The 144,179-nt window shown below is 44.7% G+C and overlaps 1 protein-coding gene across 4 annotated transcripts; it reads right to left on the reverse strand.

Moving 5' to 3' along the window:
- Window positions 1-782: 782 nt before the first annotated feature.
- On the reverse strand, window positions 783-110,238 carry LOC118505829. 4 transcript variants are annotated; one of them, XM_036042179.1, is made up of 17 exons: window positions 110,118-110,238; window positions 104,326-105,030; window positions 57,537-57,659; window positions 36,402-36,572; window positions 27,597-27,741; window positions 26,308-26,435; window positions 19,110-19,667; window positions 16,066-16,479; window positions 9,583-9,823; window positions 9,127-9,515; window positions 8,883-9,052; window positions 8,448-8,805; window positions 8,311-8,375; window positions 8,013-8,241; window positions 7,813-7,940; window positions 7,600-7,710; window positions 783-7,508 (listed from the first exon to the last, which is right to left on the reverse strand). In XM_036042179.1, the coding sequence occupies exons 2-17, from the start codon at window positions 104,858-104,860 to the stop codon at window positions 7,227-7,229; spliced, it is 4,047 nt and encodes a 1,348-aa protein (XP_035898072.1). In that variant the 5' UTR covers window positions 104,861-105,030; window positions 110,118-110,238; the 3' UTR covers window positions 783-7,226. The 4 variants fall into 4 exon arrangements, with proteins under 4 accessions (XP_035898072.1, XP_035898074.1, XP_035898073.1 ...); XM_036042181.1 differs by lacking the exon at window positions 19,110-19,667; XM_036042180.1 differs by lacking the exon at window positions 16,066-16,479.
- Between the last annotated feature and the right edge of the window lie 33,941 nt (window positions 110,239-144,179).

Consider the following 144,179-nt stretch of genomic DNA (forward strand, 5'->3'; position numbering starts at 1 on the left):
ATCAAGCAAGTTTCTGAACGCAACTTAAGCGTGCAAATTTAATTTTATTATTTTTTTGGTGTGTTTTCACGTGTCATCATGATGTAAAATTGATAATAAAAATTGAAACCCGATCATTAAAAATATGCAGAGTATAACATGACTTTCGCTCTGTAACTTCAGAATGTTCCTGTGTCTAATAGATTCAAAATTCTGCTTCGAATAATGATTTATGTTCTGCTTTAATAAATATTTATGGGTAATAAAATTTCGATGAAATAAAGACATTTGTACAACAAATATTGCTTTTGCTGGGGAAAAATATCCGGTACAACATTTATCCCCTTTTTACTGGGAAACTTAAAAACAAGACCTCAAACAATTGCTACCTGAACATAACCTCAACACTGGATGAACACACACACACACACATCATCATTCTAGCGGCAGCAACGATACAAGACAAAACCCCGATTTCACAACATACACGTAAGCCGGTTGGATGAAAGTTGTAATAGAGATGCCTCTCCCGGGCAGAGAATCATCCCCGACAGCCGGAGGACCGGAAAGCAACTGTAGCTACCCCTCCTCCGAAACTTACCTTTCGCCATTTGCACGGCCGGACGGGAGATGATAGAGTAACGCGCTTACCGTGCGCTAGTGTGGTAGCTGGGCAAGGATTATATGGACATTATCTTTTCATCCGCTGCGAGAGATGGAATTCTTTCAACTTTGCCACACCACCACCATGCTGGTAGCAGGGCGGTGCCGACGAATGATAAAATTTCGATCCACCAGCCATGTTTCGGTATAGTTGTTCGTCTTCAGATTGTTTTATTTTCTGCTCTCGCCCCACCTGCCCTTTCCATTACAATAGGAGCTTACAATGGATGTGGGTGTTTCTGAAGGTGTGCCGTGTTTTTTTTCTCCGTTCATGTTCACTCATCCCACCACTGTTTCGTTGCCTCGTTCCGCTTTATACCTTTCGAGCAAATGAGCTGATGTGTTTGAGTCATCGCTTTACGATTTTTGTTTTTGTTGCTCTCTGCACGATTTTGTTTTTTTTCTTCTGTTTTTTCTTTAATATTCAGCTTTACACTTGTTATACTATTTGTAGTTCTATTTTTTTCTTTTTTGTTTTTTTTGTTCCTGTGATGCGATGTGTATGCCCTTTTTTTGTTTGTTTGTAGGATTTTCCACACTATGTTCGTGGCTATGTGTTTGATGAACTGATCGGTGATGCACGGATGGAGTGGATAAGTGTTTAAAGTCGGTGAATCAGTACGGTGAAGGATGGTGAGTTTGTGTTCTCTAGATGCAAAATCAAGCGTGTGGATGTCAGTGTACTTCTTGCATGGAGGAAACCTTTGTAAACATGTGTGTCCAAATTGGTAGCTCGTTTTCCCATCAGCATTCATCGTGCTTTTTGGTTGGGCTCATCCCTTGTAATGTCGGTTTTGTACGCAAACGTATCAAAGGGCTTTGTAAAACATTGGTTTGGAAACATAAGAAAACTTTTGTCCCTTTTTCTGATCCTCGCTTTGGCCAGACTGATGGAATGCTTAACACACCCGCTTTCTACTATTATGCTTTTTGTGGCTGATTCCCTAACAACAATGTCAATAATTTGCTATTTAAAATTTGCTAAGATTCAACCGAAACAAGCCTCATAAAGCGTGAGGGATTTGTGAGGGAAGAAAGCGGACCACCATTTTGCTTCGCATTCTTACCGGACACACTCAAAACAGCAACAACGGTTCACTACCATCAACAGTGGTGGTTCACCAACAAATTTGGGATGTAAACGGGGCGGGTGATCGTGGCTGCGTGTGGATCATAGTGGATCATAGTGTGTGCGTGTTGAGTAGTAGTTGTGTGATAACGGGTAAGGATGCACGGGTGTATTCGTAATCGGTATTCGGTGCGTCGATTCTAGGTGATGTTGTGTTTGGGTGATATGTAGTGCTAGCTTCTTCACCTCACTAAACACACTTCTTCTAGTAACGGTCGTGTATAACGGTGTGTGTGTTAATGAATTTGGATGAGTTACATGATATGTGTATGTGTTTGAGTTTTTTTCTCGTCACTTTTAGTCTGTCCCTCCTGTCAGTACCGGGATCGAGTCTGGAATCGAACAAACTAACGGCTTAACCTAAACTGTTCAACTTCTCCTCCACCCCCCCCTCCCCACCCCAAAAAACGTAAGCGTCCAAAGTGTCTAAAATGTCAAAAGAACATACACGCGCTACTCATGTTCGGCTCGTTTTTCTTTACACTTGGAGAGAAGAACCTAACGTTCCTGGGCGCCCCCAAACTTCAAACGCGCGGCCCGGTTGGTTATGTGGTGTATGTATATATATATAATGTATATTTATAATTTCCCATATGTATATCCTCATGTATATTATGTATATATGTACACAAACACACACACACACGCACACAAAATTATACGCATCTCACGGTGAAATGGGACAAGTTGTGGCTAGCTGGGACTCGTCACATGATAGAATGGCTGGGCTGCTCTGGGGTTTCTACTGCGCTGTCGCCGACTCCACACCCATGAGTGTGGTGCCAGTTTTATTGCTAACACTGTCAACTAGGGCGTGTATGATAAGGACTTCCGAAGTTATTGTTTGTCTTGCCCGTTGTCCCGCGGGTTTGCTGTTAATTTCACTAGTTTGGGATTCGTTTGGTTTTACCTAACAAATAGCTTATGCAGATACTATATTCGCTCTACTGTGTGCAACCATCCAGTTTCCTTCGTTCGCTTTCATCAGAATGCATTACTTTGCTGCACCCACCGTGCACACCGAGGGTTGCCGTTCCGCAGCTGTAATGGCCCGGAAACCGTTCCCAGCTACGCTGTTGCACATTGGATAACGTTTAAAATCTATAGGTGTAACGTCACAAGTTCTGTTTTACAAACTGCAGTTTATAATAAAGCGACGATCATCGATCCGTTTCCCTCTCTTAAAGTTTAGTAATGAGTCAATTCATTTGGTTGTGTTTTCTAGTGTGTTTACGTGTGTGTTTGGTGAACGTTTTGACTGATATTTGGTGTATGTATGGTGTGTGTGTGTGTGTTGAGAGTGCTCTTATGTCTAGTGTTTTTTGCTTTGCTAGTTTCGTTCGTGTATCTGTGTACCCCTCTTCTCAAAACGGGCGTGAGTGTATGCTTGTGTGGAAGGTGTTGATGAAGTTGTTGTCGTGTAATGTGATTTCTTGTTTTTTTTTGTTAAGGAAGACATATGTTTTTTCTTTTACTCTTAAACGTACGATTTTTGTAGGATCGCATCATCCACAATGTTATTTCGCACACACTTACTCGAGATTTTAATAGCTTTTGTGTACCGTTTTTGGGTTTTTGCTTTGTGATTTCAATTTTTTCCCCCACGGCTAGTGCTTTTAGTATTGTCGCCAGATAATGGCGGCCATTTCGTTTGTTTTTCCTACTCCAGCGCTACACGATCACATTCTTTCAGCATACTTGTGTCCACTCTCATACTCACACACATACACACACACTCTCAAAGTAAAAGCACATGAATGAGTACTGTTAAGCGTTCGCCTGCCACTTCTGCTGTGGGTGGTAAAATAAAAAAAACTGGGATGGAGGAAATCGCTGTAGAGACAAAACTGAGACGCTGGCAAACACAACAGAGGCCTGATGCTGGCGTTTTGGCGCTACCTTATCAACTACCTACAACACACTGGTTCGACACACTAGACGGTCGCTACTAAACGGCTACAAAAACGGTGCTACCTGGTATCCACCGACTGCTTATACATCCTATCCAGGATTCTATCAATCCCCTGGCTTTTGCTAACGATATGTGTAAACATTGCAAATTTGGTTCGTTCATTTAAGCTTTCAGGTGGTTTTGTTTATGAAAAAGAAAAACAATTCTTCATAAAATGATAAAAAATTTAAAAATGTACAAATGAAATAAATAACAAAGCTTTTTTACCTTCTGTGTAGGTCTATCGGCAGTAGTTTGACTAGAAAGATCTTTAACCAATAAACAGTAATTCCTTGCTTGCTGCATCATTAACGACTCCTGGAAGGAGTTTCGTTTCAAAATTCATGTGCCAACAAAAAGGAAAACAAAATGGCACCGTGTCATTCACAGCGTGCATTTTACAATTCAATTCACCCTTGCCGAGACTACCAAACTCGCCAAGACAAAAGGTGGTCTGACCTTTTACCGGCCGGCTCATGATCTTGTTACCCATCTTTAAGGACGCGAAGGTAAATGTCCAGCTACAGCACGCTGGGGAAAGAGTTAAATGTCAGCGTATCGGTTACTGACACCAGCGTCCATTCTGTCACGGTGCTTTAGAACAAGCTTTCCCGGGGGATCGTTACCTTTTGCCGAGCGTGTAACATTGATAGCCCGGTCTGCCAATCCAATCACACCACGGTTCGAATGGGCGAGGTAAAACAAAAATCCAATAACCCCCGGTTCTTGCCAGACAGCGTGTCGAACAGTAGGCGGCGGGAGGGTCATAAAATCCGAGCTTTCGCTTCTCCCATACAAGCTTTGGCGGGCCAGTTGAAGTGGTCGTGGCCGGGTGCGGTGTCGAGGTGCAAATCGAAACCCACCACGAACGCTGGTCCATATTCATCGGTTAGTTTTTTTTGAAAATGGAAGAAAGGAACAGCGAGTTTTTTTTTCCTGCTGTAGATCGAACGTTTTGAAGCTAGCTGAAGCGTTACGAGGCGTTACGGTGGGAAATCGGAAGAACAGAAGCTTGGGAATGTTTCTGCACAGTGTGCTGTAAAAAAGAGGGAACCTCTGGCTCTAAAACCCCCAATACATGTGTTTAGCACATGTACGTACATGCTCAAATCCTTTCTGTAACATGTTGCTCGGTGGCACAGCGCCAGTCATGGGCTGTAACGCGCCTGCTGGAATGGGGTTTTTGGGGCCAAACCCGTGCTCCGACACCAGCGTATGAATAATGGCCATTATCAACGGATGTCCAATTCTCAAATTATCGATTCTTTCGGGCGTGTTTGGGTGATTTATTTCACCCCCGGCACCCCATTCATCCCAGTCACCGTGTTTACCGAGCGGTCGGTAAAAGGTTAGAACTTGATAGGATTGAAGCAAAAGTTTTGGCCTGTTCTTTTTTTTGGTCGCCGTTTCGTTCCCGGCAACCAACCACAGAAGCGATGTGTGCACACGATGGTGCTGATAGTTTTTAGAGGGGAGTGGTTTTTTCCTATTGGAATGGCCTGTTGTTTTAGTTGTGTGGCGCACACTCTTTTCATCGTTGCATTAGACCGATGCAGAAACCAGAGAAGCGTGGTGATGATATGGACCATGCACCACCGTAGTTGCATCCCAAGAGAAGGGGTTGAAAGCAAGAGAAGAAGAAAAAATCACATCCACGGGACGGTTTTTGTAAAAGGTTGCTAGCTACACACACACACACAGCCTCCATAGCTCACAAATCCAAGAACCGACGTACCGAACCGGCGGATGACAATAAATGGTGTAGCGCAACTGATGAATCCCACCGGACCTGACGGTTCGTGTTGCGTTCGTAACGCTTCCCTATCGCTCATTCCGGTGGCATGAGTTTTAGGCGCACGGGGGAAATGATTCGATGAATGCAGCGCGATTTGCTGCTTTATGCTGCTGGTTTTGGGCGTTCTTGTGATGGAACAGCTCTATGCTACTCGTCGAGGGAGTGTGTTCCTTTTGAAAATGATTTGTTCGGGATGTTTTTCAACCAGCAAACAGATTAAAGAATTACTGGGTCGAGTGATCATTTTAAGAACTTTAAACGTAGTTTGGACAAGTGGAATATTAGCCATAGTTTCTATTTAGCTATGAGGAGTGCATCACTAAAAAAAATCCATGTGAATGAATATTAAAGACCAGAAAAAGAGGATTCATGAATCTTGGTGCCGTCTTTTGATTATAGACTCTTAAAATATTTTATATTGATGCATTACTTTCTGCCAAAAATATGTATTCTAGTAAAGAAAATTTACAAATTTTCCAAATTTATAAAAATGTAAATAAAATATATTAGACAATAAAATAGAAAAGATTTTTTTTGAGAAACGAACCAAATTGATACAAGATATGTAGCTGTGTTGATCACTCACACTCAAAATCAATACATAATTACCATAAAACCGCCTTGAAAGTAACATACCAACGAGATTCGATGAGTTTTCCGCGTACATTCATTTAAAGCTGAACCTTCTAACGTACAGAACCTAACCACATGAAGCTTTGTTTCGTTTCTTCCTCCGCTTCAATCGATTCACTGTGCTTCTCTCGGACACAAATCATATTCATATAATTAAGCACAAATACACAAACACGCACACACACACACACACTCGCACGCAACCTGATGCAAAGCTAACGACGATTGACATGTATGTAACATTCTTCTGCTTCACCCGTCGGAACGGAACGCCAAAAACCTATGCACTTTAAGCTCATCCATTCATCTCTGCAACCATTCGTTCGGCTATGTTTATGTACACGTCCACCAGTACACCACTCACCATGCACTCGCTCACACTCGAACCACACCAAACTCACACAAACACACAGTCTCCACTGGGTCGCAATTACGGGTGTACACTTTCTGGACGATCGCCGGATTTTTTCTGTTACCATTGCCAGCCCGCACTAGATCAACCGGCAAAAGATCACCAGCACAGTAGATAACGTGGATAAGAGAGTGTTTTTCGAGGTAAGGTAACGAGAACAGAGAAACGATAATAACAGGATGCCAGGATTCTTTGTTTCTGTACGGGTAATGATAGTGTACGGTTACGTGTACTTGTAGTAACGGTAGTAGCAATAAGTGGTAGTTAGTGGTAGTAGTAGTAATAGTAGTTAGTAATAAAAGTCATAGTAAAAGCATGGAGTGAGTAGTAGCACCTTCCTGGAGCATCTTTGAGTTGGGGGTTTCTTGTTTTTTTTTTCTCTCTCTCTGCGTGAGTATAATGATGTGCAAAATGGGGTCGGGGTTTTTTTTAACACCACTCCGCGTCTAGTAACGCGAACTGAAACGAGCCTTCAAGGATGCCGATGGACTTAAAGAAAGTATTCTCTACCATTATATTACACTTAACAGTCATACTAGGTGCTCGTGTTTTTCGAGGTCGCGTTTGCACTGTGGTACTGCACAGTCCTCGCGATGACGCGGTGACATGGGAGAAGTGAAATGTTTTGTGCGTGTCCCACACTTTACGTCGGTATTGTCGATCGTCACGTAACGGATCGCGGTGCTGCCGGCCATCGTTGATGTTGGTTCCACCGGACAAACGGTGGGACTAGTGTGCCGCACAGTGTGAGCAGCACCGTTGCCACACCGGTGAGCAGACTGACCGCCACCGTTGGGGCCGTGTGCCGCCGGGCGTTACTGACCTCGGGCCATACGATCTGCACCTCGGCCATCTTGAAGATGCTGAGCAAACGATGAGCGGACAGTTCCACGTACTGCGTGTTGATCTGGTGACTGATCGTTTCCAGTATCCTGGTGCACTGGTCCTGCAGGAGTCGAAAGGATGAGAAGCGGAGACGCGGGAGACATGATCAGTAAGTTGGTTTGAGGTTAGGAGTTTTCTCGCCAGTAGCTTACCTTTTCCATCTTTAACAACTGCATCGGTGTGAGCTTCGGGTCCATCGGTAGCCTTATCGAAAGAATGATGTTTTCTTCCGTGATGTTAAACAGTGTTAATGTACAGAGAGTCTGAAGAGAGAGAGAGAGAGAGAGAGAGAGAGAGAGAGAGAGATAGATGAGCGAGTTAATAGGAGTCGAGTCGGCAGGGTTCATTAGGCGATCGTGTCTCACCGAGTTATCGATATGCTGCAGGACGTATTGCTGTAGGGCACGTACGGCGTCCTGTACTCCTAAGTTAGTGTGCGGTCTTAACAGTGCTTCGTCGGTAGAACTATAACCTAATAAAAGAAAGATACCGCCTGCGAAGAAAAGGGTTAATCGAGTTAATGTTAGAACCTTTCGCTTAAGATCTTACTAGAGCAAATACGTACCAGGAAGCTGATATTCTCCTGGCGGTGGCCTCATGCAGATGAACCGTCCCGAATAGCAGAGGCATCGGCCACGGAACGCTTGGTATGCCGGGGCGGCATGGCTGTAGTAGGCAAGGGCGGTCCGGCATGGAGCCAACGGAACGCACAGTGCATGACAGGTCAGGGCGAGTGAGTCTCCACCACCGCACGTGCACAGCTCGCTACATTCAGCATCGTCCAAGATGTAGAGCTGTTGGTAGAAAAATAAATCCGTATTAGCTTACGAACTTTGAAAGTTGACGACGATTCCACTACTTACTCTACGACTCTTTCCTTCTGCGATCAGTTGATCGGGCTGGTGAGATCTCTGCACCACGCAGTATCCTACAACAAGATATAAATCCAACCATTTGTTATCCCACTCAACTTCATCGCAAATAGCTGTTGTGTGCATACTTATAGGAACGGGCGTTGTCGTCGGCTCGGTCGTTGTCGTTGTAACGGTGGTCGGTGGTAGTGTTTCCACCTCCTGAACCTCCGTACTGGCCACGTGCAGTACCTGCTCGTCGGGTCTTTGATAGATCTCTTTCTCGTACTGTCCCGCCAGATCATCCTCAATGTCCGTATCGACCGACTGATGCCTGGTTCCGGATGATCGATCGTACTCGTCGGGGTGTGGATGCTGATGGCCACGCTCGATGTCCGGTCGTTCAATTATACCGTTTTGATTGTGCAGTAGCGTTTCCGGACGTGTGTCAGGTGTTTCGACATAGTTCGTTTCGACCGTATGCATTTCGGTCGGTTTTGGTCGATACTGTAAGCAAATAGGGTAGAAGAAAGTGACTTAAGTAATGCTGCTTTGAGGTGGGGATTGTACGTTGATTCTCTTACCACGGGTTTCGGCTTTGTTGGAGGAAGCGTTGGTGGATGTGTGATACGCGTCGTTCTCATGGTGGTGGTCGTGGTGGTCATGGTTGTGGTGGTTGTGGCCATAGTTGTCGTTGTTGTCAGCAGTCCCAGCTCCGCTAAGCGCTTCAGATGAAAGTCTTTCTGTGACTCAACTGTAAAATTTTGGTGAGATATGGTTATAAATATGGTTGAGTGATATTTGGGTACAATTTTCGGCCAAACTTACCAACGCAAGGATTAAGCCAGAGCAGCCGCTGCCAGCCGAGACAGTCGTACAGCTGCTGCATGTCCGAGCCCTGGCAGGCGCAGGTCGTCCTGAGCGGTGTGCCCAGAATGCCAAGCATAGCCTGCCTGCAAGCGCTCGTCTTTCCGGCACACTTCTTGGTCACACTGTCCACCGCACAGGACTGCTCGAACACCTCCAGCCGGGTGCGGCAGTCTTCATCCTCACGGCACAGCTCCGCGACGGCGTGGCAAGCTGGCGGCGCATTGTACGTGATACCGTTGCCGGCCGATGAAGACTGCTGGCTGAGGCTTTCCGGTGGCCGCTGGGCACACACCGGATGCAGCTTTTCCTGCGCAATCATACAGCTATCGTGCCGGTTCGGTGTTTTTCTGCAAAACGATCAACGTTGTGAGCAGGGTTCGCGTGAAACGTGAAAACCGTGTGCCGCACGCTTACCTGCACAGACAGAACGCAATGTCCAGGCTGAGATCGTCGTGAATGCTCTTGTAGAAGCTCTGCAGCGACTCCATGCAAGCGTTCCGATTGCACCGATGCTGATCGCAGTGCATCAGCACCGTCTTCAGTGCGGATGAGCACACCTGATCGTCACGGCAGGAGTCCAGCGCAAGGTGACAGGTACTTTGGAAGTGAATAAAACTCATTTCCGCCTCCTTCTCCTCAATGTCGTCCGAGCCGACTGTTTGGGGCGAGCGTGGGGAGGGAAAAACAGGCAACAAAGAGAAGGTGAGTAGGGTGGAAGAATTGCGATCGAAGGTGAAGTGAAGTGAAGTGCCGTTGCTGTAACGTAATCATCTGCACCGGAAGTATGCGGCATAGGAACTGTATCGGAATCGGAGAAGCAACAAATTGGGTTGTACTTAGTTTTTTCGTCCTGACGTCAGTCGAACAGTGTTTGTGTGTCAGTCGGAGTAAGAATGAGTATCTGCGCTTGTGCGCAGTTGGTGTGAAAAGTTCCAAGAACCATACGATTATTTAATTATAAAAAAGAGAAGAAAACACAGACGATCATATAGTGTATGGAAAGGTAAGAAACAATATAAGGAAGAAGAAGTATCCAAAATTTGTTCATTGAAAAGACAGTAGAAGAAATGCAGCGAATGAAGTTGACACAAAATTGAAACACAACAGACACATTAAGAATTCTCAAAAAAGGTACAAGACAAGAAAAGGTGATTAAGAATAAAAATAAAACCGATGTGAACGATATGGAAAAGAGTGGAAACATTTTGGTCTGATTGCCGAGCGACGATTGTGATGAGTGTATCGAGATGTTTCGGGAATGGAGATCAGCTGCGGAGTAACGAAACCGGACAAGTTAAAAGGTGAACCATCCAAACGCACCAACAATAACCGACGTTGAAAACCCACTCGTTCTGCTGGGCTTTTCGAGGATAATTCGAGACAACGGTGGTGTATTGATTCGCCTGAAAACTGTTAGTGGAGGGTAAGCATTGTGTGGTTAAGAAGTATCTAGCGTAACGATCTAAACGAAACGAAACAGAGCACGATACAAAACACAGGAACGAAAACAACTTGAAACGAAAAGGTGGCAAGGCAAAAGGCAGGAAAACTATTCTAGAGCGTTAGAAGCGTTGCTTTAAAGTGCAGAAAGATTGCAGTAAATGATGAAGCGCATGAATGATCTTTTGAATGGTGATGGTACGATTACGGTTTTTAATTGATGGTTTTTTATGTTATGTTAAGTTATGATCTTTAAAATTATTTACACAAGATTTTCCTACCATTTGAGACTTTCCTCTCCCTCTCTCTTTCTACTGAAAAACATTTTCTTTCTACCTAAAGAGCGGCTAATTTGCATGATTCTCTTAAAAGCTACAGAAGGTTTGTATTCCCGTATCATTGATCAGCTTTTGTTTCTGTCCACTGCTCCGCTCCGCTTAAGTCAAATCGTTTTAATTACAACTGTCGCTTGCAACTTTAATACCGAAAACGATCAAAGGAACGGCATCGTTCAACATCGTGCCGGCTATGCCGTTCCGCTTTAGTCCGCATTACTTCAGCGCAGCGTTCGAAAGGAAGCCATCTCCTTTCGTTCATCATTCGCGCAGCGTTCCCTTCACCGTACCGTAAGGGCCGCGTGTTAGAGTGGAAAAATATTAATAAATAAAACATAAATTTGAAATTTAGCAGCAAATTGTTTGACGAAGGACGCCAGGGGACGCCATCCTATCGCTCGCAGCTCACAGCTGGATCGTGGCTATTAAAGCCGACTAATGTGAACGTGGGGCAGGGGCAAGCTGGGTGTGTGTGTGTGTGTGACTGTGTGCCGGCTGGTGAATGCCAACGACTGTGTAGCGATAATGGCGCACTGCTGGAAGCGAGCTGGCAAGCCGGAACAGCGTGTGGACGCAGCTGACGTTTCCGTGAACCGACGGATGACGATAATTTTGCAGTCGTCTGTGAGAGCTGTGAGCTACTCGATGGAAATGATGCCCCCCCTTCCACCCACCACTCAAACGTTTCCCTCCCCTCTTCCAATTCTCGTCCACCACTAAGCCTTCGTCCCTGCGGCCCGCCATCCCTAACATTATCAGGTTGGGTTTTGAAGTATTATTATTGGACAGTCTGCCAAAACGCATGTGTACGGGAGAAGGTTTCTCTTACAGTGCTGTGCGGCAAAGGGAAGTTGGGTAAAAGACGGGAACGGGTGTGCTGTTGCATGTGGTTGTTGCTGAAGGTGGAAAGATCGAGGAGAAAAAAAATGGCACTTTGAACGAAAGAAAGCCGGCAATGATAAGAAAATCTCGACAAGCTCTTGACCGTACGATAAAAGCGTTTGACGACAGATTAGAAACAGCTCAGCGAGGGAAAAAATAGAGTCAGGAAAGAGGGAAATGGACTCGAGGTAGTCGCGCTCCCAGGCGGTCAGTCGAACTTATAGAAGAAAAAACTGCAAACGAAAGCATAAAACGTTGGTCGACAATTTTAATGAGGAGAAAATTAAAAACTCAATAAATAAATTTGCATTTAAATCCGCCGGCCACCGCCGTGGTACACCGTACCCGTCGTACCGAGCCGACCGATGTGGACAGAAGCAGCTGTTGATGCTGGAAGCACTTGAAATGCATAGGACTTGGCTGGATGGTGATTTTCAACAAGGTTTTCTGCTCTTCGCGGTGTATGTTGGGTGACTGTGTGTTTGTGTATGTGTGTGTTTTCTTCTACCTTCCCTCTGTTTGGGTCGGTTTGCCTCTTATGCGCCTTTGCGAAGGTAATTAAATTAAAACGGCAAAAAACAAGCAGTTATAAGTCGTTGAAAGTGATTCTGCGGTGGGAGCTTTTGTGGTGCTGAATAGATTTAAATTTAGATTGCAAATGTATGCCACCAGGTGAGTGAGGAGGAGCTGGGTCTGAGCGCGCGATGCTACCTGTGCGTGGGGATATGTACACTTGCTTTTAAATGGTATTAGAAGAATGATTTTGTGCTTGCAACTTTTTGACAATTTAAGGTAAGTTTTCTTGAGAAAAACCCCCAGTTAGAAATTATACACCCTCACCGGTACCGATTGGGAGAACTTTATCCCGAACTTTAACGTTCTTTTGTTAACATAAACCCATAAAACTTGGTATCAGAAAACTGGGTAAAAAACAACCTCCTGCCCTACATACATCGCTCCTCGCCAGTTTTCGCTGTGACTTCCTCCCCAGTGAAGGAAATCAATAAAAAACACACAGAAAGAAATAAAATTATCGTAAATCATGGGCTAAGGCAACCTTTGAGGCAACCAGTCGGGCGAACCGAGCGAGCTCAAAGTAGCGCGATCGTAATAAAAACATTACCGGAAGGCAAATTTTTACTCTCGACCCACAAGCCCCCCCCAAAAACAGGCGGATGAAAGCATACCACATCCTGCCCGTTCGCTAGATTTACAACGTACGATTTTGTAGCGTTCCAGCTAGCGACGCAACAATATTGGAACGACGAGCCCGCTTTATGGAATCGGTACCGAGGGAAAAACACTCGCCGGAAACTAGCACCGAAACTATATGTGGTCGGTGAAGGCAAAAGTTGTTGGGGGATCTTTTTTTGTATGTGTGTAGGTGTGTGTGTTTTCTATTCGCTAGCGGTGGAAAGAATTTGACCAACCTATGACCGGTGTTGCGTTTTTGTGAGCATATTTTAAGAATGATGTCTTCTGTGTGTAAGGTTTGGCTTTTTTGGTTTGGTACTGTGCGCACAAAAACCATGTCTTATGTAAGCATGAACGGATGAATGGTTGGAGCGAGTTGCATTGCACTGGCGATGCAATGGTTCGGTTTGAAGAGTGGATTGAAATGTTTGTGAGGTTTATTTGTAGAAAAAATCCTTAAACCCTGCTTCTCACAATACAATTGTGTTCCAAGACATCTTTTATAAAAGTGTTTAGTGTTTAATTTGATCATAATTTCAAATAATGGATCGTGAAAAACAGTTTTGATAGCCTATTCTAGTTTTATAGTCACCTTACCCAAGAGTTATTATAAAATATTTTATACTTAAGCAACACCTTCCATTTTTTCTAAACAAAACAATTTTAAATATGGCGTTTCTCTATACTATAATGCAAACAGAGCTTGTAGCTTATTTACTTTCAATTCTCTAAGTTGGATCTTTGTCATTACTTGTCAAATACTTTATTCGAACCCTAGCCACTCAAAACTTTATTTAAATCTTGCTGAAAGGTTTATATTTATAAAATTTTCAAGGTAAAAATCAAAGTTGTTAAAATAAGTTGTTGTCAAACAATTGCAAATAACCTACTTTAGTTGTGATAGTGGGACAATATTTAAAAATGTTACAGCAGTTTAATTTTGTATGTTAATAATTCCTCTAAAAAGTATGGAAATCAAGCCGAAAATTTCAAATGTCGTAAAGCCTTGTAAGAGTAACTTGATAGTTCTATCATGTTGCATATTTTGCTTGCGTTTCATATATTCAGTTTTAAATAGTATCGGCGTAAAAGCTGCATTTCAGTAGATCATGTACTCGCGTTTCATCATTTGCATGTGCACAGGCGGAGGGCTTCTATATAGCTTCTAAAAATTCGCAAAATAATACGCACATTACTGTTGCTTTTAATGACAAAAAAAAAAACACTGAAACGAAGACCCGTTTACATTACGTGACATTTATTACCATTAGTAATAAAAAAGAGGTCTAAAAACAGAAGAAAATTGTACACAAACATTACGTTACTTAGTACTTTCATCAAACAAATTATGGCCACTGACATTAGAAAGAAAAACACTTACAACAAAAACCACACAAATAAGTTGAAAAAAAAAAACACAGGAAGTAAACCAAACAACCCAAAAAGCACATACGGCATTTATACTGGTGTGGGGCTGATTTTTTTTTTGCTGCGGGATGCACAAGTGACAAGGTAGTGTTCGTTTTCTTACTTTGTGTGTGGAAATAATACCGTGGGAAAAGAACAAAACAAACAACCGATCAGAAACCGGGGAAGGGAAATAATGCAAACCATAACTGTGGTACCCGACAAAACTTACCTTCCCAGCACAGAAATTACAAATCGAGTGTGTTGTAATGGGCAAAAATGGACACCAGGTTGCGCATGTGTGTGATGGATGGGGTTCGGTGACGAATGATGATGGCTGAAGGTGTGGCCAAGAAATTGTCACCGCAAGAGTCACTCGAACGATACAGCTGCTACAGGTGTGGCGAGAGTACTGGTACGAGACCTCTTCGTACGATCACTTCCACTATGGGACCTGGTCGGTGAGTTGTTAAGTGTTGGTGTGTAGGTTTGTGACGAGCGCACTAAATTGGGACCTTTGTATTCATTTCGAAAGTTTGGAGATTGGGAGGTTGGGAGTTTTGTTTTCTAGTAATCACATACACACACTCGTAATAGGGAAAGTCGTACAATAAAAACTGTCAACGCAGGAAGGACATTAAACACACAAAAAAACCTTTCACTCCAACGGATCGACTCTCGCGAATACCATGAACTGGAACACTAAATCAACAGCTCATCGATGGCGTTGATCAACAGGATTATTGGCATTGATAATCGGAATCACTTTCAGCCAGGAGCAGCGTAACCTGATAACCACACACACACGTACACGCACACAATCATCACACCTGGCACAGATTAATAGTGAACAAGAGCAACAAAAAACCTGAATAATAAATTACAGGTGCCGTGAAATATCGATGGACCAACAAGGGCTGCGAGCAAACGAAAGAGGGCTAATGAAACAACAACATCAACACTGCCGTTATTGCAGTGAGCCCTGTAAAAGCAGTGGACAGTGGTGAATGGCTCAAACCATCGACGTAACGTTCCACTTGACTTTAAAAAAATCGATTTAAGGAAAACGAACGATTTTATTATGTTTCATGGGCAGGAAATTTCTTTTATGAAGTATTAAATTCTATGACATTTTGTTAATTCATTGCTCTGTAGAAACAGATAATGGAATTCAAAGGCCGAACTGCCGAACATTGCTTTAAAATCGCTGATACAGTAATATATAACTCGAACTCGAAAATGATTTAAGATCGTTTGTTTGGAGAAAATTTGGAAAGAAGAATTCCAGAAAGGTATTAAAAAGGGGGAATACACTCATCTCAATCGTCTTTGACAAACAGAAATAACACAGAATAGATCGGGATTTTGAAACAGACATAAACACGCACACACACACACGACAAAACACGGGCGCACATACAGTGGTACAACGATGAAGTCATCCGCGAACACGCACCGCCGGAACCTAGTTGATCGTACGCTAGCTACGCGTTACTTCCAGATGCAGTCGCCGTCGGTGTTTGAAAGGTGCAAGGAGGAAAGTACAGACAGAGCAGGGGGAGAGAGAGACAGAGAGGCGCAACCGGACATCCGGTACTGCTGGACAGCTGGCGTGCTGTCCGTCCGGAAGGGTACCTACATTGTTTGTCCATTGTGTGCTCGTAGCTAGAACCGTCGAGCTCGATGCCGGCATCTCCATTGCCACCGTTCAAACTGATCAGAATATTGTCGACCGGAGCGGACCCACCCGACGCGGTCAGGTAACCACCGGAACCGGGGCCACCGATGCTACCACCAGCACCACCGGTTGCGTACTCGTACTCGAACCCACCGTACGAATGCGGATGCGCTGGCTGGTGCTGGTGGTTGCCAAAGTGGCCGCCGGCCCCGTGCTGGTGCAGATGGTGATAGCCGCTGATGTTGTACGGATAGAGTGCCGTCTTGTAGTGCTGCGGATAGTAGGCATGCGGTGGCGCGACCAGCGGCGTCTCGATCAGGGCCATATTCTGGTCCAGCAGACGGTGATAATTATCGTCCACACCCATTGCCCGCACTGCAACGACGGAGAATAGGGTGGAGGAATATCGATGTAGCAGAGAAAGAGAAAGATAGAGAGAGAGAGAGAAAGAGAGAAAGATAGATAGATAGAGAGAGAGAGAGAAAGATATATAGAGTGATGTGAGATGTGTGTTGGACACACAAAGAGGCGCGTGTGTGAGGCTATCCTTCCGTGGCAGGTTAATTTGTTGCATTTGATTGTATATTAATGTGGATGTTTGCGTATAATTGTGTGTATGTGTGTGTAAGTTTGTGTGGCTGTTTGTTGGCTAAATTATACGAGCGGATGGGTGTCGGTTGCGAGGGATGCATAGCCGCGAGGTACGGTGGGGCGCAGGCGGGAAGGATTTGGAAGAGGTGGCCAGAGCAACCAGAGAGTTTCAGTTTGGCATTACGCTTAATTCATGAGCTTGGTTTAAGCAACCGACTGTGGTTGTCGAAAATCAACAAACTCGGCCTCGGTTGTCGAACCGGAGCCCGGTGTACTTTTTCTGCTTCTTCTCATTTTGTTTGAAATAATCGGCCCCCGGATGTTGCCTCTCTTGCCAAATTCGTTTCGGGTGGGCAGCAGCTGAAGGGTTTTCAGGCTACGGGGATAAAATCTGAAACAAAAAAGAGCCCCGCACTCGGTACAGCGTACGGTTGGGTGGCTGGGGAGGTGAAACATTCAACCGAGCGGTACTATTTGTATTGGTTTTTCCAGTTAATTTTTTATCTGCGTTACGCTTGCTCGTATCGCGCAGTAGAAAGAAAGCTCGTGCACTCCATTTGGCGAGCTCACCAACGACACACCATAAAACCTACATCAGACGTGCGGTTTTTGGGGCTTGATTGTGTGTGTGAGTGCGTACCTCACTGCTGTCAGGTTTTGTTTAAACAAAAAAAGAAAGCTTCTGCCCCACCCCTTTCAACGAGAGTGGTTTGATTTACGAACCGAAAGCCACGACCCGCCATTCAGCCTCTGTGGCATTGACTTTGCAGCGCAGTGGAAGCAATTTATTTTGAAATGATATTGCATTTAATTGCTGAACTGTTTCCAATTGCGTTTTTTGCTTGCTCTGTATCATGAACAGTAAAAGGGTTGTTTTTTCCTGCTATGTATTTGCGTAGTAACTGTAGTGATTTCATTCATACGAATAGATTAATGGTTTTTTTAAATTATACAAGTATTAACTAAATTAGAGAATCGAACGGCTATCGAATTGTTGTCCCTATTAGTCTTAGATTCTCTCTGCACTCTACTCTCGGATCGGATTCACGTAAACGTTAGCTGCTGTATCAATACGTCATCCATAAGATGCATATCTAAACAGGTTTATGACAATAGTTAGATTTGATGTCAATATGCGTTGGGCAGATAGTGATTTAATTAGCTGATGAAAGATTTGTATCAACATTGTTGAAAGGCAACGACAGCAGAATAGTTATTGGCTCACGTCATGTGTTATCAATGCTGATAGTACATAAACAACCTCACTTGAAGCCATTCTAAACAGTTTAATAGCACATAAATTCAACGTTGAAATTCTGGTGTAGCTCAATGGAAACGCCCAGTACTTTTGCACTCCACAGATGATATGAATGGAGACGCCCGGTATTTTATAAAGATTTGAAGTAAATGTTGAGTGCGTCACTTATCAACTGATGATAAATTAAAAAAACCCGGTTCATGAACATGTTTCATTCTTGGAATGAAAAGAGGAGAGGTTTGTGGTAAAAATGTATCGTTTAATCTGTCACTTAATTCCAATGAAGCTTTTGTACGAAGAGCGTCAGCATGGTGGAGACGCCCAGTACTTCATCGCATCATTTGCTGCTTTTCTACCAAACTTAATTCTTTTTGATCTGTTGCTGGTAATCTCCTTGTAGCCTTTTTAAATTAAAATGCTTTTGCTTTTGCTGCTGTTCCTAATAATTCATATACCTGTGAAAAGAATGCTAATTAGTGATATTTAATCGGATGAACACTTTATGGGTGGCTGCATGAAATCGTGAACGTGATACCATTGACCAGTACGGTGCGTGTGTGGTGTGATTGCGTGCGTACATTCGTCATAGTGCAGGTGCGTTAGAGTTTGTTCCCTGGTGTGTTAGTGCGTCAACAAAGTGCTTGCAAGTTTGTCACAGTCTTGCGTAGGTGATAGTTATTGCGGGTGCGGCGTAGAAGGTGCTTTCGGTGCAGGTGATTACAGTGGCACATTTCGCAAGCATTTGAATTGGATTTTTTGAGAACATTTGAGACATGAAGTTGCGATGGTAAGAAGTGTGTGTACTCAAAAGCGTAATTGTGGCAATATTGAGGAACAAACTGATTGGTGGCTTAATTCACAGGCCAGTGAAGAGCGACTTTTAGAGTGGAAATTGAACTCAATCATAATAGTACTCAGATTATTTCAATCAACAACAGATAGCAGGGCAATAAAGCAAATCATTTCGAAGAACTATTTCCAAAATAACTGCTTTTGAGTACGCCAACATCTTCCATCGCTCGTCTCAATCAAACGCTTGTCCATAGCGTTTCGTTTCTTATCGGCCCACTCAAGGCCGACCCCTACTAGAAGAAGGAATAGGAAAAGTAGTGATAAATATATGATGAAACAGAGGCAGCGGTTGCTAGGTTCTCACCAGTCTCCGGTTGCTGCTGGAGGTCAGATGGGACCGACATGCTATCCCATCGTCCCATACCAACGTGACCGGTCGGATCGGCCGTACCGTTCTCGCCGTGCCGGTACGGATGCTGCTGGTGCTGGTGCTGATCGGGCCACGATGGTGCGATGGGTGCATTATTACTGCTACTGTGAGTGGGACTTTGGTGCTTGGTGTTGTGGTGCATGCTGGTGTCAAAATTGTGCTCGTATCTAGTGCGATAGTTGTGCTCTGTCCCCGGGTGCTGCCGGGGAAAGGGGGCGGAGGAGGAGGAGGAGGAAGAGGATTGATCTGTTTCCGGGTGGGAGCCGTTGGACGTGCTCGGGCCCGGCCCATCGGGCAGGTTGATGTAGTCCACGGTGGCGTGGTAAATGGCGGACCCGAACGCCGACGGTGGGTACTTCTTGGAGGGAAACAGAAAGTACGGATAAGTGCTGGTGGGTGGAGGATCTTCAATGATGTCGGAGGGAAAAAAGTTCGGATAGATGGAATTAGTTGCGGTGCCGGAAGATGTGTCTAGTGCGGAGGGAAGCACATCTGCAAGAAGAAGACAAAAAACACGAATGGTGCGGAAGAAGAAGAAAACAGTATACATAACACATGATAACACGGTTGATTTATCGGTTTTCGTTTCGTTCAGCTTTTGCAATCGCAGACTATCAAAGGAAATGCGCTTTCCATGAGAAGGACCGAAGTGAACAAATATGTGTTAAAGAGGAGGTTCAGGAAACTCTTTTTAATATATTTTAAAGTTATTTATGTAAAGTAAAATATGTGCAACCATAAGTCAAATCAGCGCCGGGAACACCATCCGTCTACCAAACACCTGCAAAGTACTGTAAGCCCTCGGACTAACTTTTCCTTTAGCTCCTGGAACTTGCTTTCCCACCATGCATTCAACCCACCAAGCTATTCAGACTCACTGCAAACCACATAGTGCTTCAGTATTTTGCCCAACACTCATTACACTCATCCCGCAGTACTTTGCACCTGTCGGCTGGAAGCACCGTGCCCGGACCCGGACCGGTCTTAGTTTGAGCTTTTTAAGCGTGAAAACGTTGGCTTACCGATCTTTCCACTCGATGTTTCGCTTCGTGATGCACTTACCCGTGTCGGATGTTGTGGGTTTTTTAGTGTAACATGTGCTGCCAGGCAGGAAAGAAAATCTCCTTCACGCCGAACCGATACTTCAACATGTTGTACGAAGGAAACACGATACCGGAAAGAGATTGTCGGGAAGCCAGCCAGCCTGCCCTGGTTTTTCCTCACGAGCCCCGTTTAGGCGACTCGAAACTATGAAAACAACAAATTGCTTTAATAGATCACGTCATTTTTATGCGCCGTGCTCGTTCGGTTTGCAGCACCAGATCGAGGCAGTAATAAACCTTCCCATTTGCAGGCTGCCTGTTGGCAGGTTTGCTTAACGCTGACGCATCTAACTTCCAATTGTAGTTGTTTTGTTCTGTGCTTTCATCCTGTTGTTACCGTGTTTGCTTGACCCTTTTTTTTTGTTACGCTCGAGCGTGTTGGAAAGTTGTTGTAAATTTCCCTGACACAAACCGAAACCCCCCAGCGCTGGGGGAAATTTTTCTTTATTCTTTTCATTTCCGGTCGTGAGTTCACGGTTGCGTTGGGTGGAAAGTCTTCATAAAATTCATTGCTCTTCATTCACGGATGGGTGAATGTTAACAAACAGAGAGAGAAAAAAAAGATTACGATGAACCGTGCGTTCTTCGTGGTGGTGATGGTGTCTGATGCGATCTACCATTCCACCGTTGCTCGAGGGTTGCAAGCGATTTCTTATCAGATTCGTTGAGTTCCGTTTCATTCGCCGGTTTTGGTGTGCAGCGAGGTAAGATGAAAAGTTTCGAGTTGAAGTTGTTCGTGCACTTTTGCACACAGTTAGGCGAGGTTTGTTGAGCAAAAAGTGAGCTTCTGTACAGCAAAATATGTTAGGTGAGCAGGCGGCCGTGTTCGTTGGCTTTTTCCTCCCATTATCGGGTTTGCAAAAGTTTTGTCTACGGTTACAACTCATTTGAAGGGAAGATTGGTTTTAATTGGAATGTAAGCGGTAGAAAGTTTATTCGCTACTGCTCGAAGCGCGTGTGTCGCTTTCGGATGGAAACTGTATGCGAAAAAAAAACTAACTCTTTGAGGCAAGTTGTCTTAACCAGACGAGCAAAGAGTTTAAAGTTCAGGATTTAATTGGACACAAATATTCCAAGTGAATCAAGCTCAATACCCTCTATCGAAGGTCTGGGCCTTACAAAGTTATTGGTAGTTTCGTATCTTTTTGAACCATTTTTTTGTTCACGAGTCAAATGCAAAAAATCTCTTTTTTACCTGCACACGCTTTTTGAGCAATATTGTGGGTCGCTTTTCTGTGGAAAACCTTTTGTGTGAAACCTGCAAATTGGTATTCCGAGCTCGTTTGTGCATCGTTTCGGTTTCGTTTGATGCTTTCCTTTGATCCTTCATCGCCTTGACATTTCGCCTCTTGTTAACCTGTGCCCGTTCGAGTGCATTTAATTTGGAACTAGTCGTAAGACGCCCGAGGCTTTGTGTGTTGGGCTCTGGGCATGGGCTTTTCGTTATAAGGTTGAATTTTAATATCTCGGACTGAAGGATCTGTTTCAACTATTCGTCACACTTCTAAGACAGCGAAGATATGGAAGTTTTTGGGTTTGTTTTGTGTGCTGTACGAGACCCACTCGGCACATCGATGACAGTGTCCAACAACTTCCCATTGAACATGCATTGAGTTGTCGTACTATAATGACACTTGGGAGATTCTCAGAGCTCCACATACGTACCGACTTGCCGTCCTTTGGCAGTGCTGTCGTTCACACCATGGCGATTAGTTACGCGTGGAGCTGCTGTGCGCTGGCTACATACACACAACCCATTCTCGCTTCTTCCAATATACTGTATGTGTGTGTGTGTGCGAGGGAGTGCACAGCGAGCGCGAGATGCAGTCAATGCAGTGCCGGAGCGCACCGAACGACATCACGATTCGGTCGTCCGACCACAAAGAAGCACACCACTTTGTCTCCTGTCTAATAAGTCTCGGGCTACCGGCACTACGGTAAGGGCAGCACTTGACGCGATCGTATCTTGTTTACTTTGCGCCTTTGTAGCCATTATTGTATATTCCTCTCTCTCTCTCTATCTGGCGTTCTCTTCGTTAGTCTGATGACCCATCACACGTCCCGGCACGCTCCATTGCAGCCAGCTACCGTACCCGGTAAGACGGTGCCACAGGACAGTGCCTGGTGAACGCAGCGGCAGCCAGCTCTAAAGTAATGGCACGTTCCGAACATTCCGCAGCCCCATTCCTCCGAATGTTTGCGTGCGTGCGTTTCGTCCACAAGGTCCGGTGTTTTAAGAGGATTTGACGAACACATACAAACTCTCCTGCCAGCCATTTGTAAGTCCCTCCCGGACGCCAACCATGCGTGACTTATGGTGCGGGCAAACGGTCGAGTGCCGCCGAACGAGGAGCCAAAATCACACGCAGCTGCACGTGCAGCGAAGGTTGAGTTTTCTTCTGGGGATGGATGTTTAAAATTTTCATTACTTCAGGCCTGTGTGTTCAAGCCTCACGAAACGCCACGAGACAAAACGGGCCACAGCGCACCGAAGGGCCCGGAGGACAGGTCCGGTGGGTTCGCGGTTTCGCGTAACCCTTGCACGGGTGGGCCTCCCGTGACCCGTTAAATCTTGTTTTTATGTACCCACCGTACCGGGAACTCAATTATCCTTCCCACGCGACGGGGCTTGCTCGCTGCGGGTGCAAACCACCGGAAGCGTAAATGGAAGGAAGTGGTTTATACCTTCGGCCAAGCCACGGATGTTTTGTGTTGTTTTTCCTCCTGGAAGGACAACAAAGGTGCGTTCGGTTATTTGCGGGCATATTTTTGCTTTATGCCACGCAGCTCGAGTGAGGTACGCACTTGCACGTCCCGGGGCATTCCATTGTAATTGATTCAACCCCGGTAGAGTGGGATGTTGGAATTTTCTTTGGCACATATAAAACAAAAAACAGTTCATACCCCGTACATACCGCGAACAGCAACAGTAAGCGTGTTGGAGCACATTTTAAGGGCGGCGTTGCGTACTGCTTGAAATTCTACCCCAAGACAGGGTGGAATCTCTCTCCCCGGGGGAGATATTCGCCGAGCCCCCACGTAAAGGATACGCGTTGTGAAACGCACACCACCGACGGACGTGCGTTGGTGGGTGCCAAGAACTCGAGGAGACTATAATTCTTTCCACCGTGGATGGAGGTTTCGCTTGGTGACGAACGTGCAGCGTAATGGGATGGCCGAGGTGTTCTGGTCACTGTACGGTAGGTATGGCTACGCACCAAGCAATAACGTGTTGCTAACGGATTGAACAGGGATTTAGCCGTATCAGTGTGGTGGTTGGATCGGATGCCATCCAATCTTCCCAGTGGGTTCGGTAGAGACGAGTTGATGCCTGATGGAAGGGGATTCTTTGCGTCGTCGTTAAAGTTTGAACCTATTTTTCTAAATCAAACAGCCCAGCATTTCATGCAATAATTATAGCAAGTTTGTCTACACCCCGTTCGTCTCTAATTAGCAAACGCCTGTACATTCATGTCACAGCAAACAGGGCATTGTTCATGGTGACTTCTTGCACTCAGCAGAACTCAGCAACATGGTGTTAGGTTTTATCTGATGCTAGAAAAAAAAGAAAAAGCTATGCTTTCAAAAGATGCCCCACCGGCGAGAGCTGCTCCATCTCAATCAATAGAACTAATTGCTGGAGGCATCAGACAAGTGCCGGTGTGAGTCCACTTAACACTTGTCTTGCAAACCGGGAAGAACCGGTGCTTGGAAGGATTTTTAATTAGATCGCGTGGACAAGTGTCCATATTTAGAACCGGCTCGAGGCCCGGCGACGGTTCTGTACAGCAGCGTGACGCAGGTCAGAGAAAAAAAAAGAAGAAGTGGAACGGATTGCAATGAATGGTGCAAAACCGCCTCACTAAAGCCAACCATTCAAGAGGACTCCGGTGTAGATGATGATAAGAGTGTTCTTTACCGCATGGTGCTACCCTTCTGAGTGTGTTTTTTTCTTGCAATCTCAATGCGTTCATTTTTATTTACTACCATATTTTTTGTAGCTCACGCTTCCTTCTTTTACTGAGCAATGAACGTAAACGTAGAAAACAACACGCTCGCTCAATGGAAATGGGGCCCCGAACCAAAGTTGTGCTTAGTGCAGAATTTCCGTTTGCTTGCTTTTTTTTATTTTTAAGCTGCAGCCGGATCATAGCGCGAGCCAGATGGTGTTGGTGGTGCTTTTCCCTGGGTGTTTGACTTATGGTTGTTGAACTGTGTTGTTGTGGAACTTTATCCTGCCAATACTGGTCAGGCTGCATGCTGCCAATGTCACACAATCGACACTCTATAAATTTAGTCGTTGTTTCCGAAACTGCTGGTGGAACCGTTCATACACCGGCCACACATAATTGATGGATATAATTGTTAAAACACTGGTATGGAGTTTTGGGGTTTTATTTTGATCTCGTTTTGGGGTTTCAAGTGGTTGAGAACTCAAGAACTCTTAAAATTGCTTTATTTTTATGGGAAGAAAAGGACTTTTTTTAGAACTCAGCAAACATTTTCAATTGAAGTTAAAATACTTTGGAAAATTTTAATTAATAAAATATTAAATATTGGATGTTTATATGGATTGTTAGAGAAGAACACAAATGGGACTTCTTCTCATCAAGACTATAAACGACTGGTAGGGATGGATAATGCTGCTCGAAGCTTTTCAACAATCAGCTTCTATTTTTACTGTAGAGAATTTTCGTTCTACTCTGAGCATCCTTAACATAAAAGAGATAATGATAGAAGAATTTTCATGCCTAACGGGATGAGGAACGATTTGCTGAAATTGACATGAGTAGACGCATGACGAGCGATATGTATGGTGGGTTTTCAAATGAGTGTAGGCTGCTTGCGTTACAGATAATGTATTAAAATTGCTAAGAAAACAAGCTTTTGTTGTACGATACGTGCAAAAAGCAACGAAAGACAAAACCATGTGTGTGTAAAAGGATACGAATGAAATAATACGACAATTGATGTACAGTGAGAAACTCCTTCTCTCCTGTGCTGGCTGCACGGTTGGAGGAGAAGGGTAGTAAATTTAAACCCAGCTCAACAAGAAACTCGTCGCAATTTTTCAACCAGGCAAAGAAGAAAAACAAACATGAACAAATGCCGGCGAACGGAGATTCGATTCCGCGCGAAAGGATCGATGTTTTGCTAAGAAGTGTTAAAGAAATCCCGTAAATATTGGTACGAAAAGTTGCCATACCGTGAGCTCGTGAACGGGTAAAGGTGTCAAGAACACGAAAAAAAAATGTAGAAAAGCAAGCAAAAAACACCTCCCCGTGATGCTAAAACAAACGGCTAGGTGAGCGCACTCTTTGGCCGACCGAATGGGACCGAAACGATATAGGCGGATCAGCGGAATGCGCGTAAAACGGTGTTGGCAAACAGAACGGAACGGAACGGAAAAGTTTGTTCTGTGCCAGTTGGCTGCCGGAGGATGAAGAATATGCCCTCCGACGGAGATGTTTTCCACACGTTCGGTGTGCGAAAAGATGTGTTTAAATGTGGTGTTAAGGAAGGAAAAAACGGAAACAAAAATCGCTCAAAGTGAAGTGAACAAGCCGGAAAAGCCGAAGAGCAATAAAAAGTGGCGCAAAGAAAGAAAAGAAAAAAACCAACAAGAAACCAAATAGTAAACTGTAAAACAAAGAGACAAATCATCTCGAACAGCTCGGAGTCGCAAAGTTTAGTGCCAAGTATACCATTAAAGCTGATACTCTATGCCGTACGGAACGAAGAAAGAAGAACGCTCGGTCGACGGACGATTGTTCGATTGGGATTGAGAGGAAGAAAAAAAAACGCGTGATTCCAACCGAACAAGCGCCATATCTTGGGAATTATATTCCGTTCGAATCGACGGTAACGTGTCTTAGTTTCAAGCAATCGATCCGCTTTTCCGGTTCTTTTTCCTTCGCACACGGCAGGCAAAACCACACCACGACTCGCAAACGGGGCAAGGGTACTCGGCGAGTCCGAACCGTTCGAAACGACTGGCAAAAGGCTGGCGTAGTGATGGGGCAACTTACCGACGCACGGATTATGGTTAACAACGCTAAATATTTTATCACATCTGCGCTTCATGTGATTATTCGGGCAGATGCAGCCGAACATCGGTGATAATCGCAGATTAGTCCACGCTTCGTAGCACAAATCCCTGTTGAATATAGTAGACACAGACACGGACACGCACAAACACACGGGACATAATTAAGAAACACGGTTCAGTGAACGCCGGTCGCCGGTTGCGTATGTTATCCGCTCAGCGGTTTTGTACGCAAGCGGAATGTAAGTTTCGTGGTCCGTTGGTGTGTGCTTGCTTTTTTTTTGTTTTGTGGCACACACACACACACACACATGTGATCTGTGTTATGTTTCACAAGACGCTCAACAGGAATTTTAGATTTGGAGTGTGGCAAAGGAGAAATAACTTGTAAATGTACTTAAGGTTTGTGGTTAATTTTAAAGTAACTGGGAATGATTGTACGGACAATCTCTTGAACAAAAAATGCACAACAATGTCAGAATGTCGGGAAAACTTTTTCTTGTTTGAAAATCCATCAAAGGGTTGTATTACTGGATGGCTCACTAATCTCGCTTAATTTGTAGTATCTTTCTGATTTTAGCTTAGCAGGCTGGTTTGGATGGTTTTACAGGTCGATACATAGCCCGTTGCTAGGTAAACATTTTTGAAGCTGATTTTGACGGTTAGAGTGAAAAGTGCTTGTAAACAAGAGAACTGCAACAGTGGGCAACTTTTGAATACGATGCACGAAACGGCGTGAAATTATACTTGAAATACAACTTAACCAACACAAACAGGGCTCTATAATCTAGATTATAAAAGTTCATTCTAACTGTCAAAAACGTTCCTACTGCTTCTGGCCATTTCACTCTTGACGTGGCGCCCGTGGATAGACTTTATAGACTTTGGATCTTAACATCACAAGCTGGTTTGTGATAGTAATTTGCTTGAGAAGCTAACTGCTTTTAAGCACCAGAGAGTTGAATTATGACTGGTTTTTACTCTAAGAGGCCCTTAAGAAATTTTAAAAGTTAATTATCCAGATATCATAAGCTCATTTGATAAAATATCTGTGGAAAGCACCAATTCGTTCAACAATATTGGACTTATCATATTATCTTAGTAGAAAATTAAAAATAAATAAAGTTGAAGTAAAAAATCACGATTCAATCAATTGTTCATGATTCTCGATTCTACTAGTGCCGAATCGAACGATCTCCTATACCACATTCCCAATCGTTCCATTCCAAGCGTAATGCGCAGATCAGACCCATCAGTCGTTTCCTTCCATACCTATCTTCCATGCGGCACTTATTTTCCCGCACTTTACAGTGTAGCTTAAAATCTTCGAATAATTTTATACACTTGCGCTCCTGCTGGCACACGGATAGTGCATGATTGCACGTCGGCAATGCATCCACCGGATAGGGATCTTTTTCTGTAAATATTGAAAGAGAGAGAGAGAGAGAGAGAGAAAAAGAGAAAAGGAAAGAGAAAGAGATAAACGATGAAAAAAGAAACTTGGTTAGTTGTTGTCTTAAGAAGGTAGTTTGACTAAATATAATCATTATCGCATATGCTTGTGACATTGGGAAGGATTTATTTTTATTAAAGATTGTTCGTTAGTTTTATTTTTATAAAGCCCATCGAATAGATTGCGGATGATTTCATATACTGAACACCACAAGTGTGTGTTTGATTCCTCATGCCAAGAAACCAGAGGGGACTCTTTTGCTTCCCTTCACGATCTTCAAGATGTCTAGCTTGTTTGCCTCTTGCTATAGTTCGTTCAACAAACGGAGGCAAACAGAAGCAACAAAAAAAACCGAATCTTAAAGAACCTCCCAGAAGAGTTCCGCGGGGCACGAGGGCATTGAATACTGATTTGCATAATGTTTGCCACTCGGTACTAAGGCTCGCCCGCTCGGAACCGTACCGAACTAACACATGTTTTCGGTTTACCGAGCACAGGCGAGAGCTGGGTTCTCAATTTTATGACCCCGAACAATCGATCCGGTGACGGTGCAGTGCCTCCGGGGAGTGAACGGTTTGCAGCAAAATTGTCTTGTCTGACGCTGCCCAGAATGGAGACGATTGTCTGATACGTTGTGCTCGATCGTTTGAGAACTTCTATTGATATTAAAGATGTTTAGCAGTCGGTAGTGGTGTTGCTGTTGCTGCTGCTGCTGGTTCAAGACACAAGTGCCAATCTCTTTTGGCAATGTGCTTGGGTGCCGGCTCGAGTGGTCCGTTGCATCCGTGTTGGTGCAACAGCTTTCCGACAGGATTTGTTCGAGACGGCACTTGGTGTTCTGTATGCACAGCATCAACGCTATTCCGCCGCTCCAGATGCATGACACAGTTTCGATGCATCGAATCACTTGAAGCTCCAAACAGGATAGTTTGGGTGTGTGTTTGCTGTGGGTTTTTTAAATATTTTTTCAGACTATGAAGCTTAAGATGGGTAGTGCGATGAAGTGTGGTCAGCTAAGGGTTAAATAAATATGACCCCAGTGGCTGCCACAATGGACCATTGAAGATTGATTTTTTTTTAATTTTTCTCTCTTGCTTTTGTCGTGAAAAGTTTAAGTGTCCGTCTTTAAACATTTTTTGTGTTTCATTGAGAAGATCTCTTCGTTCTTTTATGTTATATTTGAGTTTTATATACTTCAATTAAAATTTCACAATTGTTTAAATAATATGATTTTTTCATGTTTCTTACTTTCGACAATGTCTCACCTGGATGAGAATATTTAAAATGATTCAATTCAAAACTATCGTCCGTATTATAAGATATTCTTAACAAATGCTGCTAGACACTACCAAAACGCTTAAAAAATCCTGGCAAAAAATTCCGTAAAATCGAAGGCTTAGCGGCACTATATGTTTCTCAGTTCGAGGCACAGAAAAACACACACAAATCTGCAAACATGATCAAACACCGACAGCGGCCGGATGGCGTATTTTTCGCAAGCCTTTCGCTTTGCGCTCGATTATTTTCAAACAATAAAATCCCTCCCCGTATCGCGCAAGGTGTGGTAGGGCATTGTCGTGTGGTCGCTTTTTGTCCACCGTTCCCGTTCCCATTCCCTCTTCCCCTTAGCTTTGCACAATCGAAACCGGTGGAGTGAAATTCTGCCGGAGTTACAGGAAGGAATCGAAAACTGCACTTCCGGCTCTTGGTACAAACATTTTCCTACATTCTGCAAAACCGGTGCCGGCGGGTTAAAACACAAAAGAACTGGGGGGAACCCGATTTTCCGACGCTGCATCGCCTTGGCCGATGCTTACCTGTGCAAATGCAAACATCCACACGGGCAGGGGGACAAAAAGGATTTCGTGGGTTTGGCATCCATTTTTTTTCTCTGTCTTCGCATTCCGCCATAGCTTTTATTATTCCCGGCAAGCGCTGCAGCCAGGGCAGCTGTTATTTGCAATAAATTTCTGCTTGAAGTAATTTACTATGCAATCTGTTCACTAGTCGCCGTCATCCGGTCCTACGGTTGTGATGTTTTACCGGTCCTTTCACTCTTTTTATACTTACAAAAAGGAAAAAACAAAAAAAGAACTCGGTCATCCTTTTTATGCCGAGTGGCAAGAGTGGGGCATTCTTAGAAGAATCTCTTGGTTGTGAGTGTATTCTCCTCTTTTTTTCTTGCCTTCGCTTCTTCTTTACGATCGCTACATGTGGTCAGAGAATGGGCGTCCGCTCCCCCGGTAGGTCAGCGCAGAACGCTACCAGTACGTGGGGAATAAAGCAGCCGACACAAACGATCATCATTGGCCTGCATCGAAGAGAAACGGAAATACCCAACCCGGAATGAAAAGAGCTGTCCAGAACAAAGCCCTCGCACTAAAGAGGCCGATTTCGCTTGATAATAGCAATCGCTTCGAGACACTTCACGATGACGTTGATGGCCCCCGGGGTAGTTGACGGGAGGGTGAACGATAATAGAAACATAAAAGTAATCACATAACGAAAGCAAAATCTTCTTAAGCTCGATTAAACAGGCACACGAGCGTGGCGGTATGGATAGATGGATGGCTAGGATGGACGGATGGATGGATGGGGGGGATATCTTTTCCGCTGCATGATAGCCTGAGCAAGGCAGTAAAATAACAATAAGTGCCACGGTACTGAACAGAAACAAAAGGGGAAAGCTCCCATATGTACCGACGGCAATTCCGTTTTCGCATGCACCGATTTTGAAACAATGCTATCGTGTTCAGTCACGGATCGTCTTTTGGATGACGTTTTGCCGTTTGGCTCCGTATGTGCGCGTTGTGGAAACGAACGAAGGAACGATATGACGTTTAGATGAAACCGTGATCGGCGTGACATAAGCCGCACGGATAAGGTGCGCTTTCGAAATTGGTTTTGCATCGAGGGTACAGTAGAGCGCAAGTGGTCAAATATATATATTTCGATTATTTAGATTGGTCACGGAGCGAGTAGATGGTTGCACTAGTTAAGATGAATATCAAAAATACAATTTATTATAATTAATTCTACCCAGTCCAGTTTGTAATAGACTCTGAAAATGAATGAGCGCTCTTTTGTTAATGATAAATAAACTAATAAATTAAGTATATTGTTTGATCTCCAGTAATTTCCACGTATTAACACAAAACTTATTGCTAGCGAATATTTTAATGTGTGAATGGAGGCGCCCAGTACTTTGTTCATTTATCGAGAGAAGTGATGGTTGATGAACTGACCTATTTTTTGTAGGTGTTATGACGTAAACTCTAGTCCTAATCCTTTTTTAACAGGCAGGAAAACTAGACACTGCAAAAATCAGTAGATTATTTTTGGGCAATAATAGAAAATATCGTTAAAATCGTTAAAATCGTTAAAAGCCTCGGAAAATGGTGAAGAAACAGTGAGTTATCAATTTATAAAAATGGTTTATTTGAAGCTGAACCCTTTAAGCTAAGTTTTTCTGGATTATTTCAACTGCTGTATGACTTCCTGGACATTTTACATTTTTCTAACCGGTAAGTAATAGATCCATTTATTCGAAATGTTTCATTAACCAATACTACCTAGTTTATCATCTTACAAAAATTTATAAAATAATTGTTGTGAGTAAAACATTAAAATCATATGTAAAAACACTCATAGAAAAAACTTCAGCTCTCTGCTGAAAGGATAAGTTTTGAGCGATAACGTAATGTACTTGATACAGTCTGCTTTAGTTTCACAAAAAAAGTTTCCTGCAACGCGTAATGTCTTGAAGTCTCGTTTGATTAAACCGAAATTACATTTATGAACATAATAAAATCATAAGGAAAGAGAATAATCTCCCATTTACTTGCTAATTAGACACTCTGTACAAGTTCTTCGGAAATGTGTCATCAAAAAGAACTTTTAAACTGTGAAGATCGCGCTCATCACGCTTACCGTACCTTCTTCATGCAGCAGCACTGTAATGATCCACCATAAAATTGCACTCTCTCTCTCTTTTTCGGTGCAACCTTAAATGCGGATGGCCATCGCATCGGACACCGAAGCACGATTGAAGCGCAAGCAATAAAAGCTTTTGCGCTTCTCTTAACAAACGCTCCGTACGTGCCGGGGACGAAAACCGTGCCAGCGAGCGCCGTTCAAAGCGTTGCGCAAATTCTTTTTTTTTCCTATACCCCACCCCGAATGAAAACTGAAAACGCGTGACCGTCGGAAAATGGCGGAAGTGTATCGAATCTCGCCACGTACCGGGTGACACTAATGTAGCCGTGCACCATGTGAGGAGTGCACGGTGCAATAAACAGGACAAAAAGCTCATTCACACACTGTCCTCCCCACTGGCGAGAAGGGCGAGTCTTTGCGCTTTGCGGAGGATTTTATTTAAAGAGCTTCAATTTGTTCACAGTTTTTTTCCCCTGCACCCAAGTGCATATGTTTCGCTAATTATTTTTAACACACATTAATGGCGATGGGGATATTTGCAAGCTTCCTTTTTTTCTTCGAGCCAAGAAATTGGGCTCGAGAATTCAGCTGTTCTAGGGGCGTTCGTTTTGGATTTTACGGGGGATGTGTTCAGTGATTCTTTTATTTCCGCATTTGAAAATACGAATACGTGCACATGCATGCACAGTCAAACACTCTTTGTGTGTCTTTCTTGTTGGTTACTTGAGAGGCTGGCTTCGATTTTGGTGAGGCCCCAAAGGGACGTGATTTGAATTTTTTCCACTCTTATCGAGTGGGAGAGTGGTTTTGTCCAAGACATGTGAGCCCTCAGTTCGATAGACACTGCGGTGCCGTACACGGGAGTGCAATAAATTGAAGGCAAAACATAATGCGAAGATTGCTCTTGCTACATATAAATACGGGCGGCTGCACAAGGAAAGCTTTCGTTTGGGCGAGAGCTTTAAAGCTTAGAACACATTTTGGCTTCGAATTATGTGATTCGTGCCTCAATGTCCCGATGCTTGAATCGATTGGATTTTTAGCAATTTCCGGAAATCTACTTTGAGTGATCTACGTCCAACTGCTATCAGTAACTACTTGAACTCTGCATTAGCTGATAAAATCGTAGAAGAAGAAAAAAATCAATTTCATTGAAATTACTTAGCGTTATTAAAACTTTTCCAGCTCTCTTTCCCGCTGAACGGATTGAAAGTTAAATAGTGACATGTTACTGGTGGAAAACACAAGAAGTGCTTCCTTAGCTTCTTTGGCAGGAAAAAAAAACTTAATTGTGTAAGTAAAGCGACGTAAACGGATGCTCTAAATTCGTCAAAAAGATCTTACCGTGCACCAACGAGCACAAAAAAAGTTCGTAGTTTTGGACAAATTTTTCATCAAATGAAGTTGTCATATCGGGATGCAACTTTACCGCGCTCCACTCTACGCTTCCCGGCGGCTCTCGAAACCGAGAACGAAGAGACATGTAGTTATGAAATTTTCGTTCCCCATCTCGTTGCTTCCTGTCCCGGCAAACAAACTTGCCCTGTGAGGATGGTTTTTTTGTTCAAACTTTTCTCACGCCACTCACACACAGACTGTTGATCCGGAAAGATCCTTGTAAAACGGTGTAATTTTGTTTAGTGATCGCATCGAAAGATATTCCGTACGAAACGGTCCAATCCATCCCGGCCGGGCGCTCTGGGTGGAAATTTGAAACAGAGCTGAGCTTGGTGAAAGGGTTCGCAAGACTGTATCGGTGCCTGTATCTCTCTCCGTAGTCGGGCTGCCGATTCTGCTGCTATTTTATCTTTGTAAGGTATTTTTTTTGTTTCTCTTTCCCAACCACCAAACTCCCGCTTCAATACAAGCCGCACACTGCTCTGGCTGTGTGCTTTATGCGCAGACCATCGTCAAAGCCATAATACGCTGTCATGTTCAGTCAGCTCGTCAGTCAGCTTCTGAGACGAACCGAAAGCGCACGAAAGAGTTTCCTGCTGGCCCAGCAGCAGTTCGGGGGGCCACCGACGGTGAACTTTTGTGTGCTCATAAATAAATTTTGCTGCTGGGAATCCATTTCATCCTGCCTGTGTTCTCTGTCTCGCTCTCGTTCTATGCTGAACGTGGTTGGGTGCAGAATGGAAGAGGGCGGAAACGAGCGAGAGGAAATTATATGTTACCTGTACATCCGGCGCCCGGGGGATGGGATTTCGGGAAGGGCAAGCGCATTCGGAAAAGCTTACCGCACCGGCACCGGTAGGAAGGATTATTTTTTGCTTGGATAAATATTTTTAAAGCACGCGTTTCGACGTTCGCATCTCGAACGCTCCTGCTCGCTTTCGCCTGTACAGTCGCCGTTCCATAATTACATGGTTCTGGGGTAGTTGGTACCCCGCACCTAGCGTAACTGGGCGAATATTTGTAGGGAAAATATTTGAAGCGAATTGAAAATTCAGTGCCGAGCACTGGGCACAATCTGACTAAAAATTTGTGCCAGATGGGCTTTTGATTGTTTAGCTGCCGAACGGGGGTTTTTGGACAACAAATCAAAGATCAAAACATGACCAGAACGCGCTTGGTCTAATGTTTACCTACGCAGTTTTTAACACATTGTTTGTTGAGCATATAATGATATTTTAAGTTAAATAAAACTAATTATTCGGCGTCTGACCGTAATAATAACTTACAGAATTTAAAAAAAAAACCAATCCTCTTTTTTGTTTTTGCAAGATAAAAGGACCATTCTTGAAAATCAGACAAAAAATCCTTTTTACAAGAATTCTTACTACAGGGTGTTCAATTTTATTTTATCAGTTACGGCTCTGTTTACAATTCGAGACAACCTGAACAATTCAAATGTGATAATACGTCCGAATTTTGAAAACGAATTAATGGAATACAGAACCGAAATAAGGTGAAAAACTGCATCGGAAATATGGCGAGATTGGAGAAAGAATGATGCGCTCGACCAGCGCATTGCTCTGAAAATTTCCGGATCAAGACTTTCTGAATCCCCCAGACAAGAGCCCCTTGGTTCATGGTAAAGTAAAACAAGATTCCAGAAGAACGTTCAGAAACACGAAAAAGGAATAAGTCACAAAAACAATATCCCCTTTGGCGGCCTTTCTCAGGGACACGGTTACCAACGGGTTTGTTTCAGGTGTCAGAGCCAAATCGATGCCGAAGGTGTATATTTTGAATAATTACACTAAAAAGCATTGTGAGACACATTTTTCAACGAAAATAAATTGTCCTAAATGATCTTTTTTTTTAATAAAAATTTCATCCATTTCCGTAGGTAACTGTCAAATTTACCTTGAACACCCTGTATATTTTTAAGGAAGAACTTTGGATAAAATTTTTAAATGTACAATTTTGTTTTATTGAAAGTACCATTACATTAAACAACTTGTGACCCGATTCAATGTAGCCAACAGCACAGAGAATCCTGGAGAGAAAATATGGGTTAAAATTAAAATTTTCGTAAAAAAAAACTACTGATTAACTCTAAAAATTTAATAAATGAAATGAAATTACGTTTTAATTGTAATTTACAAAAATTGTTGTCCAATTTACTTATTTGATGATTCTTAGCTGATGGATTAAATCGTTTAGAGAACAAAAATGATGGAAGCATCGACACGCATATAAGCAAAGCAATGTTAAAAATATGATTTAAATGTTCCAGTCATATTTCATATCGTGGAATGATTCCTAGAAGTTGATACTTTGACCGCTAATTAGTTTCATTCTTAAGTTGTGCTTGAATTTTTCACATCCACCAGAGTTCCGCACTGAAGACTTTGACAGTGTGACACGCTCAGCAACACACAGCACTAGTTGCAAACGGCTAATTAGGACTTTACAAGTACCCGACAACTGTCACTGAACTACGCTGGTAAAGTGTTCTGCGAAGCAGCAGCATCAGCAGCAGCAGCTGTAATCAAGCAGCTCAAAACGCACCGTGCGAATGACGCTTTGAAGTTCGTACACCGGTGCGACCATGTTTGGAGAGTAGCAGCTCGAATTGTTTCAAAGCAAAGCATGATGAGGCCGACGGTGCAAACCACGCGCAACGAGGCGTTTTGTGCGGAGTGAACATTTTCATTCACTTCATAAAGTTGAAGAGAAGAGTTGAACTTTAACATTCCTTCTCTAGAGTTGCGTGTGTGTGTGTGTGTGTGTGTGTGTGTGTGTGCTAGGGCAACTGAAGAAACCAATGTTACCAACAGTTTCTGAAGCAAAAAGAGAAAAGTGACTTGAGTGAAGTCTTCTGGAAGAACACTCCAACATTTGTCTCGAGAGTTGGTATGCATCTTGAGCGTGTACAGAATCGATTATATCCTTCGTTTAATCAATGGGATAATGTATCGTTTCCAGTAAACGTAAGTAGATTGGCTGGAATCAGTCTTTCAATTCGAACCACACGAACAAACCTTGTGCTTGCCCCACTTCGTATCAATTGCACTCTTTATCCTATACAAATATTCTGATGTTAAACATTCCTGTCTTAAAATGCACTTTCCGCTCATTAAGAACGATTAAGAAAACGTTGAAGAGGCACACTTAAGTCAACGAGAAAAAAATACGATTACCTTTTTCGTACGGACGAACTGCTAAAATAAAATGAAACAGGAAGATACGAACGCCCATCGCCACAACCTCTCAGAAGCAGTACCGTGCGAGCTTACCTTTCTTCGAGACGAAACCGCAGGGATGATCGAACAGGAAGTCCCGAAAATAATTACAGTCCGGATCGATGCCCGGCTCCTTGCACAGACAGGTGGGCCGGAAAAAGGGGAACGCCTGCAGCGTCCGGAGGGCGGCCTGACATTTCGTTACGGTAACCGTGCTGCAGGCAACTGTAAAAAAAAACGGTGGAAAAGAAAAAAGAACGAACATTAGAAGCGGAAGCACTGGAAATTAATGCAGGAAAAATAGAATGTGTAGGCCGCCAGGAAACCGGGGCTGATGACCTGGTGGTGGTGGTGGTGGTGGTGGTGGTGGGACAGTTTTGTTGTTGAATGATTTTCCCACGTCTTAAACAGTCATTAAATTCACGACGAATTTTGGGTGGTGTGTGAGGGTGGTATTTTCTACTTCCTTCAAAGTTGTTTCAGGTATCGAAAACAAAGCTGAGCAAACAAACAAAAAATACCCATCGCCACTCGGAGAAAGGTAGAGTTGTGTGAGTGTAGAGATTTTACTGGTTGTGATATCGTGATTGTAGAGCGATAGATGTAATACGTCTGGTTTCTTTGCGAGTGTGAATTCAATTGTCCTTTATTCTTATGCATTAATTAGAGTTCATTACAAATTCATCATGATTCATTTCTACCCTATAAACATTTTCGTAATTCGAACATTCCGGCCACCAAGAATGAAATTCTTTAGAGTAATTAACAAACAAACGTGTTCGAATTATTATTCAGGTGAGGTAGTAGGTAACAATGCTAGTCGTGCTGTCGGTCGCACGATGTACTTGTCAGGTGCCGTTCGTAAAGTGACGACACGGATGACGTCGTCCTTGCCGGGATGGAGTTTAACAATGCGCCCCTTTGGCCACTCGGTGGGATGAGCATTATCTTCTCGTATAAGGACTAACTGATTTTCTTTAAGCTCAACTACTGACCTGCTACCGAACGACGATCGTGCTTGTAATTGTTGTGTATATTCCCTTTGCCATCGTTGCCAAATAGATCGTACATAGCGTTGCACTAACTGATACTCGTTTAAACGATTAGACGCAATGTTAGTGTAATCAATATCGGGAACAGATTGCATGTTACCTCCGATGAGGAAATGGCCTGGTGTGAGCACTTCAAGATCACACGGATCTTCTGACATTGGAACTAAGGGTCGCGAGTTTAAACAGGATTCGATCTGTGTTAACAATGTAAGCATATTTTCGTAGGTTATACTTGTTGTCCCTATGGTTCGCAGTAAATGATGTTTCGCTGACTTGACCGCTGCTTCCCAGAGCCCGCCGAAGTGGGGAGCTCGCGGTGGTATGAAACGCCATATCATGCCGTTCTCCGCACACCAATTGAAGATGGATTTACGATCTTCCTCATTCTGCTTCAGCATTTTGTAGATACGATGTAGTTCATTTGCTGCTCCTTTAAACGTTGTAGCGTTATCTGAGTGCAGCTCCTTCACCATTCCTCTGCGTGCTACGAAGCGACGAAGTGCTGATAGAAATGCGGTTGTTGTCAAATCGCTCACCAATTCAATATGTACAGCTCTGGTTGAGAAACAGACGAAAATTGCAATATACGCCTTGCTTGGACCGCGATTCCGAACATTTGATTTGATGAATAATGGCCCACAGTAGTCAACGCCGCAAACGGAGAATGCTCTGGTTGGGGTCACTCTTGACTCCGGTAGATCTGCAACACTTTGTTGGATTAATGTTGGTTTGGCCTTGAAGCATTGAAGACAGCGATGGTAGATTGATTTCACTAGACTTCTTCTTCCTATCACCCAAAATCGTTGTCGGAGCGTTGCTAGCAAAAGTTGCGGTCCGGCATGTAATAACCGGAGGTGATATGCTGTTGCTAAGAGAACTGCCATAGGATGGGCGGCAGTTAGCACGATGGGATGTTTAACCGAATGCGATGCTGTCATGTTGCCTAGCCGGCCACCAACCCGAAGCACTCCTGTTTCGTCCAAATATGGTCTCAGCCACTTCAGTCTTGATGCTCGGGATACCTGTCTTCCTGTTGTTAAGGCGTGGATTTCGTCGTCGAACGTATCTTGTTGGGCGAGTTTACATAGGGCGATTTCGGCTTGATGAAGATCTTCAGTTGTGATGGTTGCTTGGACGATATCTGTATCAGCTACATCTCGTTTGTTTTCGGCACGACACCCCTTTGGATGTTGTGAAGAATATGCCTTGGTTCTCAGGCACCGCACGTATTTGAATATGTATGCTACCACACGGCGAAGTTTGTGGTAACTTGAATACCTAGCGAAGAGTGTGTTGGAGAAGGCTCGTGCGATAGTGGTGCAAGTGATGGGTTGAGCAGCCTTCCGCTCTTCATCTGCTAATTCACCTTCATCGTTAGACGGAATAAACGTTGGCCAATTGCTTTCATTTTGTGCCAACCAATGTGGCCCGTTCCACCACCGGTGTCGATTGATCAGATCCTCAGCTTTTACACCACGTGAGATATCGTCTGCAGGATTGTCCCTTCCAGGGACGTGCTTCCAGCTCATACCGTCGGTGTCCCGTTGAATCTGTGCAACACGATTAGCCACGAACGGTTTCCAGCGACTCGGCAGTGATTGCAACCAGTATAGTACCGTGGTGGAATCAGTCCAGAAATACACCTTGATGTTGAATCTCGTTGCGTTGATGATCTTCTTGTAGAGTTGTGTGGCTAACCTTGCGGCACAAAGTTCCAATCTTGCTATTGAATGCGTATTTGTCAACGATACGACTTTAGATTTTGCCGTTATTAGTTGTACTGAAACATACTCCTTCGTTTCTGCACGAATGTACCCGCATGTTCCATAAGCTGACTGTGATGCGTCTGCAAACATGTGTAGTTGAACGCTACGTGCTTGCACCAGTGAGACGAATCGAGGTACTCGGACCTCTCGCAATCGGAATATTCCTTGATGGTATTGATTCCACTCCTCCTGAAGCTGTGGTGGCAGCGTGCTATCCCAATCTAACGCCGTTCCGTTCCTCTTCAGAGTCCTTAGACGTTGCATAAACATTTTTGAAATGATTATGGTGGGCCCCAGTAGCCCGAGTGGATCGAAGATCTTCGCGATGAATGATAATGCTTGGCGCTTGGTTAACGACATTGGTGGAGGTGGTAAATCTACTTGAAACCGAAATGCGTCGTTTCTTGGTTCCCAAACCAAGCCTAATGTTGAGACGGAGTGATCTTCTAGCTCGTGAACGGATTGTATTGCTATATTTTCTGCCGGAATGCCTTCTAATGCCTCTGGACAGTTTGATACCCATTTTCTAAGCACCATTCCTGCTGAATTCAGCATTGCAGTTATCTGAGTTACTTTTTTTTACCACATCTGCGATATTGCTTGCTCCAGATAGAAGATCATCGACATAGAAATCGTGCAGAACAGGATCGACCGCATCAGGAAAGCTCTGCTGATGATCACGTGCAATTTGTTGAAGTGTTCTGGTGGCTAAAAAGGGTGCTGATGCTGTACCATACGTTACTGTAGCCAGTTCATAAGTAGAGATTGGGTCTGTGGTGGATTTTCTGTATCGTATGCGTAGCAAACTTCGATCTTCGGGGTGATGTAGTATTTGACGATACATTTTTTCGATATCAGCGGCTATAGCTATGGCATGTGTACGGAATCTCAGGATGATGGAAAACAGATCTTCTTGGACAATCGGGCCTACTAGTAATGTGTCATTGAGGGAGTAGCCGGACGAGGTCTTGCATGATGCATCAAACACTACCCTAACCTTGGTAGTGGTACTGGAATCTTTGACGACAGCGTGGTGCGGTATGTAACAATGTTCGATTGTATCATCTACAGGCTCGGGAAGCTTCTTCATGTGACCGAGGTTTTCGTATGCTTCCATGAATGCACTGTAAGCTTTCGCCATTTCAGGATTGGATCTCAATCGACGTTCTACGCTCAGCAAGCGCCGATCCGCAATTTCTCGTGAAGCACCCAGGGTTGCACCGTTAGTAACATTTCGGGGGAGTCTGACCACGTACCTGCCCGAAGGTTCTCGATTTACTGTTGATGTGTAGTATTCCTCACAGTAATTTTCCTGTACTGAGAATGCTGGTCCGTCATCAACAGTTTCTAGCTCCCAAAAACGTTGTATCATGGCTTCGAGTGGTTCTGATACGATGGCGGCACTCAATAACGCAGTCTTATTGGATGGTGTTTTCTTGTGCGTTGCATTTCCGGCAACCACCCAGCCAAACGGTGTTTCCATAAGCCATGGTTTGCCTGGACCAAGTGCTCGTTTGCGGCCTGTATGCAGTTCCCAGAAGGCCTCCCCACCAATTACCACATCGATCTGGCTTGGAGTGTGGTAATTTGGATCAGCCAGTGTAACGTCAGGAACCTGCCATGAAGAAACATCAATTGGAGCCGAAGGAATGTCTGATGTGGGTGCCCTTAAAATAAAGAATTCCATTTTAGTGCTGAATTCTTGATTTTGAGATTCAATAGTAGCCACGATAGAGTTTTTAACTTGCTGTACTGCTTGCCCAATGCCAGTGATGACGATGTTGACCCTTTTCTGCGGCGTTTGCAGACGTTTAGCCAATGACTCCGTGATGAAGTTTGAAGTAGATCCGGAGTCTAGCAGCGCTCGTGCTTTGATTTGCTGGCCATGGTCGTCTACAATGGTGATTATGGCGGTTTCTAGTAATACCATGTCGCCTTCCTGGACCTCATCTGATTGTGCTGACATGCTGATTTTTGCCGGAAAATTCGGTTGACCGAAAGGTGTGGTTGTTGGTGCTGGTGATGTAATATGCAGCAGTGTATGGTGACGCGCGTTGCAAAACCGACACGAATATTTTGAATTGCACTCAGGAACCTGATGATCCATTGACAGGCAGTTGAAACACAACTGCAGCTTTGCCACGATGTCCCGACGATCCTTCACCGACTTTCTATCGAATGCTGGGCACGTGCGCAGTGGGTGTCGGTCCGAGCAACCCAATGAACACGATGTTGGTTTCACTGCGACTGTCTTCTCACGCCCTGTGGTCACAGCATAGGATTGCGAACGACGATGTGATGGGGATGATGTAGTTCCTTTGACCACGGCACTCGACTTGTGTTTCACCCCGGCCACCGTGATCGCAACCAGCTCCTTGCTCCTTTCCAGGTTGAGTGTTGATCGTAGAATGCGAACTCTGTCCTGTAAAAAACTGATTAGTTCCGAATACTTATCTTGAGGCGACGTTGACGAGTGTCGTTCCCAAGCCCATAGTGATTCGGAGTCCAGTTTTAAGAACAAGATGTTTATCAGCGGCACGTCCCAAGAATCCACGGGTTGATCCAGTTTCCGAAGTCCATTCACGTTTCTCGTGAATTCGTCCACGAGTGAGGCCAGGTCATCCACGTTGGTTCCGTCCACCGATGGAAGGAAATGTAGTCTCCGGTAGTACTCGCGACACAACATGCGTTTGTTGTCGTATCGTTTCAGAAGCATCTTCCACGTTACGGCATAGTTGTCAGCCGTCAACGATGTGTGCTCGAACGGCCGAGCAGCATCACCTTTCAAGGTACCGAGCAAGTACTGCAGCTTCATGATCGGTGGGATTTCGGGCGAAGAATCGATCATAGCAACAAATCGATCTCTGAAAGTCAACCACTTTGTATCATCACCGTCGAAAGTCGGTAGCTCGACTTTGGGAAGACGAATGTTCACTGTGCTTGAGCTGTTTAGAGCTGCGGTGCTCGAAAGCAGCAATGAATTGTTCACTGTATGGTTCTCCATTGGTTTATGTTTGAGGAAGAAACCACGCAACTTTCTATAACGTTCGTCCATATCACACCTATCGTTGATGCACGCTTCAATAGTATCTTCTTTGTCATCTAGTTCCTCTAGTTTCCCGATCGCGTTTATGAAACTATTATGATGTGAGTCCAACTGTTCTAGGCATGTGGACAACTCATCGACTTGATTTTCATCGTACCTCGACATAAAATCCTCTAATCGCGCAATATATGCTTCGGATTGCCTTTTCTTCAACAGCACATTTTTAATTTTTTTATCCATAGTGAAATATGAAATATTTCGCACTCGATACGCACTGAAAGCTTTGTTGTATGCAAAATTGTACGCAAGTCCAAGTACGCGATTCACTTAGCACGGTTGCAGTAGTAACAACACCTTTACTTTACAAGATGGTGGTGAGATGACGCTATGAAATAGGCGCGCGATGGTGATGAGGTTGTCGACCGAAGCTTGGATAAAGCGACGCTTCCACTAACACAATTATCGAAATATAAAGCGGATGAGAAGGACGATTGTTCACGGAAGTCTGGGTTGACGGAACGCGGTTCACTTTCACACGCGAGCACGGATGACACAAAAACACACTAGTAATCGGCTGGCAGGAAGGTCCGTGATAATGATTGTTCACAATATTGTTCTATCACTGAGCACAGCACTAACGATGTACGAAAGTTACACTCACACGCATATACATACATGCACACTCCGTGGGAATGTTTCGATCTCTTGATGCAGAGTGACCACACACGGATGTTGAAACGAACAGACGCGATGATTCGAAAGGAATTCACGATGGATGGGTATCGTGAATTTTACAGTAGAGTAGGATACTCAATGTTCGTGCCCTTGATAGCGGGGCGATGATTGTACTACACCGTAAGCCTAGTACAACCGGAACTGGCTTGCACAAAACTGGATGAGAATTGGTAACACGTAGTGCCCTAATTCACTATTGTACAAGGATACAAGTCACGACACACGATCCGGTTCGAAGGACCAAAATGTAGAGATTTTACTGGTTGTGATATCGTGATTGTAGAGCGATAGATGTAATACGTCTGGTTTCTTTGCGAGTGTGAATTCAATTGTCCTTTATTCTTATGCATTAATTAGAGTTCATTACAAATTCATCATGATTCATTTCTACCCTATAAACATTTTCGTAATTCGAACAGTGAGGAAAGTATATTTTGGCAGGTGTAGGATTAAGTGAAACCTTACGAGCCCTGTGAACGGTTGGCTTCGTTCGCCCTCCTGCTTTTTAATCATACCGAAATCATCTCCATCGGTTACAGCTCGTTCGTTATTCCGCAAAAATTTTGCGAAACAAAAAAAAAAAGATGGAAAAATTGTGTCTTTTCTTATTGACCCGTGGCTAGTTTTTTTTTCTTCTCAACTGGTTTCGATTTTTTTTTTCGTTTCGCTTCTCACTTTGACCATTTTTCTGTATTGTTTTCTCGGCGTTTTCGGGCCAAAAAACCCCCCGAAAGTGTCAATGAATTTTTATGAGAACCTTTACCTTCAAACCTGAAGTGGGTAGGTCGGCCCTTCGGATAGGGATCGGATTTTTGTGGTTTACCAGAACGAACGTTGGCACCAGGTGGTGGAAAATGAAAATTTAATTCCTATTAAAAGCACTTCTCTCGTTCAGGCCAGGCTGTTCATCCGATTGAGGAAGGTTTTTTTCTTCTGGAGGGTTGGAAAATTCATACGGAAGCACAGCTTGCCACTGCTACTACCCTGTGGCAGCTGCTAAGGGCCGCTCTTGCTATTAGTCAATTTTGTCTGCCACAAGTACCATTCGATCGAACATACTTTTAAAAACGGTGTGACGATAGATTTCAATGCACTTACCACGGTAGCAGGGGAAACCCCTGACCAGCCAAGATGCAGATTCCATGGCCGTACGCAACAGAGAGCGATAGTGCTCACGTTAATACACCAAGACAGAAGCGTTCTCACTCAACCCACGACCACGACGACGACGAAACCGACGATGGTTCAATAAAATATTTTGAATAATTTATAAACCTCCTCACAACTGCCAAGGTGGTACCGTCGCGTCTCCCGCAAAGACGATTCACTCAGCATCCACACCCATCTATCTTTCATGGTGTCCGTGGCTGTTTTTTTTTGTAGCCTCACATCTTTCGTCCACCAATTTATGTCGCTTTTCTACGAACTTAAGCATAAAATTGGGCATCCGGTGAGGTCGCGAATAAGACTGTTTTTTCATAGGCTCCACGAAAAGGACACAAGTTTAGTGTTGGTTTGTGCTTCTGGGAGAAACAAAATGCAAAAGGTAGCGCGTTATTTACTACCGGGACCATTTACACCACTGGGAAAAAGCTAGAAGGAGTGAAAAATGGGTTGAGACGAGGACACAAAATTAGGGGTAGAAAATCGTCAAGTTTTTATAAAAATTCAAATCAAAATTGGTATTTAAATTGCGATGGTTTGTGTCATTTCAAGCGATAAAAGGGGACATTCAAATCAAAACCCTGCCACCTTATCACAGTACCGAATTTTAAGCGTTCTGATTGAAAATGTTCACAGACTCAACTCGCTTCATTTCATTGACATTTTTCACAGAAAATCGATTGAAAAAGGACTATTCAAATAATTCATGTCATGCAGCATAACTTAGTGAACTCAACAGGCGTACCGTTTGAAACTCATAAAGACGCACCAAGCAGACAAAAAAGCTTCAAAAACGGCCATATATGATTTCTGCCATTCACTGAGCCATGCTCCCAATCCCACAGAAACTCACGTTTGGAAAAATAAAACATCAAGTCACTTAATCAAACTGCTCCCACAGAACTCCCCTCCACCCCCCAACCCGATGGTAGAATGAAAAATGATATTTATATCCTTTTTTGCTTCGTACAAAAAAAAAAATGGAAAAAAAAGAGAATTCATAACGCTCTCTAACATTCAGGGTTGCTTTCGTTTTGTAACATGTGCCCCATCAACATTAAGTTACGAGCGTGCAAAATTAAGGATCACAATCACCGGTGACCGAATGGAAAGCTACACCATCACCACCGACATCAGAGGGAGGCGCTGATGCTTTGCTCAATGGGACCAACCGGAATTTCCCTCGCCCCACTTGCGGAGGTCCACTAGCGCCCTTTAACATACTTTGACCCCCGTGGGCTATCTGCATAACAAAAATAAAAATGAAATAAAATAAAATAACAAATTGACCTTCAACTGGTGCTAAATCGACGCTGGGTCGAGTTTTTCTCGCTCTCTCTCTCTCTCGGCTGGGGAAGAAGGAGGTACATAATGGGTTTTGGTTTCGACCCGAGAAACAAGGACCCCAGTAAGAAAAAATGATGGAATCATTTTTCACTCAATACACCCAAGTGTGCTGAGTCGAGGTTTGGGTTGTTTTTTTTTCTTTCCTCTGAGAGGGCCATGTCTTGATTTTCCCACCACCACAGCGTGCGAAGGCAATTATCGACCGATAATAAATTATTTACAAGCCATATTTATGAGGTGGTTGGGTGGGATGGGTGAGGTTGGCAGGTGGTGGTGTCGGTGGTTCTAGATTGCGGCTAAGAACCCGAACGATTGATTCTTATGTGTGTGTGTGTGTGTGTGAGTGGGTGAGTTGCGGTTAATTTGGGTACCTCATTCAGTCATTCAGTGTTCTGCGAGAGAAGGTGTTTCTTTGAAAGATTTTCCATGCCTTTCATTTATATTTTAAGAGCTTTTTAACATTTTCAAATGAAGAAAAATAAGGGAGCAAGGTTTTAGGTTTAGTTTAGGTTTATATAAAAAATGGATGTGTTGCACGGTTACTCAGCAATGAAACATATCTTCTCTCAACGTGTTACTTAAGTTGGTAACCCTAGCTAAACTTAAAGGAACAAACCCGAATGTAAAAAAGGAACACATAATTTGTATTTCAACACGGACTGAAGAGAAAATTGTGAAAGAAAGCGCAACTAACCCACTACCACTACCACTATTACTACTATGTACCAAAGCCCCCTTGAATGCCTCAACAGTGTCGGTGGTTTCATAAAAGAACATTAACTTTGCGTTTGCCTACCTTCAGGGTGCAAGGGTGGGCAAGTAAAAAACCCTGGGTGCATGAAACGCGGCAGGGATGTAATTATACTTTCACGATTTCGTCGATTTTCCTTCCTTTCGTGACGTTTCAAGGTAAGAATCGACCGCGCGAACCCCGGCGAATCGTACCCAGCCCAGCGTCTTCGTAACTGCTTCGTGGCAAGCCATGGTCGCTCGCTTGCCTGCTAGACTATCGGATTGCGAAATCTACAACTGGAACCATTACCACAACGAACGAACCTCAACGGACCCTGGTGTGTCCGTGCTGCTGCTACTGCTTGGTTGTTGGAAGCTACCGGTTAGTACTGCCACAAGACGCTTTTTGCAACAGCACAACAACAAAAAATCCCGTACGCAGTGAGCCATTGATTTTCTTTTGATTTAGCCCGTTGGTTTTTTGCCCCATTTGTATCCATTTTCAGCTAAAGAAACGAGGTTTTTGTGGGTGTGTGTGTGTGAGAAGGAATTGTGGTTGTAAGGTAGGGTAAGGTGAGTAAGGCCGGACGATCAACCATAACGATAGCCGAGGTAATTTGCATGGATTTTGGATGGATCACCGGCTTACCAATACACACACACACACACACACAAACCCGTGTAGCGTAGGGCTTCACACCAACACCAGCGTAGTGGCGGTATTGATTAGCAGCGACTGAGAAGCAAAACAAAAAGGTTGGTACGTTTTGTACTGTTCCGGGTTTTCTTAAAGCATTGGTGGTATTTTGAATGTTTTGTGTGACGAATGTGATAGAATTAGCTCGTACTTAACACTTCAATTAGTTCTGCTTTACAGAAAGATTAAGTTGTTTGAAACTACGTTATTTAATCCTTTCACAATTGTTCTGCACACTTAAGCAACACAACATTTATCTAGCAAACATCGCTGACCAAATCCTAATCGGTGTCATTAATTTGAAGCTCGCGTCATAAACGAAACCCTTTTCAAACGAAATCACTGCCAGTGGGACAAAAAGGTGAAAAGTTCCGCCGGTATGAGTAATCCGATTGCCGTCATTGACTCACATTAAGTACTGCTCCAGCGAGAAATTACAGGCTCATAAACACACCTCACCGTGGTGCTTTTCGATGCTTTTTATCCAGTGGCTCACTGACCTTTTTGGTTTATTTGTGGAATTTTATTGAAAGAGGGGTGTGAAAAGGTAAGGTTGACAGTGAGGAGAGTAGGGCCAATTTAAAGAAAGATTTCTACTGAGAAAAGTAGCAAACGGGAGGCTCACGGACCATTCCAGGGTCATCCTGGAAGCTTAGTTGTTGTTCAATCGAACGTAGCAGTAATTGAACAATTCCGTGATCTAGTTAAGAGTTGAAAAGAAGAAAATTTATACTCAATACTCATTAAATAAGCTATTAAATATCATCCTAAGATTTTAGAGACGTTGGTCATCACTCCTTGATATCACGGCTCTCAAATTCTTCGTTTGATTTCACAATTCAAACCATGAGAGGTCTTAGCATAACAGTTCATGCTTGCTTGACTGTTGTTTTTAAAAATATTTCACAGTTTTAAACAATTTCAAGGATTGAAACATTGAATTTATAACAATATTTCACAATTTTTTGTAATCATGTTTCACATTAAAGGACCAACTTGACCTTTCACCTTCATAGAATTAATTTTTAATTTACACCCTTTCGTACAGCACGCTTATTTAGCAGTTTCTTATCCCGGAGGTCATCGTTTTCAATCCCATCCATCAACGCGAGAAATAATGCAAATGAAGGTGTGCTTAAAAACGACCATAACCGGGGTAAAAACTAAGATATCACCGAGACAGCACAGACAGCTGCTGCTGCTGAGACATCAAAAAACAGGTGCGTTGCCGTTCTTTGCGAACCATTTTTGCCTCGCGCACTAACGATCACGTAGCGCTTGTGAGTGTCTAGCGAGTGTGCTGTCGTGCTTCCTCCCGGCAGTCCATCCGTTTGTGAGACATTATCCTGCTTCACCGGGCTCACCCCGCCAGTTTACTCACCACCAATCACCATTGCGCTAGCTTACTTTAAGAACAATGACTTTCGGGCTCAACAAGGTAAGACCGTGAGAAACTGTAAATGCTGCCAAAGGAAATGAAAAAAAAAACGCCAAAGCAGAAGTGAAATCGTGCCAATGACAAATTGCTATTTACTGCCTTTTTCCGGGGGTCTCTTTTTTGTTGTACGTTGTGCTTTATCACTTCTTCTTCTTCTTCTGCTTCATCCCAATTCCCGGATGCTGGCTATAATGGGACACTTTTTCTCGGAAGGAAACAGGACACGCAGACGATTATGTGTGTGTCCTCGCGGCTGCGAATGCATTAGTGTCGCCGGGATGCTGTGCGCGAGGAAAACCGGACTTGCCCCGGTCACCGGACCAGCGAACGTTTGGTCGACCAGATGGACGATAATGAATTACGGGAATGACGCGGCCGGCGCCCCATTGGTACCCGGTGGAAACAATAATGAATTTATTTTTGCTCAATTTCGTCCACAGCTAAATGAGTTCTTCCACTTAATTTTCTTCGCTCCGTTGATGTGTTTCGGTTTTTAACACCACTTATTGCGCGACGCGAGCTTTTCACTTTCCCTTTGTTTTATATCGGGCCAATTTTCCCGACCAGCAATGTGATGAAAAGCAGCTTCTGGTGTTGGGAAGGGGGGGGGGAGGGGGGGGGTGAAACATAATGGTGTATCTCAAGGAAGAGAAGAAAGGAAAAACAAACAAAAAACGGTCATCCCATGGACAAAGAATTACACCGACGCGGTTCGCCTACCACTCAATTTCGATCGTTTCCCGAACACGGGAGTCGCAACTTCTGGAGACTATCGCTGGACGGCATTGAAACGGGCGGATGGGCAGCACGGCGTGATTTGATGGTCTCGAAAGATACTTCCGTCGCCAGTGTTACCGTCGTCTCGCGCTCGCCGCTTCCTCCTTGCCCAAAGTCTAATGACGTGTAATTCATTGCTTCGAAACCATGGCACTTAAAATGTAATCGCCCAACGGTTTTGCCCACGCCGATGCTGTGCCACCCAGCAAACGAGCCAAGCCAAAACCGCAATGAAAATGGTTCGAAAGAAAAACGAACGCCACCGGAACCCATCAGGGCAGGTCCATCAAATTGGGGCCGAGCTACGGAATTGAAGAGATAAATGAGAGCGGTGGAAAAGTGAAAATTTCTACCAAACGACTCTGTGTCCGTTTGTGCGTTCTGGGGAAGGTCTTAATTTACCTAATTGAGAAAGTCAATTTGGAAAACGCTGCTGGGTGTGGGTGCATACCTTAGGACGAGTTGGAACTTCGAAAGGAAAACCTCAACTTTGGATCTCGTTTGTTAGATCTTCGGTGATTGGTTGTGTGTGTGCGGCTCATGGAGAACATTTTTCATCTTTTAAAGAGAAATTACTCAACTATCGATTTAATTTTCCAGTGCCGAGTGGTCACTTGACTATCGGAAAGATTCGGTCCAGCTTCTAAAGAGTCACTTGATTTGGTAGGGAAATTAGAGTTATAAGTTTACGGAGGCTGTAATGATTGCTAAGTAAATAACGTTCTTCAAGAAAATGCTCAGTAAATCACTAAATCAATTCAGGTTTAGGGACCTTTTTCATCAACTCACTCAATTTTTTTATAAACAGATGATTTTTAGTTAAAAATCCATATTAATTAAGATCATACGCTTAACAAGGCAAAGTAATTCCTATAAAATTTATTAAGTAGAAAAGTCCTACCGAATAGTAATAGGCCAGGTCGTTCCTTATGAATAAAAAAATCCAATAGAATCTTGAAGATAAGTAATAATTCCACAAAAGGAATGAATTCAAAGCGTATTTAAAACAAACTCTTGATTGAAATGCAAACAATTCCAAGGATTTGACAACAACACCGAACCCACACGACACACACCGCACGAGTCGAAATCGAACACATCAGATCCCCCCTAGAGTTTTGTTAATAATTCCACGTGCACAATGCCTGAGTGCGTGAAAAGCACCCGACCCCTTTGTTTGCTCGGCAAACTTTACAGAACGGTTGTTTCGTGATTTTAAATTAACTTGCATTGTCGCCGAGAAGCGAAAGTCGAGCAGCACGCAAGTGAGGTTAAATATTTGCTCATTGAATTAACGGCACAATACGATACAGGGAGCGAGATACACACACGCTCGTTAGCCCGGTTTCATGGCAGTTGTTTTTGTGCTCCGAATTTTCATCGCCAAACGTCCCGGTGCGATGAAGTTAGCAGGTTGGGCCGTATCATCAATCAACTCGACGGACAGAAATGGTCGAGGAATTCGAGGAACGTACGGTTTAGCCTAGCTCAATCCCGCCCTTGACATGACAGGACACCAAAAGTGTCAAGTGTCAGGTTTATCAGCTCCGATGGGAGTTCATTTCCTCTCCCCAAACAGTGTGGGGCCATAAACGGGTGAACAGCGAAACAAGGGTGAGGTGCAGCAAAAAAAAAAATATCGGAAAAAATCAAGCAAAGTCCTAGACCCTCAAACCTTGGGATGAGTCACAGCTAGAGAAAAGGAGACACAGAATGAGAAGCAAAAGAAAACAACACATCACCCAAAACACACGCTAATGAGCAAAAGCATTCGCTTCTAATGATCGCTTGAACGAGTCGACGGCTACTTAGAGCGTTGGAAGCGATGGGGAGAGAAAGTTCGGAAGCTGAGCGTCACCAACAAAATGCAAAAGACGATTACCGCGCGACCTGCTCCTGGGAGGCCATGAAAAAGCCAAACGAAACTGATTTATCGACCTTTTCGGTCGGGGTTTTCCTTGGTGCGGAAAAAAAGGCAAACCGAAACTCGAAAGAAAAACGTAAAGCCGTAATGGAGCCGTTCCGTTATCGATAAACACTTGGCTCACTATTAGCTCGGGGTGGAAAAATACCGGAAGACGAAGAGATTATGAGCTTCGAGACGGTGCGACTGATGAGGCGCACGGATGGACCTAATTCCCGGCACTTACAGATAATGCCGGCCTTCGAAATGGTGATCGACCTCCGCTAGGCACTCGCAATGGCACAGAAGTGAAGGAACAACAAAAAACTCATCATTTTCACAGTCGATCAAGTGTTCGACAGACAATTACGTGTATCGATCCAGAGCTTACAATCTTGCACGAGCCAATGAAGACACTTGGCGAACATCTTATTACCACCCCGACAGGGCGGTCATCAGTGACATACTGTTCTTTGATTTGCTTCCAGCTCAGACTGAGCTCAGACACGTCTGCTTCCGAAGATCAAAGTTGGTCGCCCAACACCTGTCCAGACACGGTTTGCTTTGATGAAAAACTCCGTTGAAAGCATTACAATGGACGTAACAACGGTCACAATTCTGCTCTCGATGAGAATTTCCACCCTAAAGTCTTCATCAAGCGAACGATTCCGGCTTGACAATTGTCACCCTTCCCATCATTCATCGCATGCAAAAGCACCTTTTGCATTTATGTAGCTGGAAAATACCATGACACCGACCCGGCTTGGATGCTGGGTGTCTCCATCAAAACGCCTACCGGGTGCGTGCGTTTGTGTGTGTGTGTATATGGGCTTAAGACCTTCCTCCCAACGTGGGACCGTTTGTAAGGATTTTGATTTGCTACCTTCATCTTCACCAACGCCGTGAACCGTTTCATTCCCTTTGTTGCAGTGACTAACAAAAAAAAAAGGGGGGACGAAAGTAGCCGGTTCAAACATTTATTGACATTTTAACGCTGAAACGGTAGCCCAACAACAACACGAACGACGACGAAAAAAAAGCGGCCGAGATTGTCATCGACCCGTCAACCCGGCCAAGACAGCCACAGACATGGTTGAACGTGTATTAATAAAATTGTCACTGTCACGTCTGTCGCAATCAATTTTATCTCGCCTGCGTTCCTGGCGAGTGGAGCAAGCCGACCGGTGTTGCTTAGCCGTTTAGGTTAGTTTGCTTATTTACGGGGCCCGTGAAGTGGGAGGATCGGGATGACATCGGTCGTGTAATGGTTTTGCCGGAACGAAACAAACGGTTCCACGAAAACCGGACGGATGTACCGTCAATTAGTTCCATGTTGCTTCATCGTGCGGATATTTGACAAGAGATCAGAGGCGAAAGTGGTCGCTCTGCCGATGGAGAAGACGATTGTTTGTGAGTTGTTTTGTGTTATTGGAGAGAGAGAGAGTTCGTTTTGATAGTAGCTTCTACACACTCTTAAAGCCACCAAGAAATTGTTTCACTTAATTTTCTACATTAGAAGACGTGTAGGAAAATCAAACGGAAAAGTTGCTATATTTACCTCCACGTATCTATCAGTTTCCACGAACCAGGCCGATACACAAGTCGTTCGATCCATAGGAAATTCAAACCAATCATCTTCCTGGAAGACATACTGATCCGATCGATGCAGCTGACAGCAATTGATTTCGACCGATTGTTGCCACCGTATTGATATTGGGTACCGATTCCTAGCACAACCTTGTGCATCTTCCCATTTCGTGGAAGATTCTCCCCATGACTCTTCGTGGCACCGAACACCGATCCGACCGGCGTTCAGTGGATATGCAAATTTATGCTCGTAAAAGTTTTGCGATTGTAGCGAAATAAATGTCCACCGTGGCCGGTGGGCAAGCTTATAGGAAGACGGTTCTCGTTGTGTTTCCATCGCTGCTTCCACTGACCCGGGCTCGCGTTTTGCATTGGTTTTTGCTACGTAAATCGTAATCGAAGACAGCAGTCAAGCGGTCGAAATTGGTGCACCGGTGCCGAATAGGCAAGAGTGGCGAAACGGGAGGAATAAACCCCGGGGAGAAAACATGCTAGCGATGCAGTTTTCAGCCAGTCGGAAGGAACAGCGATACACCACCACGGCTGGTGGGCCACATCATTTCGGGACCAATCAAACACTGGTTCGCATTTTCAATCCCGAACCATCGCCCGGAAGCGAAGACGACGGACGGTTCGTTGTTACATGTGGAGGCGATGGAACAACCGGGAAGGAATAGGAAGAAAAACTGACTTAATACTCGAGCCCGAATTACGGACAATGCTTACGTAAGCGGGGATGGAAAACGGAAAAGTCCATCAGTACCATTCTGTTAGGCTCGTAGTTTAGGGTGGCCGGAACTTTGCTACCAAAGTGAACAACGCCACCGGGTCCACCGGGTGGTGTGAGTTTGGTTCTTGACTGCGGATCCGGTGGCCGGGGGGTAACGTCTCAAGAAGACCGAGGTTTCCGAGAAGCAAATAGAGCACATAGTTTATAGCGATCGATAGAGGTAGAGGTAAAATCAATACCATTGCCAAGGTATTTCCCACCACGCTCGTGGTGCAGGTGTGTTACGTTGCACTTCTGTTGCAAGTATAACTCCCAGGCGCTGTTTGTTGGGTAAGGCTGAAGGGCAAAAAAACATTTTAAATAATTGAAGATAGTTTGATATGCAGATGCAAAGACCCGACTGCAACTCGGGTCCTTTAAAAGCAATGCAAAAGTTGATTTATAGACTGTATATATCGGTACACACTGGTAGAAACATTCAAACTATTTCTACTAATGGAGAGTGGTGAAGAAAAGCTATTTGAGTAAGTTATTTGATTTAGAATTTATCGATTGCAGGCTCCTTGATGCGGTGTTAGAATTGCTGGATTCTATCACGGTGGGATCGACAGTATTCCTTGTAACGGAAGGACTATGATGTCTCGATGCTAAGGTAAAATTCTTTACTTAAAAAACTCCTTGTAACTGACATGAGCTTCAACCCGTTAGTAGATAATACACCTAAAAAATTGTGAGACCCAAATCATTAAGCAAGAATTGGATTTAAGTTAGCTTTTGGTTCGTTAACAAAAAGACAGAAAACTTTGATCCAAACTCCAAGGTAAGCGAATAAAAATCAAAGAAGTTTATCCCAAACGGATTGTTTCTAAATAAACTCCAAAATGAACTCCAAAACCCTGCGGAAAAAGACCCAGGACATACGGTGAGATTTACGTAAAGGGTTAATGAACAAAAAAGCCGATAGCAAAAATGCAAATCACGCCCAAGATAGGTATCAATGCATCGAAAAGAAGAGCCAATAATAAGGGATCGCTGGTACAAAGAAAGAATATTGTACACGGTCAGCATCACTCGAGTGTAAGCATTTGAATAAGGTACATCTTGATGAGAAACACCAAAAATCCAACTTCAACAGGTTGTACATATAGCGGTCACCAGGCATGTCATCCCTCTCGATGAACCTTTCCCTTTGTACGTAGGTTGATGTTTATGTTCCGGGTTTTTTTTTTTGGTTCATTCTAAATGGACATTCCCGGCTTACATGATATTAGGTTGCATTCTAAACAGTCGGGGATTTTGTCTACTCTTCGCCCCCGAAAAAATCATCTCCGGTCGACTCGATGTCGAAATTTCATCATCCGCAGATTACAACCGAAATCTGTTCCATCAGCATTTTCCCCGGCCCCGTCGTTCGCTTTGTGGGCCTTATTTTGATAGCCACATTTTCCTTTCACCAAGCTCGATTTTTCCTACACGTTCTGCTTAACTTTTCCTTCCTGTCGCCTTCAACGCTTCCAACCGTAACGATGATGATAATGATGATGGGGATGATTCATTTCCATACTACCTCCACGATCCGTTCGATGGGAGACTGTGGGAAAACCGGCCTCGCAAGAGAAAAAAGCAAGGCCCGATGCAATACTTCGGCATTTGCATACACTGTGAGCTTTGGGAAGTCTTAATACTAGCGACGTACAGCATGCAGACCGTGTTTTCGCACTGGTACCTCATTAAAATGGCACAAACGGCACGGCAGTCCTGCTGTCTAGTGAAATTAACACACTCTGTCAGACTTTTCATTCTTTTCCCCCATCGCATTGAATCGCTGACTGGCCGTGACTTACTTACTGCACAGCCCGTCATCTTCATTCATGACTCTATTTAACGCCCTGGTTCGGTTCCATCCCCCCAAACGGGTCGGATTGCATTTCCATTCTCGCCACTTTTCCCAACGGTGGTGGTTTTGGTTCTATTTTTCCATTCCATTTGTGAATGTTCCGCTTGCATTCGGGTCGCTTTTTTCAAAAGGACCAGATTTTCACTACCCATTGACCACATGTCCACACGCCGCCGGGCTTGTTCGTTAAGGGAGCCAGTTCCAGCTCGGCCCTTTTGGCCTTTATCGGAAAAGTTGTCCCATCACTCGCTTGAAAAAGGCATCACCTCCGTAGTAGCATCCAGGAAACTCCGAGAGAGAGAAAGCGAACAGTTTCCACAGCAAAGAAAGAGAAACAGCAAAAAAAATGTGTCCACTGGATAGAAAGGGGTTCGTTGGAAGCGTTGCATAAATTTGCATACATTTACCGCATGCCGGCGCCATGCGAGCAGCATTCAGGAATTTTCCGACCATGGCGTAGCGGTCCAGCGGCCCTACGGACGGATCGTGCGGGACCGTTTTCCTCCGAGGATAGATCGAGTTGATCAGAATCTTGCCGTCAACGAGCAGGAAGCGACAGCCGGCCAGACGCTTCCCTTATAGTAAGGAGTGGGCAGGTACTTGAACTTGATACAGTTTTCCACATAATGCGGCAACCGTTGTTTTGCCGGCCGAGCGATACCACTTTCAGCCAATGACAGTGCGCCTTATCTTTTGTCCCGGATTCGTTCCGGATTCAGTCCCGGGGACAGGGGCTTTTTTGTTCCGGATGTCTACCGAAACGAGGTTCTTAAGGCTTGGGAACGATTTAACCACCGTGCGGGACGCACACACACACACAGCTGCGCCCACGTGTGTGAAGAAGCACACAAAAGCGGTTCCGTGTTTCGTGGTGGCTGGAAGGGTTAAGGGCTTCTTTTGATGGGGAAAGAATATTAATGACTTTTAAGAACGCAACCGGCTGCTCGGCAGTGCTGCTGCTCGGCTGCTAAACGGGGCAGACATTAGGCCGACACCGAGAGAAGGGGCCACTTGAGCGATCGTTTAAACTTTAGCTGCAGCCGTGCAGTTGCAACATCCGGTGCAGGCGCGCCATCGCCAACGCTGATTGTGGGACGTTGGTGGAGACCACCCGAATCAGCTAGTCCTAATCAGCTTTGTTGTGGATGATTTAGCAAAGCATGTGGTCGGTGGAAAGATAGTTAAAGTTTATGGCACCGGTTCTTTACTGATATTGCGTTGAATAAATCTTAATAATTATTATTATCATTGGAATCGCATAGCTTTAAGATTATTATTAGTGGCCATATTTAGCGCGTTTCAATGCCACAAAAACGTGTACTTCCACGATCTACTTCCATTTGCCAGCAAATCATCCCGTAGCATTCGCAGGTTCAGAAAAACCGACACCACATCATGTAGCGCTGAATTTTCCACAAATTTGCATCGTTAGCGTCCCGGTGGCAGAGAGAGGCTTCATGCTAGCCTCATCGGGCACGGTTGTGACCGTTTTGTGTTTCTCAAGGTGCACGGTATGTAAGTGCATGGTACACGCAAACGTCCGCATCCGCACCCGTTGCCAACCACGCACGACCGTCCTTGTGCAGACTTTGTGGCGTCTCCTTTAATTAAACTCCCCTATTTGCCTGCCGAGTTGCATCTAGGTTGTACCGAGAAAAATGTGTGTGTGTGTGTGTGTGTGTGTGTGTATGTGTGTGTGTGTGTTTCGGGCGTTTTTTTCTTCCCCTCTTCTTCTTGACGAGGTCGCCAGCAACTGGCAAACGGATTCGCACAACTCGCATACCTGTGCGCACCCATTTGCCAAGAGTTCATTAGAGCAGCAACCGCGATAAGGACTGCGAGAAACGTTCGTTGAAGTGGTTGGAAAATAAGCACAGCCACGTCTTGTTCGGCAGCGCACAACCGTGGTTCCGTGTCTTTTGTACTCTTGCATGCATGTACGCCTTTCAGATTGTCTGTGTGTTCCATGTGTATGGTTTTTTGTTGTTGTTGCTTCTACTCTCACCATTGACACAGGTGATGGAAAACACATCTTGCGCCCGCCCATCATTACGTACGGCAGATAAACAATGGTGTCTGGTGTGACATACCAAAACCCCGGAAAACAAACGTCACGCTCGCGATTCATGCGTTGTTTCGAGGCGTTGCATGTCGAGAGTGTGAATACCGTTTTTCCTCACCACAAAATTCTTCTCTCAAATGTGCTTAAGCGTAAGTGATATTTTTAATTTTAAAAACCGTTTATAGAAAATATTAACTACAAGTACATAAGGGCTTATTATGCATCGATTTAACAAGTGGTAGTTCGCTCCACTTACCCGGTACTGGCCCACAGACGCGCGGTATAATCTCCAGGATGGCTGAACATGACGGGTCCTCGAAGCACAGCTGTCGTGCTAATATACAATTTAAAATAGCTATTGCAGTCTTAATATTCGATCCTGGAAAGGAGAAGAGAGAGAGAAAGGGCGCAATGCCCGAAAAAATAATTAGTGAGAAAGTTGTGTTACTGGAATGTATTTTTGCACACTTAACGAGCATAATCCGAGCCAAGCTCTCGGCTATGCTGGTTGTTACACAAATTAATAGCTCTATATGAGCGTGAATTACCGATAGGGGGAAAAAAAAGAAAACCAACTCTAATCCCTGAAACCTGAAGTAGCGAACGTATGCATGAGCGGTAATACTGGCTGGCCGGTTGCACTAGCCGAGCTCGTTGTCGGTGGTCCGTAAACTTTCAAAACTCCGTAACGGACCAGATTTGCATCTAGTGTGGTGCAGCTTTTGGCTTTGCTTTACTGCACTCCACCGTCCCCCAAATCTCTTCAACTGCTTTCACCTGCGCCTGGCTGAGTGATTGAGTGAAGCCTACTAAAGGACTTTAACAACACACACACACACACACGGGCGGCCGGGCGGGCGAGTTTTCCACCCGGAGGCTAACCGTTATTGCGTGCGATATATGTATATGTGTGTCGAGCGATAGGGCTGAGCCGTTGGCAGTGCGTGGACAAAGCACATTAGCTTACACGAGCGCTTGTCGTGACTTTCGCGGCTGAACCACGGAATTGGAGTTCGGTGGTTTAGCGAGCGAGCGAACGAGCGAACGAGAGTGCGGACCCTTAGCAGTAATCAATTCACGCCTTCGTGCAAACGCGGTCACCACCGGAAAGACGGTGGTTGGCTGTTGATTGGCGGTGCTAAAATTAATACAACCGGCAACACTGGTAAGGTTCGGGCTGGTGGGCTGCCTGTTTCTTTAACTCAGGCAAAAACTGACCACGCACGCCGGTGGAAGCAGTGCTTGTAGCTTGCCCGTGTGTTGCGTTTTCTAGCGTGAGCTTTTGCGTTATCGGGCTTTGGAAGGTCGTGCAGGAGGTAATTTCGAGACACGAGCACACAGGTACACGTGTGCTGTTCCTATTTACATATCACTGGAACTGAGTAGTCTTACATTAGTGGAGATTAAACAATTTTCGGTCGGTCGGTACGGAACACTACACAGGTTTTTCATACAATTGACAGTTACTTGGAAGCATTGGGAGTAACATGAAAATATGAATCTTAAATTTTGTATCTTAATATTTATATGATTAAATTTCTTGTATATTTTATCTCTTTTCCTTATTTTTTATAATATTTAATGCATTGGACAATTTTTACAATAATTATACTAAACATGATGTCGGCCCGGTGGAAGCAACAATTGTACTGGTCTTTACATGGTACAACCGGGGCTTAAACCCCCATCCGAACAGTTTCCCCTTAGTGAAAACTGACTATTAAACTACATGATATCTTTAAGTCTAGTAAGTCAGAAATAGCAAACATAACCTAGGAGAGGTCGTTAGGCCAAGAAGAGAAGGAGATAAGAGTCAACGCAAGAGACTGTTACTTATTTGCATTAAAAAATTGGCTTAAATTTGTAATATTATGGGCTTCAAGGCGAAATCCTCCCAAAACATACCTTAACAAGATTTTAACAGCGTAGAATATATTAAATTAGCCAGAAGATTTCATGTTGCCTGTTTAGTAGGTTGACATTGTACAGATTCTTAGTGTTAAAGAATTTGGCTCGGCTAAACATGTGAGGCGGTCCGATGGCCGAGGCGATAACGGTGCCGATCTTCACACGGCAGGAATGGGGTTCAAATCCCATCCAGACCACCTCCCCGTGCGCAGGGCTGACTACTTTACTACGGGTAAAATTAAGCCACAGAAAGCCAGAAAAGGCAGGGCGAGACCTCTCGAGGTTGTAGTGCCAAGGAAGTAGAAGAAGAAACATTATTTTTATTTCGCCAAATCCGTCAATTGTTACCACTCCTGCTCATATTCGCATCACACTGACATTGTACTGATTATTTCATATTTTAATTGCTTTATTTGCCAGCAAAAACTGACTTAAACTCAAACATATTCACACAGTCCATCATTTTACAGTAACACAACCCCAAAGAGCAACTCTCGCAAAGAACATTCGCTTTCAAATCTTCCCGTTTTTACAACCACAAGTAACCTACCGAGTAGCGTCGACCGCGTTTTGTTCCCTTCATCAAGTCAATAATAAATTTAACGATCATAACAATGCCACTTTACGACTGGATGGGTGGACTCGGTAGGCAGAAACAGAAACAAAAACCAGCCGCTAAAAAAAAAAAGGTTACATTTTACGACTGTTACGAAAGCGACGGATCGATTGCCGCGCACCAAAATGTAACCCGCGAAGGTGAACCGAACCGTACCAAGTCAGCGAACGAAAGTATGCGGCGTGTCAGTGCAAAACTGGAGGCCCAACTGTGGGGCCTTCCTGCTGCGAGTTCTTTCGAGCTTTGGGTCGTGAAGGTAAAGATGAAATCACCACGATAAGACGCAATCAAACTGTGCGGTAGAAACCGATTGGTACCCCTTTTTTCCTGTTCGCCACACCGACATGCTTTGTTGCGTAAATTGGCACAAACCGCATGTGGAGTTGCGTGTGCGTACTACGGCGGTGCGTGCGATTCTGGCTCTTCTCACCTCATCACCTTCGATTATGCAAGCTGTACGCGTTTTCTTTTTTCTCTGCTACGCATCGCTTTAATGACTTCCTTTACGCTTTTACAGGGCAAATCGTTTGCCTTCCGGTACGACGGCCATCCCGATGGGTGTGTGGGTAGTTTCAGTGAGTGACTAATTGATTCGGGACTTCCGACCGTAAGCAAACATTCTACATTCCCACCCTCATTTAGTAACATTCGTCGTTAACAACCCAAGCGCCCCGGGACTTTACAGCCGGTCGCCCCTTTCAAAAAGAGCTTTGCTTGCTAAATGACTTCCCCGAGGAGCGACAGGATTATCGACCGTACCGAATTACAACCAAACAACAAGCTCAAAGCTGAAAACCTCTCTCGCTCTCTCTCTCTCTGTCTGCAACCAGTGCCGAAGGTTTACATGAGTAGTCGGCGTCGGTGTCGTCCCAAAGGCTTACTTGCACTGTGAGGCTACATTGTTATCCCATTTGAACTACTTCATTACACTCAGACCAGTCCCCCAACCCCCTGGCAGCCAGTCAGCCAGACACGACGACCGCGATCGAACCAGACCCCTTGCTTCCGGTGTGCGTGTCCGTGTGTGTGTGTGTGTAAGTATGTCAGCATTTCTGACAACACAGTTCATGAGAGTTTCGTTCGGGAGCATCCGTTTCCAGCAGGAGGAGACTCATGTTTTCCCCGAAGAGCAAGCACAAAAGCAAGAGAAAACTTTTCCGTTCTTCCCAAAACGTGGACCCGTACCGGAGCGACGGAGACGGAGATGATGATGGTTCCCTGCATGAGCAACTGATACCGCCGTTTCCTGGTCCACATTACCATCGGTATTTCCATGCAATTCCGAGACCGAGGTTTGCAGGTTTCAGTTCAGGAAGCATAAAATTCACATCCTTGGCAGAGTCATGGCGAAGAAGGGGTTGTGCCGAACCGGGTTGGGTGTATGCTCATTCAAGCGTGTAATAAACATTTTATCACCTCATTAGAAATTGGTGTGCTATGGTTTTGTGTGCTGCGCGTGGCTCCAAAAACCAGCAAAGAGTTCGTCTCCGAGCCCAAGCAATTTGTCCGTCCTGGTAGGCAAACCAACCGAATGGCGAGTAACCATTCGTAGGTGCTTGTGCGAAAAATATGTTTTTCAGGTCCTATTCAGGTCCCTCCCTTCTTTCTGCTTGACCACTGCCCGGGGAATCTGGAAAGCTAGACTGCTGTGCATCTTATTTTTCAACAGTCTATACATTCTAGTTCACTGCCGTGTTCCTGGTGCAGCCGGATGTCACGGGGTCTCGGTGCTTTCACAGTCGTATGCCAGCTGCGGCCAGCAGGAAGTGAAACAATCCTGTTTGCTGCTACAATAGTACCGTCTGGGTTTTGGCTTTCTCGCCGCATACCAGCAACAAAGAAGCATTGTGTATGGTCGAACGCTGCTAGAGATCAGCTGCTCCCAATGCTGCAGTGCTCACACACAAGGTTTTTGCGTGCTTTTTGGGGTTGTGCTGGGTGGTTCCGGGAGGGGGAGAGTCTCCCTTCATCCCTGTTTACACACAAACGTAGCATAATTTTCCTTCCAACGGCACTGTAAGCGGATCATATGGGGCTGATCTTTACGATTATGGAATTTAACGTTTGTTTTTGGGGTGGTATGCGTGCCATACTGTAGGCATTCTTATTACTTGTTTATTATCGGTTGAAGCCCTTGGGTCTCACGCCCGGGTTAGCGAGGACAATCATGACTGAGGTCCGCCTGTCTAAATTGCGCTATGACTATTTACTGGCTGAAACTGAAAAGAGCAACTAGTCTCTTGAGGAGTGGAATATTATTTATATGCATATTTCTATTTAATATTTCAAACATAGATTCCAGCCCTGCTCCTGGTAAAGTATGTTAAGAAAGCCGATAATTGAAGGCCATGGCCTCTTCTCCAGCTTTGGCATACCGGGACAAGGCAGCATTTTCTTCTTCATGGCTTAACGACCTCCTGGGTCATGCCTGTCATTTTCCTTGCTGGACTTATTTATACCACATAGTTGGGCAGTCAGTTCTCACAACCGAGGAATAGTCGAGATTGGATTCGAACTTCGGTCCTACCGTATGAAGACTTTCGCCAAATAATTCCATTATATGGTTAAATTATATTAATTCCATAGGGTTTTGTCAATATTCTACTATTTATTTGAAATATTCCCCTGCGTGATTCAAAGTTCCATTATATAAATCGAAACCTCTTAAGTTTTAGATAAAAAAAAACCTTTAAAAGAACGTTGTAGCGGACATTAAAGTGTTGAAATTCACATAAATTAGCAGTCAAAACTCATCAGGAGTCAATATTAACCCTCTCATCACTGTTTCTGCCATTTACCGGAACCTTAATTTCACAAAGTCGCACTGCATTTAACATCTCTCCCATAAGAAACGACACCCAGACTGGGTCTATTATGCTACAAATGGCACCAAACACACACACACACACACTCGCAGAACATTTTGAAATGACACATGTTTCCAGTCTTCTTTTTTTAGGCTTTCCACCCTAAACATCACACTTCATTACACTTGATTCGCTAAACAATAGCACAAAAAAAATCTTTTCCACCGAACAAAAGCAAAAACACCCTGATGCGTTTGCAAGTGGTGCAAAACTTAAGCTAGGAAAAAGCCCCAACGATGCAAGTGAACCACCGTAACATCACACCGACCGAAAAGCTCGCTATCTATCTCTAATAAGAAGCTTAAGAACGCGGGGAGGCAAGCTTGTGCGCCCGGAGAACGTTACGGAACGGTGGTGTTAAAAAACTTTGTCACCGAATAGCTAAAAACATCATAAAGTGAAAAGGTTAAGTGTGTTTTCCGTCCCCTTCCATTCCGGGTTTTCCCTGTGCTGTGCGGAACAGTTGGGGCAGTGGTGCCGCAAGGTATGCGGCCAGGACTTCAGGAAAACCTTGAGCCTTGAAGTCGTGTCTCCTGGTACGGTGTGGTTCTGAAAGCCACCCGTGCCATTGTCTGTAGGTAAATGGAAATGTGCTTCTCCGGTGGGTCGTCTATGCAATTGCCACGTTTTTCGTCGTTGACTACAGCCAACCCAGTGCCTGGAAGCTGTTTTTCTTATGTTTTTGTTTTTTTGTTTTGTGTGTGTGTGCCGAACTGTTTCATGTTCTGTATCCCGGGCGAGCCACCAGTCAACGGGAGGATGGTGCGTTTATGTGAATGTCGGCTCATTTCACGTTTTCACGAGCATTTTCGTGCCTGTGTATGCCATTTGTCTAAAGCTTGTGGCGCGTTTTTCCCCTCGGTTAGTTCTGGTTAGTTTATGGAGCTCAGAAAGTTGGGAAGCATTATTAAAAACAGGGACAGGCGTGTTCCTTGCTAACTTTCATCACCAACATTTTAAAAGGAATTTAAGTATTATTAGTTCAAACATGTATCCAAATATCTAAAAATAAAACCTTCACGCACGTGAGGGTTCATTCGGAAGCTATATTTAATTAAAATAGAACTAAAATGCTCCATCGAATGTTCTTCCTTAAACTATTCATGATCGATTATTGGTGTTTGAATTACTGCAAGCCTTAGCCACCTAATCCCTGTTTACCTGCTGTTCCCGCTGTGTGCTTGTTCCCCTCATATCTCCGCTACGTTGACTGGCAAAGAAGTTGACCACAAAAGTCAATTAAGTGAAAGCAATCTTTTCTTGAGAAAATGCCTCCCGTAACCCTATTATCCCAACCCCATGGGTCTGGAGATCTGTTTTGCGGCATAGATTCTACCGCCCTCAACCGTGTTCTGCGGCGGGAGGTGAAATTAAACAGCACGAACCACTCGCACCACAAGCAGTCCAAGGTTGCTTTCGATTTCAGCTTAGTACTTCGGGAGAAACCTTTTTTGAGTTTGTGGAAATGCGCCAAAGGGTTTCGGCCCAATTGGCTGATGAACGGGATTGCGCCCGGTTACCCGTAGCCCGCCCAGATGCCCGGAGCGGAGAGTTAAAAGGGAGCGTCCCGGTGAGGTCACTGTGTGACGGTCGTTAAATAAGAATTTAAATAAAACTCGCCTCCACCCGGCAGTCTCGTTGTTCGTTGCTACGCTTTGTTTGCTCATACCGGGCCGGCGGATCCCTTACATCGATGTGAGCAGTGTTGGCCGGAGTGCGTTTCGCTTTTATTTTCGCCATTCCTACGCTTCTCAGCCACAGTTACCCTTTTTGTGCCGGGCGGGACGTCGAATTTACGAAGCTGCGATCCCAGTTTTCCCGACGGTTCAGTTTATGTTGGTTTAATTTGATGGGATGGTATTTTCTTAAGTGGAGCGAGTTTCTTTCTTAAAACTGGGGGACGGTGGGGTTTCAAAAGAAGGAAAATAAATACGCCAAAAACATCGTACTTTACGCAAACACATATACACACCTTTGAACGTGTATACAGATACATGGAAATAAATTTTGGCCAAAAACGTGCTGTGTTGGGAGCGAAGGAGCAAAAAAAAAAAAGAACTGTGCGATGATTTGATGAAGACGACGACGACCATGACGACAATGGTTGCAAGGACGAACTTGAAGCTCAAGCTCCACTCATTCCGGCACCAAGGTCAGAACACGCTCCAAGACGACGTCGCTGACGAAGGGAACCGCATTGCCGTGCCGTGCGGTGACGGTGGCTTTCAGTTAATCAAAGAAATTGAGGTCGACTTTTCCCGAAGTTGGACTTGTTTGATGGTCTTGTGAATTTTAAATGCCAGCACACGCGTCCCATTGTTTCCCGCTTGATTGTGAAGCTTGCAGCGGCAGGAATTCAACAGTGGGAAAAGAAGGCCAACGTTCTAACCAAATCAGTATGAGCCGCCGCGTGAACAGTGTTAAAAAAGGGATGTACGTTGGGCTTTTCGTACGAAGAAGTGTGGCCATGTGTAAGAGCAAAAGAGTTTATTTATCGTCGGAAAACGCAAGCCGAAACTTTCACCGAGTGAAAGCACGGTGAAAACGAAACAAGCACAAAAGCGGTAGCGGCACAACTGCTCCTGCTCGCCGCGGTAAACGGGGAAGAGTTTCTGCCTAGAAAAAGGTGGCCGTTAAAAACCTGATCCTTTCCCTTGAATCGTTGGCGTGGGTGCAAAGCAAAGTGGAAAAGATTTTTACAAACACAACAATAAGAGAGAGAGAGAGAGAGAGAGAGAGAAAGAGAGAGAGAGTGAAACTGGAGCCTCAAAGAGTTGTGTACAGAAGTTGATTACGAAATCGCGGTCCAGATCATCCAGGCCAACGGAGAAAAAAGTAGGAGAAAGTCCCGGCTTTGCATCGTTAATTTTAGCTGTAACAAAAATTAACAGTTGAACCCAGATTTGAAAACCGGTATTGACCGGTTGAGTAGAATCGATTTTCCAACCTACTCACAACGACCACATCAGTTGTGATCGGTTGATAGTGTTGGAGATAAAAAATGGGAGGCAGAAATCGCAAACTGTCCACAGACTTTACAAATGGAAAGTCCTGCTCGGTTCCGTCACACGTCCTTTGAGTGGCGAGCTGGGCCAAGCAGATGGTCGACATGATTTACCCATTTAAGCGCAATAAAATATAAAACATAAAGCCGATCACTACGTCCCTGAAGAGTGTAGCCAGAAAGTGTCGTAATTTGGTGATGACCTTGTGAAATGGAAAGCATTCGTGAGTCTTTGGTAGCTTTTTTATTCAAAGCGTGTGACTTGTTTAGTTGATAATGAATTAAGTATTTCTTAAAAAAATGGAAAAACATTTCTGAGGAATTTTTCCTCTTCTTTGTTTTGAAGCGTCGAGTGGACTTGGGGCGCCACGTTTGGCTTCTTCCACTTGCCATTTCACAGGTCTTAAAATTGAATTCTAAAAATGGAAATTATCTAAATAAGGCATCATGCTCGCAAAATTCGAAGAATTGTTTACAACGATTGTCGTTTAAATGGTTTCACCTGCCATATGTGCAATCTAGAAGAGTAACGTGCCTTTGAGTGAACCACCTCCAAATTAAAGCGAAAAACATTATTCGCGCAATGGGAAATCTTCTTGAAATCCTTCATCAAACTATCGCTTTAATTGTACACACGCAAACGGACCTCTGAAACATTCTCACTCGGTCCCTCTCACAGCCAAAGGGACATATTTGTGTTCGATCGGCCGTAAGAAAACTAATCATCGAAAACCCAAACAAGATGGAACCATCCAGCACGAAATCGATGGAGCACCTTGCAGATCGGCAAGGGACGTGGCGTGTGGCGTGGCCCGGGGAGACCCTACCTCCGAACCGAACCTCACCAAACTTACCACGCGCAAGTTTTCCCTTTCTTTTGTCGAACCCTGTCTAGCTTTTCCTCCGCACACACACACACACACACACACACACACACTCACACAAACCCCCCAACAGGGACAGGGGTAAATTGTGCCCAACATTTATAACCGGTAAAGATCGAAAAGTGAATGAGAAGTTTTCCCCTTGTTTTGTCACCCCTCCCGTGCGAAAATTCGAAGTGAAATTGAGCAGAGAAAAACACAAGGCCGCACCGCTCGGAACGGCCCCAGCCAGCAAAAAACGGCGAACCCCCCGAAGCATCGTCGCCTTTCGCTGTTCGTTTTTCCCCAAAGATATGAGCAATTATTAACTTTTGTTTTTGCTTCCCCCCTCCCTCAACTACCATGCTCATCCCCCGTAGGAAGGTGGAAACGGGGGAGGTTGTATCGGGAAAACCCATCACGGAAGCATGGCTTCGGTTGAGTGGCATGGCCGGGGACATTTGGGCCGGTGGTGTGAGCATCAGATGAGTTTTGGGAAAAGATTCTCCCTACGCGTATCCCTGGCTCGTACATTCGTTTCCCACAATCCCACAGTGGTTGACCGAGCCCGATGACGATGGGGACGAGCGGGATGATGATGATGATGATGATGGCGATGCTCTCCTTTGCCCGTGACCCGATGAGTAACCTCCCCGGAATGGAAGTACTTTCGGTTTTTCGAAAGCGTCCAAACTTCTTCACACTGGCTCTCGGGGTGTGCTCTCGGGACAGTGCAGACGATTTCTGTTAGAGTTTCTACTAAAAACCCCACCCGGCACTGGCTTTAACTCCCTCACCCCCTTTTTGCCAGTGGCCCAACCCCGAGAACAAGAGCCATCGGTTGGTTTTGGTTGGTGTACGAATTCGTCGTCTTCCGATGAGACACGTTGCCCCAGGAAGCTCATCTTGGATAATAGAAAAGTTTTCAAATGTTCTCTAAACGCAGCAGTGGGAACAGGAAGGAGGACAGGGTACAAAGAACCCCGCGGGGAGAATGGGGCCAGCACGCTCGCTTGCTAGGTGCCAAAGTGTGTGAAGAGCAGGAAGTTTGCTGTGGCTTTTTGTTATTGTAAGCACTAAATGATAATTGCTGATGTGTTTTCACTGCCAGCCGAAAACTTTGGAGCTCGGGTCGGGAAAGGGGGCGAATCTATGGGCAGTAGACCCGGAAGGCACCCGTCGGTAGGAAAACACTGGTTGTGGGTGTCATGATTTTTGCTACGTGTCCCTTGCGTTTTGCGACAACAAGAGGAACTAGAGCTCAGAGCGACAAAAACGGGCCAGCTTCTAGGTGATGTGGTGTAAAATGTGACCACAGCGCGGGCTAGCGACCCCGTTTAATAGTGTCTAACGAAGCACAGCATCATAAAACCAATTATGTCACAATGATGGCTTGCAAACCCCTTTTTTGCTGCTGCTGCTGCTGGCGCCGTTGTTTGCCTCTTGCCTTAATGCAAAATGGGAACACTTATTTGCTACCGTAGTTAAAATTTCTCCTTTTTTATTGCTGATGAGGAAAGGGACCGCAACAGAGAGAATTGTCCATTCCGGAGTCCATCTTTCCGTGCAGACGCAGTGCAGAGAGTAGCGGCGCAAATTAACAGCAAAATCTGCTCGGCACTATTAAGTACCGAGGTGGGTGGGAAAAAACGATCATTATATTCCACTGATAATTCTGGTGTTGATTGGCACGGTTTCCATTACATTGGCCAGCATCGCAGGCTGTTTCTATTTGCAGCTGTTTGTACAAATTATGATGGCAGTACGGTAAACGTAATCCAATAACAAAGCGTTTTGTTTTTCAGCTCCGGCTGGTCAGGGTAACGAGGCTACCTAGCGAGGAAGGTTGCGCTAATTAATGATTTAATGACTCGAACTGTTTTTTTTTTTTTTTTTGTTGGAAAGTGAAAGCGGAAATACTTTTCAAATGGTTTGATTTAAGGTTGGTATGATGCTTAGAGGAGGAAATAAGTAAAAAACACAGAATGAGCATTGAAAGGTAAAATTGAAATGAAGTAAACCTACGCGCGCAATATAGAAGCAAGAGAACACAGAAAAAAAGAGACCCTTATCGCCTAATTAGGAAAACTGTAAAGGGCAATCAACCTGACCTAGTTCACCAGGTTCTGAAATTTAAGGGAAAAGCATCAGATCTGCTACTCGGAATATCTCTTTTTCAGTAGAGTAGAGTAGATTCAATCAATTCAGTAGAGTCAATTCTCATGTTTCTTCTTTTTCTGCCTTGGCACTACAACCTTGAAAGGTCTCGGCCTTCCATTTCTGGCTTTCTGTGACTCGATTTCACTCGTAGTAAAATAGTCAGCCCTACGTACGGGGAGACGGCCAGGAATTGGATTTGAACCCCGGTCCTGCCGTGTGAAGACCGTTACCATTATCGCCTCGGCCACAGGACCACCTTCTTCTCACGTTTATATCCAAATCCTCGATTTGGTCAGCATTGAATTTTTAAATTTTAATGTGATAAAAAAGCTAGCTTTTTTCAAATTTCATCCTTCAAATTTATAACACAAAATGGAGCAAATAAAGGATATAAAAATGTAGAATTTTTTTTAAAAGTTTTATAAAGTTGTTTTTGTCATCCCGCATTCCATTCCTCAAAGCCTCTGTACTGCGCCAGCTTCTGATCAACCGAGTTACGTTCGTTAAGGAGTAAGGTGCGGCTTGATAGTGCCTTTCTTTTAATGTCCCACATCAACTCGATTGTTGCTAGAGCCTGGAAAACACTGGGAATCCTTTAATATATTGGAAGGGATTTCTCTCATACACTGTGTTTGAATGCTCTAGGCGCCTAGTAATGCACACTGATCAGGTCATTCCTGTAATATGGCTTAGTAATATGATCTCTTACTGTTCTGACCCATATGGATCGTAATGGGCTGCCCGCTTACTAGTCTAAGTGTCAGATGCTGGGTCTTGAATTTCCCGAGGATTGTCGATCACACTCTCAATCCCTCTTTGTCGAACTGCTCTGTGCTATCCCGTTCGTAAAGATCCTTTCTTTTGTGTACATCATTCGTATAACTCCTTGTCCCTTGTATTTGATTTTAACTGCTCACTGCCATTATTCAGCTTCAAATCAAAATCCTTTATATGGATTGCTTGCTGGTTGTCATGTATCTGAGGTTAGTTTCGTTAAAACCTAGTTATTTCATGTAGGTGTGATTTTTTTATGTGTGTATATGTAGCCAGCATGCAGAACCCTGATTCAAGAAGGCATACATTTACAAAACTTCTTACATTAGGAATTTATAAATTCAAATTTTCATGACCAATTTTTTATTCTTCTACTTTGGCTTTTACAACCTACCATCCAGCTTGAAACCACGAATATAAAGAGTCAGTCCTCTATACTGAAAAAAGTTAGGATCAGATTCGATATTCAGCCCTACGGCACCGAATATTTTTTAATTAATATTCCTTTAAAAGAGAAAATTACTGTTTACCAAATGTTAAACCATATAAAGATTAATATCGTTGAGTAATTGCGCATTCAATGCTTTATAATTTGCTAATTTAGTTATAAAAATTTACTTTAAAATCTGTGATTGATGTGAAAACACTTATCCCTAAATTAACACATCTACATGCACCATCAAAACAGACTAGGCCCGCAATTTTATCACCATGTTTGATCACCTTCCCTCCACGAAACGAGTTGCGGAACCATCGTCCGATCCCAGGCACTAACCACGGACCAATGCATTCGGATTGCAAATTCACAGATCAAATTGCTGATTGCCGGCGCTGCAATTTGGTGCGCGTGTATAATTTTCAGTGCCAAGTATCATCTGAACCAGCGCAGCCGTAGTGTGCATTTCCCAGGCTCGAACCTTTTGCGGTACGCAATGCAACAAAGGACCAGACGAGTCTGATGATCAACGTACATCAATGTGACCGTGATTGTGACTGGTTCATTCAATGGATTTAAGGTTTTTTTTGTTCATTCCAGTTCTGGCCCATGAGGTGAACAATTTCGTCTACCATGATGCACATTTATTGCGTATGTGCTTGTGTTCCGGTGGTTGTGAACGGTTGGTGCCTGGCACATTCTATCACATTCTTTTGCTCCGGCTGGTTTCTACACTCACCATGAAATTCGCAACCGAGGTCAACACTTTTCCCGCCCCAAGGCTTGGCTGAAGTTGACCAGGCTTGCCTCGCAGGGATCCATTATTACTTTTACTCCCGGTGAATTCGGTCCAGCACAAAGTCACGTTTGCAGCTGGTCAAACAACAAAAGGGGGGCGCAAATGGGTGCAGCAACGAGCACGAGCTACCGTTCTCTTATCGCCGGCTGTGGGGATTTTTCCTCCCGAAAAAGGCCCAAAATGCACCATCCACCATTCTACGGTCAAAGCACTTTTGCAATCTCCTGCAATCTGTCACCACGGTAACCACGCTGCGCGAGGCGAGTGTTCTCTCTCTCACAAAGCACATGCAAAGTACGAAACACACACACACACACGCAATTTTTATCGACACCATCATCATCATCGTCATCATCAAGGTTAGTTCCATTGGAACGGCCTGCTTTGACCATTGGACGAAACACCGGCAGAGGTTCGCTTACTCGATCACAAAGCAATCCACCTGTGTCGGATTAGATGTGCACCAAAGTCGTTCCATCCAGCACCACGACACACACTCGTCAATTCCCGGGGCCAGATCCATTTATCTTGCCATGCAACGCTGGCTAGAATGGCCGTCGCCCGTTACGCGGCCCTAGCCAGTGATTTTACAGCCCTCGAACAGTGAGTGGGGAGGGGGGGGGGGAAGCAATTGTTCCACTGAATGCCACAACGGTCGGGATGACCCACAAAACCACATCCTACAGCTACGATCGCCCGGATTTCGATCGGGCTCCGATACACTCCGTAAAGCGGACACAGCACAGCACATTGTGGGCGTATGAGGGCTTGTTCGAATACCACGAAAATATGCGGCTTAGTTTCACTTCTTCCGGATGGATTTTGATCGCGTGGAATCGGCTTGTACGGGACGTTTTTTTGCAGGACCCCTTTCTGTTCTTCATCGTTCCCGAGTGTACAGGTGCTCAGCACGAACATCGCTTTTGCTATTCAAAGAATCTGTGGGTGCCTGTCTTGTGTCGGTTACCACGCCAAAGTACTGTTTGTGTGTGTGTGTGCTTCGCTTCAATCTGTGACACGTACACGTACCATGGAGAGATCCGGAACCCACTCGTACTCGGAAGTGGCCACCACACACACACACACACACACCGTAGGCCCGGTAGCGTTCGAAAGCGTTTTATCACTCAACGACCGGTGGTTTTACATTGCTATTGATATGCAAATGCGACGCAAATGTAGCCAACCGAGTTGGGCGCACGCTTCTTACCCGCTGGCCGTTGGAATGGTCTGCAAATGTGCTGATAAGGTGGCAAGCTGGCTTGCTTTTGTTTTGTTTGCCAACTGCATCCATCAAACTGATACGGTGATGCAATGATGATGGGTTGGGTATTGGTGAGTGAAAAATCAAGCGAAAACGATACGTGTTTCGAACATACTACCATTGAAAGGAATCACGATGATTGGAGCTGATGGGTGGGCTTTTCCATTGGCCGTTAAAATAATTTAAATAAAGCTCGGGCACGAAACACAATAACCCGTAGAGGAGAAATCTTTATCACAGCCTCGCTCTATTATTTCACATCACTCACCGTCGATCGATTGCATCCAAGCTTGATCAGCCTTCATTTGTTATGATTTGTAACAGACGGACGGTTATTGCAGTTTCGACCTGGCGGGGCATACTTTCAATTTTTGACTGCCACGGTTAACCTTTCAACCGTTTCGCATTACAAGTACCGGAGCAACAGCTTCAAGCATCGAAGAACAAGGGGCCACTGAAGTTCAAGCACACGAAACTTCTTCACCGAAACTATGTCGGCGGTTCCAGTAGAAGACGAAGAAGAACACGGTGCACGCTCTAGCCTGATTGATCACTTTCATGCTCAAAGTTCGAGGTTTTATGTTTGGTGGCTCTTATCTCGTAACAGGCAAAACTTTGTACGCTCTGCTTCGTCGTGTCTAGAGCACACATTCTGCTCCCCCCCACACACACACACTCATCTCGACGTCAATAAATTTCTTGTAGTAAAAGATAGCTCATGCAAACATTGCCGGGGCATGCACACACGGCATGTTTCGAAGGAGTGCAAAGAAAAAAGCGCCTTACATCATGAACTATTTGAGGAGCTTTTTTCGTTTTGTCTCACATCTTAAACTTTGCTCCCTTTTCGGTTACGGCATTTGCAGTTGCAGCTGCAAACCCGTGCATAGGTTAAATGCAATCCATTTCGATTACGCTATCGTATTTTCACTCGGCAGACGGATTTTGGGTCGTGAAATCGTCACAAACTAGGTCACTGACGGTTTGCTCATCAAACACCGGTCTCGCGCTGTGGTTAAAGGAATTAAGGGGATGCTTCTTTCTTTTTTGTGTGTGCCTAGTTTTGCTGCTGCTTTCGACGTCGTTTAGCATGTTGTGCATCGTATCGAAATGCACTGCCGGAATGGTGATGGCGAAATAGACAACACATAACGTCACTGTGTGTGTGGGAACCGGTGCACAGTTCATTCGATTGATTGAGGTCAGCTGAGAACGACGCAACGGAATGGATTATTGATCGATCGCTAACGAGGTTGAGATGAGTCTTTTGGGAGGGATAAGATGTGAACTGAAAGAGCATTGCAACCCTTAAACGAAGCCCTCGAATTAATTAATTCTTACCAAGACTTACAAAATATAAGCTACCGTTAGGTGAACTACTATTGAGTGAAGACATTATGCAGCCGCCCTTCTGACCGAAACGAGCACATTTGCCCAAGGTCGCTCAATGCACCGACAGCCACTTTTAAGTATTGTGATTAAATAACAAATTTATGAGCCTGTCAATGTCGGCAAAGCTTTGTTTATAAATTGAAATTATTACCAACAATTTTATTAACCCAAAAAAGCACAAAACGAAACCGAAACCGATGCTACAGCCACCAAAATGTGTCGTTCGTGTGGTCTGCGATCAAAAGCGAACTTTGTCTCCGTACTCCGGCTCCGTTAGCGTAGTGAATTTTCCTAACTTCAAACATCAAAAGTCGATTCGGTTGGTACGATTGAAGACAGCATAAGTATGCATGTGGCAACAGCGGATTGGCTGGGCAAGAAAATGAAAGAAAACTGGCTGGCCAAGCATGGTGTGGCAGGCATCGATCGCACAGCAACAAAACCGACCGAATCGCTGAATGGTCGATTTTCGCCTCCATTTTTCCCGCTCTCCGCTTTATGATTCATTAAAATTCGATGAAAAACTGTTCTATTTGATTGGGTCGTAAACATTGTTGGAAAAGTTATTTGAAGCTCGTCTGTGTGTGTGTGTGTGTTGGGAGGCAGTTGGGGTGAAAAGGAGGAAGGGAAGAAGTCGAGGGAGGAATTTGTTTTGTTCTCTTTGGCTTTGCCCCTCCATTCTGCCTGGCTGGCTGGCTGGCTGGCTGACTGGCTGGAGAAAAAAAAGTTGCCGACGACGGTTTTTGTGCGAGGTTTCGTTCAAGTGCGATTATTGTACCCACTTAAGTGTTATTGCATTTTGCTGTTTAAGTTGATCGTTAACAATCACTTAACTTTTAATAAACAACATTCAAGGTCTTTTTTGCTGGGATTTTGAGTGCTTTTTCCGGTCAGCTTGAATCGGGAAAAATGCAGTGTAAGCGCGGTTTTCTGCCCAACGAAACACGCAAATGTGCCTCATCGCCTAGCGCTACAACCAACAATGTCGTTTGTCCCAATGACAAATGTACAGACGATTAAACAAGAAAATTTATCGAACCCTTTCCGAAGCCCACCCAGACGCACAATCCAGCCCACCCAAACACACCCAAAGTCTTACACCTTTTTTCGGTGGACCCCACCGGATCACATAAATTGGAACACTACCGATACCAATCACGTTCGGTAATTTCTCGATTTATCACGTAACCACTTTTATGACACTTTTCTCACCCCACCATGCGGCATGTTCGCATAGTTCCCCCGAGGGACGGCGGAGTTCATTAATTTCGGCTTCGAACGCACTTTTCGGCAATTGGCAAAAACCCCGACGCTGACCTCGTTAGCTCACTCATCTGCAAAAAGAACCCAACCCCGCAGTGCTTCATTATCATGGGACAGGTTTGCCCTCATCCGCCCGGGCGGATGACGTGGTGGTTTCGTCGTCAGCAAAGCACCGGAGGCAAGGAACCAGAAACGTGGCAAGGAAACGCTTCAGTGTGGCGCCTTCAGCGGACGCGCAATAAAATCTCAACTTCGATATCTCGGCATCACGGGAATCACCTTCCGACCGACCTTCGTTCCTGGCTTGGTTTGGCTTCACAGCCGTTCAGCCCAGCCCGGCTCCGGTTTGCGGACAAAAGCGCGAGGTGTTAAAATTTATTGCCAGTTTCCCATCTTCCATCTGCCATTGACCGCCATTAGTTGGTTTGTTGCCCGGGACCGGACCACATGCCGACTGCTGAGGCACCGGCAAAGTTCATCTTGGGCTGTGTGTGTGTATGTGTGCTTTTTTCCTTCCTTCCTTTTGTGCAAGTCGTCGATACCGTGGCCATTATTTCTTGCTACCTTAAATCCACTAACCAACTTGTCCGTGGTTTGAAATCAAAGACGTATCGGGATCGGGAAGCGCGTCCATGATATAGCGATCATGCTTATCGTTATCTGACGTTTCGTTCGCTATCTCCTTACTGTTCCATCCTGTGCACTGTGCTCACCAATCGGTCGGGAAATTCGGGATGGCAGCAGTCGTCTTTGCAGGCGGTGGCTAGATGGTTTAGTGAGTCGTCAAGACGATTAGTCTCCCCTTCTCCCTACTAGCCGGAGGAACAACACCGCAAGGGTGGTCAATATTTGACTTTCCATTGCATATGTCGTCCATACACCGGGTCACAAACGGAAAGGGAGGAGTGTGTATTGGGTGAATAGGGTGGGGAAAGGTTAATAGCCGATTGGCGCGGACTGACTGATTTGTGTGAGTCATCCCAATAAACTTGTGTGGGACCGTGCGGGACAACGGTTTTGGAAAGGAAAATGAACACACGGACGATGTTTGCGCAACTATTATAGTCGGTGTTTGCCAAAGGCCATCCCGTCGGTGTTCCCTAAGGTGTTCAGTGTGTGTTTGCTTTGCACAAGACGAGTTGCGAGTGGAAGACAGCGAATGCTTGCTCTGAAAGTCGTGCACAATGAAGCAATGAAGGAAGTTTCGTGAATTTGAATGTGGGTTTCAGGTTCATTTAACACGTTCATCGTGTTGAGAATTGTGCAACAGAGCAAGATTGTATAAAGTGTTGATTGGATCTGGGTTCAATGCCCTACATTTATTCTACGGAAACTACAGATAATTCGGGATCGGTTGAAAGTCTTTTCAATCGTTTTTAGCAAAGTATTATACCAAATTATTTTTAAGCTGCTCACAGATCTTGTCTTAATCTCAAACAACCATTCTTCCCCCTATTTTTTCTAGCATACAAAAACCCCCCGCTATAATCGCTCAACCGAAACATAAATGTATGGATCGTAACACTGCACCGCAATAAATACAACAATCCGTAAAAGTTCATTCGATTGGTTGAAGGTAAACAGCACATGGCAATAAAAATCATAAAAAGCAACAACGAGAAACAACTACACCGATCGCTTTGCGGTACAACCTTAACAACCCCCAAACGACCCGGAAGAAGCTGCTCGAAGCGCTACTAGCACCACTGCTGCTAAAGTTTTTGGCAGCATGCCTTCCGGTGACAATAATTTAGCGAATTATTGTACCACAAAAGCCATTTTGAGCTGCCGGCCCGGTATCGAATTCCGCAGTGCAATCGCTCTCAATCGATTCGAAACACGGCGCACCGTACGCCAGTATTTGCTGATGATACACCAATAACCATCCGAAGGCTAATGGGCATTTCCGGGGGAGTTTTTTTACCGGTAGACGCACGATAATCATCGGTTTTGAAAGCTTCCCATTTTTCTACGAATACGATCTCATATTCAAAACGGGAAGTTTAAGTGGAGTTTAAGGGGAAGAGACTAATTAACTGATATATAATTTTTTCGTTCGTAAACTCAGTAATCAACCGAGGAAGCGGTGCTTTCCGTGATGCTTCAGCTCGTTTCGTACACTGGTGAAGGCGTACGTGAAGAGATGCCGATTATGACCTCGGTTTTAAGGCACGGTTGCACCAACCGGTTACGGGTTTTCCTGCTGAGCGCTGTGTTTATGTGTAATATGTGTGTAGTTAACATACTCAACCACGGACGCAGCTTCACAGCAAACGTTCCCCCTGCTTTTGTCGCCTCCCCGGCCACAGAAACAACCCGTGGGAAACGCATGGTTCGGAGACTCGGCGAGGGAAAATTGAATCAAATTAATTAATTTTGAAATTTATGTGCTCGTGTAGCTCTGCCGAACGGGACAAGCAAGGAAAAAGTACACCCATATACACATAACTTCCGTGCGGCATTCTGTTTCCCTTCGCTCCTCTACTACAGTACTCCCGGTCTATCCCCTGGCAGGGATTATGCTACCCCTCCCTGTCTGTCTGTCTGTCTGGTTGATTCATACGGTTCCTCGCTAAACGGAAATGGGTTTGCATCAGCTGAGTCCTTCGTACCGCCCGGTCCACATCTCACCGTGGAAAGCTTTGCCCCCTTTTTTACCAGGAAGTTGACACCCGAGGTGTCTTCAAAAGGATTCGGCTCGTCTTACTGCATACATGAGCCGAAACCGTTCATTTGTATTGCTAAGGGTGCTTTTACTCTCACGCACACACACACGCACACACACACAGCCAGCCTTCTTGGGTGCTATTAGAGGGCCATTTTGCGTGGCTGGTGTGCATGTGAGGCTGAGCTCCATCCTTGGAACACTTGCTCTGGATTAACTTTTATCGCACATACGACACACCCTTCCTCAACGCGCCGTGTTTTTCGTCCGCCCTTTGAATCAATTACGATAAATTACGTTACACTCATTTTCGTTCCGAGTTGGTGGTTCTTATCCCTCTTTCAATCTCTCTTTCACTTTCTCGCTCTCTCTTTTTGTGCCGTTTGGTTTCGGCTGGTAAGCTTTAACAGCGTCCCCTCCTGGACTGGATGTGGATGTGTCCCGAGCCTAGCTGTATCTCGTGCCGGGTTTGGTATTCTAACGAATAACAGCTTAAAACTGGGGATTCACGATCACTGGGGATGGTAGTGTCGGGAATTGGTGTGACATCATTTTTATGGAACTGAACCCAAACAGAATGAAATAAATTACGCCTTTAATGTCGTACCGATGTAAACATACATTATTATGGCACTGAGCGGCAAACATCACACTCATTACCGTGGGGCTAGTGTTTATGTTCTTAGGTAGTTTAATTACTCTCTCTCTCTCTCTTATACAGTTTTTTTCTCGGTACATATTTTTATACTACTACTTTAAAACACAAAACATTTATCGTATAACTACAAATGACTGGGCGCCTCCATGGCCGTTGGTTGAATTTATAATTTCCCGTGCGCATAGCGCAAAAACAACTTGTTTTTCTTTTCCCAGAAAGAAGAGATAATTATAATTGTTCGTTTAAACACTATTGTTCCCGTTCAATTGTAAGAAGTAATCAAGAGAACAATTACGCGAGTTTTGCCCCGTTTCCACCGGGGCATTTTTTTTCTTCCTTTCCTGCCGACGATTGTAGACGTTTTCTTTGTTTCGTTTTGCCTTTTTTTGTTTTTGTTTGGAATTATAACTTCTACTTCGCAGCGCATCCTCGTACGCTGGGAAAATGCACAACGGTTCACAGATGGGGGGGCATGGGTCAACGCAAGTTTCGTTTCCCCGTGCCCATAAAACATTTATTGCACCAGACATTCTGTCTGTCAGTTGCTCAATTTTTAATCAGTTTACGTACTGCTATCAGCATTACGGAATAGTTTTCGTGTCGCCAGAGCTATTCCATCCATGTGATCGGTAAACGGACGGAACGGAATTATAGACATGAAACCGGCCAGACAGGAGCGGCTGGAGCGACGGCGACCATCGAGCGTCATCCGGCGGCACAAAAGGGGGCATTGGGAATCGAATTCTGGACGGCCAGCCAGCCAGCCGTACACCGTTGTACGTCAATCAAACGGTTGATCGTCAGTCTGCCATCGGTTGGTGATAATGGAAAAGTGGTGCCCGAGAACGTTCATATTCAGCAGAGGGTAAAAAGTGATTATGCTTTGATAAACCTCAGAAACGAATAGTTTCATAACGAATCGAGTTTGAAAATAAATCAGTGAGCTCTCTGTATAAGCGCTTCAAGTTCATTTATTCATTGAAGTTTTGTACGATTTGCGAATTAAATTGAAGTGCTTAATCTTGATCGTTTGAATGTTGCCTTTAGGCGTGGAAGTGGAATGTTTTTCGTTTTCAATCGCGTTGCGTGCAATATAATAATAGACCTTCAAACTTCTACATTACTCGCTCACCCTTGACATTCGACGGCCGGCATTCGGTTGTTGTCGTTTTTCTATCAAAACAAAAACCATTTGATTGGTAACAGAAACCAATTTGAGTGTGGTTGAAACACCGTTTGCCCAAATAACACGGTGTCCTGTTTGCTCGAGCATGAGTGCCTGGCGTTTGGTTGGGTTGGGAAGCCGGTTTGCAGTTTAATTATTTATAATAGCATTGCCAACACACACCCGGCCCGGTAGAAGATACATCCGAAATGAATTTTCCTGCAGTACAATCTGACAAACAACCGCCATCCAGTCGAAAGGGCTGCCCGGGTACTGCCGATTACGGTCGCGAACCTAAACAATGAGAATGGCTCGCTAGCAAATGGTCCACAAACCAGCGCCGGTCAGAGGGCCCGTTAAGGTGCTCGTAATGGTAAGATAAACAGCACTCGGAAGAGATATAAATTTTCATCCCTCCTAGGACGGCCAGGCGCAGAGAAAACCCGTTTTCACAACCAGATTCCAAGCTAGTTTTAGAGCTACCGTGAGAGAGAATTAAAACGCTTGTTTTATGATTGCACCTTGTTTTCTTTGCCCCCTTGGCCGTTTTTCATATGCGATTATAGTTTAACAACTTTCATTAACCACCTGCAGGAGGTTTTGTCTTAATTTTGTACCTAAAAACCATCAACACAACCAAAGCTATATACTTTTCTCTCCGGCACAGCACAATTGACTGAAGCCTCGAGGCAATGCTAGTGAACTGAACCGCACTACATCGGCTCCAGTCTTACACGAACCAGAAAATCAATCCTCTGCCGGTAGCACAAACCCTTGTTTGCAACCATCTTATCACGACATCAGACGTCGCAATCGGAAAAAGGGTCTACCAGCCGGCAGTAACAGTCAGCCAGAATATTACAGCCTACGGAGAACCTTTTTACAGAACCGCTAGCACCCGCTGGTTCACTGCAGCTGAGCATTGGAAAGAAATCTCTGTACGGAATCAAATCCCGAAACGATGTTCACCCCGAAGCCTGATCTGTGCAATGATCTGTATAAGCCCGACCCGGTAGGCCCTGGGTTTGGTGGGAAAACCCTTCTTCGGGACTGTTACTAGCGGCTCAACTTCGCCTTCGAGGCGGCAACCGGTGGCCAGAAGTGCATCTGAAAAAAGGGCCGCAAGAAATCACTTTCACCTGCCGTGGTGGCTGTGGTGGTGAGTGGAAAGAACTCGAATCAGCGAACGCAGGCATCGGGAATCAATCCGCCCCAGCCGATCACTCAGCCGGTCGGTAAGCTTACGAGTGTTTTGCTGCGTAATCTTTCGCCTTTGATCTGGTCTTTCTGGTCGTCTGTATTCGACGCCTAACCCAACGGATTGGTAAAGGGCTGGTGCCTTTTGTTTCTCTTGTTGCTGGCTGGCTTGCTTTTCTCAAGAAGGTTTCTCACTCGAGTTGATACCCGACCGAAGCTCGACGGCCGGTACTGGAGTGTGTGTTGCCGTTTTTGGAAACTTTCACCAGAAATCCTTATCCTCAAATTCCCTACACAGAAGAAGCACTCTGTCGGCTGGCCTAACCGTTAGTCTGACACTTCGGGGGCGATTATCACTAAACATTGGGATTATTTGCTTTACAAGTGAACAGATGCTTGGGGCCGGTGTTTGAAGAGCTGAGTAGCTTTTGGGGTGGTTCACTGAGCACAAGAGCGGATCAAGCTTAAAGAAATCGGTAGTCTGATTTTTTCCAACGTTTGGAGTTCAGAAAAATACAGCTTTTCTTATAAAATTAAAGCACAACCAGCATTAATTTCCAAAAGGAAGCCACCCAACAAAATTACTCGCAGCTTAAAGAAAATCACCAACCAAGCAGTGGTGCACTATCTTTCTCCGTCTCATCCATGCGTAATGCCCCGAAATGCGTTGTCGAGCACGTTAAACACGTTAATTGAGTTATGAGTAAATTAACGGAACCCATTCTAGCCAAGTCATTACCACTAGCCGGGCACACGAGCCGGTGGGGATTGTATTGGGAAACTTTGTGTTTAACCCACCTACCCCGTTCAAAGCCCTTTTGCAAAAGGTCGTGATTCATTACCGTCGGACCGTACTCCCCCCCCATTCCCTATTCCCATTCCATTCCGTTGTCAAGGTAAGATCGTTGAAGGTAATCAGCGTTCGCTCATGTTAAATTCACCGTGAAATGCTGTTCCCCTTTCGATCGATACATGTGTGTGTGTGAGTGGGTTTTGCAGAATTTAACGATGCCTCAACCGTTAAAGGGATTTTCAGTTGAGACGTCTTGTTGGAAGCAAATCTTATTTGTCTCGGTGGAGCAATGCGCTCATCCTTTCGGGCATTACATATTGGAGCAACTCCTGGTCAGGTGATGTAAGTGGTGATGTACAACAGCTTTCCTTCTGAATATTATGTTTACGTATCATGATTGCAGATGAAATATCTTGTCGTAATAAAAGACAATGAATGAGTTCCTATCGCACTCATCAAAAGTTTTATATTATTTTAAATGTGTGCCACAAACACTCCAACTAAATTGGCTCATAAATGTCGGTAAGGTAATCACTGCCCTTCATACTTTTAAAAGCTACTGAGTGGAATCAGTGTAAACTTCCCTATCCATTCTACTTTTCATGAATTCGCAAACAGATTTACAGAACCTTTTAAGCAACTGCGAAAAGCTTTACGCTGAGTTGAGAAAATGAAGGCCCACCATGATGAAAACATCCAGCAATAATTTTTAAGCCAATAACTTTTAATCTCACCGTTAGTGTAAATGTGAATAAAATGCACCTCAATCTGAAATGAGTTCAAACTTGTTCATCATTAAAAATCACCAAACCGTTGGCAGGCGTTATGCAAACCGTGCGTTCGGGTTTTCGTGGAAATGTATCGCCGACGCATAAAAGAGCACCAACAACTCTTCCTGTACGCTAAATTACAAACAGGGCAGGAAACCATTCCGTTGGTGTTTATATACACATTTCGTTCAGCTTATTTTGGTTGTGTGTGTCATTGCGTCCATTTTCGAAGACGGTTGGTCGGCGCCGGTACTACCAAATCTTATTTGATCCGATTAGCTGCTGTGTGCAGGAATTGTCCCACTCGTACTCATAATATTAATGGAGCACGGTGCATAAGGGCAGTGCAATACACGGTTTGTGCTCTTCGGGAGCGCAATTGTACAAAAAACAAATAGACCACCAAACGGGATGCAGTCGACTGCAGCCGTGGGAGCCATCTGCAGCCGCTGGTAGTAATGAGTTCCGGGGCTGGCTGTTGCCCGCTTGACCTACCGATTCACAAAGCCCCGTTTGCGAACAATAGTAAATTCCAATTTTAAAGTTTATCTCTCGCTGCTTTGTACGATGTGCGCCTCTTTTCGCTTCACTGTTATTTCTTCTGATTGCAAAGCTTTCTTTATCCCTTGTTCCCGCTGTTTGAACCGATGCTGTTTCCAGCGTTTTCCAAGAACTTTTTACAGGCGCCACCGCTTGAAACCGGGTCATAAGTCACCGGTGGAAGGAAAACAACAAGCAAGCAACTTTTCCCAGCAATCCCCGGGGCGCTCCATGCACCGGCGCTCCATAAACCGACTTCCGGGCAAAGGACGCTCAGGCAATCGTTCTACATTTGCCGTGTGACACGAAATTCCCTTAAGGGCCTTTACGGGTTCACCTTCTTTTGCTGCTGGTCAGTTCGCTCCAACACATCGGTGGCTTAAGAATAAAGAAAAATCAGCACCCAGGATGGGCTCAAGTGGGGATAGATTGTTGCCATTATTATCCTCCCATTCAATTTCTCCAAGAAGCGCAACCGAACAAACGAACAAGCACGGAACGGCCACCTCGTACTCCGCAAACGATGGCAAAAGGGGGAACAAATAAAAGGAGTAAAACCCCTGTTTCAAGCCAACTTTAAGACGATGCACCGCCCAAACCCCGGCTCGACTTGAGTTTCGAGAAAAAAAGAGGAACGCGAACATGAAAATTCACATTCAGAACACAGCGTTCTCTCGATGATAGAACGCAGAATATTCTTCGTTCTTTCGACCAGCTCTCCGTGTACGGACACAAATCATGCTTGGAGCTGCTGCTGGTGGTCGTGCAAACTCCTTCCTTTGTGCAAACAATGGTGCAAAGGCGCTAAGATGAGGTGAGTGAAAAGTAGCTAAAAGGGAAACGAAAACATCCTTATCCCCTTTTGTGACCGTCACATTAATGTCACACAAGAGCTTGACCGTAGGAAATGGGTTTGATCGGACGGATGCGTCCAGCTTTCAATCGAACCCAAGATGGAGAAACATCTACCCACTACGAGGTAAGCTGCACCAACTGTACTCAAGGTTTGAGCTGCTTTGCTTTGCTGCAAGTGAAGCAACCTTTTGTCGTAGCAGCAAACAGCTGCACAAAGCGAAACGCATGCACTTTAGGGTTTGATTGGCGCAACGGCGAACGATCGGAAACAAATAACAAGTTTAACCATTTCAATCCACAACTTTCGCCAGACAAACAACCATTTCCGGCAGATGAAAAGGTTGTGTTTCTGCTTCTGTTGGCCAGCCGAAAGGCAAAAAGGCACAAACCAACAGTGTTCGGTTTGGTTTTGATTTCTATCATCATCGGTTAGTTCGGTTTGCGGAACTGATGAAATCAATGTCGGACCATTATTTATTGACACACATTTATATTTAGGAATACGGAGAACGGATGAAGGGCAGGATTGTAATGGTCGATCTAGCTCAGATTGGAAGCGGTTCTGGGAAAAAAATGCTAGAAAAAAGATAGATTTTGGGCAAATCGGTCGACGGTGGTGTAAGCCACGTTGCAGTATACAATGATGTTTCAGTAACGATTTTCGATTTGAAAATGGTTTTGCTATTAAATTAAACTTGATGGATGAAATAAATTTCACAATGTTATGGAAACTTGCAAAAATGAACTTGTGAAAGGGTTATCGTAGCTTGTACTCCTTAAAAATTATTAAAAATTCTATTTGAAATTGTCCTAAATCTTCAACACTCACGCTCAAAACCATTTATTCTTTTTTAGCTACAGTTATGGTCTTCTTGTCTTGTATTTTTTATTTTATTGATTTATAAATTACTTCTTTGATGCAAAGATTTCGTACAAATCTAGGTATGATTGGCTATTCTTTCAAGGCAAATAAAATTTCACATACTTACCTCCATGTTGATTATCTACTGTTTTTTTATCCTTCACTTCTTCGATACGGCCTATCCGTCTAATTATTAACAATGAGTAAGGGTGTTTCACACTTACCTGGAATAGAAAAAAACAATCAAGTAATGCGTAAGTCAACTTCACAATAGTGTGCTCTCACTACTTCACAAGAACTTCAGTTCGTTCGGAGCTATTGTTGGAATGGACACAGCTCTCGGTATATGAATATAAATAAATTTTAATTTTCCACTTCTGACTCACAATCCCTTACAAGTGCACTTTAATTGAATCAAGCGTTCACTGTGCGGCCCTCCAACATTCACACCTCGCGCCGAAACATAATGGAACGGGGTATAAAAATATTCAACCATCTCCCAGAAGCCTCCATCCCCACTCCCTCCCATGTTTGGAATTGAACCTGGCAATAATCACTGTTTTCGCTGGCCATCAGCGTGGTCTATTTCCAGCCTTGCAATTCCGTGTCATCGATCCCGGTACCTGGTCGAACGGCGGTGAGCCTGTGTACGGAGAGCCCATTAATCACCGATACCGTGTACAATTTATGCACTCGACAAAAGCAAAAGAGCAGCGTCCGAGCCCATCCAACCGATGCCATAAAGCAGGGATGTGGATGAGAGGTGCAAGCCGTGGCGGGTGGAATTTATGTTGATAGAGTTACAGTTATCAATTGATTCAATTAATACTATATCGATACGGTACCGCACCGTTATGCTGGGCCGCGGCTTATGTTTGCTTTCCAGCGGTATGTCGTCCGAACGGAATGTGTCCTGGAGCGTTTGCACTCGGCATACCATTTAACGGCTTTCCGCCCAACCGATGGCGTTCCACCCCGCGTGCACCGGCTCGCGTGGTCGTGTGGTCGAATGTGCAACATTTTTATTGCCATATCGACACGAGAGTGGTTGCCGTTGCACGGTACACAACGTATGACCACGATAAGTCCTTCCGTAAGCAGGATTTGAAACCGTAATCGAATCGCGAACGATATAATCAGCCGATTATGAGCTCCGATTCCAATGCTAGACATCCATGACCATATCCACTGGGGAGTTTCACTCTTTCTCTCTCGCTTTCACTCACTCTCTCTCTCTCTCCATCACCAGCGCTGGATGCTTTTCAATCTAGCGATCGATCAATTGATTGATTGATGGACTGATTGATGGCATCACGTACCATGCCGGAACCTACCGGCCATGTTACCTTCGGCAAACACTACAGCAGACATCATCTGAATTTTACGATTTTACGGCCGGTGATTTGATTTCCCAATCAGCCACCTGCGGCCAAAACCGTTGCACCATTGTCTGTGAATTGGCTAGGATTCAGCCTCGTTCTCAATCTGGCAAGCAACCGAGCGCGTTCGAATGAGCATAAGCATGCGGTTTTGTTGGTGGCTCACTATTGATTCCCGTTAGGGGACGATGGGATGGGAAAGCGCAAAGAAACCCGTCTTACATTATTGACGAAAATGTTCTCCCTTCTTCTGCTTCCTCTCGGTACGTAACCTACCAAGCATACCAGCAAACTACTAGGGCTGGCATCCAATAAAGCATCATATTTGTAGCAGCACCTTTATATACCATCTTTCATCCGGTGCTGTTAATAAATAATAGTCGATGATTGAAAAGGAAAACATCCGCGCCATTTTGCAGCTACTCACGCACCGCTGCACGCGCACGGTGCCTAATGCCTTAAAATCCCGAGCAAATACCCCATCAATTCGCTTCCGTCCAACGCAAAACCAACGTACCACCGATCCCGTCCACAATAAGGGTAATAAATTTTACGGGAACTGTGGCACGGCATGGCATGTTTTAAGCCACCGGTAGGAATCAGTCTGTCTAGGAAAATGGGATGCCCGATGGAAGATATTCACCTGTTTGGCAGCGGATTGATCTTTCGTAGCAATGGGAAGTGGAAAAAGTACAAATCGTTGTGACATAAAAGGAAGCAGGTGGTGAATAAAAATCCTCACGTTCAGCATTCACCGTGAAGTGGATGCTTCCGATTCGTGGGATGAGGTGAACCGAGCTGAATATGCCTATTCAATCCATTCGGGGAACCTTTCTACCTGCTATGCCTTGGGATGGTGGTGTCTGCGAAGACGGTGTATCATCTGGTGCTGTAAAGCACAAAGCCTGAGAAGCCTACGGAAGGAGCATCAAGGTTTCGATTGGGCTGCTGCTGGATTGGCACATTTCACAATCGGACGGAGTTGGTCAAAATAGTATCATTTATATTTGTGGAGATAAGGAAGAATAACAGTAATTTCGAATGACTTCCTACTTAGAATATTTCAACTAAAATATAAACGATCATTTATTCCTCGATACTTTGGTCGATGGAGGCGCCCAGTACTTAATGTAGTTTTAAAAAATATTCGCTTCATTTCCTTTAAACAGTACAAAGCATAACAAAAACTTGCAGAAAAATAAAAGATTGTTCATCATTTGCCTCATTTGCCTACTAAGCAGCATCCAACTGTTCCAGTGGTGATCTTGTTTCGTATATGATGATGCTCAATGGAGACGCCTAGTACTTTATAGAAAAAACGGTAAATTGACTCTAAATATCAGCTTTTCCACAAAAACTGACTTTAACTAGAAAATCGAATTCTCTACCAAACTTTATCAAAATAATCTAAAATATGCATCCTTAAATATATTCTAAAATTGTATTTTTTCCGTAGTTTTGTCCCATAGTTCGCGAGTTAAGCAGCATCACGTCGTTTGAATTTTCACTCCAAAACCCCCGTCCCTCAACAACCAGGCAGGCCTAAGGTGTAAGATGAAACGTCTTTCTGGTGCCAACAGGAACGATGGTGATGGGCCGGAAACAATGACAGCCGTAGTCTGTGAAGCTTGTCAGCTTATGCGAACGAGCTTCCCGTGGAGGTCGTAGGTGTGCGCATGGAGCCGTACGGGTCGGAAGTGAGTTAACAAATTTGTGTCAAACTTGATTCCGAGCAATGGTTGCTTCCACACGACCGATTGACGACCGATTGGCTGCGTACGCACACATGCACGCCATGGAAAGGTGTTTGCACCATTTCAAAGCCACTTCCGCGATCGGGAAAGGATGGAAAATTTCTTTACAGTGCCTTTGTGTGCTTTAGCATTATTCTCTCCATCCGAAAGCGTGTACTTTTCTACGCACATTCGGTTGTCGATTCGGTAGTGCTTTCCCAGCTTAACAGCTTCGGCCTTCAAATGCTACCGAAAGGTAAACAAAGTGAGCAGAGTTCGGCTGGGCTTGCTTCTCGTTGCTCCGGAAGCCTCAAAGCGCGTACATCAAATCGACTCGGCAAAGGCCTCGAAACAGGCACCCTGTCGAAACACTCGATTGTTAAGAAAATAAGCGCTTTTCAGTGAAACGCGAACGATTTCTAATCTGATCGGGAAGCTTCCGCGAAGAAAAACTCCTGCGGCTGCGGGGACAAACGGGCGAAAAATAACTCCAGACACGCAGAGGGGGGCAGGGGTAGTAGGGGGTCGGAAAAACAAGAAAAGAATCCCACCAAAGCAAATTAACGAATCGAATCCATGAATAGAATTCTGAAGATGTTTCCACGGCTCCATCGGCCATGGCGGGGCGGGCGAAACGTAAGCCAGCGAAAGAGATGTTATCTTTTCGGTGTAAACGAGTGGAAATTGAGTTTTCCAACGGCTGAGACGAGCGATCTAAGCTTGCTTTTGACATTTGGCGTGCGGTTTTTTCGGTGTTCGATTTCTTGCCTTTCTTTCCCTTATAGACAACACCACACCATCGCTCTCTGGTGGCAGTTTCTGTTCACAGACCAACCGATTGCTTTCAGCGAGGGAGATCGTTCAGCTGATTAGGTATTCATGACGGCGTGGCTAGTGGCGCCTGCTCCGGGACGAGATGATGATGATGTGGATGATGATGGTTCTCGGATGGATCCATTTCATCTACGACGCATCCAGCGGGGTTTCGTGAACATTTGTCAGTAAAGGAAACCCCGAACCAATGTCTTCGAGTTCGCGGAAACCATCAACGCGACCTTCGTTTCGCTTTCCTCGAGCTACCACTCGGAAGGAAGCCGAATGATTGATCTGTCCATCCGTTTGAAGGTTTTCCTTGGGAAATGCGTGGTACTTTTTGCCGTTCGGCTTGACCGACTGCGTGCTCTCATCGTGCAACACGTGCTGAACGCAAGCTTTTAATCACCATCGCTAAGAAGGGATAAACCGTTGCGAATGGAGGCACTCGGTTGGATTGGCCCTTGGATGGACATTTATTAAATGATCTTTATTCTGATGGTTTCCCATTCATCATTTGTTTCTGCTCGAGAGGGTTAAAGATGATGTGAGAGGCACCTTAATATTTAAATCACTATTGTTCACTCTTTACCATAGATTGCTTACCGAAAACAAAATTAAGGCAAGGATTGACACCGTGAATCAAATCAAATTCAATCTCCTACAACTGAATGGGAGGATGGCCGATTTAAGATTATTGATTGCAGTGAGACTTTTGTGATTGCAAAGAAAGGAAAACATATTTGAATGGCTATGTCAAACTTATTACACATTTTCTATGCTTGTTTCCCACATCTTGTTAATGAAACAGCAAATCTACAGCCTTAACGTTTAAAAATTGCAGACTTTTTATGTTCAATAAGGTTTCAATATCGTTGGAGGGAAAGATGGCTTCCTTTTTAATAATTGGGCAATTTGCTCAGTTCATTTAATTTCTGTATTCTTCATTACAGCTAATTCAGCATTCGAAACTACTTTAGGCCATCTAAAACAAACTAGCCTAAAGGATCATAAAGATCTATTCCGTACCACCTTAAATCGTCACAAAGTTCTGGAACGGAAATCACTGTATCAGTCTTTGCAATTGAAGCACTGCTGCTCTATCTCGATCCGGCGCAGTATGTTTGCTCTAAACACCCTTTCAAATCTGCACTTTAAAGCAGCTCATTTGAATTGAAGCATCTTCCAGCCAGCGTGCCCCTTATCAATTCATTAGCTTGCTTAAGGTGACACTTCGCCGCTGGCGGATTATTTCTTATTCATGAACAAACTGGATGTTAATTACGTTACCACCGAGGTCTTTTGTGATTCTAATTCAACACTCCCGAAACCGAACGGCGCTGTTCACCCACCACGACGACGACGCCACCGGAACATGTTGCATCGTTCCCAGGGCGTTGGTGGATTGTGTTGTTCTGCGATTGAACGGCCAAGGAAAAACAAATTGTGCCGCACGCCGCAAGAATTGTAACGATCTTGGTTGGCTGCTTTATCACGGTCGGGGTGTTCGGTTGCCGAAGGAAGCGCTGACATGTGCCAATCCGAGGCAAAGCGGATTGCAATTTCGTCTAACTTGCTCCGCACAAACTGCTAGCTCAACGGTCGGTACGCCGAAGGTTTGGACAACGTACAGTAGCTATTTCCCGCCATAACTTACACCCTTCGGCCGACCGGCGCCTACTCACTTTCCAATCGTAGGCTTGCCAGGACCGTAGACGAATTCTCTCCGTCTTTCGTAGCCCATTCATCTCAAGCACCGGTTTCGCTCATTAAAGCGTAATGAAGGAAGAGTTGGCCCCTCGGACCCCGGGATTCCGGGCCAGCGGGAGAAAAACTGCCCGTAGGTCGGTCTTGTCGGCCGGGTACGGCCGTAATTCTCGGAAATTGATTTTCTTCGCTTTGCTCGTCCTGCTGACTGGCTGACAAATCTTTTGGGGGAAACTGTGTATGGGAAAGCAGGCCGGATAAGATGGCCGGGTCGAGGTTCGGAGTAATGATTTTTTTTCTCTTTTTTTCACCAACAGTCGCTCTTCCGCCATCTCCTTAGCCACTCCTTCCGGGAACGTAAGGATTGAATGTGTATAGCACGGCATTATGAATAATTGAATACGGAACGTTTCCAACCGTGCTCCGAGAGCGGGAGAAGCGAAACGTCGAGAAACAACGGGCCACCAACAAAATGCTGGACGTGGTTCTGGTTGATGTGTCCTCCTTTTTGCGGAAAAGCCTCCCAAAAACCACTGCCTGTAAGTGTGCGTGAACGGCAAAGTACGGCGGTGCGTCCTACACCATTCCAGCCCATTGGCGTAGTATGGCGTAGTCGTTTTATTGCACCCAGCGTCTGTTTCGTTTGGGGCCACCTTCCCACAATCGCATGACCTTGTTCATTCCGGGGCACAGTGTGTTTATTTTTATTAGGTTAGGCTCTTAGGAAAAGGTTAGGAAAGATACTTTCAAATAAACTTCCGTCCGTCCATCCGCCTGCCATCCACCCAACCCAACCGGGGCCCACCGTTTCGATGAGAAGAAATGGCCACCGGTCTCAGCTGGCTTGGACCCCGGTTTGCTTTACAGCCCATGTTTGTTTGGTCGAAAAGGACCGGGTACCGTTTTTCGGAAAGGGGCCGGCCAACTGCGGCACAAGAACAACACACCGAACGTTATGAGCAAATTTGATTAAAGATACCTACCGACCGGCTGTACCTGTTGCCGGTTGCTAAAGAAAATATTTATTCAAACATGTTGTGTAATACGTTCCGATCGAATACCTGTATTTGCTTGGCGGAAGTTAATGTGCAATGGGTTTCGCGAAACGTGCCAAATCATTATTGGCTTTTGTTTCGATTTGCTCATGGAAGTTAGAAAGTCTGTGAGCACTTTTCCGTTTTGATTTTTAAGACTTGTACATTATTAATATAATTGTCCACTGGTGAACACAAAATTTTATATAAAAGCGCCACAGATTCTTAGCGAGACAGGCGGGGGCGATTTCTCGTTCCATTGTTCCGTAATGGGATTGTGTTTGTTGCTCAAAGAAGTTAAATCAATTCCTTCATTCAACCAAGTGTCGCCGCTGGCCGAGAGTTCTTAAACTGCTGCTTCATTAGGCAATTAAGCGAAAAACTTGTGCAGCTAATCACTTCCCTAACCTCCGTGGCGTCATCGGCCCCAACCCAGCATCGTAATTTTGACAAAAGGCTTCGGCAACATGATGGTCATCCTGTTTCCATCCACAGCTGACCACTAATGAAGGAAAGGGATCAGCCGTCGGCAGCCGTACGAAAGGGTTTTGCAGACTATGGCAGTCCAAACATACCAACCTCCAATCCGATGGCGGTAATTAGGGTGCGTTCCTAACGCACCCGGCAACGCACACCACGCAATACATGCGCCCACTTCGCACTACATTAGGCGTCACGGGAAGGCGGGCTAGGTTGGGCGCCACCGAACGAAACACGCCGTCAAACTTCGAACGAACCGAAGCGCCAAAACAGTGAAACAATGTTTTCTTCCACTTTTTGAAGGCAACGTATGCCGCACCGGTGGCGGACTTCCGCAATGCTGGGCCGGGCATGAAGATGCCGGCTAGCACCGTTCCGGCCTTACCACCGCCTTGTGGTGTGGCAAAGATGAAAGAGAAAGTTTTCCATCACCGTTTTCTCATCGTTGGAGCTGTTTTTTTGCTTTTGCTTTCGGCTTGTTTCCTTCCGACACTTCTTGGTGCGTTTTATCAGGGCATAGGAGCGTGTTTTTGGGAGTAGGAAATACCTTACATATTTTCGCAAAATATCTCCCCAATCGGTGAGGATGTTTTGGGTGGTTTAAACGCGGGCCTCGCGCACCCGGCGAGGATTACGCGTGGTGGGTGCGAACACACACACACACACACACATCGCCCGAGTTGAAGGTGCTGAAAGATAATTCTGACACAGCGCCGTACATGCCGTACCTGTACCGTGGGCAGAATTGGGAAAAAGGCAAATCATGTTTACGGTAGAGCAGAGAGTGTGCACGAAGTTATTTGCCCGCGGTTGCTACTACAGCAACGTAAATCTTGGGCTGAGCCTGGCCACGAGTGCGTGTGTGTGTGTGTGTGTTGAGTACTACCAAGACGCAGCCGGACGGTGGTAACAGTGGCGGAAAAGTTCGGCTTCTCGGTACTTTCGCTGTGTGAAATTGGCCCAGGGTTTGCGTGCATGCTAACGAACACGTAACAATTTCGGTTCCGTACACACCCACGCAAACACACGTAAAGACACACACACACATACATACACACACAGCCTAAGAAGGCTGTGCTTGTTTGCAATGCGCTGAGACAGCGTTTCGATCCGATCCGGGATGGGTTAGTAAAATAAACTCAACTGTTAGCTAAAGGCTCAAGACCCATGCAACATGGTGCTGATGGGCGAATGCTTGTAGCGTTGCTGAAACGTCCTTTAACTTGTGTCCTATAACGCTTATTAAAGCATGCGGCCATTTTATATGAATTCAACGCCGTGCATCACTTTGTTCCTTTCAGGTGCGTTTCAGAGAAAACCGGCAGTTTGGTGATCAAAACGTGTTTTAACTAGAACTTATAAAGAAAATTAAGTGTTGTAAAAGTTTATATAATTTTCGATCTTTTTTATGGTAAGCAGACAGAGCTCAGGAAACAACCGGGTTCCAGAACAGCTGTGCTTATGAGGCATTCTTTCCCATTACAAATAATTGAAAAAATTGTCCTCTAGTTTCAGTTTAATAATTACACATAATTAAATACCATTAAGTTTACAAACACTAAAGACCATACAGATGACCCACATTTCGCTTGCCACTGAGCAAACATATGATGGATGTGGTGTGCACTTAACTCTAAGCCATCACCTTTCCCCACATGCGCTCGCTATTGATTATGAGTTAAGCAGTGTGGCTCATCGAAACCGAAAGTTGTGTCCCTTCCATTAGCACTTAATTATTGCATAATTTTACCCCAAGTTCCCAATAATTAAATTGTCTCATGCGGTGAAGGCCGTTTACACGAAGACAACACCTTTCGCTCCCATCCCCAATGCCCATCCAAATAATAGGCGCGTATCCCCCCTCCATGGTTCGGTAGCAGGTGCGTAGATGTCGACACGCATTTATGTCTAACGACCCCATTTCCCTCGCTCCCTGCGTGAGTGTGTGTGGGAACTGCGTGTGAAAGAAACACTAGCAACTCCAAGCAGGGCACAACGAGTGTCAGACAGTGCATCCGATAGAAGACGAAAGAAATTACCTTCGACACGCAATCGAACTCCCGGTTTGTGTCTCGTTTGTGCCCTGTGCGAGTAATCCAATGAAGAGGATTTCTCGCCACAGGACATCACCACACCAGACGGTGTGCTGCTCTTCAAATTGATTGTTAAAGGGGATGCACAGTTAACGGGTGCTGGTGGTCAAAATATGAGGATTCGAGCTGTTCCGTTGGATTCTTTGGAGACTAAGAACTATTCAAACAAAACAAAACAATGAGAAAATCATAATTATCAAACACATTAGAAAAATCTAAGAAGGTTAAATAAATATTTTTTATTGGTTGCATCAATTGTTTTAATATGATATTTGTATGATCGCGAGGACGATGGAGACGCCCAGTACTTTGTAAAAATATGAATGCAAACTCAAAAAAAAAAGGTTTTAAAAAAATGATTTAAAAAAATGATTCGATTAGAATTGCTCTTTTCATTGTAATATTGAAGCATGTATTTCACGAAAAATAACTATTCGATATGACTCTATTTTTTTTCTTTCATCTCTACTGCACGTTTAGTTCATTAGTCTAGTCTAGTCTAGACCAGTCTTTAAGACTTTAAAAAATAATTTTAATTCAAAATTTTATTTAAATTTCAGTTTCAATTTTAAATTTAAACCCCGTAATACCTAAACAAAATACCATAAAACAAGTTTTGACTCCAGTTTTGAAGCATCTCCATAGTGTGCTTGGTAAACTGTAAGCCTACGAACCCCATAAGCATAAATGCTCCATCCGACATCGAACGCACTGAATAATCCCACCTCTAAAAACCTGCTTCCAGCCAAGGGTACCAATTTCACCTGCACACAATCACACTATTGTCAACATTCTTTCAAGGAATCGGGCCTCTCTTCCTCACGTGTGCGTGTGTGTGTGTGTATCCGAGCCTTCCACACCAATTGAACAACAACACACCACAAGCAAGCCCCATTATTACTAGTTTCTATTTCATGTTCAACAAAGCGCTGAAAATTATTGTTTCGTCAAGTGGCCACAAACACCCTGGGTTTGTTGTAGCTCGATAACATACATACATGCTGCCGTCTACCACCACACCGAAAGTCCGGAAGGATGGTGGTAATTACAAGCGCATTAGCGTCGCACCGATGGCAATTGGTTTCGTGTTGCAGTTCGTGCCGGTCCCTCGCAGCACGACATGCATGCTGGGTGGAGTTTTATTTTCCGTTCCGTTTTCTCGAGTGTGTCGCTCGGCTTGGCTTCAAGTGATTAATGGGACCAAATTACAATTTGTTTTACAGGCACTTGTGTGCGTTGCCTGACGTAAGTGTGTTTTATTAACATATTCAATTCCATATTTTAATTCACGTACAGTTAAATACAACGCTACAAAAAAAAAACTCCATCTTCGGCTTTCCTATTAACGATACCGATGCGTGTTTAACAACTTCAAGCAGAGTGACAAACAATTTATAGTTCGATACTCATCGCCTCAAAGTAAGCAGCACAATCAATCTTCGAACACTTTACACCACTCAGCACTAATACGACGCCGGGTACCGAGCAGTAGGAGCTGGGAGCGATCCTACCGGGCGGAAATAATCGCACTGAAAGCGTTTCTAAGCAGCATGACATCACACAAAAACTTGCAATCTGCACCGTTACCGTTACCGTTTACGCAAAAACTTTTCATCTAATCAGTTCCATCCGGGACGCTTCCACCGTACTAATAGTTTGTGAGGGGGGTAGAGGGAAAAGGGGTGGCCGGGCGAACGAGGAGGAAGGAAAGGCCTAAAAAAAGTCAAAACGCCAATACCCGTTCCGTTACGGGTGAGCTTCCGGCGAGATATTTTTCCTTGCGGCCATGCCCTGTCCCAACTCAGCACGACGGCCTCGCGCTATCTGCATCACGTGGAGACAAATGGCGAACAGGAAAACATAAATCGTGGCACTACCTTTCACCCGTTACTCGCCCCCCCCCCAGCCACCCCAGCGGTTGGAGGTTTCCGCTACGTGCCACCGTGCCGGAAACGATGCGACCTTTCGCAATCGTCATCGTCCCGGGGGTTTTTCGTTTTTGGAAATGGAGCGAAATGAGAAGCGCAAAGCTTTTTCGCCAGGATACCGGCCCCGGTTCCCGTATATTTGTGAGTGTGCGTTTTACTTTGTGTTGGTGTGTGTCTGTATGTGTGCTTGAAAATACTAGGTTTAACCGCCTTTTGTTGGGTTGATGGGTGGTGGCGTAGATGGCGTATGTCGATTTTTCGTCCTCGGCAACGTATCCACTTTTCACCGTGACGTATGTTTGTCTTCACCGTTTCTGCTCCCACTCCGGAGCGCACTTTTTGCATATCTTCTCGAGGAAGACTTTTACCACCAACGTATCACACCGTCCCGAGCTCACCCACCCAAGTTAACATCGGATTCGACTGATCAAGAATATTTGCCAAAGGTTTTTCTTTCGGTTTTGTTTTCCTTCCCCCCTTTTCTACTGCTTCCCGGGCGTCACCGAAGCAACCGCAGAAAGCATAAGCTCACACGCCAGAGAAAAAAAAACATAAACGACCGGTTGAAACGGTAACCGGTTCACCGAAAGGACAGCCAAAGGATAGTGCTCTGCTACCTTCTTTATTTGCCACGATAAAACTGGTCGCACATTTCTTATCCTGCTTAGCCGCCAGGCAGTGGGAAACCTGGTGGGCGAGACCAGTCGGGACACCAAGTAGGCTTATTCCAATCGACGTGTTTATCCGCTTTTCCAGGTACTAGTGCTTTTCCTACGCCCCCTCCTCCAACCGAGAGTCAAGAGCTCCTGCGGGAGCGGATGTTAAGTGATATTCTGGTATTGATTTTCTTTTCCCCGCTTTTTTTTTCTGCGAACGTTTTCTCGGACGAAAGCGAGCGAGCGAGCGAGCGAGCAGTTTCCAAAACCAAGATCGATCCCGAAGGCTTACGGTTAATGGCGCCATGCATTAAGATACGTTTCGTTGGCTCACATTTCGCCCGAAACGGAGTGTGAGGCGAGTGAGTGGCGAGTGCTGTAAGAGGCTGCCCGGGTTATCTTGTCCCTTGCAATTGTTGACAAACCACAACCAGTTGTGCAGAATTGGTGGTTTGGTGATGTTTGACTTGGAAAACCGTTTAAGTTGATGTACCGAATGTGCCATATAACCATTTGTAGCTTCCTTATCCTGGGTTATGGTAGTATTTTGTCTTACTCGATAATTTTTTTTCTCTAACGTTCATTTTGCATTATAATAAGTATCTTAAATTCATAAATCATTTCCGTTTTCCGATGAAGCAATCTCGTTTGCGCTCGTTTGTGTATCATTTTCTTCGTGCGCTCTAATTTCTCCACCAAGACTGCTTCTCAAGTTTTGCCCTCTCTCTCTCTCACACTCTCTCGACCTCTCTCTCTCTCTCTCTCTCTTCCATCATCCAGCCAACAGTCACCCATTTACCGGGACGAGCTTTATCGAATAATTCATAGAGCATGTCGAGCGGAACAGGAATTCACCTGCCGAGACTCCCGCAAAGTCCCACGTCCGTTCGAAATTCCGGGAACGCGTGCTGTGTGCAGGAGGGTGAGCCAAAACGCGGAGGGAAAATCATTCACGGACCGACGGAAATGAAAAAACCTTTTTCCATCAAGCGACCGGTTTGCGTAGAAACCGCAGCATTGCTTCTTCGCTTTTGCACCTTCGTCGGTGGAATGGAAAAGAAAGCGCAAGACAAGCCGTCCCAACGTCGTCGTCGTTCCGATTGCGGGTGGCGTACCAATCGCCGTCCCGCCGTTGGCCTAGTTTCGATCGGGACGCTTTTCGGGTGCTGCCTTTAGTGACGGGTTAGCTAGTTACCTTGAGCTTATTAGCTAATTTAGGCCACCGGTTGAAGTGGTTGAATGTCCACCGGGTTCCAGGAGGAAAACGGTGTGGCAAATGGGTAGGATGGCTTTGGATGGTTCCGAGGGCGTGGGCGAGGGCAGAATTGCTCAAATAATTTCATATGCATTCCAAATCGTTCCATGCTCCCAACATATCTACCCTCCTACACACATATGAACCCTTCGAGACGTAATGAAAATATAAAGAGAGATTTAATGCAGTCCTCAAACAGCCTGTTGATGGACGACGATGTTGCGGCACGACCGAGCCAACCATTGCGAAACGATCATCGTCATCATCATCAGCATCATCGTCACCACCAGCCGGGAGCGTGAAATGAGAGACAGGACTGATTGTACGAAGCTCAAACCCCGTCCAACCGAGTACACGCGTTCGTGGTACGCCCTGGTCATCACAGCTCACCGAGTCCTACAACATTTCGAAGCCCCATGACCCGTCCATGCTTTGCTATGGCCAGAATGCGAAATAGAATCACTAGCTAGAGCGGCTGGACTGGAATGGCGTTGGAATGGAGGGTAGTTGGAGGTGGAAGAATTATGTGTATTCAATTAAGTCTCGACCGCGGGTCATTTCGGTCAACGCTCAAAGGAATGGCACACGGACGATGGAAGCAAAATGGGCACAAGGGCCGACCCGGTGCTCATGTTTGGGATGATTGAAACTGACGAATTGGGCCCGCCCGTCCAGTGCACAATGGTTATGGCGCCACACCTCCCCCCTAAGTGAACTGTTGTCGGTGCTATGGGGAGCAAGCGTGGCCGGTGTAAGGTAACCGAGATGTTCATTTGTCGAGCATGAAGCTGTATAATTGCTTGGTCAGTAGGAAAATGTGTGCCTTTGTGTATTACTGTGTGCAAGCGGTTCCTCGAACTGGGGTGAGAGGGACCAACCAGCCAGCCATCCCGGGAATCATTATGAAGTTGTTCATTTAGACAGATTTTGAGTCCCGTTTTGCAAATCAAAATGGGTGTAGCTCAATGCGATACATTGGAATCAGTGTCAGACATTGGTGTCGATTTTTCTTCGTGATTAGATTGAACCACACTTCTACTCGAGCTGAACTTTGATTTCTGATAATTAGGTGAGTTATGGTGACGTTGATGAGTTTGTTCCGTGGAAGTTTTGGCTTTGTTCTGTTGATACGCAAGAGGACTGTGAACCAAGACTTATCTTTAGGCTTATCTTAAGAAGATTAATCCCAACTGATTGCATCGGTAGCTTAAGGGCTATAGTTGAGCGATCGGAAGAATCCATACGGCACTTCAACAGAAGCCTTTAGGTTGCAAGACAGATAAACATTAGACTTTGATTTGACTTTGAAGTGAATCTGAAGTAATTTTAGCAGGTTGATAAATAATATATTGATCAGTTGTTTCCAGGGAACTTGGTAATTATACTTGCTTACTGATATCGATAGGGAGCTATCGTTGAACCCTGAATAATCATAGAACGTCCTTAACACTACTCCATACCCTCGAAAAGCTCAACAGAGTTATGTCTCTTTTTTTTATGTATATTGCAATTTACTAATTTTTGTAAAATAATTCCTGACATAAGACCTAACATCATCTTGAATGTTGTTCAATGCATTTCCAACCACTCATTGAAGAACACTTACTGCACCAGTTGCACCAAATAATTTTGCATCACAAAAAGAAACAAAATTTCCCCGTGCTTAGTACCTTATCCATAAAATTTCACAATGATTGTGAAATCCCTTCTGGAAAGTTCTCCGACAGAGCGCTCCATACTAAAGCACTGCAAAGTATCCACTTTCAGCAAAACTTTCATCAAACACTGCCGAAGCTTATACACCCATCGGTACACACAAACACGATCAGTTTGGCCAACTATTCAAGGGTGGGGGGACGCTAGCTGTCTGCCAGCTTAAACTTTATCCACCTCTTTAGTTGATTAAACATTTTCTTCCAAACGCGCCGATGCAAACTATGGCCGAGTTTTAAACTCCGAGGGTTGAGCAGAATTTAAAAAAAAAACGACGACAAAAAGCCTCTCAAATGCAATCACCCGTCGCAGTGCTCTTTAATTGATTCTTTAATCTGCAAAGTTGGTAATTGAAAATGAAAAACCCCCACCACCCCGTTCCGGAAGGGATCTGATGACATTCACGATCGTCACCGGAACCTGAACTGGTTTCAAGCTCCTTTTTTCGTTGCTGCTGTTTTTAACCCTTATCGAATGAACCGGTCGCACTGATGAACACTGTTAGGCGAAAACGATCAACTTTTTTATTGTCACACTATCGAGGCGATTTATAAAAACGCACACACAAACACACTTTAAAGATGCTGAGCGGGAAAGTCTCCGGGTTGCCGGTTGGTTTTTTAATTGCAAGCTTCATTCCAAGCACAAACTTTGCCTTCACGGTTTGGTTCCGGTTCTGTGGGCCGTTCTTTCAACCATCGGCACAGAACACATCAACGCAATGAAAACCTTTTAGCGAGATCCAGAGAAAGGGAGTTGAGAAGAAAAAAAAAACACTTTACCCCACGACAATTCCGCGGTCAGTTGTAGCCTCGGGAAAGCATCCGCGGACGCGGAACGAGAAAAAGGTCCTTGCGATGGGATGCAATCGAATGGTCAATATACATAATTAGTCCATTTCCGCCACTGTGTACAACAATGGTGTGTTGAGAGCAAAATGTTGAAAAATCCTGCCAAAAAAAGGGGTCCCCAAAGTAATGGAAGCTAATTTGGCCATTTTTCTCATTTTTATCACTCGCGCTCACCCTCCCCGGACCCGGAAAAGCGATGAAGTCGGACCTGCGGTGGCGGTGGCGGGAAACCAATCCACCCAGACGCCAAAATCAAAGTGCGTTCAAAGTGTTTCCAGCCATTCCGGGGTACAATATTTTCCGGTTCCTTACCCCCGGTACCGGTGTGAGTGTGGCCACCGTACTGGGTCGCGTATTTTTTCCATCCCATTGATGCCTCAATCTGCCATTAAAATTATCATAAATTCTTGCAGGATTTTCCAAATGCTTTTACCGTCCGCGCTGCTGGTCGCGTCTCTCTTCTTGCCCTGGCCTTTACCTGACCCGAGAGACGGAGAGGACATACCGTAGCAAATGCCAGACACGCGTGCAGGACGAAGTTTCCGGTGGAATGCGAAAACAGTATCCACTCCCAGGACGCACATTCCACCGCACACTTTCGAATCGGATAAGTACTGTCAACAAACGGTCCACCGGTCCTGCGTTTGGTCCTGGTCCCCTTTTCCCGGCCTGTCCCGCTTGCGAAAGCCATACCAGCTTCAAATACCGATGACGATGCTGACGGTGATGATGATGCTGACGATTTTGATGACACGCTTTGCAGCCGGTTCCCCCCGGGGGACTCACTGATTGCCCTAATGACATTACGCTCGCATTTTCTTTTGTTTCGATATTTCCTTGTCTCGGTCGAAACAAACAAACGAAAAAAAAAAATCGACTTCGATTTCCGTTCCCGTTCAATAGTCACGAAGTAGGCTATTTCTTTAGCTCTCTCACTCTTGCTCGCTCTCTTTCAGTTTCCCGCTTTGCCCACTTATGTTTGCGGTTTGGGTTTGCCGGACGGAGCCACTTTTCCTCCGGGACTTTTGCAACGGTTCTTTGTGCGTGGTGAACTATAAGTTTTGTGCCGGGCTCTTGCGGTTTCCACAACACACAGGATAAGTTCGTTTCCCTGGGAAGCGATCGTTACGATACGATTGAAGCTTGTCGCTTGAATTTTCTTCAACCGAGGATGAAGAGCAGGCCGTTGTTTTGTTGTTTTGCCCTTCCCATCGCGGACACTAACCGCCAGGGATGGACGAAAGCGAAGTGAGCGAATTGTCGTAAATATTTGACATTTTCCGCCCTCATGTTTTAGTTCGACGGGACTAGTCGGAGGGTTTAGTGTTTTCTTTGAGGGTTCGAACTGGCTTTCTTCTTTCCCGCCGAAAATGGAAAAGTGAAAGTTGCATCTATCTCCTGGACCTTCTACCCTGGATGCTCTTCTTCATTCGTTTGATCAGGCATAAGAAAATCAATTGTTTTGTGTGGGATGGATGTGGGAAGAGGATTTAAGCAGAGAAAAGAGCGCTTCATTGTTTCCTTGCGTGGGGGTTGCATTATTTCCGGCTTGTTTCCGTTTTGGTTTTCCCAAAAAGCTTTCCCCTCTATGAAGGACTGGATTTGAAGCTATCTGTTGTGAAGTGAGTAAAACGAGGGTCTTTTTTATGGACAGAATTAAGTTTAAGTTTTTTATTTCGTGTTTCCGATATCCGTGACTGTTGGCTAATGGGAATAGAGATGGACAACCAATAAATTGAGAAACATGCTTTTCTGTGTCCCAAAATAGACAAATGAGCCGTTTGCATACAAATATTTTTAAAGCATTCTATGGAATGCAAGGTGGGTTTTTTCTGCCATCATTGTATTAGTCATCAATCCATCATGGCCAGTACGGCCCACCGTTAAAGGCTGAATGTCCTTTTGTAACGTACGAAGCAATTTCACACTTCAGTTAATAGCATCTGCGTGTCTGCGTGTCGTATCAAATGTGCAGCAGACCGATAAATGTAGTCGCCGGGAACAATTCATAAATCAAGCACGAGCGCGTGTTTTTCATTGAAAATTGGTTCACCAACCTTCAATGCACTTTTCCGGGGGAAAACTGAAGTTCATTTGCTTACTCTAAATTTTTCTCCATGAACTAAAATTATTCGGAGTTTCGATCACAAAAAAACATATTTATGTCAGCAATATCTAATGCCTTTACCCTCTTCGTCGTGCCACCATTCACAAGCTTTATGACATTTATTTTATTTCACCGCAACATATTGAGCAAAACATTTCCATACAAAATTCGTTTTTATTTCTTCTCCCATACTTCACCAGATTTAGAGGACAACTTGGTTATCCTTCACATAGGCATAACGTGGCTTAATCTGGGGCCTTCTGCGTTAGACAGACGAACCAAAAACTAACCATTTATTCTATCCTCACAACGGGAAACAAATGGTATTAACCGTCGTCCGTATCACGGTTCAGAGGTAAACTTTGAACTCTTCTTCTTATTTTTCTGCCGTTGTTTCTTGAACCGTATCCAACCCGGTTAGGATCGCTCGCAACCAGCGAATAGACTAGAGCCAGGTGCAATAAGAAGTAGCCTCAACGACACAACAAAAAAAAGGTTAGTCATTCGAACTCAACCTTTCCGGGCACCGTAACCCGACCTTTTTCTATATCACACAGCATCGTAGGCCACACTTTTACACGCCCCAGAACTGGCTCTTCACACATATTCACACTCGATAAAGCCGACTACAAATGGGGAGGCCCGTGTTCCCGAGAACCCGGCCTTTTAGCACCTGGAAATGGATCCCGGGCGTATCCGTTTGCGCCGGGAATTTTCTTTCACTACCTGACCGACCGACCGACCGAGACTCGTCAGGGTCGTTCATCTGGGCCCCTTGTTTGGACTTTACTTTGCACAATAAAAAATGGGAAAGAAAAGAAATAGGGAACAAACAAAAAAAAAACGTGCCCTTCACCGATACCGAAGCGCATCATCCAGCGCATGTAAACGTGGTGTGTTTGTGTGTGAAAGAGAAGAAAACAAAAGCACAGTGGGGTGAAAAGTGAGCAAATAACCGAAACGAATGACCCATAAACATTCGAACGGTATAATTCATAAAAATAATCGTTCTCTGCGCCAATGGCTTTGCGCCGGCTTTTCCGCAAGACAAGCCGTGAGGATGCACGTATTAAAAATAGATGAAATATGATACAGGTCGGTCCGTTCTTTTTTTGTTTTCATCCCTAGCCCTCCCCATTTTGAAACCCAATAACGAATGGTTGTGTGTTTGGGGTGAAAAGAGACTGGTCAGTTTACTGAGGGAAATGTTTCGCTGGCAGGGAGGAAAAAAAGTTTCCAATTGCTTTATTATTTGATTTAAAGAAAATTTAATTTTTGCTACGACGATACTGCGATAGCGGAACCGGAGCCAAAGCCAAACTAAAAATATTCAAATAAAACTTTATACTGTATAACTTTAAAACGGGAAAATTTTTAATCGCCCTTAGAGGATTCAAGCAGGGTTTGTTCGAATGAACAAATCTGTTTTAAAGAAAGGTTTTGATTTTCCAATAAACTCCGATAAAAATGATAAAATAATTGTTAACTGAAAGACCTCGCTTCGGTTTGTATGTCATGCAGAACATATTCGATTTACCTCTCTGAAGTTTGTTAGCATTCGAAAATCAAATTCGAATTATTAATTGAATAGAATTTCACATCCAAAACATTTTGCTCCTATAAGTGCTCTCCTATCATCCATTTCTGGATATGGAATAGATGAAAACTCAAGCAGCCATTATGACTCCTTGATGGAGATTGATGAAGATACTTATAAACTAGCAGCTTAAATCTTAACGAAAGAATGATTTTATCGTCTTAATACGATAGACCAATAATCTAATTTTATCGCCATGAGCTTCTCCATTCAATAAACTTGTCGCTACGGGCGAGGTTGAGACGCTGTAGCATATATCTGTACGCACATATGTCTCTGCGATTTGGATTTTGTGTGCATCTATACCATATGCTTGGACTCTATAACAGGCTGTGAGAGGCATCAAAGATTTCTACAGCAGTCCAAGACCAAAAAGTAGTTGTAGGGCATAATGAATATGAAGGGTCGATGAATATCGAATGCTCTGAGTATTGATCGTGTAGATAAAAGCTTTTAAGCTCTACTAAACAATCAATAATTTCTTCCTTCTTTTCGGCATACAATAAAAGTGCAAATGTTTCAAGTGATTTTCAATAAGCTATACAGAAAAAAAGGCTTGAAGATTAGTACTTAAAGTGTAATTTGCTAATGATTATCCTCAATATGCTTGAAAAAGTTAAGCCAACCTTCACTGTATCATTTATCTCTTCATTGTTTAGAGTGTTGATTAAGTTGTGGACTGTACAATTGAAACAGCAGTGCACACAAATAGACAAGAGAAATCTTCTGAAAGCTCAGCAAGCAAACATAAGTGACAGAAACAATCTTTTCTAATAAACATTCATCTCTATCATAGCATGAAGTTGTCTCAATCAATGTCGGAAAACCTTTTGCCAACATGAACTTACCGGAGTAGCCGATATGCATCGGACGCGAGGATGACAGTTGACCGCCGGAACCCGTCCCGATCAGCCCACCGCCCAGCTCGTTCCCTACCGCCGTGGATCCTGCTCCCGCACCACCTCCTCCTCCACCGCCTATGTGCAGCCCACCGCCCACACCCTGACCGCCCTGGCCGGTCTGGAACGAGGAGGAGGTGGAAATCGTCGTCGTTGGGTAGGCCGGCCCGGGGACCGGTTCCGGGTCGGGCATCGGTGGATAAACGGGATCGCAGCATTCACGCTCGGGAAACTCGCTCCCGCTAACGGTCGTACACGGCCCATGCCGCACGTCTAGCGCCGGACCGAGCAGTGTGACCAACAGCATCGTCGCACCGAGCGACATCCGTGGCGGACCAGCTCTTGTCCTTGCCAGACGCCTGCCTGTGCATTCATTCTGCTTACCAACAGAACTCTGGCCACTCTGGTCCGTTGCCTTAGATGTCGCTAGCCACTGCTGCTGCTGCTGCTGCTGCTGCCGGTTGACGTTACATTTGGATCTCATTTTCCGCGCAGCTTTTTCACTCGATGCGTGCACATTCTACTGGGAAACGGGAATGCTTTTCCAACCACACTTTTTCTTCCACGGTGTCGGCTTACGGTGGCTCTATTGATTTTATTTTCACACCCTTACAAGCCGCTCACTATTGCACACAGCACACACACACGGTTAAGCTAGGAAACGGGGAATGTTAAACCGTAGACAAACGATGACGAAGGATTACGCAGCCAAAATTCTCTTTCTCGCTCTCTCACTTCATGCCGCCGGACGCGAGGCCAAAACGGTGGTCGATAGCATAAAAATAAAACACGTCCTACACGAAAGGCCATTACCATTACCGGTGAAAGTTAATTAATAGAACGAACGCGGGGCAAGAGCGCGTGTGTCCCACCGTTCTTGGCAAACCGGACCACCCTTTTTATATTTTTTCGGGGAAGAACGCCAGCGGGAAGCAATAACCTTCTCGAGAGCACGCTCAGGTCGGTTTGGAGCTGGTCTTACGGGCGAAGCAGCTTTCAAGGTTACCTCGCACCAGCATCAAACGGTCCGTCCGAGTGGACGCATTAAAAATAATATTCCACCCTCCGGTGTTACTGTTATGATTCGCCTCTTCCCTTGCGATTGGGAGCTCAGTGCTTTTGTTTCGTCTTTTTAATGCTCCCCCAGTTTTGAAGATTAACTACGCAACTCTCGCTCGTTCATTACACTTCCATAAACGGTACGGCACGATCATCGTTAGTGATCAAGCGAGTAGCAGCAGCAGCAGCAGCATATGGAAAGCGAGTGGTTACACTAATGACACGCGAAACGGAAATGGCCAAGCAGCATATAACTTTTACGTTGATTGCAAGTGGACTTCCCCCTCGCCCCCAAAAACGCACCCTGTGGTGTGGAGCTTTTTTAACCTTGTTGCTTTGGAACCTTATTTCTTCAAACAAACATGACAGCCGCGAAATGATCCTACGCTCAAACACAACCGGGAAAGTACCGTGTTTTCTCCCCCCAAAAAACAATACCGTTTTTGATGGAACTTGAAAGGAAGGAAAAATATCAGTGTATAAACGCTTCAATAAAAACCGACTGGCAAATTGGTTTATGAAAACTGAAAGCAGCTCTTTAGAACAGTTGACAGAGTGCGCTGAAGAGCGAAAAAAGTGAAACATTCTAAACAAACTAGCTGACAGCTTCAGGTCAGTCGGTCAGCTAGGAGGGTTCCTACCTAATTTCCTCGCTGTGTGCGAGCGGCCACTTACGCCGTACAAACACACACAGGGAAACCAAAAGCAAAATCCTCCTGTGGCTCGTTTTTATTTGTCACTTTGGCGAACCGCACCGGCTTTCCACCTTTCTGCTCACACTGATAAACGCATTTAATGGAGTGAAACTTTAATGAAGCGTGGAAAATCTTCCGCAAAGTAAAAAAAAAGGACAACAAAATAAATAAAACAAACTCAACCTATCGCACGTTGCAACAACGACGAAGAGGAGGGGGAAGGAAACGACGACTTGAACACGCGTACACAACCGGCTGACAATACCGCAGACATCAACCCTGGGATGGGCCCTAGATGGGGGCAGAGAGTGGCACGTGGCGTGTCCAGCGCGGTGGAGCAGTGCAATATGTTGGTGATGGCTACGCTTGTGTGTCCGTCCGTTTCCGTCCAGGTCCCCCAAGCCGGTTTGACCTGCATTCGGTTAAAAAGGCTAGGACCCGCACTGTCGGAGTGTTTCGGAGAATACAGTCACACACACACACTTCACATTTCTAGCGGAGGGCCTGCAAATTGGCCACATTTTGTGGGAGCTTACCGCTGGGAAATATCAAAATCAACCTCAACCCACTTTTTTCCAGCCCCCGGGGTGGCCGGGCGGTTCGCAATTTTGTGGGTAGTTTGTTTTTATGTGCTGATGTGAAGCCCTCGATAGGTAATGCTGGCGCAAACCACTATGCTTGATAGTCCACCAACACACACACACACTCTCACACAAACGATGAGTGTTTTTTCGGGTCCTCACAAAAGAGGGCATAAAACAGTGTGTGAAAATCTCTCCCTGCGTTGGGGCAAAACTTGGGGGATATGATATATGGCCACACTTTTCCCCCTCGTGATAAGCTTTCCGCAACAGCAACAGCAAAAAATCCTATCCAGGAAGCCGGATGCACACACGCGCACATTCAAAGTAGAATACAGCCTAATGGAATTTTGCCTACTGTTCAGCTCGCAATAGTTTCGCTTTAGTTGGATGGTGGTTCTGTCCTCATTGAAACTGATCGGCAGGCCTTTTAACGATGTGATTGGAATGACCCCAATTTTCACCTTTATAGAGTATTCCACCTTTTTTAAGGAGAGCTTCTACAAAAATGTTTCTAAAATTCGGTAAGATTGGAGGATGAGGATTGATCCCTTCCAAGAACTCCTTCTGCACTTTAAAGCTAATCACAGATGCAAACTTGTCACTAGTGTCCTTTCGCGTCCGTTTGAACTGTCTATTAGATTTCCATCCCGAAAACCCGTTCACACGACAAGGTTCATCTCGTTGCTTCGGACTCTCGCTTCTCACACTTCTTCCCATCACATCAAAGATCTAAACTTTATCTACGCCCGTGGACGAAAAGCAGAATAAGCACACACTCACACAAAAAACCTCAAATCGTTTGATGAATGTGAACTGCCTGTCGTAACTACACTCTGGCGACTACTCCAGATTGCCAAATGTCCTTCAACCCTAGCGTCGTAGTGCTGCATCACGGTACGCTACAAACCCACCACCGTAAGCACCCGCGTACAGCTCGATTAAAACGATAGTTATGCTTCGTCGTGCTCTTGAGCGTAGGACCAAACCGAGGAAAAAACTCACGCCTCAACACGCACTAGTTTTTGTTTGCAGATGCTTCCGATGCAAATCCCTATCCCTATAGCCAGACCTCGGAACGAAAGTTTCACGACCGATCGCATGGTTTAATCGACTCCACCATCAGCCAGCCAGCCAGACTCCAGACCGGGTGACTGACGGACAAACGAATGTAATTTTCACGTCATGAAGCGAAAAACGCCGCTGGGAAAAATGGCTCGCTACGCGGTACGACCGTACCATGCAATGCTCGGTGTCGCAAGAAGCAGCTAGCAGCACTAATTCGACGATTGACTCGATTGATCTTCGATTTTCCGCTCGGAGGTTCGCGCTATTGCGATCGAACCCGGGACGTAAATCAAAAATGAGTTAACCATCAATCCGTTCCGTGCATCGGGGAGAATTGTGGAGCCATGCACGCGGATGTCGTTTGATCGTTGACACCGACACTGTTCAACACACATACCCATCCCGTTGACACTCAATTAGTTTCCGGGACGCCCGGAACAAAGAAAAAAACAAAGAAACTTCGCACAAACTAGAATGACGCCGATTTAATGAGAGGATTTTTTTCTGTTTTGCTTTTCGGAAACAGGAAAACGATTTCCTTGTTTTGCTGTCGAACGGGAAAAACTTTTTCTCTCCCCCCACTGGAGTCTCGCTGTTTAACTCAATTTTCATGATTTCTGGGTGCTTGGGTTGGGTGATTTTTGTTCTTCCGCCGGCGAACACCAAAAACACACACACAGAAACGAAACTAACCAGACTTTAAATAATCTCTGCCAGCATGGTACAGGCAAACGGTTCACAAGCTTGCAATATTTCGTTTTGCTTCATTTCCTGAACCTCGCCGTCCCGGATTCATTGGGCCGAAAAGTTCAAATTAGAATAATAAACTAATTATCTACGGCGAGCACGAAACTCTCGCCTTTGGTGCCGTAGGGCACCGCCACGCCGTTTCGCACGCCAACCGGACGTACCTGTAAGCCTGTTCGCCCTTGAAAGCAGCAACTGGCAACGCGCGCGAGAGCGGTGTTACAAACGAACGCAGCGCGAAATTCCTTTTCCCCAGTGCCCGGCTCCAGAATGATGCCTCCACGACCTTATCCCACCCATTGATCGATCTAATCTCGAAGCCAAAGCAATCCCTCAAGAATGCAATTAAAATTCCATCCCAAAAGCGATGCGAAAGTGCGTTGAGCAATTTATTCTTCACACTCTAAGCTATGCCACAAGTGCACAAACGGATGAACGCACGCACGCACACACAGGTATTATATGGCAGCATGAAATTGCATTACTTGCAGCACTGAAGGACAACTCAATCATCATTGCGTCCCCAAGGATTCCGGTTGCACCCAGTCATCAAACGGTTCGACGAAGGTGTCACTCACGAAGGTGGCATTTGAAGTTTTCGAACTTTGGCAAGGGAAGAGATGCGATTGGACTTTTCGCTGCTATTTCATCCTTTCATCGAACCGGGTGTTGCTGTTGGTGGGAAGAAGGAGTTTTGCGTGCGAAAAGCCATATCATGAGCCTTACTTCGTGACTACCACGCAGCGAACCTTCATGGCACGCGAAATATTTCAGCCTCAAACACATCAACCCGAACGGTGTGTTAGCAAGTATGTGACTCATGTTTGGGGGCTTGGCTTAGGACCTTTGTGGCGTTCTACTTTTCACCCTTCGGTGCCTTGTCAAGGGTCCGAACTGAAAGGATTCGACAGAAAAGGCGGAACAATAAACCAACTGTTTGGGTTGTAAACGTTGTAAATATGTTGCTCAGCCAACAAAGTTCTAGCTCGGGAACGGTTTCAGTTAGGACTCAGTCCATCCGAATACTGATAATGGAGCATTAATTGGTAACAAATGATGTCATTAGTTTCTTATTAACTTGTGTTGTTTCCTTCCCCTAAACGGATCGATTCGCTTAATTTGGTTAATACGAAATTCCTATTTCACTAGCACACTATCCAATAACAGCAATTCACACCGTCGAAAATCAATCGTAGCAAAACGCAAACATCAGGGCCATTATTTCGCTGCGTGTGTGTATATATCGCTCGCTCGACAACGACGCCAACACCGAAACGCTTTCCCATCACATTTCCACATTTTGCTTCACTGCGGTTCGGGGCTTAATAGTAATTATATCGCCACTGCACGTACGATCCACTTGGCAACGAATTTTCTACTCCCCAGGCGCCAAGCGAGAACTCCTCTCCTCTCACTGCCCAGCCCCCCGGGATGCACGAACCTCACTGCACTTGCACTTCTCCCCCCCCCCCTTGATGCATCATGCATTGCATCAGTTGCACCACCGATGGCTTCAAATCGCTCGATTTGTGTGGCTGATTTTATGGGTGGAACGGTGGAACGACCGAAGGTACGAAAGCAGGGACCGTACCAGCGTAGGATAGTAGCGGTGGCCCGGAATGTGCAATTTGCAAAACTTGCCACGCACACGCTAGCACGGGCAGAGCGGACTGGCACTTTTTTCGGCTCACGTCACTTAGAACGGTCCTTTCGCAACTGACTCCAAACCGACGGCCGTTCTGTTACGTGGTACCGGGCCTGTTTTCCATTCGGGTCGCTACTTCCTTCTACCAACCCACACACACAGACACCGAAGCAAACAAGCACGCACTCACACTCTCATGCGTCATGCCGAGCTTCCGAAGTCGGCTCTCGATCGCACCAAAACAAACGTTCGGGTATCGTTTGTGTTTGCCTTGAAACGGGGGGGGAGCGGCTGCTTGCTCTGCTTGCTTAACGTGCTCGTTAGTCGGTTTGTAGGGTTCTGGTGCGCGTAAGGGAAACCCCTTTCCAATCCTTCCTCGCTTAATTTCTGTGTGTGCAGCGGACACACAACGGAAAACCAAAACAATTTTCCGAACACAACCCGAACCCGAACTCTCACGAACGAATTTTAGGGCTTGTGCGAGCTTTCCGGATGAGCTTTCGCTTGAGCACGAATCGTCATCGGGTGCAAGCTTTCCGAATGGGGGAGGCGTTTTTCCCCACTCTTAAGAGGAAAAAGGAAGCTTTTTTGCATTGCGAGAGTGAGCCAGCTGGATGTTGGCTACTTCATGGCCCGCGTTAAATTCATCCGACCGAGTCGGGCTGTACTAAAACGGTCACGACAATTACACTGCTAAATATTCTTGAATGGGATTTATTACCCATTTTTGGGGGGCTTGCGGGTTGGTGGGAGGTAGGCAAAACGGAGAAGACAAAGAAGAAAAATTCGATAAAGATTCAGATTCTGGCGGTTCAGACTGGCGGACTGTTGTGGGCCAATGGAAATGGGTAAACGTAAATGTGCGATAAAACCAAAACTTGACCCCATCCATCATACCGTACTGCTGAAAAGGTAGGCAGACTGAGTACGTAGACTAGTATGTAAGGAATGGCTGGGCTAATTGAGATGAAGAGTGGTAGAGTTTAAGAGGTTCTATGGTGTTAATGTATTTTTATTGAAAACGTACTGAAATTATTTGAAACAGTAAAAAAGCTGAGAGATACCCTGTGACTTCTTCCAATTATATTATCTTTAAGGAATTGAATATTATAAAATAATATCGCACGAGTTGTTGATTGTACCTAAATGAATCTTTCAAACAATTTAAAATGGCCGTTATGATTTGCCAAACGAACAACCCTCTCACACGACACATCTGTCAAATGGAGTCAAATGTCAACAGCTCTAAAATCTTCTATGACAACAAAGTATTTCTTCTCCAACTACGCAAAACAAACTGAATCATATTCCCATCCTTCCTAATCATAAAGCTTCATTAGTCAAGTTTTTTCGAGACCTATTCCGACGAACCGAATGCATGCTTGAGGAACGGTTTCGTTTCCAGTGCTTACCTCCAATCAGACGCCACACCACTAGTCCACCCTATCGCCCGTCCGAAGGCGTCTCAACAAACATCTCACAAGCTTGGCGACCCTACAATTCATATCGCTCTCCATTAGCTGGCTGGCCGCACGGTGGTTGCAAAGGACCTCGAGACGCCGTATCGCCGTGGCCGTGTTACAACCCTAACCACTACACACTACACACTTGCACAGACTGCACAGAGTTGCAGGTTGCGTGTGGAGCGAAAATTTATGCATTTGCGTTACACCCGCCGTCCCCATTCTTCTTTCACCCAGCTCAACTCCCCAAATCGTCAACTCCCTCTTATCCTCACGAAAGAAGAATGATATTAGCTTAAGAAAAGAAGTTTGTAGCACGTTGCTTGGTGGTACAAGGACACAGAACGGGACGTAAGGTCAACAGAGGCACTTGTGCTGTACTTTGTGCCTGACGGATGGTTGATGGTGTCCAAATGTTTCATGCCCCCCCCTCCGGAGTACCCAGTGGCCACATTTTTCTTTCTTTGTCGCTGCGCTGTACGGGTGTTGGTGCTTCATAACCTGCCCAAAACCATGGTCACTACCGAGGTGATGTAACTTTTTTTCTCAACCCCAAACCCCAATGCGACCCGACTTGGGAGCCAGGAGGTACTGTTCGAGGTTCGTGATGGTAAGTAAAACTTGGCTCAGAATTCTTGTTTCTCTCTCGAACACACACACACAGCGGCGCAGCGAACGCGTGGATTATTTGAAAACGAGACAAGATGTTAGATGTCGCGTGTTGTTATGGATTCCAAGGGAGGGAAAGCAGCTATTCTCGGGGTGGGTACATGCGACATCGGGTGCAGTAAGAGACCGATGCATATGAGCACGGGAACGGTCGTGTTGTGCCCGAAAACAGGAGTCCGAAAAGTAGGGGGACTGACACTGAAACTTACTATAAATCTTAACTCGTTCTAGACTAGTTCACGCCAAACGCGTGGAGAAGGTGGAGAGATGCTTCTCGAACGTATTTGTGGAAGAAAAAAACAGCAATGTTCTTATCGCGCGACATGAAGCATTCGGTGCCATGTCGGTCGCGTTTCAACACTGTTGACCCTTTTCCCTAGATAAAGCAGAAACAGTGGGTACACAAGAATGAGGAAAAAGTTCGAAAGTTCAGGAAGAATTTAAAATCTATTTTGATGGGATTTTTATGCATGTAATCCATTCGCTTGTTTGGGGAAAAGGGAATCAACACCCTTGCACATTGGTATGCTGTGGCTGTTTGCGATGTATGGGAAAACTTTGTCCTACGCGGTTGTGTACAATGCTGGCAAAAGGTTTCACAACGGTCGCCTTCGTCTGAAGCTTCGTTTCGTTAATGCACCAGAAAAAAGCGTCCTTTTGACATTTAATGAAGTAGACCTATTTTAATCAATTCAAAACGCAACTTAAAAAAACGGCGAGCATTTGCTCAAGGTGCCCATAAGCCTCGATTATAAAATTGAGACGATGGAGCATCAGCATTGTAACGCGATAGCAAACTCCAGGAAAACAGCTTACGTTGTCCATTTTGTAATCTAGCGATTGCATTTAAATCTTACCACCTTTCAAACAACAGTGCTCCGGGCCAGCCTATCTGTCGGGGGCCAGATAGAAGAATACCTTCGCCCTTAGAGGACCACAGTCCGCGGCGAGCGGTTCGTCAAAAGTCCTGACACAAGGATAATGATAATTCCCAGCTTAGCGCGGTGCTGGTGCGAGCGCGGAACCGAGCCCGAAGGTAGGTAATGGATGGTTCATGTTGCCGAAAAATGAAGTTGTCCTGTTGTGTCCTGTTGAGCGCAACGGTTTTACAGCGGTGGCCAATTAACGTGCCAGCTAGTTAAGCCTACAGAAAGTAAACAGTACAATAAAAGGAAGTGAATACCTTCACTCGAGTGCTGCACACAGTACACCGCAGGAACGATGGGACAGAAACAAAGGACAGAAACATTGGCTGCTTGGCCACCGAACCACGGACCGATGAAATGCCCGTAATCCGTTGCTTAGTGCCAGCGAGTGACAGGTCGGTTCGGGGAATTTTCAGTTCGTTTCCAACGAAATCCCGCGAGGAAATCGTAAAGTTGACTTTATCCTCGCTAAGCTGTAGCGATCGTACAGTCTCAGCCGAGTCGAGTGTCAATGTCAGTACGGTTGTCTGTGCGGGTTAGATATCTCGACCGGCAGCGTCGGTTGACGGATTATGATTAGAGAAATGCTGGTTCAAGTGTTTTAAATATCTTGATGTTTGTGGATTTTTTCTCTAGATTTATCCGCAATTCTCTCTTACAAATATAAAGTACGTGCGGTGTACAGTATTTTCTTAACATTTATCTGTTAATTTTTATCTCACTAAAAACATTCCACCGACTTCAAACAAAACCTTTTTCCACTCAACCACAATCGACCACTTCCGGTAAAACAATCAGCCAAGCTATTTCAGGCGCGTCTTTAAATAATGGATCATCTATCGATTAGTTGGCTCGCACTCGACTGCACGAAAGAGGCCACCGCCGAGCGAAACCGCACCAGCGTAGATGCCGGGCAAGGACATCGAACCACGTGACGTGAAACCGATACTGAAGCAGGCCGTACCACCAATCGATGCTCATTTCGCTGCACTAATTCGAGCTAATCTATCCATCCATCCGATGCCATTTCTTCCTCTGGCTTAGCCATTTTGTAAAAGCTCCACCATAAAGGTCGAGTGGTGCAGGGCCATTCGGGCAAAAAGCCGAAAAAAACGCGAAGTAGAAAGATCTTAATTTTGAATTGCATCACAGTTCCACAATTCCACAATGGGAACAAAACCGAGGCGACCGTGTGAGAAGCAGCATGATGCAGCGAGCGGAACGGCGAATGGGGAGAGTAAAAGGAATCGGTTGCACAGAACCGGAGGACAGTTGCCATACATAATATGCTGATTATCAATCAATTGAGACGAAAATAATGAAATCGTTCCACATTGATGATCGTAAATGGTTTGAAATATGGTTAGAGCACGAGGCATAGAGGAAAACTGTGGTAGAGCCCTGTGTCCTTACCATCTCTGTGGGTCTCTCTGGACAGTGAGAGATTCTGACCGATTTCCTTACTTGTTTTTACATACCAGAGAGGAAAGTTGACCTTTTTCTAGTTATGTTCACGGTATGCAAAATGAATTTTAACACTATAATTTTTAAAAAGAGTTCTTTAAGTTGTTTTTTATATGAATATCAGACACAAATGAATGGAGTAATCGCTTTATATTTTTTTAAATAGATAAGTAAGGAAATACCCCAAATAAACTTTATTTAACCCTTAATTCGAATATGAAACAAAATATAACCATAGCAAACAAAGTCTTGCAGTCCTCTTTTTCACCGTTTTAACGTTACACAATCGACTGGAATTGGACACAGAAATATGGAACCCTTTTTCGGGCCAGTTCCTGTCCAAGCGTGGCGAATGTGGTTGCATGCGAAAAACTGGAACACCATTAAAAATCGTTGATCAGGGGTAAGTAAATCATCGCCCCGTTCCGGAGTCCTTGTTGCCGTACACGACCAGTCAACCCCTGGCCATGGAAAAGAGCTGTGTGCAGCTACGGCCGCACACAAAAGGCTAATTATAATTTAATCACACACATTTACATTTGCAACCACTCTGTAGTCTGTAGAAGTGTTGTAGCTTTTTCGTGCACCAGCCATTGACCGCCGGACAGCTGGGAGGGATAGGAGGAACAAAATGTCGTAAGGATTGTTTCATCGGATGTAAGAACGTTGTGGTAGTACACCGGAAACAACCTGTAATGGCGTCATGGTACATCCAGGTGACTGGCGGTGAACGCGATGTTTTAAAAGTGCACAATTATTCATTGCAAGGGCTGCACGGCCCTGCCGGTATTTGGTCACAAAACAGTAGACGGAATAAAACATTGGAAAGGTGTGTTGTCGTAGCTCATCGGAGTTTGCATAGCATTTTGGTCCCTTCGCCACGACACTGCACCGCCACATGAGGCCAACGACACATTTTCGTGCTGAAACCGTAACGGTTTGTTTTGTTGCACATGATGTGTGTGTGTGATAAATCGCTGTACTGATTTCATTTTCATGTGTGTTAAGTTAATATGAAAGTTAAAAATGTGACCAATATTCATAGGACAATGTCGTAATAGTTACCAGAGTGTTACTCTGTGAGCTAGCTTGGTAATAGCCTTGGTAAAATCAATCAGAAGCATTTGTTTTTATTATTTTGATTTAATGTAAAAAGGAAATATAATATCTTCTTTCTTTAGTGGTAATATTAGCTGGAACTGTTGAGTCAGTTCAACCAACCTTGTAAAGGCTTACTTAACTTAGTTATAACGCGTAGTCAGAGAGTCAATTTCTTCTACGGATGAACGGATGGGTTTTTAAGAACCAGGCGCTGCAGTTTGAAAGAACGCCAAAGCTTTCATATGTCCACCAACCTCCCCCCTCTCCCCCTCTCACAAAAAAGAGCTATTATAAAAGCTTCAAACTCTACCGCAAATTTGAAGGTTTGATAGAGGTGACTTGAAGTAAAAAAAATTAAACCTATTTTTCATAGAAAATGTGTTATCAAAGCTGAAAAACAAAGATGAAATGTTAAACAATAGCATTTTTAATTTTTTTGTACCTTTTTTTGTATGGTTACACAGTTGTGATACAAAGACCAGGCGTCCCGATTCATTAAGATTTTGAAAGCTACCAGGCGTCTCCATTTTCAAAATATTACAAATTCAAGAAAATCATTGAATTTATTTCATTGTTTTAATTAAATAGCTTATGAGCATTAATGAACTGTTTAGAAATTCAAATAATTTTAAATTTTCAATAATTCAATACATAACAAGGCATAGTTCAAATTTTCATACACTATCCATATAACACAATAGCATTTCACATAAACGTTTCATCATCTTGAAATCAAAATCCATATTATTACAGTTTGTTTTATTCTTGTTTGATTTAAGTTTTGTGCAAGCTACAATGTGATAACAGAACATCCAACCAATCGATAAAGCTATGCAATTTCCTTTCAACACATTCATGTATTTTCAGACGGAATTCGTTACTTTTGTTTTCACACTAAAGCATTCGGAAAAAGTCTACGTACGTGAAATCTTTCGAAAAACTGAAAAAGCTTTACTTTTCTCTGAAAATGCCCTTATCATGATTCGCTTTGAAAGCACCTTGAAGCTTCAAAATATTTTGCTCGAACAAGCTTTAGACATGCGCATTTAACAGAGCTTTTCTCGAACATTGCATGCTCCTTTCGAACAAGAGTGTTGTATGCAGTTGGGTGGAAGCTTCATAGTTTCTAAAGCTTCTACACATAAACTGAACTTTTTATAGGAGTATTATGCTTTCATAGCTTTATAACATTTAAAGCTCAGTTGCCGCGTTACCGATATTTTCCGCTCGTAACACTTGCATAAGCTGCACGTGCTAATCGTTACCTGCCCGCTCAAGGTCATGTAAACAATTTTACCCAACTACCGTAGAGAAATGGTTTCCGTCCTGTCATATCCGTACGACACCTTCCTTCCTATCTGTCACAACTGTTGAAGGTTTGAAGGGTACATATCTTTTAAATCAAGCGTGCACCAAACGACTCACATTCATATTATCTTTTCCCACCCTCCTGGAAGTGCAAAATGTTACGCTTTCTAATATGTGGATGCAAAAAAAAAAAGTTCCTCGAAAGCAAGCTTACGGTTTGTTTACTTACCGAGAATGGAAACGATGAGGAAAATTCTCAGCAATGTCACTAACATCATGATATGTTTTCGTTACTGGTTTTTGTGCGCTCCGTACCCGTCGTGGACGTCGTCGTCGTGAAAGGCGTTATCCTTGGAGATTGAGTTTGTTTTTCTCTGCGTACTTTTTTTTTCCTTGTCTCTCGATGAGTAGTGCACGGTTTGCGTTACTGGCGCGTTTGTCTGGTACGTTGTTTGCCCGCGGAAAGTGTGTGTGAGTGTGTGAGTCCCGTGGCCGTATCGCGAAGGTGTGACTGGGAAGGTTTGGGTGAGTGTGAAATTAATTTCCTTCCTTCTTTCCGTCCTGTAACCGAGTCGTCACTGGCCCAGCTACGTCTGGCAAACTGAAATGAAAATAAAGAGAGAGAGAGAGCCAACGCGGGGTGAGCAAATAAATAAAAACGCTGTAAAAATATATCATCATTTAGCACGGTAAGTGTATTGCACTCGTAAGCGCGTGAGACATACTTATCATTAGGTTTAGGACTGTGGTAGATTAAACGAGAACCTCACCTCAACGGTCGTTTGGGGGAATGGCTTACGAAGAGTTAGGACGAATAGGGTGCGGAGGGAACCGAAGTAATATGAATGCGATTCACTCGAAATGTCATCGTCTGCCCCCAGCATATGAAACTCGTTCGCAAGCAACAGCATCAGACGGTACGGGGGTCTGTTTTTTTGTTCGTCCGAGACACGTTTATGATAGACCGGGGAGTTGACTTAGAATGTCTCCACGGTTGTTGTCAGAGGTTCCTGGCCGATGAGCTTACCGGGCAGAGAATAGAGACGCAATGCAATCCTTCTCGTACCCAGATGTTCCCCAGCGTACGGTACCACGATTATAATGGGCCAGAAAAGTGTGGAGTAAAAACGAAGCACCCTTGACCCTTGCCAGTTAGTTAACGTCGGTTTGTCGTGCGGGAAATGGTACCAGTTCTGCATCGTGAAATTAACGGTACGCTAACGATGCCGTTGCTAATGGAATCATATTAATTAGTTGAATCATTCCTCCAAAACAGCACACTTGGTGATCGTAATACGAACGGGGAAGCACAGTACAGTTAACATTTTATGCAACGAGGAGTAGCAACAGGTTTACTCAGAAAAGGGTAGATAATAACAACAATTAAGGGGGTATAAGAATTACAACAAGGGGATTCAAATAATTTTTTCTGTAAAAATTTCAATGTTGTTAGATGAAACAGTACACCAACAGTATTTTTTAAACTATGTTAATCTAAAGTGGCTCCTAAGAACTGTCCAGTGACTTAGGTGGCGTAACGGCTATCAAATTCCGTCTGGAAAACTTTCCCATACGTAACCGACTAAAAATACAAGGAAACTAGTAATAAAAGGCCAAGGTATCTTGAAGTTTAAGAAGCTAGCAATGTGGTTCCTTATTACTCTTAGTGTTAAGACTTAAACTTAAGACTTGATGTTGAGAGCTGGATACGTAAACATGGTTCACCCAACAGACTTATGAGCGTAGACATAATTTAATTCGTAAGGGGGAGAAATTAGAGAAAGCCTCGTTCTTGCTGGATTCATAAAAATATCAAACTTTAAAAATCAACATGAGGCGTCTCTCGTTTGGGATCAAATGCATCTTAAGATCCAAACCTTATAAATCAATTGTTGCCTCAACTGGCTGAACTGAGATTGTAGTTTTTGTTTTCTTCACTACATTCGCACGCGTTTTTTTAGTTTTTTCTTTTAGCCAATCTGCTTGATTTCCTATCTTTCTCATGCTCCTCAGATACTGGGAAAGACTGTGTTTTGAATGCTGAAGATAATAATAGTACTGCAATGCCATACCTAAGCCGTACACCCGCGTGGCAAAAAAACAACCAGGCGTCTCCATTATCGAAGCAAAAAAGATGAGCGACAAGCCGTGTTGAAACATGTCTCAAAAACAACACAGTTACAAACTATTACTTTGAAATAGTCGAAATAATTACAAAAATTATGTGTTATTATATTAATTTATAATTTATAATTTTACTTAGGCAACAGATCATCATAAAATGTACATCTTAATTTGCGAAGAGAAAGGAAACAAAATTTTGTCGAGCTGTTCTAAGCAACTTTGAGTTTATCGAACTCAACATTTTAATATTCAATGCCGATGAACATATTTACCTAAAGTACCAAATCTCAAAAATCAATTCTTTTATCAATAGAATAAATTGAGATTATATTTTTTGTGTGCTAAATGACGCTTCCATTTGCTGTTTTCCTTCTACCAATTTGCATCATTTCCTTCCAATTCGTATGCTCTCGCGATGTTGAAGTCTTCCCACACATTGAGGTGCGTCGAACCACCGTACATGTCGGTCATGAACAATACGCACACCAACTAATCGATACTCGATTCAACGACGCGTCTTATCCACGGGTAAAGGGAGAGGGAACAAGAAACGTGATAAGGTTAAAGATGATGCAGAGGCTAAAGGGCGAAAAAAAGGGTATTACATTCCCGTGCTTACATACATTCATTGCACACATGCTACGCTCGGGGTTTAGTGGTTGGTTGCTCTGTGCTGGGCGGGTTGATTGTCCGATTTTGCAAATCATGCTCAAGCACGAACGTTACCGGTTTCCGAAACGTGCTCCGAAGTGCTGGGCGGAAATCGGCTAATCATCTGAAGGTGATCGAACAAACCCCCTTATGGCTCGGCACGAGGCGCCTAATGAGCCAACTTCGAAACATGTGTTCATCGTACTTGAAAAGAACCGGAAAATTTGCCCCGTAGGGCGGGCAATGTTGAAGAGTTTTCGAAATTGTATTGCATTACACGTTCTGCAGGAACACAAATGCTTGCCCTTGTTGCCATGCTTATTCGTTGCGTTGGTTCAAATTGTTTACTGATTCGTTTTTTCCCGGTAGCACATGTTACTTACAGCCAAGCAAATATATTCTGATAAATATCCCTTTGCTTATTAATCAAAGCTCACAATATAATTAAACGATTCTCTCGACAGACCTGCCGAGCCCGGCTCAGCAGTTGGAGTGATTTGTTTTTCCTTTACACTTCTGCAAAACAAAACGTAAACCCATGCGGTGGACAGGTCATAATCAGGTCAGACCGGAGGGATGACAGTTAATCAAAAATTCGCAATCAACCATTCCAACCAACCGCACACGTCTCCCCGGTGGTCGGTCCCGGCAAACCTCCCTCTCTCTCTCTCTCTCTCTCTCTCTCTCTCTCTCTCTCTCTCACTCCCTGCTTCCATGACGAACCGGCGGATAGAATGACAATCGGGCCAGGGTGTGTTCGAGTTGACATACACAAACACACAAAACAAAACCCTTTTGAACGAAAGCCCCGGTACGGCTCATTAAGATGGTCCCGGTCCCAGGTTGCATGTGGCGGGCTTTATGATGGTCTGCCGTTGAAGCAGGTATGGCCCTGCTCATCAATTATTTACACAAAATGCCATCGGTGTGTGGTTTTCGTCTTCGTGCCTTTTGCTACTTCATATTTCTTCTGCAGCGAGATGATGATGAAGGCGGTAATCCGGCCGGGCCGGGCAGTGTTGGCTATTAATTACACACCTGCACAGTGTGATTGTGTTTGGATAGGAAATGGACGGTGTTTTGATTTTGACTTTGGTAAACATTTATTTGTTTTCTTTCACCAATGCGTAGATATTGTGATTGTTTTGTGGCTAAGTGGCTAAAATCAGGTGGCGAAATGTTAGTATTCAGAATGAGATCAGTCGGTGTTCATAAAGATTATTTTTTTCATCATAATAATAGCTGAAACGATATTTGGACTAACGAGTTGCAGCAATTTATCGCTAATTTTTTTTTGTTCAGAGCGCTTACATATTATTATACATCAAATTTATTTTACAACATTCAATAATATTGTGCTTCGACTATTTTGAAATGTTTTTACAAAATTTTCTGGCAGCATTCTAAGTTTAATAAGATGTTTAGAATATTTGTTGGTACAATTTCTAGCCTATTTAAATCTTTGTCTGTTCTATCATCTAGTCACACTGTGCGGAAGTACGTATCCAGAATCAGGCACCAAGGCCACCAAAGCACCCTACGGAACGCCTCGTCTGACGTCCTCGTCGAGCACGTACGACACTGTCAATAAATTTACCACGTCTCGTACAGCCGACGGAACGGCACGAGCTCACCCGTAAACGGTAGTTAATCTGCTTAAGAGGTATAAAATTTTATTTTCCCCAAAAATACAGCTTAAGCCCTGCCCGCGACATCTTCCCGGTCGGCGTACTCCAACCGGAAGTGAAGCAGTGAATGTCACGCGGTGGCAAGTGCGTGTGGCCCGTTCCATCCACCTCCACCGAGCAACGGTGCTGTCGCCTTATCATCTTTGTCGCCATCGTGTTGGTTGAGGTGTGCAAGTTATGATAATACATATTTAATCATGTAATTAATTTTTGTATTCATAGCACACTGTAAACAAAGTACCCGGTCCGGGAATGAGAAACAAGGATTGGCATGATGTGAGCACCGGTAGTCCTTACCAGCAAAAGGTAAGCAACCATTGTTTTAAGCCATTGGAAGTGCTCAGTTAGGCAACTGTACATGGTGCCAGATTTCCCGGTCAGTTGAACAATTGCAACGGCCGGCTCGAAAAACCAAACAAGAAAAATGGCCTTTCTCGAACAAATCATCCTAGCTCAACAATGCGTTGACGTCTTCACGGCGGCCGGTGCGTGGTGTAAATCCTGCTGAAATATTCAAAACAGTTTTATAACAAATAAATCCCGCTCCCTCTGCTTTTATAACCGCGGTGCTCATAAATCTAAATAATTGATGTTCTCCCCACCCGGTACACTCTCTTCCTTCCGCTAGAATACCGAACCGGTGTCCACCGGTGCACCCCTTTACTGATGCCTGCGAGTGTCCCTGTGTTCCTGCAAGAATCGGGACCGGAAAATGATAAAAAGTAGCACCGGCAGCAACCCGACCATGGCAAGCACCTAGGACCCGGATTGTGACTCTGTGCCGTTGACACTCCGTTTCCCACAAAAAGACCCCACAGAGTTCATTGTCACTGTAACGCACCGGACGGACGGACGGTGTGACCCCCGAAATGGATGGCGATTCCGGTCCGACCGGGGTTCGGACCGGGTTCACTATTTTCCTCCCGTTCATTCTCTTTTTTATTGTGTGTGTGTGTGTGTTTGGTTTGTAATTCTATTTTACTTTTTAACTGCTGTGTGCGCGACTCGCTGAATGCGAGTCCTTCCCGCTTTGTGCAGCCCTTTAACGATCCAAAAACCCCAGAGCACCATTGTTTAGGCTGCTGACCGCAAAGAAACAACAAAATGAGCAACCGCCATGGACGGTAAACGAGATCACGCAAAAGGATTCCTGCTTTTTTTTTCACTGTTTGCTGTTTGCCACAGGTTTTTACACCTTCACCACCGTCAGGGACCACCAGGGTTGAAATTGGAGGAAAAAACAACCTACCGGGGCCACCGCCGGTAAACGGGAGCACGATCGGAGCGAAAAAAGGGTTTCCCCGGATCGACCACGGAATGGGCTTAATGTTTCACATTCCACCGGGTTTGAAGCTGTGCAGCGCTGCGTGCTATGCAATGCTGGCCATTTAAGCTCAGTGTGTCAGGTACACGGTTGATGCTTTACACGCAACAGTGGGCCGGAACAATGGGCAGCGAATTTCGTTTTTTTTTTTTGGTGTTGTGAGCGAACCCATTGTTGTTGATACCTTTTAATTGGAGGAAAAACAATTCCACCAATGATCAAACGGCGTTGGAAGCAGTGTTGATGTCATAACAATTTATTCTGTTGAAGAGTGATTTTAGAGGGTTTTTACGAACACAGTGTTATTGAAATAATATAAACACAACCTCGTGAAATATTCATTGGAACAGTTTAAGATTTTATAAAGCAAACCTCATACCACCCATCATGAATGGACGTTATGAGGCTTAATTACAAATACAAGCAAAGATTATCAAAGGATCAACAAGAGGTCGTGCCCTGGCATTTCTAACCTTCCTTACTTATTTTAACCCATAGCTGAATAGTCAATCTAACTCTCCCCGTGGTTTTGATGAGAATCGATCCTCGTTCCTGACGTGTGAGGATTCATGTCACTAACGTCTCTGCCATCGGAACGCCCCAATTCGCATTATGTGATTAAAATTTGACAAACAAATCTGATCAATTTATCAATTCTCCACCTCAAAACAAGGCTTTGAATTACAACGATAAGGAAGCTCAATCCTCCAGATTACTCTGAACTACTTTAGATATTCGAGCTTTCATGTGGATTACTTTACCTCAATAGCTGGTGTAAGAGATTTGGATTTCAATTCTTCCCTCTCAAATCTTCGTAGAGATCTCTTCAGTTTTATGTCCCTAAAGTGAGAAATTAGTCTGCCAAGAGTTTCCCAGAATAGCTATTCAAACGCCTCAAAACCACCACAAAAGTAGTGAAGCTGCATCAAATATGTTTGAGTGAGTTCAATGCATGCGATCGATGCTGTTTCGTTTAACTTGCCATTGTTTCAGAGCTCGAACAACACGCTTCATGTTTAACCTTTCCCCGAACTTTCACTTTGTTACTTCACCATGCTATTTTACCATATTTGATTTTGGGTACATTTCGGGAAACATATGGTATCTAGATCCTCCTGCTTGTTTTTTGTTCAGCATGGTGAGGATTTTAGCCGGTGATGCAGATTGGCTACTTTAATCGTTCCATACTATAAGCCTTATCAGAAGCCTTGGCTTTCCGATGCGTTCCAGGAATCATACCTGTAAACGATGCTGGTGTTATTCAAGTGGATTGTTTGCGATTGCTTTGCTCTCGGCATCAGTGTGTTGTGTTACACCCAATAATGTTTTGATAGTTTGAAATGTTTTAAAATTTACTGCATCTTCTATTGAGGTTAGGGGATGCATACTTGGAAACGTGTATGCCTAAAGGCAAAAGCTGTTAAAGCATCTCATCGGCTCTTCTTCAAGCCATCGACGGAAGGTGACTGGTGACATTCATCCAGGAAGTGGAATATTTATAAAATTTCTAGTGTATATAAAATTTTAAGCTTTCAGTAAATTATCTATGGCGTCCTAAACCAACTAAAATCAGACCATCAGTGACCCATAAAGCAAAGCGATCATTTGACGTGCTTACCTAATTTCATTAATTTCGAACGTTCAAACACTGGGCCCGTAAGTTAACGAAGCAATCAACAACCATATCATGCGCAGCAAATCTTTGCATGTGTACCGATTGAATTTGAAAACGATACGCCTCATTAAGCGCCTGCCCATTTACTGGTTGTTGGACAAACTTTTTTAACTGCCGCCAGTCGTTAAATTTTTACGACCCACGAAGCTCGTAGGCTTCTGCTGCCTGTCTCTACATTTCATTACGCGTCCCGAAACAGACCATTTCCGCTGGACGCAGCCCGCTTTTTATTGTGATTTGTTTTCCGTCCCGTATTCGCACGCTTTCATGACCTAACGCTGCATATGGCTTCGAATGATTAGTTTAAACGACGTTTCCTGCATCACGCCGTACCCAAACCCAACCCAACTTTGCCGTTGTGGCGCTCGAACCACTCGCGATCTCGATAAAATTGGTCTCCGGTGACGCAACGCGGGACCCACCGTCCGATTGTTTGCGCCGAACGTTTACTTAACCCACTGTCCCCTGGGGGGACACCGATACCGACTCCAATCAGCAAAAGCAAACAAATATAGAAGTAATCGATAAATATTGTTACTTTTTATTTCTTTCCCTCGATGCAAAACTCCGACCCGTTCCAATGATCCTGCACTTTTATTTCACGATTCTACCCATAAGACGGGCTTGCCATAACTCGCTCCTTCCGGTGCCAGTGCAAGCAAATGGTGAATTGGTGAATCGAAACAATTTTAATGAAACGTAAATAAGCCACTCAATAAGTGAGCTACATCGAGGACCAACCACGGCGAAGTCGACAACGAAGACGACGAGGACAACGTCGATTGCTTGTTAATGTTGGCCCCCCGGAAAAGGACCGCCAGCACGGGGGTCAATCTACCAATATTACCTTTACCGCCGGGCGCTCGGAAGTCCTTGTGCCAGGTGCGGTTCCATGTAGCGACATCGGCAAAGCAAACAACCAATGACGAATAGAGACGTCAAATTGAATATAAAAATGTTAATTCGTCTCGACAGTGGTGCCAGTGCCTAGGGGCAACCACGCAAACCGGTGGTCACGGGGAGCGAAGAGCATGAGGGAAGGTCGTTTGATTTTCTTCCTTCCGGCAGGGTTTGCAGCTGGGGGCACTAAATCAACGGGTGGCGACGATGATCAATCAAATAATAAATTTTCTTTCCACCTTTGCTGTAACTGTTTCGTAACCGCGTGCTGTTGCCGGAAGTGCGACCAGCTTAAAGCACGCCGTGAGCGAGCCACGTTTAAGGCTATCAGCTGCCTCGAAGGAGGCAAGCAAGTGGGCCAGTTCTTGGATGACGAATCATGTTTGCAATGCACAGTATATGGATTTATATTTTTAGAAGAGTTTTAAAGAGCTACTTAAAATGAAATTGATGCATCGATGGGTCGTGTCGTTGACATGCGCTCATTTCAAAACAAAGATGGGTAAACGGAAAACTTCATAATTTTCCTTTTTTATGCAAACCTGGTACAATTTAATGTTTTACTCAATATTTTTTGATGAAGAAATTGAAAAATAATATTGAGGCATGAGCTTCCTTGACTTTCTTTCTTAAAGGCAATACAGCAACCTCTAAAGGTCGGCCCATTTCTGGCTTTCTGTAACATGATTTTAGTAGCTGGATAGTCAGTCCCACCTACGGTAAGCCGGTTTCGATAGGATTTGATCCCTGGTACTGCCATGTAGAGAGCTTCTCCGCTACGAACTCTACCGCCTAATCGCTCTAATTTAACAGCAAATGCCCCGTTGGCTACGCTTTTGCTCAATATGGAAATTTCTAATTAAATGTTTTTCCTATTAAAATAAATGTTTTTCAAGCCTTTTGTACTAATTTTAATTAACTAAATAATTTTAAAAAAATTATATATTCACCATAATTTGTTAGATCTATATCGACATTAAAAATTAGCACATAGGTTCATTCGATTTCTTTAGTCAAAAAACACTTTAACTAATTACTAACATTAATACACTACTAAACAGATAACAAAAGAAAAGCGAAAAAAGTTATTTGATTTTCCAAAAAGTTTCAACATTCACAGCTTGCAAGTGATAATCAACACTTAGTAAATTAGAGGAAGCTTGTTCACTTAAGTTCAAACCTCTAGTGTTAAGTCTTCCCTTCTTCCCGCCAAATGCCCCATGTGCGTGTTAAGATCAGCCTTTTAGACAATATTCTGCAAATATGTAGTTACCACCTTCCATACAGAGAGAAGAATTAAATTCGCAAAATCCTCTAATCATCCAGTTTTCTAAGTAATGGATCTGCTGTGATAAGACCTCAATATGAACTCCAGCAACCATCAGGATCAATCACATCATCACTCTTCCCTGAATTCCAAAACCACTCCACAGCATCCGTACGGGAAAGCACACCGAATGTTGCATGCCAGTGTAAGCATTTCGAATGAAATTTGACCACCAATTTATGCTTCCATTGAACAGGAAACAGTTATGTTATCCTTCGGCCTCAACAGCTGATTGATTGAATTATCGCCCGAGAGAGAGAGAGAGAGAGAGAGAGAGAGAGAGATTCAATCTTGTTACACCGTAATGTACCGCCACTGACGACAATTACTGTACTTTAATGGGAGCGTACGGTAAAGATTTACTCCAAACGCGATTCGTCATCGGTCCGTTAGCCCAGCGCCACCGGAATGCTGGTTGTTGTTTGTTGGTTCTGTCAGTCTTCATTTTCAAAAAACACATTAAACCTGTACCCACCCTGAACAGGACGTGACCGAGGGGACGAACGAAAGAAAGAACGAAATCGAGAAAAAAAAGAAGCTAAAACCTTCCATTTCCTTTTAGCATAGTTAGGCTTTTACCGGGAGGCGTTCCATTGGAGACACACTTTTAAGGTGACTTTTGGATTAGCTGGTCTTTCGTGGGGGGGAACTTCTTTTTTTTTGGATTTTCCACTTCCCACGTTGGAGCCCCCGAAGGGCAAAACAAAAAACAGTCATGTCATGAACAGTTTTTGTTCACCTGCTTTCCTTATTTTTCTTTCTTTTTGCTTCGTTCGAAGAATTCTTTGATATCTCCGATGGTAACAAGGGATGCAGGACAACGACAGGCAAAAGAAAAGAAAAAAACAACCCGGTGCCCAAAAATGAAAGAAAGCCGGAACCCTCCGCAATACTCCCGAAAAGTCACCGGTAATGAGATTAAGGTAGTTTGGCGCTCCTCCGAAAGTGTGGCTTCCATTTTCGCCCGGCCCAACGGTGACGCTCCCTCGCCAAACCTCGGCTCATGGAGCTCCAATTTTCGGACCATAGTGTGGGTTTTATTAGATTCGTTCGCTTCTTGGCCGGTCAAATTATGCGCAGGAAGTGAAGAAATTTAAGTCAATTTATAACTTCAATTTTGTGGTCCACAGCAACAACAACAACAAAAAAACCACAGCGAGGGACTTGAAAACGGCAGCACGTACAATGCTTCTCCGGTACAAGGTGCCCTTCGGAACAAGCGTCATTTTATTAACTCACTTACGGTAGCCACAAAATATGTCTTGTTTGCAGTGCGGTACAAAAGTCGAGAGAGTGGTGTTGCTTTTTAAATTTCGGCTTTGTGCATTACTTGCCATGTTTTGTTCTTCACACCCAAGCAAACAAAAAACACCAAAAGTCAAATGCTGTTTGATTTATGTTTAGTATATTTTATTAACATCAGTCGCTGTCTTTATTGTGGAAAAATAAAATTTTTTGAAGCGAGAGAGAGAGAGAGAGAGAGAGAGAGAGGGAGAAAATTATTTGCCCGACAGAAAGCAAAGGTACTTTCAATGTCATGACCTTTCGCTCGTCTGCAGATCTGATTTGCCAAGCCGCGCTCACACAGTGATTAATGACCGTTTGTGGCGCCTCCAGCCTTAAATCCCCATGCGGTGATCCACCTTTTGCTCCAGCCGGTGCGAGGTCACTCTGGCAGCCAAAACAGACGGAGGATTCACTTAACAAATTTATAAGATCAAAAGTGAATCGCATTAGGTATCGCTCCAGCGAAGCGAACCTAGCCCCAAGCCTCAGCTCGGCGGAGATCGAGCATCAAATCTTTTAACTCCGACGACGACGACTGCCCCCGACGTTCGCCACCGTACGAGTCCCGCCCAGAAGAGCGATGAATTTAATCAGGAAATGGGAAATTAGCTGCTTGGTTTTATTTGCCCAGCCTACGACGACGACGGTTAACGCTTCCTTTGGCCAAGGGACCGAGTCCATTTACGTAAGGAGGCTGCCTGATTTTTGCATGCCAACATGGCAGCCCGTTTATGAGTTCAGGCTTGTTTTCAGATTTTTCCTTGCGGTCGTGCGGCTACATCTGTCGTGCCGTGGTAGGGCGAACGAGGCTCGAACGCCTTTTTAATTAGCAACCACAGCAGCACGAAACAGGCAACGGCACCGGGCTTATCTGACCAGCTTCTCCGGTCGGCCGGTATTGTTTGATCAAATTGATTGGGCTGGCAAGAAATGGAATATCTCGTTTAATTGCTACCGTATCAGTATCAGATTGCCGGAGCGAACAGGCAACGAACTTGCTATATAGGGAAAGCTCGAGCTATCGGAGCTGTTTAATTAGTTCACGCAATTGGATACGCAAATCTGGCAGGAAATTATCCAATAAAATTCTCATATTTAGAGCCTAAGCCTACATCATCAGCTATTTTGGCTCGAGATACTGTGCTCGTTCGTTTGCTCGACATCTACCAGCTTGTTTGTGGCAAATGGGAAGACATTAGGAGCGAAAAAAAAGATTGCTTTTCCCTCTGTCTGCTAATAGATTTCAAACAACTCACTTCAATCACTCAGGATGTTCTGGAAAAGAGGAGAAAGAAAAAAAACGCACACACACACACACATACTTCATGATGTCCCAGATTCTGCCCCAAAAAGCCAAAAATACCGTGCTAAAAAACCGTGAAATTGTCAGTAGACGAAAAAAGCACTCCATTCCTTCCGTTCAGGTAGTTAAGCTTCCCTAAGGGAGTTCGATCAGCGTTGAAGTATCTGGTGTGTGGCTTCTGCTTCTATGGCTGGATCGAATCGATTGCAATCCACCGGCTTCGGGCTAGCTTGTGTGCCGCGTAACCCATATGCCATCAGGCCAATTTTTCAAGCACACTCAAACCCATCAGCGCCCGTTACGCCTTACATCAATCCATCCCGGAGCGTGGTTGAGCGTCTGGTCCAGGCTTATATGACCTAGAGCTCGGAGAAAATGTAGCACAGTTTCGAACCGTTTCCCTCTCTCACACACACACACACACACACACAGGCGGTCGATCGACACCCTTTCTTCTGCCACTTTTTAAACCCACCGTGCCCGGAAATGTAATCATCACGTACGATCGATACGCTTCTCCGACCGAAGCTGAGCCTTAACTGTCGGGGTGGGGGCTTTTTTCGGTGCTGAAGCCCCAGCTTCATTAATGTTTAAAGCGGTGAACAACTATTTGACAGCCATCAATTGGCTGCATCGATTGGCTGGGGCTGTTGGGTGACGAACACGCGGTGGCGGAAATTCGATAGTGAAAGGTTCGTTAGAGATGAAAGCCCATTACTTACGCCTCGGCAGCTTTTTGTCCAGCGTCGATACCGTTCGCTCCCGTGCGAAGGAAAACAATGAGACACGGATGGGTTTTTCCCACTCGGAACAACCGGAGCGAGAGCGGGTTTTATGGTGCGGACTCGTAGTTTCATACCGGTACGGATCCCTGCTCAAACCAATTCCCCAGCTCGATCGATTATTAATCGATCGCAAACAAACTTCTCGAATAGGTTCTGGCCCAATTCAAGCGTCTCATTTCATGGGGTTTGAATCGAATTTACACTCAGCCCCCTCGGTCGTAGAGCTAATGGGAAAATGTAAACTGGAACGATTTCCTGCATCCAACCGTGGGTCGTTTTTGGGACGCAACTGCTGTGGCATTCGCTTATCCTTGCTAAGGGACAGCCTAGATGGGATAATCTGCCTCTCAACAGGAGGATGCTCATCGAGTTAGTATCGCATTCACTGCGGGAAGGTACGGTACAGATTAATGTGATGATTGTAGTTAATAACACGAACATTAGTTTTTCATATTATCAAAGAGTAGTTCCCTTCGTTTTGCTGTCTTTGCACCAGAGATTCAACTTTTTAACTACCTTCTATGGTGATCATTGCCAACACTTCATAGTGTGTTGATAACGTTAAGTATAATTAGGTTTAATGAGTGCACTAAGATCCAATTGATGATGCTTTTTGAATTCTCACCTTCAACCTTCAATATTTATGACATTATTAAATTTTCAAAACTCGTGGAATTTAGCTCTACAAAGTATGCTTTTATCTCGATACCCAAAAAGACTGCGAAAGCCAGTCCGAAACCTGGAGGCAGTTGTAATTAAACTCCAACGTAAGAGGGAACTTTACTTTGCACTTCATTCGAAGCACTTTAAATAAATCCGAAACGCTTCTGTACCTTTCGCCGAAACGCTCCGATTATGAAGCTGTGCCGCCCCTGCTTCTTTCGCCACCTTCACACACACACCGTTTATCAACGCGCCCACACGTGCCGGTCCGGAAAAAGGCCCACCCACGGACACGGTCGAACTGTCCGGTCACCCGGTACGTGGTTCGTTGCAGCGTGAGCAAAATAATGTCGTAATTATGCTTAATTTTTAATCACGATATTACCGTGTCGGACTACACGAACATGGGCTGGAGCATTTGCTTGGGGGGGGATGGGACGACCAACTCTGCTAGATTCAGTCGATAACTCCCGCCTGCCGCTCCCACCTCGCTCTCTCCGACAGCTTCACATTCCAGACAGTTTGCACAAAACCGCTCTCTGATCGACGAACCGGGAATAATTGATCCGTGCTAAAATATTCATCCGCGCTCGGCCCGAACACGGTGTCTACGCGCTCACCTGCACGACCATTAGCCTAACCACTGTGCACTCAATTTTCTTCACGCTGCAGCACGATTTCTGCCTCCCTCCCGGCGCACCGGCGTGAAGGTCGATGTTTTTCACCTGTCACAGCAAACTATGAATTAACGAACTCACTCACGAGGGCGCGTGAGCGAGCAAAGGCGGCACCAAAGCAAAGCAACGTAAAGCAAAGCAAAGCAAACGTAACGCACCACATGGGCACATGGGGTTAATGGACACATGAGTCAGCAGCATGGGCATGGGCTTGAACATGCCATTCCTGCCACGATTTTCCGTTCCCGGGGCCCACTGTCAAATCGAATGCTTTTTCCATAAATTATGTTAATTAAATAAATGTGACACACATTTTCTCTCCGTCACATTTGTTCCACGAACTGTTGACAATTTTCACGGTGACCCGTGTCGCAACGGGGCGCAGCTAATGAATGGCATCCGGTCAGGTGTCGGTGATAGTCTTACGGCCTTTTTTCGGACGTTTATATGATTTAGATTATTTGTTTCACTTATTGAAATAATCTTTTTTTATGATAAAATACATTAAAAGTATGATAAAATTATTCATTGAAGCCTTGTACTTTAATTTAACTTTAATTTCAACGCACTGAATAGTCAACAACGCTTGTGAACAACAATTGTGATGGTTAAACAATATCTGTACACGTACACAACTTCCAGCATGTCCGGACATTGTTCGTCAGCATCATGTTGCTATCACATGCGATCAGGCTAGCGTACCGTGTGGAAAATCGTTTCGTGTGCCGACCTCAGCTGTCCTGCATCATGAATTCTAACATGCCAAGAAAATGCTGTTATTTTCTCGAGTGTCATCATCAATCTGAACGCATTCCCCCGCATTGGATTTGCAAAAACACGTGGCAAACTAGACCATCTCACAACACCATCATCAACATCATCTTTTTCCACTGCAGGACAATGATTGATTGTGTTATGCTGGACAGGACTGTAGCTACGTGAGTGCGGCTGTAATGTGCTATCCGAGTGGATAGCAAAACCGACACCGGACAAACAACATCCGTTTGATTTTTGATGCTTCGATGTCAAGTGATACTTGAAGGGGCACCGGCAATGGGAATCCAGTTTCTTTTGCTGCTCGAAGTGTGTCCTCCACGCGCTCGTGTGAAAACTCATTTATAACGACAAGCGATTACTATTAATTTTATGATATTCGTTCCAAAATGGAGCTTTGACAGGCTAGCAGCGTAAGTAACGTAGCTCACTTCCCACGATGATCCTTATTTACAGTGCGCTTCCACTGCGCTGACAAGTAAACAACATCAAACCGAACCCAATGCTTTATGCGACTTCCCTAGCTTGAAATTGTTTCCCGTCCAATCAGCTTCTTTGCGAAAGCGCAAACAATATTTTTCATTTCCATTCAGCCAACCGAAGATGGCCGGCACGGCTAACATGCTCCTGCCCACCGAACCCGAGCCTACGTTGGGGAGATAATCTGAAACTTCTGGCTCGATTCTGACGCCGTGTCTGCCAGGCTTGTGTTTGCCATCTTTATAACTTTGACATTAATAAACAATTAATGAATGCTCGACAGGCGACGCTGTTATCGCAACATTTTCAAACGAATCCACGCTCGTCCACGATTCCCACGGCCCACGAAAATGGCTCTTCCTCCCGTGAAATGGAAACCCCGCCCTACCGCACCCCTATCAGTCACCATTTGGCTGTATGTAATTAATTGTGCGCTGTTTTTGAAATCCAAAAAATTTTAGCCACTCCTGATCGCCACGCTCGAGAGGCGTGTGGAAATCGGGACCGGAAGGAAAGGTGCGTTTGCTGCTGAGTGCCCTGTTTGCGGTGGGAAGAACGGCCCTCTCCCCTTGGTTCTTTTGCTGTTTGCACTTCATTCTGGGTGGCGCACGGAATTCTACGAATCTTTCCCCACGGGAAAATTTTCATCCGGTCTAGGCAATTGGTAAGCAAATAGTCCTTTTTGTGAGTTTTTGATGTTTTCAGCTGTCTGACTTGTTTTTTTTTTTTGTTTGCGCAATTTTATGCCAATTCTCCTGGGCATCACGAATCTAGGCAAATGGATGGACACAAACACAAGCTTTGACACAGGCACAGTTCATCGACCGTTTTCATTAGCCAGCTGAAGTTTGGATTCGCGTTAGTTGATGCGGACTGGCCAAGGCTGGGAAAGCAAATCAACGTAACGGAGTAATTGCTGTTGATTTTTCCGGGAGTTGTATTGTGAATAATTGAACGGTTTCAACAGTTTTCGGAAAGGTGAAGGACGACTTAATTTTATGACAAAAATAAACCATCAAACGAAATTTCTATTTCTATGAATTTTGTAAAATATTGGTAATTAAGAAAATTATTTGCCATTAAAATATTTTTTTTTATATTTTCATATGCAACTTCAGCTTCAACTGATTTCGTTAAGCTCTTGGTTGATTATGACATCTGAATGCATTTTTATGAAAATTGCAACCAGCTTCCAAAATGTTTTTCTTTCTAAAAGCTCTTAAAATCATACGACATCTTCACTTTCAGTTTCCATTTGGCAATCGTAACGCAAATTTTAGAGTTATGTTGAAGGTTACGTTAAGTTTCGAGCTCTCTGTGCGGTCTAATGGATAGCCAATTCGACGACCACAAATGGTAGGATTCCTAGTTTTAAACAACTCTTCATAACACTCCTACGTAAACTCTTCAGTATTTCAACCAAAAACCCTTTTTATTCCCTTTTTTGACTGTAGCCTTCTCCGCTGATTGCACTCATTGAGAAAATCCACCGCTCACACATTGCGCATCGTGTCCCTCTCAATGATGCAGGTTCAGAAGCTGATTTTCATGACTTTCTACCGCATTTCTACCGTAAAGAACACCAGTCCTTATTCAAAGTTCAACTATGCACACCATCTTGTCATACATCACCGCTCCAGCCAGAACAAACTCAGAACATTCAGCGCATCAGAAAGCTTGCTTAATACACACGACAACAAAAAAACACTCTCCAAAATCGTGAAGAATCCTTCCCAGCGCAACGCAACCACGCCTGGTGACCGCAGTATAAAGGAGCAAACGCCAAAAAAAACACGCAGATTCGGCTTCCATCAGTAGCAATTGCCATCCAACTAGCTAACAAGCCTCTTGAACCGTTGCTGTTGCTTCGTACGGAGGGAAACACCAAAAAAAAAACAGTATCGAAGCGAAATCCATATCCCGGGCGTACATATTTCGACACTGCAGTGGTTTCGCAGCTTTGCCTGAATTTTTCATCGGTTCGCGACGCTGCCGCATAGAGGCCAACCTAACGAACCGCTGTCATTCTTTTTGGGCTGTTGGGTTTCCTAGATAACCCGGTACATTTCCGGGGCCACTTCGGTAGCGCACTTGCGCGTCCGTTGTTTTGTGTGCGTGTCCTTTCGCTCGAGGTCCTGGTGCGTTTGACTTGTTGCCCGCCTGTGACCCAAATAGAGGCATGCGTCACCGATAATGATAGAACGAGACGGGCGGGGTGATGAATCCAACGGGAAGGATGTTGGGTCGGTCGTGTTAGGCGCGGAGTTTTATGATCTGTTCTAGGAAACAGCCTAGTTCTAGCCATCCCGAATTCGACCCTTCGAACGACTGAGCGTACTATAATCGGCTTATGCATTTTTTTCTTGGGGGATAGGGGGACTGTGAGCTCGTACTATCACGTACCGCAGTACCGTATTAGATTTGTCGGTCATGTTCACGTACAAGTCATAAGCTGTGAGCTAACGTTTCCAGGGAAATGGTTCGCGGTTTCATGCCTAGCACGGCGGACAAAATGTTTTTTGGTTGTTTTTAGTTATGGGAGGAAAACCTAACGATGAATTGAGTAACTTAATCATGCGGTTGAGAAAATGGAGAAATTATTTGTTAAATTAATATGCGACGAACCATCTTATTATTTGAAATCTTAACGTCCTATTAAATCAATAAACAATCTCTGTATAAACTTTAAAAAAAATGGCTGCATTCTCAAACATATTTACATAAAAGTTCCCTCCACCTGAAAACCATCTTAAGCAAAACCTTTTAACCCTTCTGTCTTATCTCCCATCGTATGGAAACCGCTTCCAACCCAAAAAAAATCCCCACCGATGACTATCGGTACATTTTTACTTTAACTACATTTCCTGTCGCCCGCGGCCACCAACTAAAGGGAAAAACACTGACTTCCTGGGCGATAGCAATCACGAATAAATTATTGCCTTCTTGTACGTTAATCTGCCGTCGCGAGAACTTTAACGTTCAATGGCTGCCTCCATCCGTCATCAGTTTCCGGCGAAATCGAACCGCAACACACACACAAAAACACACTCACTCGTAAAAGAAGAAACAAAACTGTTTTCGGAGAAAGCAAAATAATAAAAGCATAAGCCACGCCATGCCAAGGGAGCGACAACCATTTGGCCGCCATTATCGACCATCCCGAGCGCGGGAACAAACCGAGAAAGTAACAAAACGCCACGGTAACATTTCGACTAGATAATGTGACTGTTTCGGTGGTAAACAAACAGCAAACAGCAATAACCAAAAACCTCCGGCTCAGGCTGTGAAAATGCAGAAGTTGCTAATTAATCATAGCAGATTTTTGGGAGGGGATTCTTCAACAATTTCGCAGACGCTGGCACAGCTACGGGCAGGCCGTTCACGGTTTTAATGTGCCAAGAACCAAGAACATTACCAGCTAGTGCTCTGAGTTGGAGAGAGAGAGAGCGAGAGAGCAAATCCAAACATTTAAATATAAACAAAAACTAATGCACACGCACAGCCGCTGACACGTGCACGCAAAAACAGCTGTCTCATGGCGTCTTTTGCCCCCATTCGGCCCCAACTATCTACCTGCCCTGCGGTTTGGCCCACTCAAGGGAGGGAAAACAATTTTGATGGCGTGATAAAATGTTATAAACCGTTATTTAGCGGTCGGACGACTTTCTCCGTCGGTCGGGCCGGATAAAGATGGAACTAATCGAATGTCCTCGGGCAGGGTGAAAATAGTTCAAACGATACCCTTTGCTGCTCTTCCTTCGGTTTACATCCGAACATTGCACCTCGACAACCTTCACCAACTTTTACGAACCGGTACGCTCATTCGGCCTGCGTTCGCTGAGTGAAGAATTTGACGTACCCGGGCACGTGGATTACGAGTGTCTTCTTCACTCGCCTCGAAGCCAGCCGACCGTCCTCTTTACACCGGATGTTTCGAGTTGCCCCAGATCATACTTCATCATTAGTGTACCGAGCCAGCACCTTAACCTATTGCTACAAAGCTTCGAAACGACTAGCGCGGTTGAGCTTTTTTTTGTCCATCCCCCCCTCACAGTAGTTAAATTTAGCTCGACGACCAGGCCTCGAACCTGGCACGAAAGTGAATCGGCAACGCTCAAACGTCAAACCGGAAGCTCGCTCACGTAGCTCACCCCGCATTGGCAGTGAAAGCGAACTACGTACAACCTACTGCCCCCTTCGGAATACTGGAGCGAGAAGATACGATCGTCTAGCTAATAATAAGAATGGCTGCAAACGAAAAACCCGGGGTCGTGGCAGCCCAAAGGACATGGGGTCGGTTGGTTGGTTGGTTAAATGAGAATGAATTAGTGTGCGACTGAATAGGCTCCATGGACCGGAAATCTTGTAATGGTTCAGTTGAACGCACACAGCCATTCCATGTATGTGGTTGCTGCTCGCATACGGTATGTGGTTTTGTATGGCTTTTAGAGTATGTTACGAGATCTAGACAACGTTTAAGAAATATCTTTGCATTCCCTTAGAATAACATTTTTGAAATGCGTCATATTGATCGAACTTTTTTTTTAAATATGCCTTGAAGTTTGCAACTAAGGAATTTGAAAAGCAGGAATGACAGGAACACCACAATCTACAGGGGATTTTATGACATCAGGAAAAGTTTTTACTTCATAAGATTCAGATCAGATAAGATCAGATTCATCTGTTTAAAGTTCTTTTGCTACTGTTAGTTGGTAAGAAACCTTTATTAGAGATCCGTATTAAGAAAAACGTTTCTCAAGCATTTTAGAGAGTGCCATAAATAGTTCTGGATTTATTACGATGCTTTGTCTCTGGATGTTCTAGTTGCGTTGGTTCATTGATTCAAGGTCTAGAAAAAGTCGGTGTACGTCATAGTCCACTTAGACCCTCCAGAAACGCAAAGCGGACCAGGGAACGAGTAGCAGAAGGCCACCAAACAATGTTTTAATTATGGATTTTTACACATGCTTTGTGGAAACTAATGACATCAGGATTATCTCAAACACACGCATTAAAGTTCAGCTAATTAATAATACTCAATAATGCAGCCTTTCATTTACCAAACCTCTAATGAAGGTCTAAACTCCAAATATTAAGAGCATGCTTTTTAACCATTTGTCAGGTTGGGTTTCAGAATAACATTTGATTGGTGTGCTGCATCCCACAGATTAACCAAACCACTTACCGGATCGAACTGTCGAGCCGACTGCCAAGCCACCCTCGGCGGTATTGTGTGGCCGAACAAAAGCCTATCTCCACGGTCCGATCCGATCAGCTCGGTTGATTTCAGGATGCAATCAAAGGGACGGAACCACGGTGGCATTAGGGACACTGGCTACTCCAAATCCCATGCAACCATAATCGGTGCAAACTGGCCATTGTGTGCCTGGCTGGAGCAGTTAATAAACAATAGCAAATCGACCACAACCACCACCACCACCGACACCACGACCGGCTCATATTTCATAGTTGCTTCACACGAAGCAACGCATTCAGCCGACCTGGGTGGGTAGCAAACGGTGATAATGTGCACGACCGGCAGATTTAGCGCGCACATCTAAACGGTCATTGTCAAAGCGAGCGGCAATAAACACGCTTCTCGATTGATATATAAACCTATAATTATTCGATAATAGCCCCCATTTAGCACCCACCCTTTGCCCGGTTTCACTTCCATCGCTAGAGCGATGGAGAAATTCTACGCACGACAGAAGCTATGGACACGGATTGAATAGGCTGGAAAAACGACCCATTTCCGTCCGACCGTCGAACCGGTAGGTCAGTCTCGGCCGCAGCAGGCCCGGCTGGCAGCCAACGAAAGGGGGTCGTTATGCTTTAATTAAGAGATTCCTCTACCTTCTTGGCGTACAGGAATATTGAATATTATTCCGTACAAATGGAGACCGACTAGCACGACGTAAAGTCACGGTCCTCGACCATGAACGACCAGGGCGCCAAGCGCCAACCACCAGGAAGAGCCAGAGCAGTTGCACCCATAAATCGACAATCCATTCGCCATGCTTTACCTGTCCGCTACCATCCATCCGAAATTCGTAACGAAAAAGTGAAATAGAAAAGAACGTATTGCCAGCGGGAAAATCAGCGCAACAACGACCAGAACCTAGCAACGGCACGGCCAAGAATGCGAAATTCGACATCTATCTTAATAAAAAGATTATTACCGAGCCCGGTTCCCGAACGAACCGATGGCCAGGATTCGCATGGCTTGAGCAAACTAACGAACGCGAACAACTGAATGCCGCGGAAAACGTGAAGGTGATCACCACTGTGCGGACGGACCCCCTTTTCTCCCCCATGGGAAGCAAATCGCAAAGAAAAACCATTCATTCCCATCGCTTTCGTTTTTTTTGTGTTAGTCTTGATCTGGCAGTAAAGGGCCATAAATTGTTTTAACAAACCCGTGCTGGCCCCCCCGGACCGGAACATCCATCCTTGGGGTACGCAGTCCCTTTTTGGCCTGCCTGCTTGCTTAGTGTACATACTATTAGACACAGAAAGTGAGAAGAAGAAGAAAAAACGGTGACTCAAGATCATCTTCTCGGTGTGGTTGGGATGGACATCGGGGAGATAAACGTGTGTTTTTCCCAGGTACAACAAAATACATTTTTTACATCTTGCTTAACGGTAGTCGGTCAGATTCACGTTATCTTCTGTGGGTGATTGTTCTCAGTCTGTTTAAATTACCAGCGTAGTTCTACGTAACTCAGCGCTGAATGTGTGTACAAGTTTTTGATTACTGTTTGGCTTAGTGTTTGGTTGGAGCAATGGCGGGTAATATTGAAATATATCGTCTCAAAGATAGCTGGAATGACTTCCTTGCGAAAGAAAAGGATATAGCAATGGATTGGTACACTAAAGCACGAGCGAATGGGGGATCCTGCTGAATCTTCAAACTCAAATCAAATTGTTGTAGTATTTTTATAAAGTAAAGCTACAGAAGACAAGCAATCAAATTCTTTAAAATAAATGCAAAGGAAAAACATATCCGCAAATACGTGCTTCAAACCACTGGCAAGAAAGTTTATCTCATTAAATGGGCCATTTCTTTAAAATGTTCCTAACAAAGTTCCGGCCGTCGAGCTCTCCATATGGAATCTCCACCCTTGCTGCTCACTGCGAAAAGATACCTCGAAATCAACAAAAAAAAAAAAAAATAAAACACCAAATATCTAAGCAAACAACACCATCAACACTTCCCTGACACCTTCGCCGGTCTAAGAAACACCTGCAACTTTCGAACTTTGAGCGCGTAAAAGTGCTGCCGTTGCTGTGTTTGCTTTCCGTTCTCGCTCGCTTCTAACACGCATTTTCATGTCCTTAAGACGCTGTTAACGGAGGCTCGAGGAACAAAAAAACAAACCTAAAGATGCTGTTTCAGATTTTCTTCTTCTTTTAAAGTTTACAGCTCACGTCCCCCAACCGCACTGCAGAGAGAAGTTAGAGCACCCGTCACCCTGAAGAAGAACTTGTTTACGCACGCTCGGCTCGGGAATCACGGCTTGTCTCGGGAAAATATTTTTCCATGTACCCCCCACAGACCTTGCCGGGCTCATCCACAGACACTGTGACAATCACAGTATCACAAGCATAGTAGCAAGACTCGCTCGCTAATCGGCAAGGTGTTCTCGAACTCCCAAAAGCTGTCCGCCTGGTCGTCAGGATGCGGAAGTAGCGCCACCGGCAGACGTTTCAATAAATAATTCTTCTTCTTTTCTTTCAGTCACCTTCCCTCACCTCTCCTCACATCAAGAGTGTGCTGCGTGCTGAAGTGAAGGTTGAATGGAAATCTGTAAAATTCTCAATCTACAGCCTCGGAACCATCTGATAGCGATGACGGAAAGCACTGTCAAGCCTCTCTCTCTCTCTCGCTCTGCTCTCGAGAGGCCATCAAGAATATGGCCTGATTTGCGTTCAAATTGAATCAAAATCACTTTCAGATGTTTGGTTGACTGTTGTGTTTTTTTTTTCGCTCTTCCTTGCACTGCTTCCGGCTTCCGGTTGGCTTCACAAACGTATCGATACAGTGTTGTACAACGTTGTGTGCGTGTGCGTGAGCTTGAGGGTGGGAACACGGGAAGAACATTACATGAGACCATCCGGATCCAGCGTGACAATCCAATTGATCCTGACAGCTACAAACGCAACCCCGTACCACCGATCCACAGCCCCGCGCTTTTGTTTGACATGCTCGAAGAAGCGTTGGAATCGAAATTGACACTCGTTTCGGTGCAATAGCACGTACGGTAGAGGGCCGCATTCAGGATGTTTACCATCATACTTTGGTTCAAATGCGGAAATGCGGAAGGTTTCAACCGGGAGAAGTACAACAGCCATACTTAACATCCACCATGATCTAATACACCATAAAAAGACGGTGTAAGAAGCGGAAAAAAGTTCTATTGTTTTGGTAGACTTTTCCCCACCAACCACGGGCAAACAACAATGGCGAGCTTTTTTGATTCACACCCTGCAGCGTTGGGCCAGGTTTCCGCAGGAGCTTTATTAAAGATGAGTCATTGTTTGGTGTCGTGTTCGCTCTGTAGGCTGCACCAAAAAGCGGGGGAAAATGATGTTAGAAAGCAAATGAGGCTTCCCGAAACCTCGGGCCCGCTTGTCTTAAAGGGTAATTGTTGTTCTTTGCTAATCCTTGTTTGTTAAAACATTCAAAAAAAAGGAAGGAAAAAATATTAAGAAACATCTCGAATCTCGTCCTATTGTCAGGAGCTTATAAACTTAGGTAAAAAACTTTTCCACACCGCTCTTTTGTTCCAGTGGGTAGGTGTTGCCGAAAAGGATCGTCATGTTTGGGTGGGAGTCAAATTTTGACCTCCGATACTGTTACTTTAGTTCCGAGAATTGGAGAGCACTGAGCACAGGTAACAACGGAAAATATAATAAGAAATGGCGGCAACAAGATGGTAAATGGGGAAAAAGAAAGAAGGAATTTCAATATTCATTCGCCCTCTATCTCTCTCTCTCTCTGTCTCTTTCATTTCCTGGTAATACTTACATGTTTTTCACCGTGAAGCCGTTGGTGCCTTGAATGCTATGTAGCTTCCCTAGGTCACACCTCACCAACCGTAGCTAGCACTAAAAACCATTCCCCCCCGAAGAAGCCGACTCGAAAGGACGATCGATTGAGCACCAAATCAAAAAGTATCACACTCGACAGCCAGCAATGAACCACCTTCAAACCGATGCTCAAGCTTGGACAGACTCTTCTTCACAATAATCACACACACACAGACAGAAACACGCACACAGGCTTTACATCAAACTTTGGTTCGTTCGAACCATCTTGCACCTTCCACTGTACGAAGCAATCACAATGTGGGCACCGGGCAATAGCATACCACTCGCTGGTACGCCCGTACACAAGTGCGTACTTCACCCGTCATTCACATGCGCAAGGCCCTCAGCGCCGACTTGATCCTTGAACGGTGGTGGGATCAAACAGCCTTGCTGCACTTCGGTACAGTACGGTACACTTGGAATTGAGAATATTTTCCTTTTGGTTTTGTTTTACCACATTCCTTAGCTTGCTCGGCGCTTGAGCTGTTCTACTTAGCTTACGTGTGAAACTCGCTCTTCCAAATGCTTCATCGTGGATAAGGGTGTATAAAATAGAAACTCTGCTTACAAACACACATGCACACTTTTTTTTTCTTTCTCCTGATGCACAAAGATGCAACTTCTTGAGCGAGCAGGATGAATTGAACTTGATCAGGAAACACACACTTACACAGCTCGAAAGATGATATGCTTTACGACGACGATATGATATGATTACGATTCTGCAGCGAGGCGTACGCTCTTGCACAGCAATTGATATGTGTCGGTTACGTCACACTAGCTTTAGCTCAGACTTTTCTGTTGTGTTGTGGTTGCTTCGATTGATTACATGGATGCTTGGATGCTTGCGTTCTACATTCTACGCGCTAACGTCCTAAAGGTGTGTTTGTAGGAAGTGTTGTGCGCTAGTACATCTCATCGGTGCTGTTTGTGCCTCATTAACACCTCGAGCTGACACCACCGCTGAAGCCTCGGGCGCTTCATACGCGGAGCATGAATTTTAAATAAATTCCCACCGGTAAATCCAACTCCGGTTCGAGCGCGAGTGTTGTTCACGAGCCCATATTCCGCGCTGTGGGATGTAATTTTTCGGCCCAAAAAACTTTTGCACCAACACCGACCGCACCGAATCCGCAACACGCCCGTCCACGCTATCAAGCGATTTGTCGCAATTTTTCACCGCTCACGCACGCACGCATGCATGCCCGGAACCGGATATAGCGGGGGAAGGAGGGGCACTTTGTATTCGCGAAATGCTCGACATCGACCGACCCGAAACTGAACGATACGAACCGACACGCACGGCGACCGGATGAAACGCGTTGCAATGTTTATTGCACTTTGGCTAGAACGTAATACCACATTGTTGGGAGAAGCTTCACGAAATTACTTCTTTAACTGGCACACTTACACCGGAATTGTTAGCTTCGTTTGGTATGGTAACAGATTAATAGACTCCTCTACAGCAATAGCACAACACGAGATAAAGTATCCTTTAAGTGATCCTTCCGATGGGCCTTGCGAATGCTTGAAGCGAATTTGGCGATTAAGATCCACTTTGAGGTTTAACCAAGCATCGGGTGCACTCCATGGCGGGACACAGCACCGGGCTTACAACTGCACCGTGCCAACAGAAGCGAAGTTGCTGCTCCATCGCCATCCTTCTTCGCATCCTTGCTCCGGGACCGTGTTTTGAAATTGACTTTTTGATTACGTTTCCGGTTTTGAATGCCACATTTTGGCGCCTTTTGACCAATTTCCTTCCCCCACCTTCCACTTGTCCCCTTAACCGTTGCCCGGTATGCAATGCAGTGCTTAAAGCCTCCCCGAGACACACAGTTCCGCGATTACTAGCAGCAAGGATGCGAACGGCTTGTACGAAGCGTTTCGAAAAACGGCTTTTTTGCAGAACCCACAGGACCACGGTGGATTCCTGTGCGCGACCGACGGAATCTCACGACAAACTGCCGCAGCTGTTCCGAAGCTCGACGACACGCGACGGTACTCCAGTGCTCCAGTGGATCGGGGAAAACGGCGGTTCGCCGAAACGATCGAGCAACGGCTGCAAGCTACGCTGGCTACGGTACGGAAAAACGCTCGACGAACCATCATTGCGCAGGTCTCGGTGCAACGGGCCACTCATCACTCACTGGCCTGCCAGAAACGGTAACTCATGCGAAAACAGGATTTCTCCTGCGAGTCCGTCGGTCGCGTCCAGCTGGTCTGGGTGCTGAAGTGTTGCCGTCGGGGCGATGTTGCTCGAAAATGAATCACACCAAGCGTGTCAACACGTGGCGCATTTAACACCATTGGAAGCAGCCACCGG

The sequence above is a fragment of the Anopheles stephensi genome, chromosome 2 (genome assembly GCF_013141755.1).
Source record: "Anopheles stephensi strain Indian chromosome 2, UCI_ANSTEP_V1.0, whole genome shotgun sequence".
Classification (NCBI taxonomy): domain Eukaryota; kingdom Metazoa; phylum Arthropoda; class Insecta; order Diptera; family Culicidae; genus Anopheles; species Anopheles stephensi.

Coding starts and splice junctions, on each gene's coding strand:
- LOC118505829 (XM_036042179.1), bottom strand. CDS start 104,860: ATGAGATCCAAATGTAACGTCAACCGGCAGCAGCAGCAGCAGCAGCAG. Junction 27,742..36,401: donor CGGTTTCGTCTCGAAGAAAG/GTAAGCTCGCAC, acceptor CAATATTTACAG/AAAAAGATCCCTATCCGGTG. Junction 9,053..9,126: donor CTGGCTTAATCCTTGCGTTG/GTAAGTTTGGCC, acceptor AAAATTTTACAG/TTGAGTCACAGAAAGACTTT.